General features: G+C 39.2%; 14 protein-coding genes across 21 annotated transcripts; 3 read left to right on the top strand and 11 right to left on the bottom strand.

Moving 5' to 3' along the window:
• Window positions 1–314: 314 nt before the first annotated feature.
• On the bottom strand, window positions 315–8,915 carry chpfa (chondroitin polymerizing factor a). The gene is made up of 4 exons (XM_051403778.1): window positions 8,399–8,915; window positions 6,287–6,851; window positions 4,544–4,726; window positions 315–4,394 (listed from the first exon to the last, which is right to left on the bottom strand). The coding sequence occupies exons 1-4, from the start codon at window positions 8,686–8,688 to the stop codon at window positions 3,132–3,134; spliced, it is 2,301 nt and encodes a 766-aa protein (XP_051259738.1). The 5' UTR covers window positions 8,689–8,915; the 3' UTR covers window positions 315–3,131.
• Window positions 8,916–12,762: 3,847 nt separating this feature from the next.
• Window positions 12,763–21,538, top strand: LOC127365577 (pyridoxal kinase). The gene is made up of 11 exons (XM_051403779.1): window positions 12,763–12,984; window positions 13,865–13,919; window positions 17,192–17,296; window positions 17,513–17,596; window positions 17,840–17,874; window positions 18,775–18,860; window positions 19,106–19,151; window positions 19,251–19,362; window positions 19,539–19,675; window positions 19,752–19,818; window positions 20,177–21,538. Exons 1-11 carry the CDS (start codon window positions 12,904–12,906, stop codon window positions 20,299–20,301), a joined length of 933 nt encoding a protein of 310 aa, XP_051259739.1. The 5' UTR covers window positions 12,763–12,903; the 3' UTR covers window positions 20,302–21,538.
• Window positions 21,539–23,567: 2,029 nt separating this feature from the next.
• agpat3 (1-acylglycerol-3-phosphate O-acyltransferase 3) lies at window positions 23,568–45,815 on the top strand. 4 transcript variants are annotated; one of them, XM_051403725.1, is made up of 10 exons: window positions 23,568–23,808; window positions 36,556–36,612; window positions 36,830–37,060; window positions 37,574–37,743; window positions 37,914–38,075; window positions 39,980–40,133; window positions 40,254–40,356; window positions 41,922–41,997; window positions 42,433–42,631; window positions 42,762–45,815. In XM_051403725.1, exons 3-10 carry the CDS (start codon window positions 36,883–36,885, stop codon window positions 42,851–42,853), a joined length of 1,134 nt encoding a protein of 377 aa, XP_051259685.1. In that variant the 5' UTR covers window positions 23,568–23,808; window positions 36,556–36,612; window positions 36,830–36,882; the 3' UTR covers window positions 42,854–45,815. The 4 variants fall into 4 exon arrangements, with proteins under 4 accessions (XP_051259685.1, XP_051259688.1, XP_051259689.1 ...); XM_051403728.1 differs by lacking the exon at window positions 23,568–23,808 and adding an exon at window positions 24,215–24,501; XM_051403729.1 differs by lacking the exon at window positions 23,568–23,808 and adding an exon at window positions 29,936–30,296.
• A 2,339-nt stretch (window positions 45,816–48,154) lies between these two features.
• LOC127366035 (GTPase IMAP family member 8-like) lies at window positions 48,155–53,393 on the top strand. Of its 4 annotated transcripts, none has more exons than XM_051404725.1 (5): window positions 48,155–48,498; window positions 49,025–49,768; window positions 50,098–51,363; window positions 51,480–51,541; window positions 52,289–53,393. In XM_051404725.1, exons 2-5 carry the CDS (start codon window positions 49,147–49,149, stop codon window positions 52,526–52,528), a joined length of 2,190 nt encoding a protein of 729 aa, XP_051260685.1. In that variant the 5' UTR covers window positions 48,155–48,498; window positions 49,025–49,146; the 3' UTR covers window positions 52,529–53,393. The 4 variants fall into 4 exon arrangements, with proteins under 4 accessions (XP_051260685.1, XP_051260683.1, XP_051260684.1 ...); XM_051404723.1 differs by having other exon boundaries at window positions 49,052–49,768; window positions 50,002–51,363; window positions 51,486–51,541; XM_051404724.1 differs by having other exon boundaries at window positions 49,052–49,768.
• Window positions 53,394–54,381: 988 nt separating this feature from the next.
• Window positions 54,382–61,093, bottom strand: LOC127366036 (olfactory receptor 142-like). Of its 2 annotated transcripts, none has more exons than XM_051404727.1 (2): window positions 60,905–61,082; window positions 54,382–55,446 (listed from the first exon to the last, which is right to left on the bottom strand). In XM_051404727.1, exons 1-2 carry the CDS (start codon window positions 61,068–61,070, stop codon window positions 54,683–54,685), a joined length of 930 nt encoding a protein of 309 aa, XP_051260687.1. In that variant the 5' UTR covers window positions 61,071–61,082; the 3' UTR covers window positions 54,382–54,682. The 2 variants fall into 2 exon arrangements, with proteins under 2 accessions (XP_051260687.1, XP_051260686.1); XM_051404726.1 differs by having other exon boundaries at window positions 54,494–55,572; window positions 61,031–61,093.
• Window positions 59,880–61,204, bottom strand: LOC127366037 (olfactory receptor 51B5-like). The gene is made up of 2 exons (XM_051404728.1): window positions 61,110–61,204; window positions 59,880–60,730 (listed from the first exon to the last, which is right to left on the bottom strand). The coding sequence occupies exons 1-2, from the start codon at window positions 61,126–61,128 to the stop codon at window positions 60,141–60,143; spliced, it is 609 nt and encodes a 202-aa protein (XP_051260688.1). The 5' UTR covers window positions 61,129–61,204; the 3' UTR covers window positions 59,880–60,140.
• A 5,023-nt stretch (window positions 61,205–66,227) lies between these two features.
• Window positions 66,228–69,122, bottom strand: LOC127365968 (olfactory receptor 6N1-like). Its single transcript, XM_051404585.1, has one exon. It carries the CDS (start codon window positions 67,557–67,559, stop codon window positions 66,534–66,536), a length of 1,026 nt encoding a protein of 341 aa, XP_051260545.1. The 5' UTR covers window positions 67,560–69,122; the 3' UTR covers window positions 66,228–66,533.
• An 824-nt stretch (window positions 69,123–69,946) lies between these two features.
• Window positions 69,947–89,964, bottom strand: LOC127365969 (olfactory receptor 6C1-like). The gene is made up of 2 exons (XM_051404586.1): window positions 89,657–89,964; window positions 69,947–71,260 (listed from the first exon to the last, which is right to left on the bottom strand). Exon 2 carries the CDS (start codon window positions 71,238–71,240, stop codon window positions 70,299–70,301), a length of 942 nt encoding a protein of 313 aa, XP_051260546.1. The 5' UTR covers window positions 71,241–71,260; window positions 89,657–89,964; the 3' UTR covers window positions 69,947–70,298.
• Window positions 78,861–80,673, bottom strand: LOC127365970 (putative gustatory receptor clone PTE03). The gene has a single exon (XM_051404587.1). It carries the CDS (start codon window positions 80,334–80,336, stop codon window positions 79,398–79,400), a length of 939 nt encoding a protein of 312 aa, XP_051260547.1. The 5' UTR covers window positions 80,337–80,673; the 3' UTR covers window positions 78,861–79,397.
• Window positions 84,566–85,847, bottom strand: LOC127365973 (putative olfactory receptor 13C6). Its single transcript, XM_051404591.1, is given in 2 exon segments — window positions 84,566–84,879; window positions 84,882–85,847. Coding segments are annotated over 2 exon segments (654 nt in total). The 5' UTR covers window positions 85,480–85,847; the 3' UTR covers window positions 84,566–84,823.
• Window positions 88,414–89,662, bottom strand: LOC127365972 (olfactory receptor 6C1-like). The gene has a single exon (XM_051404590.1). It carries the CDS (start codon window positions 89,634–89,636, stop codon window positions 88,704–88,706), a length of 933 nt encoding a protein of 310 aa, XP_051260550.1. The 5' UTR covers window positions 89,637–89,662; the 3' UTR covers window positions 88,414–88,703.
• Window positions 89,965–90,411: 447 nt separating the features above from the next.
• On the bottom strand, window positions 90,412–93,971 carry LOC127365971 (olfactory receptor 10A3-like). The gene has a single exon (XM_051404589.1). It carries the CDS (start codon window positions 93,758–93,760, stop codon window positions 92,825–92,827), a length of 936 nt encoding a protein of 311 aa, XP_051260549.1. The 5' UTR covers window positions 93,761–93,971; the 3' UTR covers window positions 90,412–92,824.
• Window positions 93,972–98,534: 4,563 nt separating this feature from the next.
• On the bottom strand, window positions 98,535–99,901 carry LOC127365631 (olfactory receptor 10R2-like). The gene has a single exon (XM_051403923.1). The coding sequence runs from the start codon at window positions 99,664–99,666 to the stop codon at window positions 98,728–98,730; it is 939 nt and encodes a 312-aa protein (XP_051259883.1). The 5' UTR covers window positions 99,667–99,901; the 3' UTR covers window positions 98,535–98,727.
• A 16,954-nt stretch (window positions 99,902–116,855) lies between these two features.
• On the bottom strand, window positions 116,856–118,453 carry LOC127365623 (olfactory receptor 6N2-like). The gene has a single exon (XM_051403914.1). The coding sequence runs from the start codon at window positions 118,290–118,292 to the stop codon at window positions 117,345–117,347; it is 948 nt and encodes a 315-aa protein (XP_051259874.1). The 5' UTR covers window positions 118,293–118,453; the 3' UTR covers window positions 116,856–117,344.
• Between the last annotated feature and the right edge of the window lie 1,404 nt (window positions 118,454–119,857).

A 119,857-nucleotide genomic window follows, 5' to 3' on the forward strand; every position in this document is an offset into this window, starting at 1 on the left:
CGTTTTCCCTGTTTTTACCCAACCCAGACATGGGGAATACCTCAGGTCTGACATGCAGGAATGCTAACTGCAGTCCTACCAAGCGCACGCTGGGAACACGGATGAGATAGCACTTTGTATTAGAAATATGATTTCCAAATGTCCAACAACACTGCTCACCTCAGCAACTGGCAGCAAGTACTGGTCTAGGACCTGTGCTGCAGATGGTAAACACGCTCTTCTGCTGACACCTAAAGGACAAACTGGATTTTGTAGCTGGAATAGAAAAATGACTATTATTTCATCCTGTCAAAAAAAAACAGAAAACAAAAATGTTTATATTCAAATACTCTTTATTTAAAAATTATAATAATTCACAGTTCATTGGAAATTACAGCACACATTTAAATGTGATGAGCATTTATTAAAATATATTGCTTTGGTTATACTAGTACCCACATACAGAAAACAATGTAAACCAATAGGTCCAAATATCAATGGAGATTTAAAAATGAGCCTATGTAATTTGCCTGCTTTTTGAAATGGATTACTTGATTGAAAGTGAAATACACACATTTAAATTGTCAAATGACATGATTTTCCAAGACCATAATACAAAGAAAGATACAATATATTTAAATTTGATCACCAAGAATAATAAAATATCAATTGCTGTGTAAATAAAGCTAAAAAAAAAAAAATGCTTAAAAATAGAGTCTATAAAATATTTATACATGTACAAAGAACGTCATGAAAGCCTCTGTTAGTGCGGAAGTATTCAGAATCTGCATAATTCATAGAGAAATTACAGATAAATAAGTTATGGACAAAATACTTAGAGACTTCGCTCAGCGATGGTGGCTGTGTTAAACAACACAGGGTGATTAATCTGCCACGCTCGCTTGATTTTAAGCTTCTCACGTCTACAGAAGGCAAAGACGACGCAGATCACCGCAATAACTTCATCATGTAATCTCAGCCCTCTGTCTTTCACAGTGGTTTTTTTTGGAAGATTCAGTTTCCAATTCTGCACATTATTTGTATCATACTCTTCAAAGAATCGAGGAGAACATTCATATTACGTCAGCTGGAGCACCGTCACCGTGAAAAAACTGCTCTCGTCAAAACAAAGAGATGCGTTATAAAAATGAATGCAAAAAAAAAAAAAGAATTCATCAAGAACTGGAGCCCCCATTGGTCTGTGTTCACATGGCAGAAAATACAGCAAACACTGTTGAGGACCACCACCGTGGATGTAGTGTTTCCAACATATACTTTGAATCCAATTACAGTTAAATAAAAAAGGACTTTCCATAATTTTATGTATTTCAAAGTAATTTTGTTATGATGAAAAGTGTCTAGTGTCAGCAAAATACATTAAAGGTCTTCTAAAAACAGATTACAGTGTATGTACCTAACATTAAACAGAAAGCACGAGTCTTACTCTATATAATGTCATGAACAGTATTGTGATATACACACTGCTGTACTTGCAGCAAACGTCTTCGGACGTCTATATAGTTGTGTTATCTGTAATATTGCACATTATTATACACTATTAACTTTTCTGGTGTCCGGTACCGCTACCTCCACCACCACTCAAAGGCCTCCCATTGGACTGCACTGCAACTGGGAGAGAGCAAATCATTTCTAAGACTGAGCTCAGGAAATGGAGGACAAAAACACACCGTTCAATAACTTACATAGTCTGTAACAATACAGTCCACTTTGGAACAGTTGAACATCTTCTTTTAGGGTATAAAAACTGTCCTGGAAACCTATTTCATACATTCTTAATTTCAATAATTTCTAAACTAATTAAATTCTGTTTTTAAAAGTACCACTTACTTCGATGAGGACAAAAATTACACGTGCAATCACTTCAGACATTCACCAAGGTGATTTTTTTCCCCCATTATTCATACTTATCTTGCAGCATCAAAAGGTTTCATGGAGAAAAGTTTCACGGTAATACGCTACTCTTTATCTATGACCTCTGAAGACCATTGGAAGAAACTCCTTCCCTCCTTTGAGGCACATATACAACCTGTGGGTGGTTGGGATCATAATATTTCCACGTTACCTTTTGAAATAAAATTTAAAAAACCCACTCAACTCTCCCAGCTATGTAACAGGCTTTAACCACAGTGAAAGATAATATCTCCCACTCATTCAAAAAAAGTTATTCATGTTGTAACAACAACAAAAACATCAGCTGTGCATCACCCAAAGGGGTGAACTGCAACACATAAGGATCATTTCAAAACGGTTACGTCAGTGTCAAGGCACATATACAAAGATGTGCTTTTGTAAATACTCAAATCAGTAAATATCAAAAGCTCAATGTCTCAATGCCCTTGTTTGAAGGGGCACACAACCTGCGGTGCAATATATTAATTAGAGCTACACATTAAAGCTCCATTTACCAATATCTTTGATAATAACATTAAATCAAACGACATTCTATAAATGTGAAAGCTGCTCGTATTTCTGATCTCACAGAGAGGCAACAAAGCAGCTTTTTGCCTCTTTCAGCTCAAAACAAAAAGCAGCTGTACCCAGCACTTTATCTCAAATTAGTGTACCGTATGCTACATCAACAACACAAAATGCTTTAAAGGAAAATAATTCTTCCAAGAGTTAATGAACCAAACAGGGTAAAATCCCGGTGAATACTGGAATCACACTGGCCACCTGGAGAATAACTCCAATGGGTTACCTACAGTATGTAGCCCCGTGTCTACTGGATGTGTAGTAAACACCTTAAACACAACAACTAGCCAGCACCACGTCTCATGGTTCTGCTACTGTGAGTTTTGATTGTTAGAGTAGCAAAAACATTTGGTTCTAGCAACTCATCTGTATGGACAAGTATTGTAAACATTTAAGAAAAGGTTTCATTAGGAATGTACTGCATTCGTTTTTCCAAACTAGCTAAACCAAAAACCCTTGACGGACAAGATGGAGAATGTCCGGCAGAGTCTCGTATCTAACCACAGCCCCGGGAATGTTCAGGGCAAAGGTAAGGGTTAACTTATGGGTGGTACTACATGTGTTGTTCACCAAATTCTAGCATGAAGAGGCTATTACAACAAACAAACAGCTTTAACAACCATGTGAGCACACGCAGGAGCAGATGTTCACTGGTGTTGTCAAGTGCTGTTTCCTTGTTCTTGCTCAAACAGCAGCATGGCGAGCTGGGAGCGAGAACCGAGACCTTCCAAGTTACTCTGAACACATCTGTGATAGATGTCTTCACTAAGCCGCGGGTTGCAGGCCTGGTAGATGTACTGCTGGTGCAGTGCTGGCTCCACTGCCCTGAATACGTGAAGACCCGAATACTTCACGAACATGTCGAATATGTCCAGGGTCTCTAGAATCTCCTCGTTCTCCTGGACGTCTGCCACCATTCGAGTGCGTGTTGCCATGTAGTCGGAGTTGTAAAAACACGCTTCTTCGAATGACCGGCGGTCAAAATGGCCGGCGTCCTTGATGAGATCAACTGTGACCGGCTGCTGCTGGTTGTGATAGGCCACATCAGTCTTGTAGTCCTGGAAATGGATGGGGAAGAACACCTGCCAGTTGTTTATGGAATTCATGCGGCAGCGGTTCAGAAACTCTGAATTAATGTTTGTGTTGGCTTTAGCCAAGAAGAACAGGGTGTCGACTGGGTGCTTCTTCGAGATGATGTCCATAAATTTGATCTGGGACGGTGTTTCTGTCTTGACACTTATCCATGGGATTTTTACTGTAGGGTATTTGCGTTCATAAGCATTTATCTGAGTCTTCACACTGGCAAATATATCGTTCTGATTAACCTGCTGTGCCTCCACTGGGTCATAAATGAACAAGAATGTTAGGATGGCGTTTTCACTGGTCTCAAAAGCGTTTGAGGCGAAGACTTCCAGGAAATGGTCAATGTAGCTCCGGTCCTGCAGAGTAAGAGGTATAATGATGTGCACCCTCGTAGCTTCAGTGACATAGGGCATGGGAATTATCTCAATCCGACTCGAAGGTCGCACCAGATGAACACGCTTGGTTATGGAACGGCTATGACCTTTCTGGTTAACAACCTCCAGCTGAAGGTCCAAGGTGTACTCCATGCCCCTTATGGGGTCAAAGCGCCTGTAGCCGTTAATCAGCTGTTGCTTCTTCAGGTGTAAGACGGGCTTGTACTTCTTGTTCAGCTCTCCCATGGCTACGTCTATTACATCAGCCACATCCATGCGATCAATACCGCTCAGTTCACACTTCGGAGAGCCATCGATGCATGAATATATCTCCTCCTCTGTAAAGTATTCCCACTTCAGAACTTCAAACCGAGATTTCGGCTCAAAAGGTGGATTGATCCCCACGGGCCATTGGGCGCTTCGGTTTCCCTCAAAAGCAACCACGCTCACATTCTTTATTTCTGCCTGTGGAAACACAAGAAACATACCTAGACAGTTGCAGAGCCACCATTTACAAAACTAATACTGCACTTAAATTGTGCTGTTTTGAACCTACAATGGAGGTTATTTTTACTGAACCATGGGTGATTTGTTACACTTGGAAATCAGCTTACCTGCAGCTTAGCAATCTCATCGTAAGTCTTCTGGAGTTCAATCTCAGTGAAGTATCTGTGCAGGCGGTACATCTGTTCGGGGTCAGACACTGGATGGACAGTAAGAGCTTTCTTGAACTGTTCACTCTGCTCTTTACTGGGATCAGAGTTTTTTCCCAGCTCATAATGGTGGTACTGAAGGCCCTGAGAAGAAACAGAGAGGTCTTTTCATGAGGCGTCTTAAATCCGGCATGACAGAAACATGCCCGGATGCATGTTACTCCAAGCTTAGTTGTTATGCTGTGTTACTTTGATTCAAACAAACGTGACACGCTATCCAGGCAACATCTTGGGCTCATCGCCACTGCAAACAGGCTGGTTTCAACCATAATTGCAGAGTGAAAACTGAGATTCATTTCACAGGAATAGAATACTCTTGCTATACAACTACACTTTAAGTCATTTCCAGGAACTAAATTTGTTCTGGGAATATGAGGCTTAAAAGATGGTTTATCTTAATTAATGTCACCACTTTTTATATTATTAAACTATCACTGTCAGGTTAAAGAGGCAACAGTTAAGAATTTAGAGGTGAAACCTATAGTGCAGACGGCTGACACCAGCGCCTGAATCCCACTTAAAGACACAAGTCTTTTAAGCTGAAAACAGAGTAACCACCTAAGGAGCTTGAGTGATTAAAAAAGTGAATCCAATCTGATAAAGCTACAGAAGAAAAACAGAGAATGGAGACACTGCTTAACTGAGCGGTGAGGCCAGCCTGTAGTGGTACGCTTACTGAAGCATTGTCCATGCCTAATTGTCATCAATGTTTTCTCTTAACACATAAATTGATGTCTGGGTCTGCGTTCAAGCTGTTTTCTTCACCCACACGAGGCCTTTTAACTTTCCCCACTGATTCTCTCCCCTTATCTGGGGGGGGGGGGATGGGGCACTCTGCTGGAGCTCTTCTGGCTCAGGGCACTTTAGTTAGCCATGCAACTCACTGTCAACTGTGTAACAAGATGGTCTCCTGCACTGGGTCATGGCCAAGGAAGAGAAAATGGAAGCAGAAGACAGTGGAACAATACGCCATTGGCCCCACATGTTTATTGTATATAGGTTGTCAGTGTAAATGTGTCCTTACTCTTTTAAAGACACATTTACACTGACAACCTTTTGACAATGTATTTTAATGTGTTGACAGAGACCACAAACTTTGTGCTGAATGCAGAGAGGGCACTAGGACAGATCAGGGCTCCACAGGGCTTGTTTGACCTTAAATGCTAATGACATTACAGGAGCAGAGCATGTTGACCCACAGGGGATTTTCACACCATTGAACCTAAGCAAGGCTGAACTCAGCTGTGCTCTGCTCGCCTGTTTACCTATTCCACGTTGCTGCTGGAGCCGTGGAAAAAAAAAAAAAAAAAGTAAGGCTAAAGGGTATTAGCAATCTACTCTAATATAAATACCACCTCTGTGCTAGCATGGTAATTACAGTTGTATATAGCTGTCTGTCAGTTTTAAGTGTTGTCCCAGAGGCAAAGCATGATTTCTGCCATGACAGAACCCCTGCTATAACCTGTCTCACAACTGTTCTCCTCATTGGTTTCAACTATAAACTGCCTCATTCGTTTCCCTTTTAAACATCAAACATTGAAGCCAAGACGCAGTTTTATGGATTAAAAATGACGGACTGAAAACAGATGTATTGAATAACTACATTGTGATTACGTGCGCCTTGAAGAATACACTCAACCTTACCTCATACTCACTGACACAGTTTGTGTTTGTGTAATCGATGATACATCTTCCGAGCCACTCGTCGGGCCTTGCGCTCAGGATGTCGTTCCTGCAGTTTTCCAGGAAGGGCTGGAGTCGGAGGAGCAAGGTGCGCGAGAGGAGGTACCCGAACCCTCCGTAGCAGTACTTCCCCTCCATCTCTCCGCCTATGAACTCCTCGGGGCTGCCCATGTAAAGCTCTCGATCCATACTCAGGTGATCCACCAGGAATTTGATCCTGTCTGCTTCTGTGTAGGCGTCATCTTGGACGAAGTAAAACCAGTCGTACTCGTTGATGTAATGGTCAAAAATGTATTTGATATTCTGGAACATGTTCCAGATCAGCCTCTCGTCTCCGTGAGAGACGACGAACATGCCGTGCGGGACTTTGCGGTTGCGCATGCCGGTGAAGAAGATCACGGTGTCCAGGTGATGGCTAATGGTGCGATTGACGGCTACACCCAGGGTGTTTATGGTGTTTTTGGATGTCAGGACCCCGACGAACAGACGCTCTCGCATCCCCAACTCTGTGCTTATGTATTTAGCCCTGAAAGAGACATCAAACAGCTACTGAATAAATGCTGCTTTTGTATGAGAATACAACAGTCACAGCTTTATTTTTTTACCATTTTGTTCTATAACTTTCATGTTGAGTTTATTAATGGACCCTGAAATGTATGGGAATAATAATGAGAGTGCTTTAAAACAGTACACCCAAGATTAAATCTGTGCTTCTGTTCACTAAATAAGTTCTGGGTGTTTGTGTGGACGTTTGTGTGCAGACACGCAGACTAATGAGGAAAAAAAAACATAACTTCTTTGGAAAACTAAACACGCAAGAACTTGAATTGTGATTAATCACTGCAACTGCAACCGCAGCCCAACCCAACTTTTATTTCCTTGTTATTCTCCAAGTGACATAAATTAAATGTTTTTATTAGAACTGGAATTATTTATGGATTAATCATTTAGGGAACACAGCGAATAAACTTTTTCAGGAAAAATTATCAAACTTCTGCTGGTTGCAGCATCTTAAATGTGAGAGTTTGATACTTTAACATATAAGATAGTAAATTAAATACATTTGAACACATCAGTTTAGGTTCTTTTCACTATTTCTTGATACTCTATAAACTAAACAATAGGGCTGCAACTAATAATTGATAAGTCAGTTGTTTGGTCCATAAAATGTCAGATAATTGTAAAATGTTGTTTCCCAGAACCGAAGATGACGTCCTCAAATGTCTTTGCATTGCCTACACCCAAAGATATTTAATTTATTATCATAAAGGACAAAAGAAAACATAAAATATTCACATTTGAGACTTTGAAATCTGAGAATTTTTACATTATTTACTATTGAAATAGTCAATTAATTTAATAGCTGACTACTTAATGATTTATTAATTAATCTTGAAAACAGCTGATAATGAAAATGACAATTAACTGCAGCCTAAAACATGAAACATGGATGCCAAACATGTTTACAGCTCTGAACTCAGCAGAACTTTCCCACAAAGGAAAAGTCTCTTTCTGAGAATTGCAATCCAATACCACCACTTTGGGTACAAAACAAGGTCTCTATCCAGGAAATCTTGGAAATGTCTGCCTGTTTACTAAGAAACAGATCTGGGGCGGAAATCCTTGGAGAGAAATATGAAAAGAAAATATTGGGGGTCATTTTTATCTCTAAGACAGGGAATGTCAGCAGGTAGAAAACTAACAGAGGAAGACTTTTAGATGAGGGAAAATAACTTTAGAATTACATTTTCACTGAATAAAAACCCAATTAAAAATCCTGTTTACCTTAATTAAAACAAACATTTTGCATATTGCACTTGGTTCTCATAATATTTAGATGAATTATGCAGCCCTTACATGCCATTAAGTTGTGTTTTGTCAGTGTAAAACCTCACACCCTACATTACAACACCTGTACACCTCGCATTATGTGCACTAACTATGTATTTACAGTGGAGGAGCCCCACTGCGGCCTACTTTACTGTAATGTGCTGTTAAAACAAGGATATAATCCCTATATATTGTGCACAACGTGTTCACCAGGTAATGTCAACAACCCAAACAAAGCCCTACCTGAAAACTTTCTTCGGGGCACTCTGCTGGACTTGTTTATATGGGACTATTCTTGGTTCAAAATCCTCTTCGGACTCCACATCGTTGTTAGTGGAAATGGAGTTGGGCTTTCGGGCTCCTTTGAGCTGCCCATCCTGCCCCAGAGTCACCTCCTCGCCCTCCTTCCCGTCTGGGTAACACGCTTGTTCCGTCCAGTTTACACTCAGTAAACTCAACGTGAACCCTAAAGAAATACCGATTACCACCGGGCCGACCGACCGCAGGACAGAAATAAACGCTGAGAATCTCATCTTGTTGCGTCGGCTCGTCCGTCTTCAGCTCCCCCTCTCCGCTTCAATATAAAAAAAAAAAAAATAGGCCCTCAGCTCCGGGGACAGCTCAACTGCACATCAAGCCTGACCCGAAGCAGCTGTATCGATATTCAACTTCAGGGAAAAGATGTATCGTCTTCCGTAAAATTTACGCAGGATCCTTACGTGTCAGTATAGCTGCGACCTGGCTCCTCCCTCCGCGGCCAGACGTTAGCGTCAGTAGGCGGGACTAGTTCCAGACAAGTGCGGGTGAACTCAGGCTGCGCGGCGCGGAGGGATATTCAACCAGAGCCGTTGGCTGAATGCGGTTGGAAAGGTGAACTGGAACACGACCAACGGCTGTTCACACCAGGTGAGCGGTCAGCGTCACTAAAGTTTTCTTTATATCGTTTAATTCATGTTTTTACTTTATTTTTTACTTTTAAATGTATAACTCAGCACAGTCATAGTCATTTTTTATACTATAGTCACTTTATTTTGCTTGCACTACCTATATAGTCCTCACATACATACATGCACTGTAGTCTTAGACCTGCTCATAGCCCTGTAAAGTTATTTCTGTTTAATATATAATAAATTATTATTTCTTTCACTACCTCCCTCTGTAACCTGTGCAATATTATTATTTAACTTTAAATAACATCTGTATAATCATACTGTATATAGTTTTTTCTTGATATCTTGTATTTATGTCTGTTTTATTTTGTTATTTAATGTGTATTTCTTTTTTCTCATCTGCTGTGTTACACATTTGGCGCCTGCTGTAATAAGTTACTTTCCCCAGCGTGGGATAAATAAAGTCTATCTTATCTTTTCTTATCTTTAAACTGAACTTACATACCAGTGGTGGAGGCAGTATTTATACCCTTTACTTAAAGTGCCCCTCCACTCACTTTCTTCTTGTTCCTATAGGTAGATACTTTATTTATATAGCACATTTCACACAGTTAATACATTACAGGTATTTTAAAGTGCCTCACAGACGAGTGACAGGATGATAATAAGACAGAATGGAGTAAAAATTAAAATGCCATGATAAAATGACAATAAAATACAGGTATAATGAAAGTATTATATAGTAAATAAAGTTATACTACAAACAAATACAATAAATGAATGAATATAAGTTTGAGACTGGAAGGATGTTTTCACATTCATCTGCTGAAAGTGGAAAGTTTCTCTGTGCTCGTTGAAAATCTATTCAATTTACACAAGTGTGATGTAGAAACTTGACGCCACCAGTGCACAAATACTGAGAATGGACTTTACAGTGAAGTAGAAGTATATTAATAAATGTTGTAATTTTTAATGGAGTAAAAGAAGTAGATGCTTTTTTTTAAAGGATTTTAATGTGGAAAGTATTTTTTGTGGGGGAAAAAACATTATTGCAAACACATTATTGTTCCAAGCATATTATTTATATATCTATATCTATATATATATATGTCTTAATACATGTCTGGAGGGGTCTTTAAGTAAAAGTACAAATACCACACTGGAAAATAATCTGGTGCAAGTCCTATATATTAAAATGTTACTTCAGTTAAAATATGTACGTATATCCGTACAATGTATAACAATTAAGGGACTGTTATACTATTATATAGCCTATTATATCCTTATTATTATTACTGGTGCATTCAGGTAAAAGCAGGATTGTGCTGTTGTAGCTGGTTGAGGTTATTGTTCATAGTTTTCATACGTCAAACAAAATCTGAAATACAAGTCACATTTCATAATGTTTATACTGTAAATCATTTAATCTGGAAAGCACTTTGTGTTTAAGCCTGAAAAGTGCTATATAAATAAAAAGAGTATTAGTATTATGAACAATGCACAAGCCCCCAGTCTGCAGCAGAAGTCTCTCTCTCTCTCTCTCTCTCTCTCTCTGCAGCTGCTCGTATTTTAGTGATTATTATCTCGGAGTTCAGCTCATCCACCTGGCTCTCGCTGTTCTCTATCTGGCCTTTGTGCTCCTCACCCAGATGTCAGGGGCAGTGTGCTTTGTGGTCAGTCGATCCTTCACCTGCATCTTTTTCCTCAGTCCTCTTGTGTAACTGACTGCACCCTGATCTCCCCCCATCTCACTGATACCTCCATTGTGCCCCCCAGTGCCCCAGCATCGGCAGCAGAATAAGAAAACTCTCCTTACTGTCCAGTTACAGGTCTTTGGAATAACTGGATACATTAATTGTCAACCTGAGATGATTCAGTGTGGTTCCTGTGCTGGTGAGATAATACAGGGTGTCCTTATACACACAGTACCTATCTATTCTTATGATTAATTTTATTTATTATTATTTAATTTGTGTGGTCTCTGCAGTAATATGTAACTAAAATCTAGTTATAAAAACGTTCCTCTCTTAGAAAATGGTGATTGTTAAATCCTCTATTATAGGCTTTTTCAGGTACAAATCAAATCTTTGTTGTCTTGCTCCCTCTGGTGGTAACCAAAATACTTACTACATTAATGTGAATGTGGGTCATAATAATAATAAATGTACTTTTTTTAACATAGACTGCTAAAACTCTCTTGAACACTGTTTATATGTGCACTAAATGTGAAGACACTTCACCTACAGATGGCGCCACGTGATGAATATAGGTGGCCATAACTCAGAGGTCATGACTGACAAAGTGTTTTATTGTTTACCCAATCAATCATTATACAAAAGCTTAATATTTCCTGACAGGTCATAATCCAAAGTCACAGCCATGGTCATTTTATATTGCTGTGTGCATTATTATTATTATTATTATTATTATTATTATTATTATAACATTTACAGCAGAGTGCAACCTTGGTAGAGGTATGTGGTCTCTTAGCACTTTATTGTATCCAAAGATATTCAGTTTATTATTATAAAGGACTAAAGAAAACATTAAATATTTACCATTGAGAAGCTGAAATCTGAGAGTTTGGACATTTACTATTTACTATAAACTAATGATTTATCAATTAATCTTGAAAACAGCTGATAATAAAAATGAACAATTAGCATTAACTTGTTTTATATATTGTCTGTGATTTCCGGATTGTTTTAGTGAAAACATGAAGATCTGAAAATCTAATTGTGAGAATTATGTGAATTTACTTTATTTTTTTAGACTTTTTGTTTGAAAATGTTTTAAAAAATGAATTCATTTAATCCTCCATTCCTTTATTGTGTTGTACATGCAACATTAATCAATATTCAGTTTCACATAATAATTATTTTCTACACTAACATAAATCGATATTTAGCCAGCTGCCAATATGATCATTCCCCGTTTTCATACTGGCCTCGTTTTCGCTACAATTAAAATAATAATTATATTACACCTGTTTTCAGATCTTTTATTGACGTTTATCATCTTCTGTCCCACTCATTATCACCTAATCCAATACAAAACCATAAACAATGCACAATTCCTTCTGTATGTGTGCCAATCAATCAATCAATCAATCAATGTGTTGTTGTCAAGGCTGCACTGTCAACTGTTGCTAGGCTATGACTCACGGGCAGCGTCATCTTTGTGACAGAACTAACGGTTGTGAGAAGTTTCCTAAAAAAAAAAAGAGCTCCTGAATGCTGCGTTCAGGTGCCGTTCACTTTAAGGCACCCGGTTTGAAAATATAGTCACCCTTACCCTGGAGGGGATTTTATCACATTGACTTGTTAATTAATTGGCACTTGTTTTATCTGTAATGGGTTCATCCAAGAACACTACGGGGCCCAAAGAGGCTAAAAAGTAATAACTCATTTGTGTAACTCGGCCTTTTGAAGCCTCTTATTCAGATAAATCGTGGTATGTATTTTTTGCACAGAATAAAAAAAAAACTCTCGTATATTTTTGAAGGTGCTTCACAAATAAAGTGTATTATTTAATGACTTTAATGAATTATTATTGTTTTAAGACAGTATTCAAACAAAAAGCGGAGTCTATCACAGTACGAGCACAACGTTTAACCCGGCAGGAACCACGGCGTCTCCCACCCTCACTGCGAGCCTGTGAACGCACCACTTTAGCTGCCCTTACAGCTGCCTGAAGAAAAAAAAAAAAAAACCCCGTTCACGTCAGAAGCAGCGGCGTCGCTCCCTGCCCTTCAATGCTGGAGTTGTTCCTCACATGCTTTAAGTTTCAGCTTTAGGACTCATCACGTCCGCTGTCTCTCGCTCGGTGTCTGTGAGCGCAGTCGCTGTATTCGCGGTAATGGAGTGTCGTGTGTTGTCCATTCAGAGTCACGTTGTCAGGGGTTACGTTGGGAACAAGTCGGCAACATTCCCGCTGCAGGTAAGAGCTGGCTCCAGGTTCAAATCCCGGTTCACATCCCGGTTCACATCCCGGTTCAGGCGACAAAAAGAGGCGATAAACAGGCAGGAAACACATATAATGCGTGTAACTGTCTGGTTTGTGTAACAGGAAGCTTTCGTGTCGCTGCAGGCCGATTAACTGTATCTGTGTTTTAATTCACCCACCTGGCTTTAAAGGTTAAAATAGAAATACAGCAAATATATCCCAAACTCAGTGAAAGATATGCTTTTAATGTGACAGGTTTTTTTTTTTTTTTTTTCATAAATCACATTTGAGAGGTATTTCCTACTATTAACAAAAACAGTGCAGCTACAGGTAGCAAGCGAGTTCAAACCAGTTGTAAAAGTTGGAGCCCCCCCCCCATGCAGAAGGGGATATTAAAGCACCATACTAAATATTAAACCTTATTATTTACATTATAGTTTATCTTCTAAAGCACACTGAAGTCTGTAAGATTTGTGGATTTGAGTGTCATTTTATTTCCACATTAATCAGTCAAATATCTGAGATTTATTCTAAATCCCTTTTTTATACAGTGTCATGTCAGCGTTTCTTGGTGTGCTGGACTTATATTTGCATTTTATGAGACAGCAAAACGTTCAAACAAGGATCTGTGTTATGGTCCAGCAGGAGCTCTGCGGGTTAAGTCCTCTGAGAGTGCAGGAGAATTTAACAACAGTCCTGAAATGTCAAAGTAAAAAAAAAAAAAAGCCAGCGTTACACACACGTTGAGAAACTCTCACAGTAATTCACCATGTTGTTCCCACAGCACAGTGAAATTCAAACGGTCATTGAGAGCCGGTGCTGCACAGACGTCATTGTTCTGTTTCAACAGCTGCTTTATTACTCTTGTTCTCAGGTGCTGGGCTTTGAAGTGGACTCCATCAACTCTGTGCAGTTCTCCAATCACACAGGTCGGCTGAGTGCTTTTTAAATGGCCCATTGTGGCCCTTTTTATCGCTTTATTTCTCATATGAAGCTATGAGTTTTTGTTAGAACTGTTATAGTACATGGATTGAGAACGCTTTAAGTCTATAAAAGTTGTGATCCACGTGGTGCCATTCAGTGTCTGGAAGTTTCTTTGTGTAGACTTTAACCACTCGCAGTTGTTTCTCAAGCAAGGAAACAGTACACAGGATACGCAGGCTTCAGAATATTAAAGAATTGGCTTTAGAGATGATTTATTATGCATTCAGCATATTTGTTCATGATACACACACCACGAAAGAGAGAGACTGAGAAAAGGTTTGATTCTACCTCTTTAATCAGATAGATAGATAGATAGATAGATAGATAGATAGATAGATAGATAGATATACTTTATTGATCCCAAGCTGGGAAATTGCAGTGTAGCAGCAGCATTACACACAGTAACAACACAAGTAAAGAGAACAACATAGACATAGCTAAAAAGCAATATAAAATGCAACATAAAAAATGTATAAATAAGCAGTATAATTGTAGTGTAAAGTAAAAATCTAAATATAAGGTTCAGTGAACAGTTAGGCAGTGAGTTAATCACTGTCCAAAGTCCTTGTACTTTGTCTCACTATCATAGAAACCTTTTGATGAGCTTTGTGTGCGTTAGCTGACTCAGTGAAATACAGTCTGTTTGGTCATCAGCTGGGTTTAGAGGAGGGGACTATGTTTAACTCAAGACGTTTTTACATTTTCTAACCCTTTCTCTCAGATCAGTTCATCTTCCTTCTCAGTTAACTCCAAATGTACACTGGGTACATCACTGGGAGTACGTTGCTTAGTGTTGTGTACTATTTAATCTAAAGGACAATTGATGCAAAGTCAGTTTATAGAATCATTTCACATAAAGACTCTGCTGTAATGAATGAACATTTATAAACGTTTATGTTTGACAAACATACTTTCAGTTCAGCCTAACATTGTCAGTATTATCTTATGTATTTGCAATAAATACTCTTTCTGTCAGCCTGTTGAGTATAATTAATCAGATATCCAAACAAGTGAGAGGAAGGAAGGTCATATGTCTGTTGCAGTTGTGTAAATGGTAAAAAGGTTTAATCTCCAAATACTTGTAAAGCTCTTATTTCTATGTAACTTTTGCTGGACATTGGCTACCAGTATCAGTTAGAGGATGTTTGCTCACTGGGTTTCACACCCTTCATTTCCCTCTTCAATCTGTTGTTTTTGAAAGACGCCACCGTAGGTTGGACTGACTGAGAGTGAGACTGTGAGAGAAGTGAAAGCAAAATGACTCAGAAATGTCAGTCACACAGGAAATATCTAAAGTTTTACAACATTAGCTGACATTGCATGTATTAAGATAACTAAGCACAACTGAGTCGATGCCATTAAACACATTTTATTATGTAAAGGGAGAAATATTTATGCAGACATGTAACATATAGTCTTATCAATAACAGTTAGTTTATAGTATGTACAGCATTGTATTAGTATGTACCGCAGCCTGGATTTGAGAAACAGGACCAGACAAGTGAAAATTGTGTCATTTGTCCCAAATTAAAGTTCTACATAATGAATATAGTTATTAACTTTATTTCAGTAACTCGTATCTCTTTATTGTCTCACTCTGGACTTCCACGGAGGTTTCTTGTTTATTTCTCACTGTTTGATCAATAAATGTATCACTCAAACATGCAAACCTGTTGCTGAATATTTCAGTAGAAATATACACACATACATCATTATTATTATTATTATTATTATTATTATTATTATTATTATTATTTAGCCAAACCTAACTATTTAAATATTAACAAGCTCAAACACACTATTTACATATAAACTATAGGAACTCTTAATCCAGAGATCTGGAGAGAAAGAGTGAGAGAGAAGGTCAGACGTCCCCCACACCTTCCGCCTTCCTGCACACGGCACAAGAGGAGAGGGAGAGACCCCAGTACTGTTACTCTGAGCAGCATGCACAGGAATGAATTACAATGTAGTAATTTGAATATATTTCTCACTTTTTCCCTGACGGTCTGAATGAGTCGCTAGTCTCACCAAGAGGGTCTGAAAAGTCGTTAAATCTTGCGAGAAAATCCTTCGATTTGGGCAATACTCGTCTCTTTCTATGATTGATTTTGTGTGTCTATGCACACTTGTGACATAGCATAGAGCTACAGTTATAATTACAAATATTCCATGATCCATAAATGTAATGATCTATTTCTTTACTGTCCCAGAATTGTCCCAGACATTGTATTTTTGTGTCCCAGGTGCTACTTTCATTGTCCCTAGGACAACAGGATATCCTTGATCTTGAGCGCTGTTGGGTAGGAGGATATGGAGGATAATATAGAGGTTGATGAAAGCCAGAAATGTTTACCTCTGGCATGTTAATTGTCTTTTTATTTTTAAATAAACGAATCAACAACTCAATCATTATCCCACAGTTAGCTTCATTCTAGTCATGTTGTGCAACGGTGCAGTAAAAACGTTGCTCTATCAAAGGAAAACAAAACAGAAAGTTGTTGGCTGCAACGCCTGCGTAGAGGATAGGATTATAATCGGGGGTTCGTGGTGCTAAAGTATGTGAAGAATGTGCTTTCACCACAGGGGCATTAAACATTGGCTCAGAAACCGCTCTGATTAATATAAACATCGGCTCTTCTGTGAGAGGAAACTGGTCAGTGTGGAGCGTGTGGACTGTATCCCTACTTATAGTTTATAATAGTACGTGTATTAACAATATTAATATTCAGACATTTTCACTTTAATTGAAGGCATTAATGTACACTTCCGTCAAGTTTGGGGTCCGTGTGAACTCTGTGCTACAGCTTGAAGAACATATCAAAGTGTGTTTGTGTGTCCTTTCTCTGTCCAATCATTTGCAGTCAGAACAGCTTCAGAGGGTTTATTCTAGGTTAATGGTTAAAAGGGGGACAAAGAAAGGGGGAATCTGGCAGCCAGGATACAGGCATCCCTTTCAGTTAGTGTGGAGGCCCCATTTGGCCATGGATGCAACACAGAAGAGGAGAGGGACCTCAGCAGAAGGAGTGAGGGGGGCAAAGAGGAGAAAAACACGTCCTTATGTATTCTTTAGATCAATACACAGCGTGCAATATTACAGTGTTGTTCTTAGTTTCCCACAGAATTTCTGGATTTTTGTTTTCCAACTCCAAAGTCAGTGTCTTTTTTTTAAAATGCCATTTAATATTGATTCTCCATTCTCCCTCTTAAATCCTAGGTTACGCCCACTGGAAAGGGCAAGTACTGACAGCAGAGGAGCTAAATGTGCTATACGAGGGCATTAAGCTCAATAAGGTGAACCACTATGACTACATCCTCACAGGTGAGCAGCGTGTGTGGAGAAAAAGAAATCTGGGGAAGCAGATGAGATGAGGAAGTCTAAACATAGGCATGTCTTTGATGTGTCGACACCAGAATGTGTACCTGGATTTCTTGAATTTCTCCTAAGGGGGATCAATAAAAGAACATCTTGTCTTATCTTATTTCTTTGACTGACTATTAAACTATAAAACCATTTTGGTTGTCGCTTTCACACAAGGGTACAGCAGGGACACGTCCTTCCTGGAGATGGTGGTTGACATCATTCAGGAGCTGAAGAAGGCCAATCCCAGCTTGGTATATGGTGGGTGTTACATTCTTCACTTATCAAATCGGAATAACTAATATTAGAGCAGCTGGTGAATCGATTCGATGGACAAAAACATATCAGACAACTATTTTGATAATCTGTCAGTCTTTTTAAGCTTCTCAGCGGTGAAAATGTGCTGTGATGTCTTTGTTCTGGATCAATAGAATAACCAGCAGATTAATTGATAATGTTTCTTTCGAAAGAAAGTCCAAAGATTTTGTGTTTTCTTTTCCACAGTTTGTGATCCTGTGATGGGAGACCAAGGTGCTATGGTAAGCACTATACAGCTGTTGAGGATTTACTGTATAAATCTGTATTCCCACTACATGGTACGGCTCGACTCTACTCACTTTTCGTACCTCTACTTCATTTTCCACTGTAGATAATACTTTGAATTGTACCCCCCCTCAAAGTAGAAAAGGCTGAATTTCAGAGCAACTCAGTTGGGAAATAACAGGAAGCTTCTGTCTGGAGGAGCTGCAACTTTTATTCACTTCACTTCACCGACTCTGTACATTTACTACCAGACTGAAACTTCGCTGCTCTCTCGATTTCACTCCACACAAAACTACACACACAAAAAAAGGAGCTGCTGTTCTTATAACAGAGGATATGAAGGGATGGTGTTCTTGATACGTCTGCACTGTGTCAGTTGACCATGGCGTGGTTTTGAGGGCTGCCATTTTTGAGGTAATAAAAAAAAACTGTGGTCACAATCGATGGTAGCTTGGTTATTTAAACATGCAGGGTTTATACAGGATGTCCCGCGTCACGTAAGCAATCAGTGCTTTGCAGTGTTTCCTCCTCATCTTTTACTATCAGCTCAGCTCGCTTCAAACTTCGACCGAGGTGGGACCAAAAGAAGTACCAGGTACTATCCATAATGCAAAACCAAAAGAGAGTCAAGTCTAGCCGTACCATGCGGGGGGGAAAGTGTCTTAACACAAGCATCACTCTGTTCTCCTGCACACCATCAAATATATATATAAAATATAATGTATATATTTAGTCTGTACTAATTGTGGCAGGGGAATCTTGCATCTTTATTTCATAACGTAATTATTTGTTTTCGCTGTGGAAAATATAATTTTGAGAAACTAGGTGTCTTTTTATAACTGCATGAAAACCAGGTTTAAAAAACATGGAATAAAAGTCTCTGTTCTCTGTTTCAGTACGTTCCAGAGAACCTGCTGCCAATCTACAGGGACAAAGTAGTGCCTTTAGCCGACATCCTCACCCCCAACCAGTTTGAAGCAGAGTGAGTGCACTTCCAATCATCATAAACAGAATTAATAGTGCACTATACAACATAATTTGAAAAGCATCCATAAAAGGCAGCCTGTAAAAGTGAATTAGGGCATGATACTAATTTGGAGAATATAAGAACAGTCATGGATCATTATCCGATGCAGGTAAATACTGGGACATTAGTTGTTGCACCTGATAATGTGTATAAAAATCCTTTTGAATAAACGTCTGTACGTTATCTCTCATTGAAACAAGGCTATTAACTGGGAGGAAAATCAACACAGAGGACGACGCTTTCAAGGTGAGTGTCTTGAATATTTCTCATTGTGCTGTATGTAATTTAGTTTATGACACCAAGAAATACAAAGCTTGAGTAAATGGGACCCCTCTTACTGTGCAGGTGATGGACTTGCTTCATAAAATGGGTCCAGAGACCGTGGTCCTCACTAGTACAGACCTGCCTTCGAAACATGGGGACCAGTTCTTGGTGGCCCTTGGGAGCCAAAAAATTGGTAAACTACCAGACCAACTTTCTTCTGTCTACTTACTGCTGCTTTGAAGATATTTGGGGATTTAAACTCTCTTTTTTATTTCTGGTGGAAGAACCTTTGTATCAGTTATTGCCAGTCATGTGTGGAAAAGGACCAAACTACACAGTAATGATTAATGGTGTGTGTCCTCGCTGTAGTGAAACCGGATGGGACCAGCACAAGCCAGAAAATCTGCATGGACATCCCCAAAGTGGATGCTGTATTTGTGGGGACAGGAGACCTGTTTGCTGCCCTGTTGCTAGCTTGGACTCACCATCACCCCAAAGACCTGAAGGTCAGTAACACTCTTACCTGATGTAATCTGGTCACTCTGTAATAAATTAATCCCAACTCTCTTCTGTTTTCCTCAGGCTGCCTGTGAAAAGACCGTCTCAGTTATGCACCATGTCATTAAGAGGACCATTACTTATGCCAATGGTAGGGTTTGTGTGTGTTTATTGACTTCTGTTTGTCATGTTGTCTCTTTATTTTGTCTTCAAGACATTTACTGGACATAATCTTACACAATCAGTAGTAATATGTCAACCAGTAGTGTGCATTATCTCAACAATTGTCAAGACACATCTTAGTTGATTACATTACTCTACATTGTTTGCACATTTGGTTTTTCTAGTAAAAATTGCATTACATGTAGAAGAAGTCACACAAGTAACAGCACAAGAGGATTAACAGTCTCAGCCTTCACAACAGACAAGAATGACTTTGACCGCTTTTTTTAAACGGTAAAACCCTGTTGTTTTTCTTTCAACTGCTCTTCTTCCCTCGTCTTCTTCAGAGATGGCCGGCCCTGGGAAAAGACCCAGTCCTGCACAGCTGGAGCTGAGGATGGTTCAGAGCAAAGCTGACATCGAGAATCCCGCCATTGTAATCGAAGCAAAGGTTTTAGAGTCTTCACACTGAAGGCGGTAACATTTTTGTGAACATTCACATCGTGCTGGTACAAATCAGCTTCATATCTGGGCATCAAAGACTTGTCACGTGTCTCTGCCTTACAGAATCTCTGAGGGAGTACAACTATGTTTTAATTAGAGAGGTCAGCAGGATTTGTTCTATGTACATTCTGCTCACACATACTGGAATCACTGCCATATGTGTCTGTACTATGGTCTGTGTGGACATCATCTGCCCTTCAAAAGAAAAGGAGGACATTAGTCAATTATGTTTAGGTTTAAAGATAGTGTAAGTGTACTTGAATCCTCCTTAACATTGGTTAAAATTATTAAAATTCATCTTGATTTAGCTGAATAGAAAATACACAAACTTAGTGATGCATGACCATGCCTCTACTTGTTTAGGCTATGATGGTAAAAAAATGTACTTGAAGTGTGTTGCTCACAAGGCATTATAAGCACATTAATATATCTATAATCAAAACATAAAGTGTTAGGCCAAAAGTAGCGCATAACGGGGCGAACAGCTGCTGGTAAGAATACACATAAATTCTTTATGATGTGAGATTCAGAACATTTTAATGCATTGAGAGTTTCCTGATGAAAGGTTATAATAAAACGGTATGAATGCATGCAATGTGCTTATGATGTACTTTGGTGTTTTATCATGCACTTTAAGTTAAGTGTTACCACCTTATACATGCACATTGGATGCATTATAAGTGCTATAAGATGTGTAAATGTCAAACATTTTATGTAATTTATATGTAGTCTATACAAAGCCATTAGCCCAGTTTGTTGTTTAGCTTAAAACAAATTACTTGTTACTTAAATGAAAATTGTCTAAAAATTGTTCTTTTAATCACTTTCCTGAAATGTTTTTCACCTCTTTTTTTAATTATGCATTGCTTTCATGTACTAGCAGATGTATTACATGTTAGATCCATGTCTTAAACATATCAAATTGAGGTATTTGCACAGATAATCTTTGATATATTTACTAATGATCATTGTTTTCATTTTTAACAGTTGGCATATCTCAAGAGAGAGTAAGAGAGACCATGCTGTATAATTAGCCTTAACAGGGTTAGGAAGAGAAACATTGGTTGTGAATGTTTTTGTGCACCAATGTAATAGCTGATCGTCACACATAATAGTTGGGAAGTCAAGTGCCAAACCTTGAGCTGCTGCTCTGATATAGAGCAATGTACAAACAGAAATAATAAAGTATGAATCTTTTACTTAAACTGTGTTTTGAATTTATTTAATAAATGTAATAAAAAGTGTTTAATATTTATTTTACTGATGCCTTTTTCTGTTCTTTTAGGTCTATTTGGTAAAGGAGGATAATAGACTCACTGTTCTACAAAGTGTTCACATGAGGGGTTAATTGTTCCCTGAGGTCATTTTACTACGTCTGCATACAAATGAGCTCTTCTGTAAATACTTATAATCCTCGGATAAAAGTTCAGGATGACAAAGGGTGGAAAAACTGGTCCATGGGATCAAAAATAAACTAAACCTGTGTCATTTGTCAATATTTAGAGATTTTATTCTTGCAAAGAGGAGAGGTGGAGAAATCAGTTAATGTGCTTTTAATTTGAAAGTACATAAATAAAAGCAAGAAATGAAGAAAGGCAAACAAGTTGGCAGCCGTGTGTTTACTATATTGTGTGATTAGGGCCAGGTGACGGCTCCGTTTTACCAACACTAATCCACAGTGTGAATAGCCAGTATTAACCCAAATAACCAGACAGGCCAATATGTCTGCCCGACTGCAACCTGAATACAGTAGCCTGATCAAAGTGAGGAGGACACCATCTATACTGTAACCTGAAACTACAGGTTACTTTGAGAAAGACATTGGATGAATTTGTTATTGTGACTGGTTCATGTCTCATCCTCGTACTTCAGCGAGACAAAATGCCATATGTTATCCAGGCTTACTTGTACTTCTGATCCTCCAGCTTGTCTCACTTCCAACTTACACTGCAGCTATACAAAAACACCAGCAGAGGGCTAAAGAGGTCTAAAGTTGATCAAACATGCGATGTCTATTCAGGGAAGTAAATAACTAAGGACGTGACAATGGCTGTGTAAGGTTGAGATTTAAGGGGGGAATTGTATGCTTTATGCTTTATGCAATATTAGACATGTAAGGTCAGGAAAAATGGATTCAAGATGTTGGGTGTTTAATAAAAAGTGTAATTAAAGGCTAAATATGTGTAGAATGATATGATTTTCATTGCTGTAGTAGAACATATTGTAAACCAGAGGTATTAGGTGGCTGTAAATATCCGATATGGATTGTTATTATGTTTCAGATAATACATAAAATGTTACTTGTGGATAAAATGCAATTTATATTTCACATGTTTTGGATACTGGATATCTAATTTCTCTCTCTGGGACAAAGGGAGACTTTCTATTAAAACTGATTTTAAACATATGAGAGAAATTCAAGCAATATTTTACTCTATGAAAATATGTATTCTAATTCAGTGGTTCCCAACCTGAGGGTCGGGGCCCCCATTAGGGGTCGCCAAAGCTTCACAGGAGGTCGTGAGGCCTTCTTGATTTTAAGGGGTAAAAGAAAACTTGTCCATCCAAATCTTGTTTTACACAAACTTCGTTATTGTGTTCACTGTACAGTTTATCAGTTGTTCTGTAATAGCATAACTATATGTTGTATAAAATATATATAAAATATGTTTTAGACATCAGTTTAGACCAGTGGTTCCCAACCTGGGGGGTTCGGGTTTGCTGCTAGGAGTCGACAAGGCTTCATGGGGGGGTCGCGAGGCCTTCTTGATTTTAAGGGGTGTAAGAAAACTTAAACGATACACACAGCAGGCCTTTATATCAGCATTTTGTTCATTTCTGAGAAGAAATATAAAGTAAATTGTCTAACAGAACAATGGCGAAGCGTCAGGGAGAAAAAAAAACTCTGAATTTGTCACCAAAAAAAAAACTTATTAAATCTGTGTGTTTTTTTTTTTTTTAAATACAGACAGAAAAAGTTCACTAAACAGGAAATAATCTGCTCAAAATTGAACCAAATCACTAATTTTACCCAAACTCATTGTAGTTATTGTGTTCACTATTGTACAGTTTTTAATAAAACATGAAATAACCATAATATATATACATACATATATATTTAAACTATTTCTAGCTGTACTTTAACTTGCAGTAACTGTGTTTTGCTGTTTATAAGATCCAGTATTTTAATGAGATGTGAGGATGAATGAGGGGCCGGACCGGATGTGGGACCCGCTGCCTTCAGACGGGCTCTGAGGAAATGTGGAGCTTCAACCGACAAACAATAGCAGCGCTCCTACAAACCGCATTAGCTTAAAGCATTTTTATTACGGTTCAGGAAACGGACGAAGTGCGAGGGACTGCCGCTTAACGGAGTTGTTTCACGGCCAGAAAGCAGCGGAGGAGAAGAGCGGAACAGAAACAGAAAACCCCCCCTCTCGACTCTCCAGACTCCCCAAGAGTGAATCATTGTCAGGTAAGTCCAGAGTAGAGCTAGCCGGGCTAACTAGCATTAGCTCGCCGTTAGCAAAGCTACACAGGTCAGTTGGCTGTGTGCAGATAATGTGGGGGGGTGTGAGTGTGTGTGAGGGGGGGGCACTCATTAGCAGCTCACCAACCTAAAACAACACACTACATCCTCCCTGCTCCCGTACAAATACAACCTGAGCTTCTGGTTTGTTAACTTAGCATAGCTAGCCGCTACTGCTAGCAACTGACTGACTGCCCTTGTGTGTGTGTGTGTGTGTGTGTGTGTGTGTGTGTGTGTGTGTGTGAGTGTGTGAGTGTGTGTGTGTGTGTGTGTGTGTGGTATGATAACTTTCTGAGCTGTGTTTTCGGCCGCAGTGGAGAACATGTGTCGCTGCTGCTCGGTGGCTAATAGTTGGTTTATAGAGCATTTATACGCAGCAGGAATGCATTGAGGCTCCTTGTGCATTGTTTGTTTTTATTTCTACAGAATAAAAGGAAGAAAAAAAACTGCTATTTGGCTGCAAGTCAGCTGGCTGCAAGTTGACCTGCGTAATGATGTCGTACCACACATCAGACGTAAAGGTTACTGGAGTTCATTGAAGTCTGCGGCTCTCTCTCAGCCAGTGCTAACTTTAGGCGTGAACACTTCTTTCTTTTTAAAAAATCTATAAACCAACGAGGCGAGCAGCACCCTGACGAGGCAAGTGACATTACTGTGCTCATCTGTTGTCTTTATTTTAAAATGATGTTCAGCTGTGATCATTGGGACATTTCATGCTTTGTGCTGTGTTGTCACGATACTGTCCACGTTGTTAAATTAAAACCACAGCCTCATATGGGTAATCCATTGAACTGTTGATGTATAGTATTTCATATTAAATGTGAATGTATATGTGTGTATTCACTATATACTCACTGGTTGCACACAGATAGTGTAGAGCCACTTGTTAGGTGTGTCTGCATGTAAAAATACATTGACAGGCATGTGAACTGTCTTAGTGCCGGGCAATAAAAGTTATTAATTATTGTTATAACTTGTTTTCATCTCACAATTGACAGAGACAAATAGCCACTTATCTAAATTGTAATCTGTTAATTTTCTGTTTAGAGAATTACCACTTGACTTGTCTAATCTTTTAAGCATTGGTGGTAATCATGGCTTCATCCTGCTGACTGCAGGGACTCTAGTAATAGTGTAGAAAACACTACTTATGACTATAATGTACAGAAAACTGCAAACATCCCGGTAAGAAATCTTTCTGACCAGAAAGAGGTTGTCAACTACTTACTTTCCTTTATTTGTTAACCAAATTATTTCTGTATACATCTATATATACATTTAGGTTGCTGCAGTGACCGGTTGTCCTTAAAAATAAGTCAGTATTGTTTTATTTTAATGATCCCATTCACAGTATTTAAAAGACTTAATACAGAAGGACAGGGGTGTCAAATGTCCTGCAACACTTTGGGCCTGATAAATGTATGAGCACGTGTTGCAGTGGTATCCACATTTAGGCGTCTACCTCAACACTCGTCTGTTTGAGTCGTACAAATGCACATGTTTAATTGAAGAAACCATTGGTACAAAGTCCAGTGACATGAATGTTTGCATATAGTAAGCTATTGAACTCTTTTTATCAGTCAAATCATGTCGAAGGATTGCCCTGTAGGACTTTGAGACGTACATATGAAGATAAGCCTTTATCTGAGCAGTGTCATCTCGGACTGTAATCTCACACCAGCAAAGTAAAACCTCGTTTTAACCTTCTGGGCATTTTTGTGACAATCTGGTCAACTGCAGTGTAACTTTGAACATTCATACTCAAGCAGTCTCACCCATTATCTCCTCCTCCTCCTCCTCCTTTTGCCATTACTCCCATTATTGTGCTGACTACAACAAGAAGAACCTAATGCCTCCTTGAGTCCTATCAGTCATCATGTCTTATTATGGCTGCATCCAGAGCCCAGAGGGAGCTTTGAGAGGGTTGTAACCATGTTTAATGTGGGCCTACTTAGCTCTCCCTTATTTCCTATCACATATAATGTTATATATATATATATATATATATATTATGTATTATGTTGTTATGTCAGATGTTCCTATTAAACGTGGCCACAGTTTCAAACAATAAGGTAAACCTATGTAAAAGTAATACCTGTGAGTCCAGGCTTCAGACTGAATGTGTCCACAGTTTTATTTTTATCTACTTGTACGCAACAAGTTAATGATGGCTGGTCAAGGATTTCTTTATATGGTCACCTGCTCACAGGCACTGCATGGCCCGAAGTTATTCGACCGCTTTGTCCAGGACTACTCTTAAAGTTTTTGGAGGTTGTCTTGCAGAAACAGTTTGGTATTGTGGTTAACAAACAGAAGGCACTTTTATATAAATGGTATGAAATATTACAAAAACAGTGGGGAATTTACAAATGCATTATAAAGAATAGAACCAGTACAGTACATGTACTGCTTTACATGGTGACAGACATCTCACATAATAGTTAAGAGGATATTCGGCTTTACTTGTTGCTGAAGTAGCTATCTGCTGTTAACTGTCGCCAGCTAGTAAGCTCAGTTAGCCGTGCAGCTAGCCGTCCTATTGGCTGACTCTCCCCGGACTGAGAGCTCGGAGCACCAGCACTCACAGACAGACGGTCCAAAGCCTAGAGACACTGCCCCGGTTCTCTGAGCTCCCAGCCCAGGCAGACTCAGGCTAATAGGGTGGCTAGCTGCACGGCTAACTGAGCCAGCTAGCTGAAAGCAACAAACTAACAGTGTATTTGTCCATCAGGAAACTCTGTAAATGAGAGGGATCATAAAATGTGTTCTCCTTAACATACACCACATGCCAAATTATTATGCAAATTATATGTTTCTCAGATTTTCCTAAATAGTTGATGCAAATGACAGTCAGTATAATTTTCAAGTCATCAACCGTCGGAGTATAATTCAAACAAATCTCCTGATAACAGATTTTTTTTTTTAAATAAAAAACTCAAAATGCACTGTTCCAAATTATTATGCACAACAGAGATCAAAACATTTTAAAAGTTGTAAAGAGAACTAAAATGGTCATTTGTTGAATTTGCAGCATCAGGAGATCATATTTACAAAAGCTATTTCAATCAAAATCTTAACAGGCCAAGTTACATGTTAATATAGGACCCCTTCTTTGATATCACCTTCACAATTCTTGCATCCATTGAACTTGTGAGTTGTTGGAGAGTTTCTGCTTGAATATCTTTTGCAGGGTGTCAGAACAGCCTCCCAGAGCTGCTGTTTTGATGTGAACTGCCTCCCACCCTCATAGATCTTTTGCTTGAGGATGCTCCAAAGGTTCTCAATAGGGTTGAGGTCAGGGGAACATGGGGGCCACACCATGAGTATCTCTCCTTTTTATGCCCATAGCAGCCAATGACACAGGTATTCTTTGCAGCATGAGATGGTGCATTCTCATGCATGAAGATAATTTTGCTACGGAAGGCACGGTTCTTCTTTTTGTACCACGGAAGAAAGTGGTCAGTCAGAAACTCTACATACTTTGCAGAGGTTATTTTCACACCGTCAGAAACCCTAAAGGGACCTACCAGCTCTCTCCCCATGATTCCAGCCCAAAACATGATCCCGCCACCTCCTTGCTGACGTCGCAGTCTTGTTGGGACATGGTGGCCATTCACCAACCATCCACTACTCCATCCATCTGGACCATCCAGGGTTGCACGGCACTCATCAGTAAACAAAATTAGTCTTCATGTATTTCTGAGCCCACTGCAACTGTTTCTGCTTGTGAGCAAACCTCTTGAGGATCCTACACCTTGAGGTTCGCGGGACTCCAGAGGCACCAGCGACTTCAAATACCGGTTTGCTGCTTTTCAATGGCATTTTAGCAGCTGCTCTCCTAATCCTACGCAGAAACCTTCCTCATTATGCCTTTATCTACACGAACCCGTCTGTGCTCTGAATCAGCCACAGATCTCTTCACAGTACGATGATCACGCTTAAGTTTTCTTGAAATATCCGATGTTTTCATACCTTGTCCAAGGTATTGCACTATTTCACGCTTTTCGGCAGCAGAGAGATCCTTTTTCTATCCCATATTGCTTGAAACCTGTGGCCTGCTTAATAATGTGGAACATCCTTCTTAAGTAGTTTTCCTTTGATTGGGCTCACCTGGCAAACTAATTATCACAGAATGATCCAAAGAGCCCTGAGACACAATACCATCCATGAGTTTAATTGAAAAAGTAAAAATTAAATGCTTATGACTCTCAAATCCAATGTGCATAATAATGCGGTGTATGACCCAGTTTCACCCAAATCAGTGAATAAATTTAAAGCAGAAATCCAACCTAATACATGTCTAATTTGTGGTCTGATAAACGGTTATATCAGCGCCTCATGTTGCCATCTTCCAAGCTAAGGTACTGTAATGTTAGCTGAGGATGAGGTGTGCTCCTCCTCAGCGTCCACAAGGAGGCCAATCAGAAGAAAGTGTGCTTTTAGGGAGGGGATCTTTAAAGAGACAGGAGCTAAAATTGCTTTAGACAGGACGATCTGAGAGGCTGCATAAAGTGCCAGGATAAGATAAATAAGGATTTTTTCAAACTGAATCATGCAAAGCTAAAGGAGTCCCAGAATGAAAACACACAGCTGGAAATTAGCAAAATGTCTCCTTTAAGTGATGAAAACTAATTTGAAATAACTCTGCAACTGCATTTTTTTTTTATCTCTGGAGAGAGAAGCTTTTGTGTCAGAGAGACGTCACTGAGCATGCTCAAGGACACCATGTTTCACTGCTGAAAGGAATAAACTACACTCACTGAGAGGATTGTAATAATTTATATATCACCCAAAAGAAAAAGATCTTGTGCTTTTTTAATAGTTGTTTTGAATGACAGTAGATGACTACACGGACAATACGTGTTAGTAGGATAAATAACTGCTGTTTCGGCCTTTCATGGGATGTGTTGATGGCGATAAAAAGATTAATTTATTTATTTATCATTACAATCATTCATGCATGTTTGTTGTATTATTGCCATGCATAACCTTTCCATGACAGTGATAACTTTGTTGTTTATTATATAAACTGTGAAATCCAACATTGCCAAAACTGGGATTTAACCTGCGCCAAGTGCAAGTTAAATCTCTCTTGGTGTAGGTTATTCTTTGTGGCCTACGGGTACAATCAAAGGAACTGCCAAGAGTAACTATTGGCTGTAAGTGGCGTGGCTTTAAAATATCACACATGGCCTAACAAACGACCGTATAACTGAAGTTACTATTGAGTCTTTAGCAGTACAGTGGTGCAATGTGCTGGACCGAGAGCACTTCATGCTTAGAAACATGAATGACCTTCATTGTCCAGCTATCACAATGTATTTATGTCTCTGTATATATTTGGCTTTAACGCCCAGTGGCAAGGCCTTAGGACTGCACTCTGACCTTTGCCCTATTTGCTTCAGTAAATGCTTGAGTTTATTTCTGCATCCCTCTGCCAGCTTGTCTGAACCACATTTGACATTAGCGCTGCGTAGGAGCCCGAAGGCGTTTGTTGGCTTGCCCACCAGCTCTGTTTGTCATCTCTGTGTGGCTGAGCAGTACACTGAGTTTTCACTACCCGTGGTATTGTCAAGAAGAGAGGGAGAGAGAGCGAGGATGGCGGATGAATATCGCCGATTTCCAGGCTGTGGGTTAATTCATCCCCAATTACACTTGAGTTAAACAAAGCACAGCTTGGCAGCACACATGACGGAGAGTAAGGAATCTTTTGACCCTGTTTTTGAGGCCGTTTACGCCTACCTAATGCTAGGTGTTAACGGCTGGCCAATGGAAAGGTGAGGGAACGAATTCTACGTTGCCATTGGTTCCTTTAGCGTAACAGATGCTGTTCTGCTAACTCCACCCTGGTATGGGAAAACTCGGCCTTCTACTTTGTTAATGTTAATGAAAGGTGACATATCCAGGGTGCCCATAGCCTGCTAATCAGCACTAATCTGATCCACTGGATTAGAGGATGGGAATGCATGTAAGACACTGTGTGCCTCCCTACTTCCAGAAGTGAGCCATCTTTCAGTCTACCTAGCATTCATTAGAGGACTCTTTTTGAGTTTTTGTTGCTTCTTCTTGCTCTTTTAATAGAGATCCACTATTTTATTTTTATTTTTTTGTATTTTTTCTGGTTTCAGGAGATTCGTTTGTATTCGTCCAGTAAAGTCTTGTGCTGATTAGGCAGTTCTTCCAACGGGATCTGTTCTTGCTGTCATCATTATAATCTCCCTCCTTTCGTTCTGTGGGATTATCATGGCTGTGAAGCAGGACAGCCTGTGACTGTCCACTGCTCTCTGTAGGCCTTTTTTCTTGATGTTTTTTATTCTGGCTTTAAATTGGTGAAACAATCCAGGAGCCAAAATGCTGAACCAGAGTGCTGTGATGATCTTCACTGGGATCTGTGGGGCGTTGGTGGTCATGGCAATGGCCTACTATGTCTACTGGTAAGTTAAAGGGGCGAGAGAGGTAGTTTGGCTAGGCTAGGATGGGGCGCTGCTAGATCCTACTAGATTTATTAGATCTTTTTAAAAGAGAGCGAGGACAGCATAGGACCTCAGGGCATAACTCAACCTTTTATAGTGGTAAGTGCATTGCAGACATTTGCAAGCCAAATTAGGTTTTTAAAATTATGATTTGAATGATGAAGGTGCGGTATGTGCCAAGATGTGGCTGAGGTTTGCCAGTATTTAGTTGATGTCTTTTAATGTGCATTTCAACAGTCCTTTATCATATTAGATACTCCTCGCAAGCAGTGGTCATCTGTTAGCATAGAAGCTGTTTTCAGGTGGTGCAGAGCAGAAGTAGCTGTCCGGCCATAAGCAGCTTTAACCCAGTCAGTGTCTCTAATCTTTCTTCCAGGCTGAGTGGGTTCACAGTTGGGCCCTGCACCCACAGAGAGGTGGACCTTTTTATAGTCAAACCCAATGTTTGTTCATCTGAACTTCTTTCATCACATCTTTTGTTATATGAGGCTGTTAAAACCTCAATTCAAGACAAACGTGGTCGATCGGAAGTTTGTTTAAACTACCGTGCTACAGGGAAAGGTTGATTTATTTGAGTGTGATAATGTGATGAAGCTGTTGTGTTATTTTAAGAGCAGTGTTTGTGATCTTGTGATTTTGGGTCTGGAGAGTGAGTGAAAGTGTGAACATTTTGATTAAATTGGGTTTTTACTGCCTACTCTTAATACTGAACTACTAACCTGAATAGTTGAAATGGAGCAATGATCCAATTTAAATTGGCTTGGTTGTTTGTGTAAATACATCATAGTAGTCGATATTTATCGTGCTTTTGTAATGCTTTACAAGATCTATAGCGATCCCATCTAGAACAGGCTGGTACTATCGACCAAAATGTGCTTATTGCAGCAGAGTCGGTATCGCATTATACATCAGCTGAAGAGAAACTGCTGTAGAGAAATGTCAATAAAGTTGAGATAATTTAGAGAAAGTGTCACACAGATAGTTGGTCCACTAGGGAGCACTGACACGTTTATTTTTCAATAAGCATATATCTTGATTAATACCAAACCATGAACACTTGCAGGGTAAAGTTGTTGTCTAAAGAAAAGTCAAATTAACATTAGTGGTGTACAAACACATCCCTAACCCTGGACACATTTAGCCCGGGATTCAGTTTGATCCACGATGAAAATAATCGAAAAATTTTTTTGTTTTCCCCAAAAGCTTTAAATTGTGCAAAAATGTTTCACCAGTTTCTTCGATGTTTATAGTTTCAGTTTTTCTTATAAATTTTGGTGAAAAATGCAAACAACAGAAGTGAAATATAACGGGACGATCCCCGAATCCGGGTTTTCATTGTTGGCACTTCAAAGTCTTCGGTATACAACCTCTACGGTACAATGTGCGCTTACATACACAAAATCAACTTTCTTGCTCACTTTTACAACTTTGCAGACCCTCTTTTGCAACTTAATTTCTATAAAAAAACACTAGTGACAGAATTTACAACTTATTCAAACTACCAGAGAAAAGGCAAGAAATATATTCAAATATATTATTTTGTAATTTATTCCCAAGCAAGCTGCTCAAAGCTTCTACCAACAGCACCAAGGGTCTCTGCCTCTCCTCTTGAGGCACAGAGATTACATCTCCAAATCTCTGCATTATGGTGTTTCTATCGCTTATATCTAAGTAGTTTGTTCGAGCCTTTGTGTTTTTTCTTAAAATACAGATGTCCCTGTAGTGAGTTTGTGGTTATTTGTGATACGTTTAATCAAATTGTTTGAAATAAACAAGAAACAGTAACTCAACCAATAACTAAAAGAAGAATGAAAACTGATTGTGACCAAACACATGGGTGATTTCAGTGTTTTATTCAGATACAAGTGCAGAGAACAACTAGCAAAACATCTGTGGCAGACCAGAATGAGTCAATGCAGCGATGCAAGTAAAAAAAAAAAAAACAGTGACAGTTTGTCTGACCTGTGGCCCTTTGCCCCTTTCTATCACCCTCTTCCCCGTCTATGTTGAGCTGCCCTGTCAAAGAAAGACAAAATGCCCCAAAAATATATGACGAAAAAAAGAATGAACTCATGAGGTTTATTCAAGATGAAGAAAAAATATGACGTTTTTTTGGACCAACATCCTCTGTAGATTTCGGTTGTCCAGTTAACACCAATTCTCAAAGCAGAGTGCTGCTGGTTAGTGTATAAGTGAAGTTATATTTAGAGGTGATGTGAAGGTACACACATTGTACTGTGAATCAAGGCCTCCATTTCTGCTTGAGTGAAGATTTGTGGTTATCCAAGTTAAATGACTGAATGTCCTGAGGCAGGAGCAGAAAGAAGAGAATGTGGAAGAAAATGGGAACAAAGTTCACAGCATGTCTGGAAATCAGTCGGTCTCAGCTGAGTTTCTGCTTGTTGCCACAACAAAAGTTGGCCAGAGGAGCTTCTCTATTGGTTGAACATTTTTGCTTTTTCTGGCAAGTCTCCACAGGTCAATTTTCATGTAGAACTAATATAGACTGAAATAAACGGCTGATTGTAAATTATAAAAGAATAAGTGTATCCCTAAAAATACCAATCAGAGCTTTAGGTACTTGACTTGAAGCTGTTTATTGGTTCTTCCAAATCCAGTCAATACTTTTAGATTAAGATTAACAAATGCAAACAAACTTCCAATGAACTGATAATTGGCATGAATAACTTGATGACTCTCTATAAACTCTATCACAGCTTGTTTCTGTCACTCAAAAGGAATCAAAATCCATCAGAAACAGTTTTGCATTGTGTTGCATTGCTGCATAATCCTATCCCATGCATTCACATTTTATATCACCTCTGGGACAACAATGTAATAAACTTAAATGGCTATAACTGAACTAAATGTCCCAATCACTATACTAGAATACTATAAATGAGGTAATATGAAGTTGTTCAGGAGAAAAAAAAAATAAAATTCCCCTTTAATCTACTAATAGATCTGACATCCTGGGGCAAAAGGTTTAGGCCTAAATAGTAGATTATTCTGCCAGTTTATTAATAAGCATTGTTATTATAAACAAATGGTGATAAACTTAGGGCTGAATGATACGGTAAATAAGTAATATTGCTATTATTTTGAAAATATATGAGCGATATGATTCACGGAATTAGTGGAAATCATAATTTTTGTATCACAATTTGTAATTACTTCTTAAAATCATGAAAATGTGACATTTGTTGGGGTCTGGAGAACAAGAATTGTTGGCCACAGTACTTCATTACACTGCTCTTTGTCACACATTTCACCTTCTTCATATATTTGGATATTGCACTTGTCATATAACTGTGCAAGATAAAATCAGGTTGAGTAACTTACTTTTTAGGAACTGAACACTGTCGTACTGTGTATTTACTACACATTATCCTCATTGACTCTTCAGTATTATTGCTACCCTGATGTTACAGGAGCCACAAGTGAAATGTACAATAGTGTAACTTTACCCCTCCCAGTCACACTCTCCCCGCTGGAACAAAGGTCATATCTGTAACAGTATGTGGAGACAACTGTTAATGCTTGGACTGATGATCCGATCCATCAGGTGATAGACGTTGAACACGTGACAGTATTTCATCACTTCACTGTGGCCTGACTGCACAGTTTAATTTGCCCAAGAGACTTGAGCTGAAGTTCTGCGGATGTTCATGTAAGATTTCATTTCCTTCATACCCAGGCCTCTGTTATTCTGTGTATTGTGTTACAGCGCTGGAGCTATTGATTCCACTGGATAAGACTTGTTGCCTACCCACAGTGAACTCAACAATGTGGTTTAATTTAAGGTTTCTTGGTCTTTTACTGAGATAGTACTTAAAGGAATATGATGCAGACTTGAGGTAAAAAAAATCGCCGTAAATATAGTTGGATTGCTTGGAAATTAAGACATATTTCAAGATATATAGAACACGCCAGGTTACTAATGTTTAATGGCTGGGTTGGGAATTTGCTCACTGTTTATCATTTCTGTTTCTTTTATATATTTGGATGTGTATGGGGAAAAACAATATGAGGCATAAACAAGAACGTATTCAGCACAGAAACTATTATATGTGAACAAGAGAGTGTCTGTGGATGAAGACTATTATGTCAATGTGACACACAGGCTCAGTGTTTCTGTCTCTCCCTTGTTGTCTAGCATGCAGGCTGTTGTTCTAAAAAAACAAACACCAGACGGTTTGTTTTTGTTGTTTTTTTTGCTGACACAGTCATAGCAGTGAATGCAGGTGACTGTGCATACATTGATGTTGCTAGCACTGCACACTTGTATATAATAATAGATAATTGGGACAATCTTCCACAATAAATTCAACTTTAGCAAGTGCAGCATTGATGTTTTATTTTAATAATGCTTTAAAGTGAATAAAATTAAGTGCTTTACAGGTCAATAGTTTGATTAAACTCCAGGTGTTTCAGAATGGATCTTGAATGAATGATATATTTTATGTGTAAAAAGACACTGATTCCATGTAAGCAAAGACTTTCATTTCACTTCATGATATTTAGATGAATTGTATTTAAAATAATTTAGATTAAACCCAAAGGCATCTGTGTAATATAATTATAATGATTTGTTGCCACAGACTGAAGAGAGAAAGTTGTAATGTAAATAAATAAAAAAATAAAGCAGGTGGGACCCAGTCGACAGTCTTGAAGTGGATTGGATGTCCCGATCGCCACACAGATCTGCAAAATAACAACTCAGATTAGAAATGTTTCTCAGAACAACTTTAAGCTGGCTTGACCTACACTTTAATGGGCTTTGGTGCCGATATGGAAACAGTCCATTCAGGGCCGGGTGTCCTGCGCTCATCGTGATGGTAATTGTCAACTTTTTAACAAAAAGTGCTTCGTATTTTTGTTAACAGTGTTATTGTGACTGTGCTCAAACAAGCAGTTTGGTTCTCTGACCAGTACATCGTGTAATGTGAGGTGTTCTCTAACAAAACATCTGGCCACATGTTGTCTATGGAAGCTGCCTGTATTAGACAGTATTTGTTTCCCCATCCATTCATTCTCTGTACCTGCTTATTTTTATTTGTCATCATAAAGGGGGTGGAGCCTATCCCATGGAAACACCCTGAACAGGTCCCTTGCCTGTTGCAGTCAGACAAACACACACATCCTTACCTAGGGGCAATTAAGTGTTTCCACTTTACCTGAGTTAAATGTGTTTTGACTTGTTGTTGAGTCCCCAAAGTAAACTCCCACAAGCACAGACAGAACTTTAAACTCTACACTGGCAGCAGGTCTGCAATATCCGCTGCAACTAATGATCATTTGTGTGATAAATTAACCAGTCAAATGTTTTTCCAGTTTATCATTAAGTCTATAAAAGGGCTGCGAAAACAGTGAAAAATGCAGATCGTAATCTAGATCGAGTTGAGAAGAGAAGAGCAGAAAGTTCTCACATTTTAGAAGCTGAAATCATCCAAAATGGATCAGGCTTTATATATAATAACATATATAACTGATACTGATCACATGAAACATGCATATATCAACATATCATCAATATATCATGGTACTGACCCTGTGTATAGGGACATCATATTAATAACACAACATGTGATATCCACAAGAATAAGTAGTCTCCTTCTTAGTATTGCAGTTCTTGTGGTTGAGTGTTGCGCTTACTTCTCTGTATAGGAAGTGAAATTTGCTTTTCTGGTCAGTGTTTTTATTTTTGGTAGCATTTTTGTGTACTCTGCTGTTTTAAATATGTATGTTTGTTAAGGGGGAATTAGAAGTGTTGCTGTTTTTCATTGCAATGTGTGGTTCCTTGTGTCTTTCTCCCGTGTCATATAGTGAAAGGTCAGGTAGTGAAAGGAGGACAGCCACAAAAATAAAACCTCAGTAAACATGCTCTTTCTTAAACTGACATCAACACAGCTATAACGCCACCGTGTACATCTTAAGACCCATTTGATAACAAATTGAAATCAAATTACTTGCCAATGTATGTTCTACAGTATGAGTCATGTTGTCGCAGCATTTATCTTTTAGTTAATGTTAACTTTCCACCCACACTGAGAACGATAGAGGATATTTCTGACTTGTGTCATTGGCTAACACAGTTTAATCCGTTTGATGAAACATGCACGGTGCGCTTTATTGAATTCTACTGTAATGACATTGTACTGTAGCCTTTTTATGTTTTATGTCACCGTTGTCTCAACCTGTGTTCTGCTGTCTTCATCAGGTCTGTAGTACTGGCTGACGGACCGTGTAAACGCGGCTTGTAAAAGGATCCACCGTGGTAAGAAACACTGTCTTTTTCAGTTTCTAAAAGCATGTTTATCTGCACAGGAACAGACCACATCCTTTAGTCTGCACTCTTCTATCAGTCTCTAATTATTTGCCACCATGCCCTCCCATTTTTGCTTTTTTTTTTTAACCCTCCTCCGTCATGCTCTTTTGTTTCCACATCTCTCAGTAAAGTTGTTTTCATTGCTGTGGCGCTGTCTCTCTCTCAGGTTGGTCGTCGTGTATAGAGAGGAGCCGTCTCCGCTCTCCAGGCTCCTCAGCCATGGCTCTGCTGGCCTACCTGAAGAGCCTGTTCATCCTGCAGTTGCTGATGGGCTTTGTGTTTGTGGTGAGCGGCCTCATCATAAACTTCATCCAGCTCTGCACGTGCATCCTGTGGCCGATCAACAAACAGCTGTATCGCAGAATCAACTGCCGGCTCTCCTACTCCCTCTGGAGCCGTGAGTAGACGATACTCCTGTATTATATTGTTATAGTTTTATTCTTTTTTTAATGAGAAGTGTCATGTTTAAAAAAAAATAAAAAATGCAACCTAGAAAACTCATCAGGTAGTTGACCTCTCTAATGTTCAATCTTCTTTTATATCTGAGGTGAAATATATGAGTCTGTAGCTGCTAGATCCTCCACAGTGTCACCAGGCTCCCTCTAACTGTCTGTCTGTCATTTGGGCAGGTAGTGCTCGGTTTATCAGAGCTGCATCAGTCTCCAAATGGCTGCCTACATGGGTCTAGGAGAGCAGCTGAAGCTCAAACAGACATTAAATCTACACCAAAATAACGATCTAAAACACTTCATAGAGCTGTAGTTACTAATAATTATCTTTGTTGCGTGAATCATTGTCATATTAATCAAAAATCTGACATGTATTTAGAGGAAAATGTCTTGAACTGGTACTTTTTAAGCATACTTCTTATAGTCGGTGCTATAAATGATGTGTCGTCGTCTCTGTGCAGAGCTGGTGATGCTGCTGGAGTGGTGGTCGGGCACAGACTGCACCCTATACACCGACCAGGCTACGGTGGACAAGTTTGGCAAAGAGCATGTCATCGTCATCCTTAACCACAACTTTGAGATCGACTTCCTGTGTGGCTGGACCATGTGTGAAAGATTTGGCATTCTAGGGGTCAGTAACATAGCAAAATGTGTTTCTTGTGGCTCCAAAAAAAGATACTCCTCATCTTTACATAAGTGGATTAATCCTGCTTCTCTCAATGGCCAGGATGGACTTCAACCCTGAGTGTGAGAAATCCAAGCTTTCGTCATTAAAAACGCATACCTGTCTTCCTTCTCTAGAGTTCAAAAGTGCTAGCCAAACATGAGCTACTGAAGGTTCCTCTGATTGGCTGGACCTGGTACTTCCTAGAAATAGTCTTCTGCAAAAGAAAGTGGGAAGAGGACCGAAAGACTGTATTCAAAGGACTGAGCAGGCTCAAAGACTATCCTGAATGTATGTGGGTAGGTACACTTCATTCTGTGTTTGTCTGTCTTCTGGCATGAATGTGTAAGTGAAGTAGTAAGCTGTGTGTAAAGGTTATTAGTTAGCCTTGACTCATTTTCATGCTGCTACACATCCATTTGCCACAATGCCATATAATGTGTTTTGCAATCAGTCAACTGTAGCCCAGTTGCTCAATCAAGATTGTGAAATATCTTCTCAGAGTTAACTTCTCAGTGACAGACAAACATGTAGTTACCTGACTACATCATTATCCATTCAGAAGTATAAATGCATAATCTGGAAAAATCGGTTTACTTTAATTCGTAGTATATTAGTTCTTGGGTATAGTGTTTGTAGCCTATCCATCATTTTCACTGGTGAAGATCACTGTACTCACAAAGTTAGCTGCTGAGATCTCAGAGCACAGAGAGACCGCTAACAAGTAGTCCTACAGGGCCGAAAACAAGCAGTCAGATTATGAAACCAGTTAATTTAGAGGTACAATCAGAAGTGTGTTCACCAAGCGGCAAATGAAACCAACACGAAAGTAACTAAAGTGCAAAACTAGAGTGTAAGCTGCGCTTCCTTGAATGGCCCCTTGAGGCCGACTACAGAAGTGATTAAAATACCCAGCTTTACAGCAGTAATCATCATGTTTACAGCCCAGTACAAAAAACTGTTTTTCCTTATTTATGACAACTGTACGGGGGCTATATTTTTATAAAACTCACCTGTTTCATTTATATCGAGACTTAAAGTTATGCATGATTAAGGGCATGGCCACTTTGAGTGACAGGTGGGTGCAGTCACAGGCGGCTTATTTCAGTAACCAGTCTTCATTCAGTCCGCCTCAGCTCCACTTCTTTGTATATTTTAGTATTAGTCGGGAGCTGGCGGAGTCAGGCACTGCCTAGACGGCGATGGCCATATTCGATCACACTGAGCTTCACAACGGCTCTTTATAAACCTTTGGGCGACATCTCCTAGACTACATCCATTTTTAATTATCCAGTCTATGGTATTCACCCATAAATTGAGTATTAATCCCCCATCACACAGGACTGAGTGAGCACAACTTATGGCAAGTACAGTAGTCAACCAGAAAGTCGGCCTGTAAGCCATTGAACAGTTGGTTTTTCTAGTTTCAAGTTTGACTGACATGTTCTTTTTTCTTTAAAAAACCTGTATGATTGTGTGACAACTCGTATTCCCAGAACTCAGCTCTTAGCTAAGTGAATACAGTGTTAATGCAACCCATAGAAACAATGGCCAAAAATACAAGTTGTTATAAACTGGAATAATGAGCAGAAAATACGAGGAAATCCAGATGCTGACCTTTAACCAAGTGTATCTTAAGTAGGTTGATGTTGATGGTGATATACACTCAAGTTCACTCAGTGCACCAGCTGTACTTAAAACAGGAGGGGGGTGTGTTTATTCTTTTCCATGAAACTTCATGAACTGGACTCTCCACTGTGCATAAACAGTCTGAGGAGGACAAAACGGCTCTTTTCTGTTCAAATAAACATGTGGTTTAGATTCATGGCAACGTACCTGGTGGCAGCAGATCCTGTTTGTTGTACTGAAGGTGTTAGATTTTCACCGTGACTCAGTCACCAAGGATTAAGCAGATCAGCAGTTGATCTAATTACTTAAGTCAAGCATTGGGCCACTGCTAATGACATCGTTTTTATGTGTTCAGACAAACAAACTAGATAGTCTTTCGTAGAGTTGTCACCCACCTACCTTAATGAGGTTAGATAGTGACTTTATTTTAGTGTAGTGTTACATTGAGGTGAACATGATCTGTAATTCAACCAAGCAGAAGTAGGGTAGTGGATGGGACAAGAGAAAGGAGGTCACCTCACGTTCCTCTTTATAGGTGTGTGTGGGTATTAACACAGCTCTTCTCCCTCCACAGTTTCTGCTGTATTGCGAGGGCACCCGCTTTACAGAGACGAAGCACCAAATCAGTATGCAGGTTGCAGAGAGTAAAGGTCTGCCCAAGCTCAAATACCACCTGCTACCCCGAACCAAAGGATTCACCACCACACTGCAGTGTCTTAAAGGCACAGGTAGCGTCTACAAACACACACACACACACACACACACACACACACACACACACAAGACACCACCTGAATCATGCTCAAAACACACGAGTGGTCCTTAACCTGTATGTTTCTCTCTCACAGTAAAAGCTGTGTATGATGTGACTCTCAACTTCAAAGACAACCAAACTCCCACTCTCCTGGGCATCGTCAACGGCAAGCAATACAAAGCTGACATGAGTGTACGGTGAGTGCCACCGATACCCTCCATTTACGTTTGAATCATCAGTTATTGTAATTATGATGCATTACACTGCCAGCTGTACTCAGTGTCCTCAAGTGGAAAATGTATTTTAAACCTCTTGGACTCCTACCAAGTGCATTTTTGTCCCCTAACAATGAAAGAGACAGTGAGTGCACTCAAAATGTTGGCTAGTTTCCCAGCACGTGTACGGTTTCAGAACAATAAGTCTGATTGGCCGGAGCACTCTTGCTGAGTAAAGAGGCCGTGAGATGTCTCGCACTGAAAATGGTTGGGAGAAGAATGTCTTTTGTCCGGAGAGCACAGCACAGGCAACGTAGATGAGAAGGCAGTAGAGGATACCAGCGGGGTTAGAACCTAAAAAACAGATAATCTGGTGCAGCGGTGAAGTGAATTTTAGGCTAGGGAGCCCCCTGGTGTTGAGAAGCTGCCATAACATAAGTGGTTTACTGTAGTATCATGAAACATTTTCTGTTGCTCTCTGAGAAGATCAGAGGAAAGTTGTGTTACATTTTATTCATTATGTTTTGTTTTGTTTTATTCTTTCAAGCAGTTTTAGCTAAATGTTCACATTTCTTAAATTATTATTTCTTTGTCTTGTAATGGAAATTGATCCTCCAATGGAAAAACCTGCCTAACTGCACCTGCCTTGACCTGGTCATAGTAAAACCATATACAACCAGTTCAAGAGACTATTATATGCATAAACCTTTGTTTCACCCTGTTTCTAAATACACTTTATGTGCAAATAAACAGCAGGATGTTGAGACTTCACGAAACACCAAGGACATGATAAGACGTTGTGCCACACTGTTTGTTACCCAAGAACTCAGGACAATGTGTGACTGTGTTGGAGTGACACTCACACAGGGATAAAGGGACACTGCCTCTTTGACTTTTCACTCATTTGATCCATTTATAGATAAACAGTTTACAAATAAATCTGTTAATTAGGCCGTAGTGCCTATAAATTATGTGAAAAATTGTTCTTTTAGGTTGGTCAGTTATATTCTACTCGTTACCTTTTTCTCTTAATGTGCTGAACACGTCATCCCACTTTAAAAGTCGGGGACACACATTACAATTATCCACTTAATCAGGTTTCAAATCACCTGAAGTTCACATCATTTTTATAAAGGTCACTCACCTTCAGCTGTATAATACAGTTTATATTTCTCTGCATCCACAATCTCATCATTGCATTTTCACACAAAAAGGCAAAGAGTGCAGCATAAATTGTCAGATTGTTTCGATGGACTTCCATTTCTGATTTGCTACGTGTTCCTGAGTTATCGTTCGCACAGGATTTTCGGTGGTTGCTTAGTAACGCAACAAGTGTGTCATTAAGTGTGTTGTCCTTTGTGTGCTCTCATTAATTATGTGCTCATGTCTGACTGTGTGGACAAAAGGAATCTGTGAATGCTGGTTGAAATAGTTGTGTGTGTGTTCCCAGTGTAAGACGGTGGCGGTGCATCTTTTTTATGTGACTAACACAAAGAATAAATATGTAATTCCTAAATAATTAATTTTTTCTAATCTTTCCCGAAAAGGCGGTTCCCTGTGGAGGATATACCAGACGATGAGCGGGAGTGTGCCAATTGGCTGCACAAGCTCTACCAGGAGAAGGTAAACTGAGAAGATTTTAAAGTGATTGACACACACAAAATAAAACTAGATAAGTTTGCCGTAAAATCTTTGTAAGATCTTTTTGTTTCCTGAGACCAAAACAGCTAATTTTTGAAATATAAGTAAACACAAAATGTTAACCCACATTTGAATCCAGTGCACAAAGTATTTCAAGATGTTATGAAGTCATTGCTGCCGTTTTGACCAAATTAAGTCACATTTAAAATTCATTCTCAGACATCTTAGCTCACTTGTTTGTGAAGTGATGAGTATTATTGGATCCTTTTCTACCTGACCCCAAATGCATCTCTGGTCCTTGAGACCTGGTTAGAGGGGTTCTTTATTTGTGACAGTATGCAAGTATAAGTAAGGTTACTTTTGTCAATTGGTCAATTTAATACATTGACAACCAGTTCTTCTTCCTGTGCTGCTCAGGATGCTTTGCAGGAAACCTACAACAAGGAAGGCAAGTTTCCCGGACCCACAGTAATCCCACACCGCAGGCCATGGACGCTCCTGAACTTCCTGTTTTGGGCCACACTTCTGCTTTCGCCTCTCATCAACTTTGCTTGTGGAGTGGCCGTCAGTGGCTCCCCCCTCCTCATCATTGGCTTTATCATCTTCCTCATCATAGGTAGGTGCACCAGAGGCCTCTAGAATGACAAATGGGAGAGGCAGTGGTTCCTTGAATTGGGCTAGTTTTGTTTAACAATCAAATTGCTGTCCTCATTCACTCTCTCTCTTCTCCTTTGTTCTCTCCACAGCCTCTGTAGCTATCCGCCGCCTCATAGGGGTCACAGAGGTGAAGAAAACAGGTTCCAGTTATGGCAACCCGGAGGCCAAGAAACAAAACTAAAGTGTGTCACGCCCCCCTCCGTGTACGGCCGTTTCTATTCGGTCGCCCTGCGGTGTCTCACCCCTACCCAACTCCATTCTCCTTTTACTGTCGAGTCAGTTGGCAGACCTGGGAGGAGACCCAGCTGTGAAAACATAATAGAGATCAGAGTTAGAAATACTAATGGCACTAGAGTGAGGGAGAGAGAGCATGAAAGGTCTGGGGGTTCAAGTTCTCTGGTCTGGGGTTCAGGTTCTCTGCTGTAACACAGAACATGAGGGGGGAGATGCAGTACTGTATTCACCTGCATCTTTCTTAATCCAGCTCGCGACCCACTGTCCCCATTCAAGTCCCATTAAATCCCGGTAACACCCAAGGTTAAGCTCCTAACCTCTCTGAGGTCACCTGGACCCATTTCCTGCTCTGAGCTACCTACCTCCACTTACTGTCACAGGCATCAGTCAATCAGGGAGTGGTGACGTGCTCATTCTCCTGGCCCACAGAACACGATCCGCATCTTATCTCAAATATTAACCTCCATCCAGGGGCAGTGCGTTTCTGCAACAGCAGTCTGTAACATGCAGGATATTTCTCCCTTTTTTTTCTCACTAAGTGGGACTTGTAATGGGAACCGGTGCCTTGAGGCCCAGCCTGGTTTCCGTAATCTTAAAGGGTTGATTTCACCCAAATCACAAAAACATTTACCATTCAGCTTCTCTGTATCTGGCCACAGCCCCTTCTGATGCCACCGGAGTGCAATGTAGGTGAATGAAAATGTTGTCTATGGCGCTCAAATCGTTAAAACTTAACAGCAGTGTGTCTTTGTTACTTTGGATCATTTATGATCCATAAAACAGAAAACTTGTGAAAGCTGACCACATTGACAGCATTGGATTATCCCAGCAGCACATTGTTTCTGGAAAGAGAGAGATTGCTCTTAAGTTTAATCATTTTAACCCCATCAGTGACATTGTGTTCACCTGCATTGTGTTGGGTTAGCAGCAGAAGTCTCAGGGCAGAAATCTCAAAATATAAATCCCACATTTGCATGGCGAGATACCGCAAGGCATAAATGGTAAAAAAAAATTATTTTTATTTTGTGATCTTGGTGAACTGACCCTTTAACGTCTTGGCTTGAAGAGGCTGGTGTCTGTTAAACTACATCAAGGGCTCCGAATGTGAAAACTGTCCCTATCAAGGAAACTACGATCTGTTACAGGTCTCATTTGTGGCCCGCGGCACCGACACCCACAGACTCATTGTGACACATTTAAATTCTTTTCCAGTTTCTATTCCTGTTTTCATTTGCTTTACACGAATAGGAATTTTCATACATGTTATTGTTCATTATTAAAAACATAATTGGACTCTTTCTGACCCCCCCCGAGATATGTGAATTGTTAATTTAACCAGCAAATCTCAGTCCTAACACTGAAGCAGTTCAACCTACCACCTCCCCTCCTCCCCTCTGACAGTCGACGACGCACACTGTTCATGTGACTGTCGATTGGCAGTGAAACCAGAATCCAGAACAAAGTCACTAACTCTCTTCATGTAGCCTCACAGCTGTTAGCATATTATTTTGCTGTCCAGATATAGACTGTGCAGTAGTGATGTTTTAACCTTTGCCTTAAATCAAGCTTGCTCAGGCAAGGGATTGCTTATTCGCCACCCCTTTAAATAAAAATAAAAAGCACCCACCTCTTTACCTCTATGTTATGTTTGAATATCCATCCTCCTCCTCTCATAACAGTGCATCATGGGAGTAGTGTGCATTCATTTGGTCTGATTGCCAAAGTGAATGAGTAATTTAATACCATTTTTTAAATCTGTGGAAAGCTAGAAAGTTGTTGGTTTGTTCAAGGCGTCTTCGTAACTGTACATTGTCATTAGTTTAAAAGAAAGCTGCTTACAGCGGGCAGCTTTTGTTTCTCTGGATGTGTCGATACACTCGCAGTTCCAAACATTATTTACCATTTTAAAGATCGATCATCCCAGAGTTGGTTGCTTTTTAACGGTAACCAATTTGAAAACGGTGGCTGCTGCAGTATCGAGTATCGAGTGGATCTTTTCCAGTGTTACGAGCCACATTTCCTGGTCCAAATGCAAACAATGGTAGCAAGACATAGAGGGGATATTTTGGCCTGCTCTCTCCTCCCCTCCCTCGATCCCTCCCGCGCCACGTGTAGTATTCATCATATTGAGTTGTTGGTTTAATTTTTATTTTTTTGGGGGGGGGGTCATCACTCCTCAGCAGCAGTATGTTGTGTACTTCCTCTTTCTGTAGAGATATCTCAACCCAGACAGATTTCATGCAAGCCTTAATAGACAGTGCTGCTTAATTTTTTTGTGTGAAAATGTAGACGCTAACTGAGCCCCTGTGGTAGTGAAGGGTTGAAAGATGTCCTCGGGTATAGCAAGCGAGTTGCTGGGATTAGTAGCTTGTTCCAAAAGTTTTTAACAATAAAGAATTAAAGATTAATGAGAATGGATAAAGTCTGCTCTTGTGTACAAAGAGCTCTGTTCATAAATCAATTCACATTTTTTACAAGAAGAGTTGTTTTACCTCAAACATTTGTTAAAAGCTTTAGTATATTAGCTTGTTATCCTGTTTTTCTGTTCGATCCCAACATACACATCAGGCAATGCAGTTCCACTCATCCTGTCATTTAGTAAAAACAAAAACATACTCCAGAAGCAGAAGGGATGCTGGGAAGTATTTGGAAAAACTTTTTACACTGGATGTTTTTTATTCAGTAAAAGAAACAATAAATGTAACTTGTGGTTGTTGTTTTTTTTCTCTTCTGAAGTCTCAAATGGAATCAAATAACGTTACAAATTTACACCTTTTTTTTTAATCCTAAAGATAATTCAGTTAGTGGCACGTCTTGCGTCAGCTTTTGTTTTGTTTTCTAAGGCTATTTTTCTGTTTTCTTCGATTAAAAAACACTTGAGAATATTAAAGGATTTAATCACAAAGCAACTCTTACTCCTTTGATTTATTTGGATTTGTGTGAGTTTCTCTGTTTGCACAGCAGTTCAGATAAAAGGAAAAAATAGCTCAGCCTGATACTGGGGGGGCAGTGGGGGTAGCTGAATCCACACTGAACATGTTTCCTTCTTCCCATCTTTTCTGCTCCCGTCAACGGAACCATTTTCAGAGGCACATTTACATCCATCATCCTTCATCCATCACAGCATCCACAGTTTTCCATTAAGATACAGTATGAAGTCAATAAGTGTGAAGTTGTGAAAATATGTACATAAAAAAGGTAAATGATTCACATTCACTTTTAGAAATTGTAGAGATGTACTTAGCTGTTCTTTTGCAGTAGACCTTTTGAATGACCGTGAACAAATCGTCCATTTAATGTCCCCAGGACGTTGTGGATAACGCAGTCACAAGATGTGTGACTGGATGTTCAGAGACTATAAATATGTACATAATGTAAATGAGTATGATGTTCACTTTTAGAATTGGCAGAGATGCTCTTCTGTTCTTTTGCAATAGCTCTTTTGAATGACGGGCCAATGCGTTCAGGCTACAACCAAATGTACCACTGATGGGAAAAGCTTCAGCAGCAGAAGATTTAAACCGAGCTGTCCTTCAGGGGGGTTCGTTTCATGTTCCAAGGGTCCTGTGTTCCCCAGATTAATATGGAGCTCAGGACCCTGGGAGCATAGATTTACTACCCCTCCGGCGTACAGTGTAGAGGTTATACTTGACACTATCTCACCTTTCAGGGTTGGAGCTGTAAACACCTTCAGCGATGCCTCTCTTCTTATTAAAGCCACAGACAGAAGGCTGTAGTCACAGATGACGCTTACAAAGCATTTTTTTCCAACTTTGTAATTAATCATGGTTTCCTACTCTAGTCAGTTACTTTTTTGCATGATGTGCACTATCGCACAGTCACTGAATCGAGTTAATTCTGACTCAGGGACTCTTTTACAGACTGGCAATGCAACAACTGTGGCATTAACTCTGAATTTGAACCTGAATAAAAAGGCTTTCTGAGGAAGCTGAAAAAGTGTGACTCTTGCTTTTGTTAATGTTATACTTTAAGTTTTCAGGGGCTTTTAAAGAAAACAAGATGTCTTGTTTCAATTTAGGAGTTTTTGAGACTAAATAAGGAACAACCAAAGTTAATAAATGATATCAAAAGGAGTTTAATGTAAATATCTAATCGTCATCAGGATTGTGTGGGTGTGATTTAATCAGATTTTATTGCAGTTGTTCGGAAAAAACTGTCATGACATGTTGATTCAAATGTTAATCTGCTAGAAAAAGGTTATGTCATGTATTTCATGGCACCAATCAGTCATTTCAGAGCAGTGAGAAGAGAACAGACAAGAACAGAAATCTCTAATGAAATAACCAAAAATTCTAATTTATATAGAATAATAAATTATGTAGCTATAGAATAAATATTACACTTTCCCACCTACCCAAATATAGCTAGAGCAGTGCCCAAAACACACTTTGTATGCACCATCTATAATTTATATTTATTATTTTATTAAGTATTTATTAATTGCTGGTAAATTATTGATTTGTATCATTAGTCAACATATGTACAAGAATGTGCACATTGTACGTTATCATGTAGCCAGTTTCCTGTTATCATATGCACGGATGCAAACGCACCCTGTGTGTCATCAGTGGCTGGCTGTTTGTATGTCATTAGCAGCTATGAGCTCTTTACCCCGGCTGGTCTCTCTCTGTAGGACGAGGGACAAGAAGAAAGTTGCTCTGACCTGCTGGTCATAAGTCAGTGTCTTCAACCCTGCAGGTGGACCACATCTGGTAAAATCCTAATATCTGGGCCAGCAGGTTGCCCTCATAATTATCGTAGTGCTGCAGACTCAAAACTGCTAGAAAAAAAAGAAAAAAAAATCAATATTACATTTGACTCATTCAGTTTTCAAGTTCATACACAAAAGTACAGCAGCTTAGTGGCAACACTGATAAGATAATGAGTCCTTAATGAACAAACATGGAACAATTATTGTGTGTTTAATGAAAATACACAACAACATCAGGCAATTTAAGGATTTAAAACAGAAACACAAGCATTTGATTATAGTCACACAGTTTCATAGTGTGTGGCTGCATGCAAGTTGTGTATATATATATATATATATATATATATATATATATATATATATATATGTAATTTTGGAAAGTTGAGAGTGATATATCAAGTGTGGCTGTACTTCTCCTCAGCAGCCACTAAGGAGCAGTAAAACCCTCCCATAATACCGAGCTGTGTGGCCTCTTGCCTTCTGTCACACTATCGCCTCAGAACCGGGGATTTTCTGGATTGACTCGGCACACAGCTGTACCTTAACTGAACTAATTCAGACTCTGGCATTAAATATAATCCTTACTAAGTGTAGTTACACATTTTTTACAAATACGTTCACTGTGTGTGATAACTTACATCTGATAACTAGAGAGTTACATGACTGGTTGTGTTGTCAGGACTTTGACCACTTGTCAGAAAGCTGAGTCAAACATTAAAGTGCAGGATGACACGTTACTTTGTTGTGTGGGTAAAACTGATTTAAAATATAATGTAAATATCAGTTTTGAAAAAGTATTTGACAGAATAAAAAGATGGAAGAAAGGATTTTAGTGGGCAGCAGAGGATCGACACGGAAAGGTATGCTCCTGACTTACATCTGCTCTTATCTTTAAAATTGAATAGTAGCATTGTGTGTTTTTCACAGTTGTATAAAGTTTTCAGAGCAAGAAGAACAAGAACACAGACCTAACTAAACAAGGTCCATTTAGCAGCTGTCTGCTTTTCAGTTTGCCCAGTTGTCTGGGAATATTAATTAAAATTTTTCTCATCACTCATTTACATTATGTCAATTTTTCTTTTTCAATAATGTCGGCTTACAACTTGAGATTGAAAGTTCATTCTTGACTTCAGAAAACAACAAAACAACTTCACAATACTGCTCTACAGCTTTCAATTGTATTACATTTTCTCAAACTCAGATTGGAAGTTAATTGTGGATCTTGGAAATTGATTAGCTTGATTAGCTTGATTATTTTGTAAATAAATCTTAATTTATCTAATAATCTTTATTTGCTTCTGAGGTACAATTCTCAGCATAATTAGCATGTACAAGGCCTTATCCTCTGCATTATCAGGACATTGATATGATGACATATTTGCACAGCTGCTGAATAATCTTGTCTGCTGGCAGGGGACAAACACTGTCTTCAGGAGCGGAGGATTGTCCTCCTGGGTCACGACTGGCTGGAGAAGAGTTTGACAGGAAACACCATCCTCGGCCGACAGATGTTTGACATCAGCAGAGACGTAAAGATGTGTGTTAGGAGACAGGGCGTTCTTGACGATGGCCGAACAGTCATTGTAGTCAACAGCCCTGAAAGGTGGATCTGCTACTCTGTCCGAGACCCCGGCCTGGTGAACAACAACATGTCAGCCTGCATGGACATGTGCCCACCGGGACCTCACGCCTTCCTCATGGTCATTCCCATCAGCTCTCACAGAGGCAGGGAGTGGACAGTAGAGGGACCTCTTGAGCTGCTTAATGACACAGTGTGGACAAACACGATAGTAATATTCACCAGATGTGAGAGACTGAAAGGGTTGTCTGTAGAGGACTACGCTGCAAGATGCAGTTATCTCGAAGCAGTTTTGGAGAGGTGTGGACATAGATACCACCTTTTAGACACAAGCATTTGGGGAAGAGATGATGATACTCAGGTTGCAGAAGTTTTTGAGAAGATTGATGCAATGGTTGCAGGGAACATAAAGGCAGGAGGAGTTGGTTACGTGACAACAAATGAGGAAGTCTCCAGAATAACTGAGAGGGAAAGGAAAGAGGTAGAAGACAGGGCGATTCTGAGGCGAATGAACGTGCAGATGACCAGAAGTATACTCAGATCTCTGATGGGTAAGCATCTCTTAAAACAGCTATAATCATTACTTTTATTACACTGGATCGAAAAAACTGAGCTAAAAGTGTGAATATTGACTTAAACTCCAAATGAATGCTCATGTTTGTATCTGCTGGATGTGTAAATAAGCAACTGCATGCTAACAAGTTCCAAACATGCGATTTTTTACAAGATTACAATGTGATCCTGAGAAAATGTATTCCCTAAATCCTGCTTTTTCCTAACGCAGGAGAGTCTCCTCCGATTTCAATGCTTCGGATTCTCATTGTGGGGCCGAAGCAGGTTGGGAAGAGCTCTGCTGCAAACACCATTCTGGGTGATGAAGTCTTTCCTGCTGGACATCCAACATCACAATGCACTGAGAGACTGGGTGATGTTCACAAAAAGCGAGTCACTGTGGTTGATGTTCCTAGCTGGCATGGGAGATACTGCTCAGAGGACACTCCAGAGGAAGTCCAACAGCAGATTACTCACAGTGCATCTCTGTGTGCCCCCATTCCCCATGCTATCCTGGTGGTCGTACGCAGCGATGAGACTTTCACTGAAACCGACCGGTTAAAAGTGGAGCAACACTTGAGCTTGCTCGGAACTTGGGGGTGGACTCGAACCATGGTGCTGTTCACCTGGGGAGACAAACTTGGAGTCACTCCCATTGAGGAGCACATTGAGAGATGGCCTGCCCTTCAGTGGTTGGTGGACAAATGCGGAAATAGGTATCATGTTTTTGATAACTCAAACAAGGTCGGAGACAATCAAGCTAGAGAACTGCTGGAGAAGATTGAGGAAACTGAGGTGAGGAATGATACCGGACACTTGTTGCATAGTTTCATGAAACTCCAAGAAAGCCACAAGAAGCTGCAACAAAGCTCCAAAAAAGTTGCAAGACAGCTTAAGAAGGCAAAGACAGACAATGATCTCCTGAGGCAAAGAGTCGAGGAGAAGGAGATCATAGTAGAGGACATTATTAAGACAGCTGAAGTGCAAAATGAAAAAATTGAAGCTCTGAAGGCCACAATTGAGAAGAAGAGGGAGTCTGAAGAAAGGAAAAATAAAGACTGTGAAGATATTTGCAGAAGATTAGAGGAGGCTGAAAGGGAGAACAACAGGCTCAAACAAGTCATTATGGGGAAAGAAAGAATGATATCAAGCTTGAGTGAAAGGTGGGCTGTGAAAGAAGATGTTATTAAAGCCACAAAGCAGAGCAGTGAGGTGGAAAAAGAAGTCCTAGAGGAAAGAGTGAAAGAAGAAGAGCGAGACACAGCAACCTTGAAGAAAATGTATGAGGCGAAAGAGAAAGAGCTGGACCATATGATGGTGAATCACACAAGAGAAGCACAAGAGCTCAAAGACACGATTGAACAGCTAAAGAGAGAAAATGAAGATTCAAAGAAGGTTTTGAAAGCCACAATTGAAGGGATGCAGAGGCACTATCAGAAAAAAGAAAACGGAACAAATGACATGAACACTGTGTACTTTAACGAAGGCAACTACCACAGGAAAACAATGAAAGACTTCAAGTCAGTGGAGGAAATTGGTAGACAACAAAAATGGGCGTTCACATTGCCATTGAGCCACCACGCAGTTAAACCTGGTGAGTATGACTTCAGTGGCACAGACTGAAATGATCCTGAGTCTGATGTAATCATTTAGATGAATAAACGCTGAATGACTGTTAGTTTATAAGTTAATGTCACAAAACTCTTTAAGTTGCAGAGACAGAACAAAAAAAGCAGACAGTGTTGGATAATGACATCGTGCTACATGAGAAGGTGAGTGAAAACTGCTTTTAGACATTTTTCACAAAATAATTATTGAGCCCAAACAGATTTGTTATATCTATATAATATAGTAATACAAACAATCCCGCTGCACATCACAGACATGTTTGTCTGTCTAAATGAGACTGCTTTTCAGATCTTTTATGTATAATTGGAGTGCCTTGTGGTTATTATTGATACAATTTAAAACATTAGTAGTCTTAGCAAACAACATTTTGAAATGAATAGAGAGGAGTCATGGCTTCCTGAACAAATGTGCAATGATAGTGTTCTTCTGAGTAATTAGTATTATGTGCATAATATGCTCTACTACTGATTTAAAATCAATGTATAGTGATTGAGTGATTGTCTTGGGTCTGTGTGTCAGTTTCTTGTATCAGTCATCAGCTCTTATTGCAGGTGAAGAAGTGTCAACTGGGAAGTGTAGAAAAATATGCAAATAAATGTGTTGAGCCTTGTGCTACTGGCCGTTTTTGTCGTTCTATAACTGCATTTTAGATCAGAATATTTTGAAAATGAACTTGTGCAGGTCGGGTTGGAGGAGGTTCTGAGATTGGGTCCACAGATTCTTCTTGCAAATATGATAACATCAATCAGTTAACCCAACTGAAACAACTCAATTCAAACATTATCACTACACACAACATAAGTACACAGTTAAAGCACTGTGTGATATTACTGAATGTTGGGATGATAACCTGGTATATTAATATAGTGATTCTTGTTCTGGATCCATAGACAGACACTGCGAACCAAGTGAGGCAACTGGAAGCTGACTGGCTTCCCTTATGGTTGAGAGCTGGAGGCGCTGCAATCGGAGCTGCAGTTGGGGCCCTTACTGGCTCCTCCCGGGTGGCTACAGGGTTGAACACCAGGTCAGCTGTTGGGGCTGCAGCTGGGGCTCTACTGGGCAGCTTACTGGTCCAAGGAGCCAGGCCCCAGCACAGGAAAATGGAGTCAGACACCAATAGAAAGTGAGTCTCTACCATGAGACATAAATATCCTAATTACTAGCAGAGTGCCAGGAGGGGAGACTACCTATGACCATATTTCAATGCACAGACTTCTGAAAAGAGCAGGTTGTGCACTTGTGGACAGATTTTAAAGTGAATATTTGTTCCGCCATAGTCCATTTATTTTCCTCCACATAAATACACACATTGACAGAGCCATTTCATTTTTTCAGCAATTTGTATTAATATTGTTTTTGTTCATTTCATTCTGCAGAGCCACATGGCTCTTTGGTCCTTTTAAAGCTACAGAGCGGCTAGTGTGCAGGATTCAGTGGCATCTAGTGGTGAAGTTGCAGATTGCGGTGGCTACTAGTCTTTAGTCTCCCTAGCTGGCTATAGATTCCAAAATCCAAAAATAGAATTGATATGCTTGATCTGCAGCGAGAAACTGCATTATAAAGGCTCAAATGTGTTTTACTGCTCCAGACTGATTTTATTCATTTATTTTTGCCAAAAATAGTTCTTTTGATAGTGAAGGTTGCTGGCCCCTGGGGATCAAACATACCGGTGAGCAGGAAACCACCACTATTGAGGTTCGGTAAAAGAAGACACCAGCTCAGGACGTAATGTATGACGTACATGACAGTCTGTGTAATGGCATCACATTTTTACAATTGTAAAACATTCAACAATTTTTTGTTAAAGCCACAGGGAGCCACAAGAGAGGAGCTAAAGAGCTGCAGATTGCCTAACCCTGGTCTAGAGTTTAGTTTTTGTTCAGATTTTGAAAATCTAGAGATGTTTGGAAATGATTGAACAAGAGAGCAACCCCACTGTTCCCTAAAACTGTCTGGATATTGAAGAGCATCATTAAAACAGGATTTCATTCATTCATGACTGGAGGTTAATATGTCGTCTCACTATTGTTAACAACAAAAAACAAACAGTTCTGACTCTTCAAATATTTGTTTATTTTACATAGTTCATATTGTGACATTAAGAATTTTAAACTGTTATGCAAAGCGTTTGAGTCTTCATGTTCTATTATTGTTATTATGGACCAATAATTTATCGGCTATAATTAAAGTATCAGAAGAATACATATTAGAAATGTCCCATTATCCCATTAACATTATGACCACTGACAGGTGAAGTGAATAATACTGATTATCTTGTTATCATGGCTCCTGTCAGTGGGTGGGATGTATGATACAGCAAGTGAACATTTTGTCATCAAGTGATGTGTTAGAAGCAGGAAAAATGTGTACATAATTGTACTTTTAACAAGCTTAAGGTAGTGGAAAATGTTACAGAAAATCAGTGATCACAAAATCTTGATTTAAATAGATAATAAATAAATTAAATAGGCTACTAGTAAATTTGGCCTGTGTGGCCTGGGGATCATTTCATGAGCAAAGAACTTCCATTCAACTTTTCATTTTGCCACACAGATGTTTTGGACAAGACGGCCTTCTTCAGTGTGTATTGGCCAGTTCACAATGGATCTGTTTGACTTATTTGGTTCATTTAATCAAGTAGAGTTTAAAACTTGAATAAGGTATTCAGATTCCGGTACACCCTATAAGATACTTGATATTAATAATATTGTTGCTAGGATGTCAGCCTGGTCTATTAATACAGTGATTCATGTTTTGAATCTACTGCAAAGCAGGTGTGGCAACTTGAGGCTGACTGGACTCCATCATGGCTAAAAGTTGGAGGCTCTGTGCTTGCTGGCTCCACCCGGGTGGCTACAGGTTTGGAGTCAGACACTAACAGAGCTCAGGTGTGTCTTTACTTGGAAAATGTGCATGAAGAGATAAATATGTCTCCACACATTTTACACAGAAAAATCAATAGTTATGTTGACTACTCAGCCTGTGAAAGCAGTTGTTTAATGTCAGAGGAGCCCCAAAAAATGACTCATATCATGGCTGTGCAGTAACAAATATTCCATTAATTATATTTACAAAAAGCTCTGATACAAGAGTTAAATGTTACAGGACTGCATGTATTTATTTCACATTTCATAAAGCATAACACATCATCAAAAAGGTACAAGTTAAACACATTGTTAGTATTGAGGCCTGCAGTCCTCAACAAAATCATAATATATGGATTATTTTATACATTAGAACATTACTTCTACCTTTAAGAGTTTAAACTTAATGGAAGGAGGTCATTTTCTGTCAACATAGATTAAACCTAAAACTCTATTTCGTATTTTGGTCAGTTTAAATCCGTATATTAGAGGATTCATAACAGGAGGAATAAGCAGAAATTCTATTGCAATTAAGTTTTGAATACTTTGAGGTAAATCTGTGGAGCCAAATCGCATGTACATCAGATCAAAAACTATTACAACAAGAAATGTGGATAAAGAGACTAAATGGGGCACACATGTCTGCATAAACTTCACCCTGTCTTCTTTGGACCTCACACAAGTTATAACAAGATGCATGTAAGTCCACATTATGAACAATCCATGAGACACATATATGAATATTATTGAATATGAAATAATATTACTTGCAACAGTGTTAGTGTCAGAGCAAGCCAGTTTAACAATTACCCAGTTCACACAGAAGAGTTTCTCAATTTTTGAACCACATAACTTCAGTGTAGATGTTAGTATAATACTGACGGAGAAAATGCAGAAAGGCGTTAACCAGGAGAAACATATGAGCTGTGAGAGCCTCTTCTTACTCATGAAAGAGTGGTAGTGCAGTGGTCGACATATAGCCAGATATCTGTCGTAGGCCATAACAGCTAGAATAGACAAATCACAGCAAGCAAATGAGTACATGACAAAAGCCTGTAAAAGGCACCCTTCATATGAGATTTCATGAGATTTAGACAGTAGATCTAAGAGGAATTTAGGGTAGAAACCTGTGGTCCCATAAAGTCCATTAATGCAAAAACTGCACAATAAGATGTACATAGGTTCATGCAGGTTTTCATCTAAGATAATGATCGTGACGAGAGAGATATTGACAAACAAAATCACACAGTAATACAGTAAAGTGAGTGAAAAGATAGTGATTCTGTAATTCATTGTTTCATTTAAACCTGAGAGAGTGAAAATTCTTACAACAGAAACATTTTCCATGATCGGAGAAAAAATTTCACCAATTAAATCTTCAAATTCTACCTGTGCTGTGATACAACATACAGACGGCGGTTACAGAGTGAAGGCTGACACTCTGCTACTCTGTCTCTGGTCACAGCTATTAATAACAGCTTTGAGTACGACAGCAAATCAGTCGGGAATTCAAACTCTGATCATTGGTCCAGTAACACGTGGAGGAATAATTACAACAACTACCAGATTCATCTGTTCATCTGTAGTATAACATTTAGTGTAGGTTAGTGCATATTATAAGTTAGTAATCAATTAATCACACAAAAGTATGGATATTATGTTGTAAGCACTATGGTTTGTTCACACAGATAACTGGAAATCAAGTAGAGAGCACTATGTTTTAAGTAATAATGATTTAGAGTGTTAAGTAGAATAGATTTATATAAGCTCACAAGGATGTTAATAAAGGCATTATGTTTTAAGTTTGTGATTTCATGATAAGCACAAATACTGTTGATGAAGTAGTAAGCACCATGGTTTTTTGGTAACAGTTTGATTTAATGTGTGGAACATACAGACTGTGTAGTTGTAGCAAAAAAACGAGCACTGATTATACCAAATGTATGTGTGTGTTTGTAACACAAGTTTGTTATCATATTATTGATTGATTGATTATAAGTTTATAAAGTTTTTAAAAAATACAGTAAAGGACATCTGTGACATAATGGTGTAAGGAAAAGGTAAGAAATGTTTTTTAAAAAACAGAAGTACAGTAAACTAGATTCTAATGGTGTAATCCTGAAGAAAGGAGAGTAAAAAATAAAATGTGCGGGTTCTATGATAGGAACATAGGCCTGACGGTGCAGGATAATTAGGCGAGCGAGACACCAGTAGAATGGAGCATGGGCCCAACAGGTGCAGGATAATTGGACTGATAAGACACTAGTAGAACCGAAAAAGCCACAGGTTGTTGGAATTTTAGGGTCTTTCCAGAGGGAATTTACACTATTATGTCATAGGTTGGAAAGGTAGAAGATGGGCTGGACTTGTGACAGAGTGCAAGAGTATATAAGGAGAAGCTTTGTGAGGTTGAATTCAGTCTTTCAATGGATGGCTCGGGCTTTGTTTGTCTGTTAAGATAATAAAGCTCTAATCTACTGCCAACTTTGATGAATCCTGGTTGTTATTTTTCCACCTGAAGGAGAATAACCTTTAGACATAATTTGGACTTAGAAATTCGTATGTTGGACACAATCTTCTGATCAAACTCGTTCTGACCAAGACCCAACACATCATTAAAAATATACACTACCAGTCAAACGTTTGGACACACCTTCTCATTTAATGGTTTCTCTTTATTTTCATGACTATTTACATTGTAGATTTTCACTGAAGGCATCAAAACTATGAATGAACACATGGAATTATGTAGTAAACACAAAAGTGTGAAATAACTGTAAATATGTTTCATATTTTAGATTCCTCAATGTAGCCACCCTTTGCTTTGTTGACAGCGCTGCAAACCCTTGGCCTTCTCTCAATGAGCTTCATGATGTAGTCTATAATAATGGCTGAATTCCATTTACTTACTATGAAAGGCCAACATTTTATTTTCTTTCCTCCTGCCAATGCTCGATGGCCTGTTGTACAACGATGACATCCTAAAAGGCTCCTTCCCTAGCTAGCTTACTTTAGCCTCTTTACTTAAATGTTAACACGCATGCTTGCAGATATTTACTGTAGCTAGTTGAAAATACTTTCTACTGGTAAATTCAGTGCAATACAGTGTAATTAGGTATTCCAAATGCTTGCCTTGCAGAAAGGTATCTGTGTGCACATTTCGCTCTGTATTAAGGCCAGATGCAGAATAACAAATCTTGACTGGACTGAAAAACAGGATTATTTTGATCATACCAGGTCCTAATCAGGCAATTATTTCCAGGTGTTAAAGTATGGTGATTGCTATATAAAATTGATATTTACCAAGAACCAAGTAAGCTTCTTTGCAAAGCTGTTTTTAAAGCAGCAGCCAGCCAGTGGGAGGATCATTATAAATATTAAGGAACTTATTTTCACTCACTTTATCTCCAAAAACTTAATTTTTTGTCTCTCTAAATTGAGTTAAACTTCCAATACATATTGTTGTGGATTGTAAAAATAATATTCAGTTTTTAGATTTAGATTAAATCCCAATGTTAAATTAGATTGCTTTTTAATATAACAATAACTGTACAATGTGATGCTGCGTGACAATAAAATAAATATATATTCTTGTTATTCAACACATCTTCTGGTCAGGTTAATTCAGGTGTATAGTCAAAGTGTATAAGTATATGTGTGTTGTACTGTTTAATATGATGAACTGATAGAAAACATCAGATTGAGGAGCTGAGACATTACAGGGGAAGGAGAATGTGCTCTTTTTCTTAACAGAGGCCGTGCCCCTTGAATTGTCTGTACAAATTCCTGGTTTATAATACTCTTAAATGCATTACATGCAGGAGCAAGATATTAAAATGCTTTGCAACATACTGCAGCCTGGTCCAGGATCAGTCATGTACAACAGGAATAACAGGTGACATTCAGTGCAGAGATCATGATATATCCTAAAGCAAAAACATTGGATTTTGTTTGTTACATTAAATTGAATAAGAGATGATATTTAATCAAAAATGTCATTTTCTTTCAACATAAAATAAACCCAGAATTCTATTTCGTATTTTGGTCAGTTTAAATCCATATATTAGAGGATTCATAATAGGGGGAATAAGTAGAAATTCTATTGCGATGAAGTTTTCAAGGCTTTGAGGTAAATCCATGGAGCCAAATCGCATGTACATCATCACAGCCGTCCGAACACCCCCCCTCCCCGGCAAACGTTTTACGTATGAAACAGAAGTGACACTTTGCTGCAACACAAACAAATATATTTACCGTTTTAATGTTTCCAGATGTTTGATATCAGGACGTTGAGCTGAGAACTGACAAGTTGAACGTTGTCCAATTAAAACGTACCCAGCACGGTGACGTTTTTGGTGGAGCTTTTAGTTTAAGAGTCGACTTGGAAGAAAGTGAACGTTTTGACAATAAGCTACATCAACACAACAGTATGTGGAGTTAAACTGGACAGCCCCAATAACCTCTGAATAGTTCTACTCGTTGTTAAATTGCAATGTGAGCGGCAGCCAAAGGGGGTGCATTATGTCGGCAGGATAATTTAAAAGGCAACCGTGACTACATTGTGCGTCTGCCCCATTTCTGATACCGTGGTGGCAGAAATTTTACAGTGGCAAGCTGCCGCTCCAAAATCAACATAGAGGAAACACTGTACATGACATATAAATTCATTGCTGCTGGTGAACTAGTGATATTTCAACGATAACTGACTTACTTGCTAACGTTAATTTAAACAATAAAGAATGGAAAAACAATCAAGAAGCAGAGAATAAAGAGATGTAAGAGTTAAAAAAAACTGAGAAAGGGGTATATATGGAACCTCAGCAGAATATCGAACACTTACCAAAATCATAATTAATCACAAATGTAATTATATCAGTATGTAGCAATTCATAACGTTACTGGGGACAAATTTGTAACAAGATAAAAATGTCTTTATTATGTAATTAATTTAGAGGAAAAACGATCAGGATCGTCACGTCAGAGCCGATTCCCAAGCAAACAGACAGCCACTTTGTTTGTTCAAATGCTAAAACTACTAAAGTTTACCTGACAAGAACCTCTGGCTGTGAATAAATTATGACTCTTGGCTTTCATTAAGAAAGGTGGATAAATGAACAGTTTGCTAGTGCCTTCAAAAACTCTTACAGTCACAGAATAAATCGAACTACGCAGTCCTGTTGATAGGGTGCCATCAGGGCACTGCGACAAGATTACAATGCAGTCAGCAGTGATATCAACCTGTAGATTACAAGTCCTCCTTTACTGTGTATGATAGTCTACAGGCCACCCAAACGATGCTCTTCTTTTATTATTTCAGATATTTCAGAACTGCTGTCAATTTGTACCCAACATGTTACTGAACCGTAACAGAGGCCACACATTAGACCCACAGCCTGTCTGCCAATATCTTGTCAGTGTCTTTACTGTCAATTGTTTTATACATCAGGATATTCCCGAATGAACTGTTCTCATCACAACCAGTCTCTCTCAGGGGAATATCAGGTGTCAGACGAGAGATTGCAGGGGAAGGAGAATGTGCTTAACAGACGCTGTGTCCCTTGAATTGTCTGTACAAATTCATGGTTTCTAATACTCTTAAATGCATTACAACATGGAAGTTAAAAATGTCAATTTATTCCCACATCACATGCAGCATAACAAATATATAAAACAAATTAAATATGTTGGTTGGTCTTTAACAAAAAGTGTCAAGTTAAATGTTTTGTTAGGCAACATACTGAAGCCTGGATTTATCAGTCATGTACAACAGGAATAACAGGTGACAGTGCAGAGATCATGATATATCCTAAGGCAAAAACATTGGCTTTTGTTTGTTACATTAAATTGAATTAGAGATGAAATTTAATCAAAAATGTCATTTTCTTTCAACATAAAATAAACCCAGAATTCTATTTCGTACTTTGGTCAGTTTAAATCCGTATATTAGAGGATTCATAATAGGGGGAATGAGCAGAAATTCTATAGCGATGAAGTTTTCAACGCTTTGAGGTAAAGCTGTGGCGCCAAATCGCATGTACATCAAATCAAAAACCATTGTAATTGCGAATGTGATTAAAGAGACTAAATGGGGCACACATGTCTGCATAAACTTCACCCTGTCTTCTTTGGACCTCACACAAGTTATAACAAGATGCATGTAAGTCCACATTACGAAAAACACATGCAACACGTATGTGAAAATTATAATATATGCAACTACACTGTTTGAAAAGGTGTCAGCATCAGGGCACGCAAGTTTAACAATTAACCAATTCAAACATAACAGTCTGCGAAAGCTTGCACCACATAACTTTAGTCTTGACGTTAACACAACATTGATGGAGAAAAGGCAGAAAGGTGTTAACCAGGAGAAACATATGAGCTGAGAGAGCCTCTTCTTAGTCATCAACGAGTGGTAGTGCAGTGGTCGACATATAGCCAGATATCTGTCGTAGGCCATAACAGCTAGAATAGACAAATCACAGCAAGCAAATGAGTACATGACAAAAGCCTGTAAAAGGCACCCTTCATATGAGATTTCATGAGATTTAGACAGTAGATCTAAGAGGAATTTAGGGTAGAAACCTGAGGTCCCATAAAGTCCATTAATGCAAAAACTACACAATAAGATGTACATAGGTTCATGCAGGTTTTCATCTAAGATGATAATCATGATGAGAGAGATATTGACAAACAAAATCACACAGTAATACAGTAAAGTGAGTGAAAAGAGAGTTACTCTGTAATTTACTGTCTCATTTAAACCTGAGAGAGTGAAAATTCTTACAACAGAAACATTTTCCATGATCAGAGAAAAACTGTCACCAATTAAATTAAATTCTACCTGTGCTGTGATACAACATACAGACGGCGGAAAATCTTTACAACAGAAACATTATCCATAACCGTTGAGTGTCTGTCTCTTTGAGTTCTTCTTTCCCACTGTCACAGCGTAAATAGTCACAGAGTAAAGGGTTGAACGCTGTTCTCCCTGTACATCTATTAGTAAAGCTCTGGCTACGACAACTAACACACATGAGAATTCAAACTCTGTTTACTCTTTTAGCATAGAGGTGATCAAAACAACCAGCTATTTTTTTTGACCAGCATCAACACTGATTAATGACACTAATGATTACTTCATCTAAGACCTGTCTGTTAGGCCCCAGGTTAGGCTGCTTAAAGAAGATTTACCTTTAGTTAGCACTTTGATCAATCTGCATTTATTACCAGGTTATGTAAGACAGTCCTGTAAAGTAGCCGTTTAATTTAACCACTTCTGGGAAAGCCCACTCTTCATCCAGAGAAAGTAGTCGCTGATCAGTTTGTGTGACTTGTTTGATTTAACAGGAATCATAGCAGAGAGTCAGCACTGGCAAAAGCCTGCTAATAAATAATAATAAAAAAGGACTTGTTAATGCACTTGTTAGATGTTAATACTTCATTTCACACCACTGACCATCAAATCCCAGGTTAAAGGTTAAAAAAACACTATAACTAATTTAATATAATGAAATTTGTGAACATGTAATGATATTTAAAAAAACACATAAAAGTATAAATATCCGGGTCAAACTCGAGACAACTCCAAACAATTCAAGCGATCCTTGCTTAAATAGGAAAAACTAGAAAAAGAAACAATCAGTGGTGAGGGAACTTCTGATCATATTTGCATTACTTTGGTAAATATGTTGGGTTTTATTCATGCTACTGTTGCTAGTTTTGCAGCAGTTAATCCTTTTGAGGGTTTTTAATTTCAGCACTGCATGTATTTAAGTTATTTATTTCTGTATAAATGATTTGATTTCTAATTTGAATTGTTTTAACCTCCAGCCTAAAGGTGTATTTCATTTGAATTGCATACTCATTTCTTTTTCTGGTTGTTGTACTTGGCCCCAAACACACCTGACGCCTGGCTTTTACTTTGGCAAATCTGCACTTCATACAGTCTGTGTTCAGTCAAGTACATGAAAAGTGTCTTTTGGAAGTTGACTGCCCTGTGCTTAGATAAAACTTCCTAAATAATTTTCACAGTCATCACTGGGCGAAATGTATTTGTACCTAAGAGCATAAGTATCAGACTTTAAACAAGAGAAATTACAATTATAAATTATTCTTATTCGAATGAATGCTTGCATCAAAGACTGACGTTTAATTTAACCTTATTGTAAATTATCAATAGAATATTTAAGAAATGCAAATTGGGATCATAAATGAATTTATTGTTGAAGGTCATCTGTATGCTTGAAAAACTAGTTGATGCATTTGTTACTTCTAGGCTGGATTATCGCAATCCCTTATTATCAGGCTGCCCCGGTAAGTCCCTCAAGACTCTCCAGTTGATCCAGAATGCTTTGGTATGTGTACTGACAATAACTAAGAAAATAGATCATATTTCTCCCATATTAGCTTTTCTGCTCTGGTTCCCTGTAAAATCCAGAAAATGATATGAAATCATTCTCTTCAAACCCCTTAATGATCAAAGGGGTATAAGCCAAGCAAAAAACACAAATACACAAACTCTTTGTATAGTCATCACAGAGTGGTATACCAGAGGTCGACATATAGCCACATATCTGTCATAGGCCATTAGCACTAGAAGAGAGAAATCAGTACAGACTGAAGAGTGCAACACAAAACCCTGCAGGAAACATCCAGCATAAGAGATTACATGAATGTTGGATAGAAGATCCACAAGGAATTTGGGATAAAATCCTGCTGTCCCATAAAGTCCATTGATGCACAGATTACAGAGGAAGATGTACATGGGTTCATGAAGGCTTTTGTCCACAATGATTGTCACAATAATGGTCACATTTACTAACCAAATCACACAGTAACACAGCAAAGTGAGAGCAAACAGAGTAACTCTGTAGTTTGTTATGTCACTTGACCCTGACAGAGTAAACATAGTAAACGAAACATTATCCATATTTACAATACAACTACAACCATTAAAAATCTAAAACAACTATTCTACCGCATTAGAGAAAGGAAATTGCATTTGGAAACACTACTAAAATGGACATCTAGCTCTGTGTCTCTCTGTCCCTAACAGCCTGAACTGTCAGTATGATATCACTTTATATCCTTTCATAAGAGCAACAGATAATGAGCATGTGAACATGGCCCAATCCATCGGCCCACTGACGATGTGGTTGGGTGTTGGCAGCAGTCTTGGGAGTAACAGGTTAATGTAATTCTACTACTACTAGAGTAACTAAAAATGTAACGTCATGTATAAATGTAAATATTACTTTTTATAATTAAATTACGCAATTACCGACATTTAAATGTGCTCATTGACAGCCGACCTATCTGACTGAATTGCAGAAGTTGCTGCACAGGGTTCTGGCTGGTAGTTAGTAGCTGTGCTGGGGAGAGGAGGGTCTGTGGTGCTGTGCAGCTCTGTGTTGATGGTCAACTGTGAATCACAAGGCTAGCTGACTTTGAGATCAGAGGCTAAAGATTCTGAAGCTAGCTGACTGGGATGCAGGCTAGAGGCTCGAAGACTGGGACCGACAGGTTTGTTGTTAGCTGGCAGGGATGCTGAGGTGGCTACAGTGAATGAAGAATGCCACTTTTTGGGCAAACTCAGAAAGACAGCGTGAATAGAAGAGGTAAGGATAATGTGGTCCGTCCCATCCATCCATCCTTGATACAGCCAACTATCGCAGTATTATCCGAGTATTTCTGCATGTGGTAGAGCCCGGAGTTATACTGGAAGTCAGATGTGTACAAGGTGAAGAGGAAGGGAGAGAGCACGGTCCTCTGTGGTGCTCCGGTGCTGCTGACGTGCAGCCCTTCAGTCTGACGTACTGTGGTCTCTCCGTGAGGTAGTCCGTAATCCATGTCACCAGGAGTGGGTCCACCCTCATCTCTGCCAGCTTGTCTCTTAGCAGGAGCGGCTGGATGGTGTTGAAGGTGCTGAAGAAATCAAAAAATGCAATTCTCACAGCACCGCTCTCCTTGTCCAGATGAGAGTAGGCCCTATGGAGCAGATAGAGGATGGCATCCTCCACGCCCACCTACTCCTCGTATCCAAACTGCAGTGGATCTTGTGCGTGGTGGACCTGGGGTCTGAGGACATGGAGCAGCAGCTGTTCAAAGGTCTTCATAATGTGTGATGTCAGTGCTACTGGTCTGAAGTCACCTGGCTCCCTGGGATGTTTTTTCTTACGAACCGGGATGAGACATGAAGTCTTCCAGAGCACTGGGACCCTCCCCAGCTGCAGGCTCAGGTTGAAGACATGCTGGAGTGGCTCCCCCAGTTCAGCAGAACAGGCTTTAAGCATGCTTGGACACACTTTGTTCGGGCCCGCTGCTTTCCTTGGACGAAGCCTCCTCAGCTTTCTGCTCACCTGATCCTTGGTGATGGTGGTGGGGAGGGGTGTTGAACTGTCTTCTTCCTGTTCAGGATGTCCTTGACATTACTGGTGATCCAGGGCTTGTTGTTGGGGAAGCAGTGTACAGTTCTAGTGGGAACCACAACATCATGCAGAAGTTCAGGTAGTCAGTAGTGCAGTGTGTGACCCCCTCGATGTCCTCACCATGTGTCTTCTGCAGGATGCTCCAGTCAGCACATTCAAAGCACTGCCTCAGAGCCTCTGCTGCCTCAGGAGACCATTTCCTGAAGGAGCGTTTGGTCGTGGACTGTCTCTGGATCTGTGGTTTGTACTGTGGCGTGAGCAGGACCAGGGTATGGTCAGACTTTCCCAGTGGGGGCAGAGGAGTGGCAATGTCAGCTTCCCTCGAGTTGGCATACAGGAGGTCTAATGTCCTGTTCTTCCTAGTGGGGCAGCTTACAAACTGGTGAAAGTCTGGCAGTGTGGAGTCCAGTATGACGTGATTAAAATCCCCAGAGATGGCGATGAATGCGTCTGGATGTTGTGTTTCCAGTCTCACGATGGTGGAGTGTATGACGTTACACTTGACAAAGCATCACAGGGGGTCGCGAGGCCTTCTTGTTTTTCATGAATGTAAGACAACTTAAAAAATATACACACTGGACCTATACCTCATTTCATTCATTTATGTAAAGAAACTCAAATTAAATTGTTTAGATTATATTTACGATCTAAACTTTAAAGACCTGAAGACGAACTATATTCACAGAGCCTTCACTTTTTGTCTAACAGCCTCATTCTACATTAGAAAAAGTACACAGATAAAACAACCAAACAGAACAATGGCCAAGCTTCAGGCAGAAGATAACTTTAAAAAGTACAAAATACAGACAGAGAATTGTTCCTAAATTATAATTATTATTATCTGATAAATTCACGCTACTTTGACACAAACTTTCTGCAGTTACTGCGTTTGGGTTCATTATACAGTTTCTCAGTTGTTCTGTACTGTTATTGTGCATTGACTATAATATGAAATATTAAATTAAATACATCACTTAGTCAGGGGTCATCAGTTTACTCCTTGATGGGATACGCAATAGCAATATGTGCGTTTGGTCACCTTCATAAAATAATAGGGTTGACAATTAAATCATTACTAATGCTTAATCTTTCCCTCAGAATAAAGTTCTGCTAGAACACAGGCCCAGTAATGCTGAAAACCAGACCTCCCTCTACCCTGGGTTTTTTATAAATGTGCTTTTGAAATGCAAGTGGGGCAAGAAAATTAGGTACATTTTGATAAAAAAAAAAGTAGTATTACAGTATGAGTATATTTGACTGTGACTTGAGTTTTTAACAGGGAAGTAAATAATGAATGTTTCAATAGTTGGGATGGCTGTTTTTTTTTGTTTAGCTAAATCACTGCCTCAGAAAATCTTGCAATTACTTCATGATTTCAGATTGTTGTACAACAGAGACACTGGATAAATACTTTTGAATGTGTGATTTTCTACATTGTGTTTGTGACTGCTGCTTTTTTACTTGAAAGGTTTCTCACTTTCTCTCTCTTTCAGTACCCAACAACTCATGCAGAATAAGTTTAGAGACACAGCTGTGTGAAACAAGGTACATATTTTATGATCAGGTACAGACTTATTGGAAGCATCATATGGCTGACAATACATTAAATGTGATGTGACTGGAGAAACATTGAAACATCAAGTCAAATAAATTAAACATCAAATAAATGTAGTTGGCCTGCTTTCCATGTTGCTTAAGTCCTGTATTGGTATATTTGTACTGTACAACCTGGAACGGTGGTAATGTATAAATGTCTCATTGTTTACTGATACAACAATACTATATTGTTAGATTTAATGGATATTTCTGGTAAATCACAACAAACTGATTTTTCTAATTCATGACTTTTGTCTTAAAACGTTACTTTTACTGCACATAAAACTTTGAATTCGAATTCTTATTCGTGTCAATTTGAAACCATAGATCAGGGGATTTATAATTGGAGGGACAACAAGAAATTCTATTGCCATAAAATTCTCGACACTTTGTGATATATCTTTTGACCCAAATCTTGTGAAAAACAAATCAGAAAGCAAAGATCCAACAACAACTATTAAACAGAACAAATGTGGCAAACATGTCTGCAAAAATTTACTTCTGTTCTCTTTGGATGTTAAGCATGTTCTGATCATATATATGTAAGACCAAACAACAAAAATAAAATGTCCAGAATAAAAAGTATAATTAAAAGCTGGAACAATAATATTTGCTATGGTGGCAGAACAAGCTAGTTTACGCATCAAATAATGAATACAGTAGATTTTTGGTATGTGTGAGCCACAAAGCTGCAAGTTTAATGTTGTAACTATGCCTATGAACACCAAATAAAGGGGTATAAGCCAAGCGAAAAACAAAAACACAGCAATTTTTTGTGTAGTCATCACAGAGTGGTATACCAGAGGTCGACATATAGCCACATATCTGTCATAGGCCATTAGCACTAGAAGAGAAAAATCAGCACAAGCTGAAGAGTGCAACACAAAACCCTGCAGGAGACATCCAGCATAAGAGATTACATGAGTGGTGGATAGAAGATCCACAAGGAATTTGGGATAAAATCCTGCTGTCCCATAAAGTCCATTGATGCACAGATTACAGAGGAAGATGTACATGGGTTCATGAAGGCTTTTGTCCATAATGATTGTCACAATAATGGTCACATTTGACAGCCAAATCACACAGTAACACAGCAAAGTGAGAGCAAACAGAGTAACTCTGTAGTTTGCTATATCATTTAACCCTGACAGAGTAAACATAATAATGACTGAAACATTATCCATCATATAAAAAATTATACAATTTTCTATGTCATTAAAAATCCAAAACAAGGAAATTGCATTCGCAAACGCTACTAAAAAGGTCATCCAGCTCTGTATCTGTCGAACAGCCTGAGTTCATATAGTTTCATGGTAGCAACAGATAATGACCTGCGAACATGGGAATTCAAACAATCCAATCAACAATAAAGCTAACACAGTATAAAGCCTACTACTGGCGTTATTTTGTTGTCTCAGATGTCTCAAATAAGACTAAGCGCTAACACAGTTTCTCTTTACTGTCCGTTAATATTACAATATTAATGTTACAAAATCCTACAGCTTGAGGCAGTAGCCACTTAGCAACGTGCTAAAGCAAAGTTCAGCAGGGTAAACAACTAAAAACAGCATAAAATGTGACAAAACTTACAGCTTCCAAGTTTGAAGTCACGTCACAGACACGTTATTAATCCGTCACTGAGCTTTATTCTTTGTTACTATCCCATTAAGAGCCATTTTTGCTCTACAGCATTCCGTAGTAAATTGTACACATCTCTTGCCATCAAAAATAAAGTAAATCCAACCAGCTCTTCTGTCCTCTGAGGCTGGCTCTGAAGTAAATATTTTTGCTGGTTATTTGACAATGTGTCAGTTAGTTTGGAGTTCAGTAAATGTTCAGTAAGTTAAGTCCTATAGTCTCCAGGCTGCCAGTTGAAGTTGTGAAAACGGGGACATTTTGACTTATAGGTGTTATTGTCTATTAAACCATAAGATTATTAAAACAGTAGCACATTTGTATGTTATTTCTAACATACATCAGGTTTGCACATGTTCCTCTTTCCCTGAAATAACAGATGAAGAGACTTTTCTTTACTAAAGACCACTGAGATTTTGGTCAGATGACAGCATATTGACCAAAGAACCGACCAACTGACCACAAGGTGTCAGCCCTAAAGACTACCCTTGGTTTTCAGATTTTTAATATGCTGTCCTACTTTAGTTTGCATGCATTTCTTTCCAGTATGAAAACTAACTTGCAGAAACTTCCTGATTTTTTCCATTGCACTGTAAATTATTTATTCAGTAGGTTGGTTCGACGGTTCGTCCACAAAAATTTCCCCACCCTTTGACGGCTGCAGTTTCCGCCCTTGAAGGTTGAAATTTGGCATGGACGTCAAGTGTGTGTGGATGCATGAACATGTAGATGCATCTATAAATATATGTGCCTGTGCACTTTATCTGTTTCACCGTGGGTGAATGAGAAATGTCCTCTTGATTCCTTGTATGTCTGGTGCATGTGATGAATTGACATTAAAGCTGACTTTGACTTTGACTTTGAAACAGCATATGAATTTTGTATCAGAAGCATTCTGGTTTCCATTTGCAGTCCAAGTAGCATTGACCAGAGTTGCAGAAAAGGGTGAAGAAAATTTCCCTTAACTTTCCCTGTAACTGCCGAATTGGACGCCAAATTTGAGACTAATTTCAGTGTTGTTTAAACACAATGTCTAAATCAGAATAAATTGTCTGTTTTATTTATGAAATCAATTTTGAAGGCAAAGTATCCCAAAAGTAACAAATTAATCTTGACTATTATACCGGCATGGGTCCAAGGAGATATAAGGCTTGTAGAAAATGACACTCAGACCAATGAGGGAAATTAGGTTTATGGTGTTGCAGGTCTTTGGTAGGAGTTCATCAGTGCAATTGGGAGCACCTGGCCAGTTTCCAGCAGTATTTAGGAGGTGGCTGTCTTAGTCCGTTTATATTATACAACATCCATTGACTACCTACTCACTAATCCGTCTGCTGACACAGTGATATTAACACACCATGTAACTTTAGTATGTTTTTTGGGTTCTTGTATGTTAAGTAATAAACCTGTATCTCCCGCTGTTTATCATGGCTCACATGCCGGGTCATGACACCTTTTTGTGCATAATGTTATTTCTTTCTGTCTTTGTTGTTTAACAGCCATTGAGGCATACATTTGTTCAACATATCAAAAGTTGTCTAGATGTCATCTTTAGATTGTATCTAAGGATTTTGGGTGTGAGGTGTTATGATGATGAGACTAGTGTTTACAGCAGTCTGTAACTGTCAATAATAGTTTACCTTTATACAATTTAAAACAAGGCTAGGTCCAGGGGCCGTTTTTTTTTTTTAAATCTGTTGTATTTTTTTAGAGGTAAAAAAAGAAGAAGCACAAATTAGTGCTTATTTAGTTGTGGTAATAGAAACAAAGATGTGAAATATACATTTTAAATTAATCTACGGTTTGTTGTGTATAGAAGTAATAATAAGTAATAATAATAGTAATAAAATCAATGTACCATACTGAATTGGATAGGATCATATCATTTTGTATCGTGTTAAATCCAACTGTGTCAAATTGCACTGCTTTGCAATTGGGGTGCATTGTATCATATCACATTGGCAATGCATTGAGATTTATATCGCATCAGTCTCATTAATAGAAATGCACATACCTACTCTTTATTTTCCGAAATTTAATTCCTTGCATCACTTTCTCTTTTAATTCCCCACAACTCATGTAAGATAAGTTTTGAAACACAGCTATGTAAAATGTAGGCTATACATTTTATGATCAGATTTATTGAAAGGAACATATGGCTAAAAACATAATTGACACAGACTGTTCAAACTAAATTGCTTTCTTTCATTCTTTAAGTGCTGTGTTGGCACTTTTATATCATACAACCTGGAATGGTGGTTATGTATAAATGTCACATTGTCTACTGACACAACAATACTATATTGTTAGATTGATTTAGATATTTTTCCCAAATCACATACATACACAGATTTTTATCTTTGCAGACCAACTCATGACTTTTGTCTAAAAACTGAACTTTTACCACACATAAAACTTTGAATTCGATTTCTTATTCGTGTCAATTTGAAACCATAGATCAGGGGATTTATTATTGGAGGGACAACAAGAAATTCTATTGCCATAAAATTCTCAACACTTTGTGATATATCTTTTGACCCAAATCGCACATATAATAGATCAAAAGCCAGAGATCCAAAAAAAAGAATTAAACAGAATAAATGTGGCAAACATGTTTGCATAAATTTACTCCTGTTCTCTTTGGATGTTAAACATGTTCTGATTATATATATGTAAGACCAAACAACAAAAATAACAAGGCCAGAACCAAAAGTATAATTAAAAGCTGGAACAATAACATTTGCTATGGAGGCAGAACAAGCTAGTTTACCAATCAAAAAATTAATACAGTAGATTTTAGGTATGTGTGAGCCACATAACCTCGATCTTAATGTGGTTATTGTGCTCAGGAACAACAGGTAAAATGGAACAAGCCAAGCTAAAAACAAAAACACACAAACTCTTTGTATAGTCATCACAGAGTGGTATACCAGAGGTCGACATATAGCCACATATCTGTCATAGGCCATTAGGCCTAGAATAGAGAAATCAGCACAGACTGAAGAGTGCAACACAAAACCCTGCAGGAAACATCCAGCGTAAGAGATTACATGAGTGGTGGATAGAAGATCCATGAGAAATTTGGGATAAAATCCTGCTGTCCCATAAAGTCCATTGATGCACAGATTACAGAGGAAGATGTACATGGGTTCATGAAGGCTTTTGTCCATAATAATTGTCACAATAATGGTCACATTTACCAACCAAATCAGACAATAACACAGCAAAGTGAGCGCAAAGAGAGTAACTCTGTAGTTTGTTGTCCCATTTAACCCAGACAGAGTAAACATAGTAATAACTGAAACATTATCCATCACAGAATCTTACAGTTTACCTTGTTTCAGATGTAATGCTGCACAGATAAGAAATTGCATTACCACAAACTAATTTGTGGGAAGGAAAAGGGGCATGCTGTCTTGTGTCTACCCATCACTAACCTGATGTGTTATCATTGGTTTATATTATTTCAGGCAGTAACACTTGATGACATTGTACACGTGGGACTTCAAACTTCCAATCAGGGATGTTGCTGTTGCTTGGTAGAGCAGTAACTTGCGGAACAAGTAAATGTGTATTATTTGCTTTTAAACATAGACATTTTATAGAAAATCTGATCTGAAGTCTGATGGAGCAAGAGACGAGAAGTGAAACAATCAGACGATACAACAGTTGTTGCTTTTTGCTTTTTGTGCCAACTGTGATTTGAGCACTGCATATGTTAAACCATGACTCCATGAACGTATTAGTTACTCTGAGTCATGAGTGATGTACAGAGTACTCAGATAACACACCTGTTGCTGTGGATGATACAAAATCTGGTTATTCGCCGTCACCACAAGACTGTTGGCTTATGCTAGCTAGGCCCCCCTAGCACGAACACAACTGTCTATCACAGCAGGTGTTAAAATAACCATATCATGTGAAACACATTTAACGTCTAGTGGGAATTATTTCTATAATGAACACTTTCCACTTTCTTTGTGGAATACAAACTTAATAGCCAATGGTTCCTCCCAGATGTTGGGATAGATGACTGGGACTACTTAATAGCCAGTCAGAATTGAGACGTCCTTCCGTAGATACTTGCTGATTGTGGAAGTGGAATTACTTGAAGGAAACAACTCAACCCACCAACTATAATAGTGTACCAGAACAAGTAATTGGGTGTATCCCAAGGAAGTATGGGGCTGGGGGCTCATGAGGTCCAAACCTAATGTTTCCCATGGTTCCGTCACCTTGATTTGTTGATGTAAGCCAGTAGGTTTCCTAGACTCAGGTTTGTATTTCTGAAAAATAGTACAATATTTCACATTTTGCAACATCTGTTCATAGTTTGGGTGATTGAGATGAAAATAGAGATATTACTGCTTCTTTAAAAGGTCCAATCTCTTTCACTTTGTCACTGTTGTTGCAAAAGAGACTCAAGGGAAGCCTGCATTGATACCATCTGCTGTCATTGTATCATCATTGTATGTACCTCAGTCACAGGTCTTTGTTTTCAGGGACAGCAGATGTAATGGAGGACAGAACATTTTTATGTTCTGTAGACGGGGGCCTCTTGGAAGTCAGACTACATTTGCCGTGCATGGCATTTCGAGCCAAAATCCGTAACCTCTGCATGCAAATGGTTAGTTACTTTCTCCATCACATTTGCTGTGGGTACAATGGGTATACCCACTGCAGTGTTTGACAGCCACTCACACTGCTAGTCCACTGTGTTTTTGAACACAAGTTTCATGGACTCTGCCGCATTTGCAAAAATGGCTGAATCAGAATTGGACTGTTCGTCGGTAGGAGAAGCTACAGAAACTGGGGTTGAGGGCAGAAGTGATAAGCCTTCTTGAAGTAGTAATTTTTGGGTGCTGCAGTGGTTCCCATCTATGGTACCTATGCAGTTTGGGATGTTCCATTTTGACCAAAGCTTTGAGGCCTTCATCTGGCCTAGGGGACTGAGTGGCTGTCATCTGCCTCTCGACTGCTCTGCACATCTTGTCGACTGAGTCAGCAAGTGTTCTTCCCAAGCCGATGTTGTTAAGCAATGCTTGAAAAACGTACTTTCTGATGTGCGCAAGAAACTATGTCCCTTTAGGGGCTCCGTATTTTTCCTTTGGTAATCTATAAGGTTCTCTTGAGACATGTTTTTCCTCAAAGCTCTGAATGCTTTGGTGCACTTTTTAACAGCTCTACTGCATTCTTAATTCCACCATGGCACCATCTTCTTCCTACCCTGGGTTGTTCTTTTTTGTATACTCAAAGTAACAGCATTTATAATATGATCTATAACTTGCTTTGTGCACTTACTTTGTACATGAGGGCTTTATGGTGGCAGCCGACCTACACCCAGCAGATTGCACTTGCACGGGTGAGTTATTAAAAAACATGATACTGTAGACATGAGCGTACTTCAAGAGTCATTTATCCCTGGGTGCTGCAAGTACTGTGCTGACTTGTTTCTTTTTTATGATTCAGATACCTGCAATGTCCAGGTTACTGCACCACTTCCTGTGAAGACGGCTTCAACAAAGAGCAGACCCTCTTCCTAATCCACCTGATGGGGATCCATCTGGGGGTAGAGGGTGAGGGACCTGCAAAGTCCCTCAATGACCTCAACCGGCGGCTGAGGTTGGGGAAGAAAACGAAGAGACTGCTGTGGGAGGAGATGGCTGGGAAGCTTGGCAGACAGTTCAGGCAGCACTTCCAGCATGAGATGGTGGGATGCAAGTGGTTGACGCTGGTGGAGGGATACAAAAAATGTAAGGACAATAACGCGTCGAAAGGAAGGGGGCCTGTCCGCTACCAGTTCTACGCGGAGATGGACGAGCTGATTGGGGGAAATCACGACGTCGACCCACCTGTTGTGGGGAGAAATTGTGCTGGTGTCGTGATACGCCGACCAGATGCACTGAGGCAGTCCAGCGGTCCTCCCTCACCAGCGTCAGCAGACTGGGATCCCTCATCATCTCCCTGCAACTCAGAGTTGTCAGCACTGCCCACCAGAGCTCCCTCTCCAGCGCAGTCCAACAGCTCCTCTTCCCCGTCTCCTGCTTCTTCCTCAGCCAGTCGAACTCCAGCTCCCGTCCCCACCACACCCTCTGGCACGCAGAGGTCGCGGAAGCAGCAGAGGCTGGAGGATGACCTCTTGGCCCACCTCGAGAGGTCTGATGCTGCTGCCCAGAGGCGACAAGATGTGAGCATGGCGGAGATGAGGGAAACTCGAAGTGCCCTCATCCAGTTGTTCAGCAGGACAAGAAGTAAGGCCGGACAATGACAAAATACTCAAAAGCTTTGTCTATTTTTTTCTTTTTTCTATTTGACTTTATTCTTGTGTGATTTTTGTGTGACTTCTATATATTTGTGTGATTTATATATTTATCTTATTTTTTTGTGTGATTTTTTTATTTTAAGCACCATTGCACCAAGACAAATTCCTTGTATGTGTAAAAACCTACCTGGCAATACAATTTCAGCTTTCTATTTTTTAACTTAGATTAGCCTTTTGTTTTGTACTCTTATTTTGCACTTTTATTATTGTTATAACTTTTTGTCTTAAAATAAACATGTATATTGTTTAACTCATCCAAGCTTGAGTGTGTTTGAATGTCACCCAGGTGTGTTTAGTTACAAAGGCACCACACAGTCATGCAAAGGATACCTTGCATTGTTATCACACCCATAAATAGTATGAACCATGTCAGTGCATAGTTGTGGCCAAAGATTTCAGAATGGAAAAAAATGTTGGTTACATTTTACTTGAAGGTATCTACATACTGAGTGACATGACACTGACACTGTATGGCCCATTGAGTCTGGAATGTGACCTTTCCATTTTCCCCCATTAAATAGACTGGTCTATAACTAAAGAAACATTAATTGTAAGTGTGATGAAGCTGGAATATGAATGCAAGTGTGAACTGTGTATTGCCCATTTTGAGTCTGGAATGTGACCTTTTCTTATGCACATTCACTTAAGTGTTTTTATCTGGTTCTACAATGTGATTACTGTGCGACACAAGCCTTTCCATTTTCCCCCATTAAATAAACTTACAAAACACAGGAACTTCTTACACACTTCCTACTCGTTGCCATCTTCCTCTCTTCACATCCTATCAAGGCACCATGGGCAAAGTTGTGAAGGTAACATGCAGCCAAAATGATCTTCACCACAGTGACGGTGCATGTGTTTTGCAAGTCTCTCAAGCGCCTCCACTTGCACTTCATCCTCCCAAATGCCTGCTCAATGATGACTCTACCCCAGCTGATGTCGCCGTTGCGGCGAAGGCCTGCATCTGTGAGAGCCCCGTTGTCACGTCGGGGGGTGATGATGAAGGGGAAAGTCTGACTGATGTAAGCGCTATCCCCCAGCAGACGGTACTCCCCCATTGTCTCCTGCCATTGTTGGAAAAATGGGAAGGACAGCAGCAGCCTGGCATCATGCACTCTGCCAGGGATTCCAGTGAAGACGTTGATGAAGCGGCCTTCAGCATTGACAATCCCCTGGAGGAGGACAGAGTAGTAGGACTTCCTGTTCATGTAGTCCCCTCCTCTGACCGGTTGCCTCTGGATCCTGATGTGGCAGCCATCAATCGCTCCAATGACCCCCTCAGGACCAGATGTGTTTTCGAAAACTGGTGGCAGACACCCTCTTCTCACAGCCTGTAGGCCAAGAGACAAAGGCCTGGCCAAGGGTGGACATGATGGTCTGCACTTGAAGTATGGCACGGTGTACTGATGACGATGAGACACTGAACTTGTCAGATATCTCCTGGAAGCAGTTCTGGTTGGCCATGTACCACAGGAACATGAGCACCTTCTTGCCAATAGGCAGGGGAGGCCGCCCTTGGTAGTGGTTACTTTGCAGGCCACCCTCCTGTAGGTACCTTTGAAGGACCTCAAACCAGGTTTTAGGGATCCTGAAATACCGGGCAAATGTGTGGTCATCCATGTCCAGCATTATCTGCCACTCTGTGCCAGACTTGAGGATGATCTGATTTCTGGACCGCACCAGTTCAGTTTTGTGTTTCTATTGTATTACACAAGGCAACGGATCTATCCAAAAAAAAATAATCAAGATATGTGTCCATTGTACTTTTCGCAGTAGCATGTAGATGCCTTAAACTGGTTACATTCACATTCATCAAACGTTATCTTAACCCTTGTGTAATGTTCATATTGTTGTTACTCAGCCAGCGTTTGTGGGTCTGATGGACCCGTTGCATTTTGTGGCTTTTAATGCCTCACAATCAAACACTTTTATTTTAAAATACTGAACAGATGTTTACCTTATCCCAATTACAAGCAGTATAAACAATATATATGGTTAATATTTGCCCTTTACCTTTGTTAGGTCACATTTATAACTTATTATTTAAAACATAATAAAGAAAATCAATTAAAATCAAGATATGAGTGGAAACAAATTTACAAGTGAAGCAAGGTTTTTCAAAACTACTGACTTTTATTTCTTTGAACTTGAAATTTAACCCATTCAGGTGCACAACACAAGCTGAACACATGAACACAGAGTAAACATATCAGCCCCATTGAACACATGGCCTTTAGCCACTAGCCTATACAACACATGAGGGGCAGAGCTTTACTGTGTGTGTGTTGCAGATATACTTTTTGCACTTGATGCATGTATATTGTGTTTTCCTGTCCATCTTGGGTCCGCACACTTCGCACCGCTTCTTCTTGTTGCTGGTGTTCACAACCTAGAATAATGAAAAGATCAGGAATTTTACTAACACCTCTCTCTCTCTCTCTCACAAGACATGAGTGCCAGACATGTACTGCAACAGCATCACACACTTACTTCAGGCTCTGCAGATTGTGGTTCTGTAGGTTGGGTGGACAGGGCACCAGCATTCTCCTCCTGAATCCTCCTCACCATGGCTGCAGAGGCTGGGGTTCTGGGGATATGTTTTCTTCTCTCGATTTGTGGTCTCACCAATGCCTTTCCCAGATCCTCAAGAAAGAGCCGTCTTTTCTGGAGCTTCACTCGTTTCCACTCTGGGTTCAGTGCCATCCAAATGACAAAGGCATTGTACGCTGAGATGTCCAACATGTCAAAGAATATCACCAGTGGCCAGCGTAGAGTCCTCCGTTTGCAGCTGTAGGCCGTCACCAGCTTGTCCATGTTGTCTACCCCTCCTTTTGTGGCATTATAATCCATGATGATCTCTGGTTTGTGATGTTCCTGGTCACAGATTCTTCCATCCCCGTGCAGTGTACTCATGAGTACCACATTCTTGCCTTTCTTTGGCACATAGGATACCAGGGATGTGTCAGCCGTGTATACAAACTTGTTTTTTTTTTTTTTTTTTTTTTTTTTTTTTTTTTTTTTTTTTTTTTTTTTTTTTTTTTTTTTTTTTTTTTTTTTTTTTTTTTTTTTTTTTTTTTTTTTTTTTTTTTTTTTTTTTTTATTTTTTTTTTTTTTTTTAAAAAAATTTTTAATAATTTATTTTTTTTTTTTTTTTTTTTTTAATAAAATTTTTTTTTTTTTAAATAAACCACCCTTTTTTATTTTTTTTTTTTATTAAAGGTAAAAGAGGGAGGGGGAGGAGGAAAGGGAGGAGGTGAAAAAAAAGGGGGTTAATTGGGTTTTGTTATTTTTTTTTAAAAAAGTGGTGAAAAAGAAAAATTAGGGGTGTTTGTTTTTTTTTTTTTTTTTTTTTTTTTTTTTTTTTTTTTTTTTTTTTTTTTTTTTTTTTTTTTTTTATTTTTTATTTTTTTTTTTTTTTTTTTTTTTTTTTTTTTTTTTTTTTTTTTTTTTTTTTTTTTTTTAAAATTATTTTTTTTTTTTTTTTTTTTTTTTTTTTTTTTTTTTTTTTTTATTTTTTTTTCTTTTTTTTTTTATTTTTTTTTTTTTTTTTTTTTTTTTACACAGTGTTTTTTTTTTTTTGTGGTTTTTTTTTTTTTTTTTTTTTTTATTTTTTTTTTTTTTTTTTATTTTGTTTTTTTTTTTTTTTTTTTTTTTTTTTTTTTTTTTTTTTTTTTTTTTTTTATTTTTTTTTTGTATATTTAAATTTATTATTATAAGTTTTGTTTTTTTTTTTTTTTTTTTTTTTTTTTTTTTTTTTTTTTTTTTTTTTATTTTTTTTTTGTTTTTTTTTTTTTTGTTTTTTTTTTTTTCTCCCCTCTTCATTATCTTTTTCCTTTGGTGGGTTCCTTGGAAGACTTGACACTTGCACATTTGACCCTCTGATGTTAGGGTTAGGGTTAGGACCCGGACATCTTATATGTAATAGAAATGTGTAGGGGGGGTGTATGGTGTGTGGTCATTAAATATGTATTCTGATATATGTTCTTCACAGAAAATGAGCCAAAGTCAGTGAGTCTCAGTTTGAAAAATTAATTAATTGTATCATTTTTCTTTTAATAAAAAATGAAAACGGATCCCACAGACCCGAACACCACACAAGGGTTAAGCTTCTAAAATGTATTTTCTTCTAAAATTGTTAGAAGAAATGTGTTACATAGAAGACTATAAGTCCGCCACTGCAGGCAAGATACTGTACCCATGTTTACATCTACTCTTGTACCCTGTCCATTGTTCAGGCAGGCCAGAGATCGTTCCTCCAACATTTCTTCCACTATATTTCCATCACTGTCTGATTGCTATCCTATAAAGTGCTGTGAGCATTAAAGTACCTGCACCAAATTTCTGTATACTGTCCCTGCTCACGTGTGCTGTGTGGACCTTGCCTTGTAAATAAATACATTTTATGCTTTATTACTGTATGTTGGAAGGCTGGTGAGTTAAATATGGATATTTTATTATGAATAGGCTTGTTTTTTATCAAACTGACTTAGGCGCGCTGCTGGTATTGTCATTTCATAGGAAGGCCACTTCAACGTTCTACAAGTACTACAAGAAATTGCAATTTTCTGGAAATATTTCCATTACTAACATCACAAAAAAGGCAAACAGCAGATTATATACATGTTTATATCATTTTATGTCATCTTTGTGGCTGACAGCCAAACAACAATAAAAGCCCTGAAAACCTGCTCTCTTCTTATAAACCATTAGCACACATTTGACCTTTTCCATTAATTTGAATCAAATAAAATATATTTTTTTCAAATACAGTTCAGTTTTTGTTTTAATTATATATGAAGGGGAAGCTTACATTTATATGAAACAACTAGAAAAACATGATTATATTATATTTTTGACATCATGTAGCAGTCCAGAGGGAAGAGAGTTTGAGATCCCTGTTCTACTCATCCTTATTGAACTTATTATATGACACACTGCACACGGGGCAATGAAGTACAACAGTTAATTTTATTTTGTAAGGATTCAAAGGGCTGCATATGCAGAAAAAAACAGTTAGCAATACAGTGAAATTCTTTCTTTGTTATGTATCATATGTACCTGTTAGACCTTAGTCAGAGACAGACCATGCTGCTTTAAAAGAAAATAGTTCACAAACATCATAATAAGAATATAAATAATTCTGTGACTCTTAAGTAGAGTTTAAGAGAGTGACACTGACGATGTGTTTTCTTATTTCTGGCAACCTCAGGCCATAAACAAAAGGGTTCAGAATTGGAGGTACAATTACAAACTCCAATGAAAAAATTACAGCTAACAATGGGTTTAACTTTTCAACATTAACACGACTTAAGGCAACGTCAAAAAATAAACAGAGGGAATAACTGACAAATGAAATAGTATGTGGCAAACAGGTCTTGAAGGCTTTACTCTTGAATTCAGATGAGCTTCTCCTGCACACAAGTATAATTTGAAAGTAGGTATACAAAACATAGACCAGGGGAATAATTAACATATTTGTGGTTACCAGAAAGCCAAAAATATTGTTGATCAAAGTGTAAACACATGACAGTTTAGTAATATTCCAGAGGGCACAGTATACTTTAACAAGGTTGTTACCACACAAAGGAAGCCTGATGGTCAAATAAAGACACATTCCTAAAGAAAAGGCTGGACAGAGCCAAGCAAAAGCTGTCAACCCCCAGAGTGTCTTAGAGGTCATCTTGCTGTGATAGTGTAAAGGATGACACACAGCAACATATCTATCATATGCCATAATGCCAAGAATCATCATTTCATAGGAAGCATATGTGCAAATGATATAGATCTGAGTAAAACAAGCAGGACGTGCTATTAAATGAGTATCTGCCAGAAGGTCCATGAGGAACCTTGGGAAGAAACCACTCGAACCATACAGAGAGTTGACAGACAAAAAGGCAATAAAAATATACATGGGCTCATGAAGTGCTCTCTCTCGTGATATTATCAGTATTATAACAAGATTAGCAAAGACAATAAGGGCAAACAGCAGGAGGCACAGCACAAATGCTGGATAACGGTAATACCCTATGTCTGCAAACATGGTGAGGTTAAAGTGAAACACTATAGTTTCATTTTCCATTTCACTCATACCAGGTTCAACTAGAGATTCCTTGTAAAAAAAAAAAAGAGCCTTAAACCTTCTTTATATCTTTCAGTATTGTATCTTCAAATAAGGAAATCACGTCCTCTGATATTGAGATCCTGAAAGCTGTGAGGTAGAACACTAATCACTGTGTGTAATTACTTACAGCTTATTGTTTTAAGCAAACAAATAATGCAGAAATAAGTATGATAAAAATGTTTAATAAAATATGATGAAAGTGAGTTATCGCTCGTAAGGTTTTTGATACCTGCCACCTCAAGGAAATGTTGCTGTAGAGTCCCTGATTATGAGTTTTGTTGGACGTGTTGAATGTCTACTTTATGGTGGGGTTAGAAACAGGAAGGATACATTAGAAATCAGAGATTGGCTGACTTCATTGCCTCCGAGACAAACAATGGCCCAGTGGTATTCCCCCCTAGGTTGCGCTAAATTGCCCTGGCAAATCTTTACAGATTAAATTTTTGTTTTCAGCAACATTTCTACGACTTAATAAAGTTTTATTAAACTTAAAAACTTTTTTACTCTAAATTGGACCATAATTAAACGATTGTGTTGCGTGGAAGACTTGAAACTAGAGATTAAGACCATAATATATATATATATATATATACACACACACACACACACACACACACACACACAGACATAAATACATTGGTATGTGTTCATTAGTGTATAATCACCTAAATATAGGAATTGCTGTGTTTTTGTAACCTTAAAATGTGCTGTTTTTATCTATGTACCAGTTCCACTACAATGTTTATGGCTAATATGTAATCTCAGTTGAAATGGCATGAATCTTCATCCATGAATAATTATCTCTATCAATAATGTGATTGATCAAACTCATGGAACAAAATCTAAAAAACTTCCCTCTTGGGGGGGTATCTGTGTCATCCTCAAGCTCGGGTCCTCTACCAGAGGCCTGGGAGTTTGAGGGTTCTGCGCAGTATCTTAGCTGTTCCTAGGACTGCGCTCTTCTGGACTGAGGCTTCTGATGTTGTTCCTGGGATCTGTTGGAGCCACTCCCCCAGTTTGGGGGTCACTGCCCTGAGTGCTCCTACTACCACGGGGACCACGCTCGCCTTGACCTTCCACATCTGCTCCAGCTGCTCTTTCAACTCTTGGTACTTTTCAACCTTTTCGTGTTCCTTCTTTCTGATGTTGGCGTCTGCTGGTATGGCCACATCTATCACCACCGCTTTCTTCTGCTCCTTGTCTACCACCACTGTGTCCGGTTGGTTAGCCAGGACCTGTTTGTCAGTCTGGAAGCTGAAGTCCCACAGCACCTTGGCCCTGTTGTTCTCAGCCACCTTCTGTGGTGCGGCCCATTGGGATTTGGGTACTTCTATTCCATACTGGGTACAGATGTTCCTGTACACTATTCCAGCCACTTGGTTGTGTCTCTCCATGTACGCTGAACCGGCTAGCATCTTACACCCTGCTACTATGTGCTGGACTGTCTCAGAGGCATCTTTGCATAGTCTGCACCTTGGGTCAGATCTACTCTTGTAGATCTTGGCCTCTATGGCTCTTGTACCTAGGGCCTGTTCTTGTGCTGCCATGATCAGTGCCTCTCAGTCCAGCCTTTTCCAGGCATTGGTAGGTCTTCTCGATATCAGCCACTTCTTCATTTTGGCGGTGGTACATGCCATGTAGGGGCTTGTCCCTCCAGGTTGTCTGCTCCTCTTCCTCTGCACTCTTATCGGGTTTCTGTTGCCTGAAACATTCACTTAGCAGTTCATCCTTTGTGGCCATTTTTCTGATGTAGTCTTGGATTTTTGATGTTTCATCCTGGATAGTGGCCTTGATGCTCACTAGTCCTCGGCCTCCCTCTTTCCGCTTAGCGTACAGTCTCAGGGTGCTGGATTTGGGGTGAAACCCTCCGTGCATGGTGAGGAGCTTTCTTGTTTGATATCTGTGGCTTCTATCTCCTCCTTTGGCCAGCTTATGATCCCAGCAGGGTATCTGATGACTGGTAGTGCGTACATGTTGATGGCTTGGATCTTTTTCCTGCCATTCAGCTGACTTTTCAGGACCTGCCTTGCTCTCTGGAAGTATTTGGTTGTGGTTAACTTCCTTGTGGCTTCCTCATGGTTTCCATTAGCCTGTGGGATACCAAGGTACTTGTAGCTGTCTTGGATATCACCTATGTTGCCCTCTGGTAGGTCAACCCCTTCAGTTCTGATCATCTTGCCTCTCTTTGAGACCATCCGGCTGCACTTGTCCAATCTGAATGACATCCCTATGTCGTTGCTGTAGATCCTGGTGGTGTGGATCAGCGAGTCGATTTCTCGCTCATTCCTGGCGTACAGCTTGATGTCATCCATGTAGAGCAGGTGGCTAATTGTTGCTCCACTTCGGAATTGGTACCCGTAACCACTCTTTGTGATGATCTGACTGAGGGGGTTCAGGCCTATGCAGAACAGCAGTGGTGATAGCGCATCTCCTTGGTATATGCCGCATTTGATGTTGACTTGGGCAATTGGCTTTGAGTCGGCTTCTAGGGTTGTCTTCCACATTCCCATCGAGTTCTGGATGAAGGCCCTTAGGTTCCTGTTGATCTTATACAGTTTCAGACATTCCAGTATCCACGTGTGGGGCATTGAGTCGTAAGCTTTCTTGTAGTCGATCCAGGCAGTGCACAGGTTGGTCTTCCTGCTCTTACAGTCTCGGGCGATTGCTCTATCGACCAGTAGCTGGTGCTTGGCTCCTCTGGTGTTGCTACCAATTCCCTTCTGAGCCCCGCTCATGTATTGAGCTACGTGCTTACTCATCTTAGCCGCGATGATACCTGATAGGGCCTTCCATGTTGTGGAGAGACAGGTTATTGGCCGGTAGTTGGATGGGATGGGTCCCTTCTTAGGGTCCTTCAGGATTAGGACTGTTCTGCCCTGGGTTAGCCACTCTGGGTGGGACCCATCCCTTAGCACCTGGTTCATCTGTGCTGCTAGGCGTTCATGGAGTGCTGTTACCTTCTTCAGCCAGTAGGCATGGATCATATTGGGGCCTGGTGCTGTCCAGCTCTTCATCTTTGACACTCTTTCTTGGATGTCTGCCATTGAGATGGTTACTGGTTCTTGTTCTGGGAGGTTGCTGTGGTCTGCTCTTAGGTCCACTAGCCATTGGGTATCTGGGTTGTGTGATGCCTCTTTTTCCCATATGGCCTTCCAGGATTCTTCCACCTCAGCTCTTGGTGGGTCTGGCCTGTTGTTATTTCCTCCCTGCCACTGAGAGTACACCTTGGCTGGTTCAGTGGAGAACAACTTGTTTATTCTCCTGGCCTCTGCCTCCTTGGTGTTTCTCTTCAACCGGGTGGCCAGTGCTGTTAGTCTCTGTTTGGCAGTTTCGAGTGCTTCAGGTATGGAGAGCTTGGTGTATTTTCTGGGTGCCCCTTTATTGTTACCCTTCTGTAGCTCTGCTAGCTGGCTAACTTCTCTCCGTGTTGCCCTTATCTTGGCCTCTAATCTAATTCTCCACGGTGGATGCTGCCTGTTATGGTTTGAGCCCATCTTGTATCCAAGCATTTCTAGGATTACTGTTGCTGTACTGTGTATCAGCTTATTAGTCTCAGTGATGGTTCCCGTAGGGAGTAGTGCATTCACATCCACTAGCAGATCTTCTGAAGGTACTTTACAAGTCAGCTTCGGTATTCTTCGGGGGTTCCAGGTTTCTAATTGGGCCATGATCTTCAATCTCAGGTCAGCAGTTCTTGTACTGAGGCTGTTGGTATTTGTTGGGGCTTGGCACCCAATCTCTGATTGTGGGGGTGATGGTGGCATCCCCCCGCTGACCTGTCGTCCTGGCGCCCCCTTGCCGTAGCATCGTTGTTGTATCTCATTGATCTCTAGTTGTGATAGGAGTTTTCGATTGCGGATGTTGGAACACTGGGGTAACAGCTGTTTCGTTGTTAGCCTTGATTATGGGTTTTGAAGTAACCAATGGTCCCACATTCGCTGCATGTATCCCTTCTCTCTGGGGTTGCTCATGTAGTAGCATTCCAACAGTTCCGTGTTTTCCGCCCTCAAAAATCTATCAATATATATATATATATATATATATGTGTGTAATGTAATGGTCTCAGTCTCAGGGATGGAGATGCACTTGCCTACTTTCTACTTTTTTATGTGAAGGGTTTCTCACTTTCACTCTCAATTCCCCACAACTCATGCAAAATACGTTTTGAGACACAGCTATGTGAAAGAAGCTACACATTTTATGATCAGGTACAGATTTATTGAAAGCAACATATGGCTGAAAACACATTAAATGTGATGTGATTTGAAACACTAAAACATAACTGTTAGATAAAATATACTACATTGCTTTCTTTCATTCTTTAAGTCCTGTGTTGGGACTTTTGTACTGTACAACCTGGAATGGTGGTAATGTATAACTGTCACATTGTTGACTGATACAACAATACAACATTGTTATTGTCAAAAGTATTTCTCCCAAATCACAAACAGACATCATATCATATATATGTAAGACCAAACAACAAAAATAACATGGCCAAAATAAAAGTATAATTAAAAGCTGGAACAATAACATTTGCTATGGAGGCAGAACAAGCTAGTTTACGAATCCAAAAATTAATACAGTAGATTTTAGGTATGTGTGAGCCACATAACCTCGATCTTAATGTGGTTATTGAACCTATAAACACCAAAAAAAGGGGTATAAGCCAAGCAAAAAACACAAATACACAAACTCTTTGCATAGTCATCACAGAGTGGTATACCAGAGGTCGACATATAGCCACATATCTGTCATAGGCCATTAGCACTAGAAGAGAGAAATCAGCACAAGCTGAAGAGTGCAACACAAAACCCTGCACTAAACATCCAGCATAAGAAATTACATGAATGGTAGATAGAAGATCCATGAGAAATTTGGGATAAAATCCTGCTGTCCCATAAAGTCCATTGATGCACAGATTACAGAGGAAGATGTACATGGGTTCATGAAGGCTATTGTCCATAATGATTGTCACAATAATGGTCACATTTACCAAACAAATCAGACAATAACACAGTAAAGTGAGAGCAAACAGAGTAACTCTGTAGTTTGTTATGTCACTTAACCCAGAGAGAGTAAACATAGTAATAACTGAAACATTATCCATATTTGTTTTTTTCACAATTCTACAAAAATCTGAAAACAACTATTCTGTTGCAATAGATAACTTGAATTTGGAAACAATACTAAAATGGGCATCCAGCTCTGTGTCTGTCTATCCCTAACAGCCTGAACTGTTAGTCTGATATCAGCTTATATCATTTCATAACAGCAACAGATAATAAGCTGGTGAACATGGGAATTCAAACAATCCAATGAACAGCCGACTGATCTGACTGAATGGCAGAAGTTGCTGTGCAGCTCTGTGGTGATGGTCAACTGTGAGATCCAGGCAGCTGAGAAAGCCGATAGCCTCGGGAGCCATAGGGACCCAACAGAAAATGGCAAGGCCAGACCCAATCAAAGATGTCTGCTAGACATGAAGGTGGCTCCTCCACTGGCCCATTTAAGTCTCATAAAGTTCCGGAGATACAGAATCAGGGACACAGGTTGGACTTGATGATGGCAGTGTAGAAGTGCATCATCGTTCTGTAGTCATCGAGTCCTGTGGTCCTTGGTTTCTTGGGGATGGGATGATGGTGGAGGCAGCTGACGAAATGGCAGAGGTGGCTCTAGGGTTCTGGCTGGTGGTCATGTTTGGTGCTGGGCAGTGGAGGCTATGTGGCACTGGGCAGCTGAGAAAGCTGATGGTGACCATAACTTCCTCTGAGGACTCAGAAAGAGGGATAATCCCTGAAAATAGATTCAGGAGATACACGATCAGCGAGACGTGTGGCGATGGACTAGCTGGCTCAGGACAGTGAGGGCAGAGGGTAACAGGCATGGATGTATTGCAGAGGCAGCGCTCTGTTCATACGTATGAAAGCTGCTCAGTGCCGCATGAAGCCCTGGGCGATAAGTCCCTCCCTAGCTGCCTGCTTTTACAGGACATAAAACTGAGTTTGGCATCAGGAAATTGTTTTATTCAAACAACTTTTATAATTTTTTTAATTTGATATCATGATTAATTGTGAAGATGAATAAATGCTGCTCCTGCTGACTAATGATCTGGCTGGGCATTGGCAGGGCCAGCTGATTGAATGGCAGAGGTGGCTGTAGAGGGTTCTGGATCATGGTCAGTCATGGTGCTGGGCAGCAATGATGCCGAACCTCTGGGCAGCTGAGAAAGCTGATGGTGACCAGAACTTCTTCTGGGGACTTGAATGCAGGGATACTCCCTGGAAATAGAGAGACCAGACCATATCAAAGATGGCTACCATACATGAGGGTGGCTCCTTCACTGGTCAATTTTAAGCATATAAGTTCAGCAGATACAGGATCAGGGGAGACAGGCAACAAAAGGCTAGCTGGGTCAGGAGAGTCAAGTTCCTGGTCAACCGGCTCAGGACAGTGAGGCCAGAACCTAGCAGGCCTCAGGCTAGCAGACTGGGAAATAGGCTTTGGTTTGCAGTATCCATTTGACACATAGGTTAAAAAGAGATAAATAATTTTAAAAAAATAAAGAAGACAAAGCTAATGCACATTCTAACAAGCAAATGCTGGCAGATATGTACAGATTTTGGTTCAGGTTTAGCCAGGTGGAGATTAGCTGGTATGAATACTAAGGGGTGTAACTGGGGATTAAAGAACAGGTGAGCAGGTGGGTGTAGTAGTCAGGTTACTGGGAACATTGGGAACGTCTGAGGGCATGTGGTGGACAGATGGACAATTGTTACAGTTCCTAAGAAATGCACGGGCCTTGGGAAGTGAAGTGGAAACAGGGATACAGGGGGAGACTGAGTCAAGTAAAATAAATGTCATGCTACAGAGCGAGTGGAAGAAGTGTCACCCTCCCGCTGAGCACGGCCCTGTGGCCACACCAGTTGCCCACCACAGTTTGGTGTGAAATGCTATCAATTAAAAAAAAAAATTATATGAATGAATTAATGAATTTATATGAATTTAAAAAATAGGTTGTTATGCCTAGGGTAGGTAAAATCCCATCCCCTCCCTTCAGGCCTCCCTCTAAAGCTACTTCCCCAAGACATTAACACCACAGACCAGTGGTTCCCAACCTGAGGGGCACCTCTAGGGGTCGTCAAAGCTTCACAGGGGGTCGCGAGGCCTTCTTGATTTTAAGAAATGTAAGAAAACTTTTAAAAAATATACACACTGGACCTATACCTCATTTGTTAATTTATGTGAAGAAACCTGTATGAAATTGTTTAGATTATCTTTAAGATCTAAACTTTGAAGACCTGAAGACAAACTATATTCACAGAGCCTTCACTTTTTGTCTAACAGCCTCATTCTGCTTTAGAAAAGCATTCAGTTAAAACAACCAACAAGCTAACAGAACAATGGCCAAGCTTCAGGCAGAAGCTAACTTCTGAAAAAGTACATAAAACAGAGAATTGTTCATAAATGATCAGGAAAACTCATCTGATAAATTCACAAGATATAATCTTTTACACAAATTTTCTGCAGTTATTGCAGTGGGTTCATTGTACAGTTTATCAGTTGTTCTGTACTGTTATTGTTGTGCAGATATTAAATATTAAATTAAATACATCACTTAATCAGGGGTCATCAGTTTTTTCTTTAGAACATATTAGGGTAGACAATTAAAATATTGCTAATTTATAAATAGTAAATAATAGACGTTTCAATAGTTGGGATGGCCGCTTTACATTTTTTGTTCAGCTTGATCAGGTAAAGGTACTCCTTATGGGAGCACTATACAGACACCAGGTTCAGACACTGCTCGACTGTGAGAGTTACAACAATATTCTACATTGTTTTTAAATCACTGCCTCAGATAATCTTGCAATTACTTCATGAATTCAGACTGTTGTACTTGAAGAATAGACCCCAAAGTTACAACCACTATTTCTCTACATTGTAGGTGCTGCTATTTTTGCTCTAAGGGTTTTCCACTCTCTTTCAGTACCCAACAACTCATGCAGTTTTGAGGCACAGCTATGTAATACAAAGGAACACATTTTATGATCCAGTAGAGATTTATTGAAAGCAACATATGGCTGACAATACATTAAATGTGATGTGGTTGGAGAAACATTAAAACATAATTGTTAGATAAATGTAGTTGGCCTGCTTTTCATGTTGCTTTCTTTAAGTCCTGTGTTGGTATATTTGTACTGTACAACCTGGAATGGTGGTAAAGTACAACTGTCACATTGTTTACTGATACAACAATACAATATTGTTAGCGTCAAAAGTATTTCTCCCAAATCACATACAGACACAAACAGATTTTTCCAACTCATAAGTTTATCTAAAAACTGAACTTTTACTGCACATAAAACTTTGAATTCGATTTCTTATTCGTGTCAATTTGAAACCATAGATCAGGGGATTTATAATTGGAGGGACAACAAGAAATTCTATTGCCATAAAATTCTCAACACTTTGTGATATATCTTTTGAGCCAAATCTCATGTACAACAAATCAAAAAGCAAAGATCCAACAACAACTATTAAACAGAATAAATGTGGCAAACATGTCTGCATAAATTTACTCCTGTTCTCTTTGGATGTTAAGCATGTTCTGATCATATATATGTAAGACCAAACAACAAAAATTACATGGCCAAAATAAAAAGTATAATTAAAAGCTGGAACAATAACATTTGCTATGGAGGCAGAACAAGCTAGTTTACCAATCAAAAAATTAATACAGTAGATTTTAGGTATGTGTGAGCCACATAACCTCGATCTTAATGTGGTTATTGTGCTCAGAAACAACAGGTTAAAGGGAACAAGCCAAGCTAAAAACACAAGCAGACAAATTTTTTGTGTAGTCATCACAGAGTGGTATACCAGAGGTCGACATATAGCCACATATCTGTCATAGGCCATTAGCACTAGAAGAGAGAAATCAGCACAAGCTGAAGAGTGCAACACAAAACCCTGCAGGAAACATCCAGCGTAAGAGATTACATGAATGTTGGATAGAAGATCCACAAGGAATTTGGGATAAAATCCTGCTGTCCCATAAAGTCCATTGATGCACAGATTACAGAGGAAGATGTACATGGGTTCATGAAGGCTTTTGTCCATAATGATTGTCACAATAATGGTCACATTTACCAACCAAATCAGACAATAACACAGTAAAGTGAGAGCAAACAGAGTAACTCTGTAGTTCGTTGTCCCATTTAAACCAGACAGAGTAAACATAGTAATAACTGAAACATTATCCATCACAGAATCTTACAGTTTACCGTGTTTCAGATGTAATGCTGCACAGATAAGAAATTGCATTACCACAAACTAATCTGTGGGAGGGACATGCTGTTTTGTCTCTACCCATCACTAACCTGATGTGATACCATTGGTTTATATTATTTTGTGGCAGTAACACTCAATGACGTTCACATGTGACTTTGAAATCAGTGACGTTGCAGTTGCTTGGTAACTTGCGCGAACAAGTAAATGTAAAATTGCGCAGCCAATTAACGCAGCTCAACTCGCAGTATGTCACCGCTGGCTCCAACAAACCGCCATGGCGATGATCATAAAGCCGATCTTTAAGCCTAAAAACGGTACTCCACGAACCAATGTGTGATGTCACGATAGACGGCACAGTGACCCCAGCATATGAAACACATGCAACGTCTAGTGGGTATCAGTGCTATGATTAAGCTAAGATAGCTATTTGCCACTTTCTGCTATTCAAACTTAATAGCCCAATGGGTCGTCCCAGATTTTGGGACGGATTAAATCACACGGTACAACACTATAACCATCTTTAGGCGATATGATACACTCCAGTCGATATAATGCACCGAGGAAAATGACAACAGATCTACTAGTTAGTTGGTTAGTCACAACATCCTAAAGGCCAGAAATTCCCAATTGTTGATATTCTACTTACACATTTTGGTTCACATACAGATAATATTGCCAGTAGTCAGCCTTCTGGCGCTGCAGTTGTCCGGAGCCAATCAGATGGACAGTTACTGGCACGCAGACGCAGTGCAAGTTCAATTATTTTTATTTTTTACTTTGTAACAGAAGCAATTTAAAATGTAGTGAAGTAAATTACTTCCAACAATATGTACTTAACTAAAAGTAAAATGACAAAAAGTGACTAAAAGTACAAGTGAACAAAAAAACTACTCAATTACAGTAACGAGAGTAAATGTAACTCGTTACTTTCCACCCCTGTATTTCACATCTGTTAACGGGCCCCACAGTGGGCTCCCACATGAGCAGTGGCGGATTAAGGTGGTCATGGGCCCCCAGGCTACTGTTTGTTTGGGCCCCCCACATTATTAATCATGCTTTATCAGAAAAAAAAACCTGCTTGGAATTTTACGTGGCACTTACACACACACACACACACACACACACACGTTGACACAGCCTTTACTATAAACAACAGTGCCTCAGAAAAAGGCCTTCACAGAGCATCTGCAAACTGCTTTTAGATTTCTAAACCAACAGGCAGGCCAACGTCGGAATATGCCTGCTACTGAGGAATAATTACAACGTCCTGACTGAAACACAAATCGGACCGCTGTGCAGTACAATAACAACAAATAAAAATACAATAAACACAGCAGCGGTAACAGCACACAATAACAGCACAATCATATTTGTCCCTTTTTTAGAAGTTTTCTTTCCTCGTTTTTCTGACAGAGAAGTCTTTAATGAGGCTGGTAAAATCCAGTTTACGCAGAATATCACTTTCGATGGACATCAGAGACGTCCTTGTTCTGACAAGTTTCAGGTCCCATTTTAACCCAGTATGTCCTCATGTATTCATCAATTTTATCCCAGCATGCAGGATCCAAGCTTTAGGTAGCGGGATTGGCGGCCTTGTGTGCACTCTCCGTAGCAACGGGTGAGGCTGTCACAGAGGGATCTGTGGATGTGGTGGCTGGGGCATTGTGGCTAATTCCCGGGGTGTTAGTGGGACAACATACCGGTGTTTCGGGTAGTTGAAGTGTCGGCCCCTCTGAGATTGTGAGGCATTGTCATGGTCGACTTGGCCGCTCTTTTTCGTGCTCCGCTATCACATTTTCTTTCTGACATTTTGCCGCTATACTGTCCACTGACATTGAGTGACGTATCATTTGACAACAAAACTGAACTTATGAACCCGGCCACATGATGGCAGCTGATTGGGTAAATGTGTCCCATATCTATCCAATCAGCGACTTCATTTTTTTTGTTTTGTTTCTAAGGGCCCCAATAGAAGGCAAGTTTTTTTTCCCGGTGTAGTAAATTAAAATAATTAAAAATAGTCAGTCCGGGGCCCCTGCACACGTGGGGCGCCTAGGCTGCAGCCTAGGCCAGCCTGTGCATTAATCCGCCTGTGCACTTGAGGTCCAACTTTCTACATAATGTGTAATCTCAGTTTAAATGGTAAAAATCAACCTTAAGCTTAACCAATGATTCTCTGTCAATAATGTGATTGGTCACACTGAGGGAACATAATTCCTGTAGTATTGGAGGTTACATTTCTGAGCTGACCTCTCATTTATTTATTTATTTATTTTATTTAACTTCTTATTTATTTAACTTTAGTCTTCCCTCTGTCTGAGCACAGGAGTGCCCTAACCACTTCTAGCAACAATAACTGGTTTACCATTATTATTATTGTTGTTGTTGTTGCTGTTGTTAATATGGTGATTGTGGTGTCCTCTGATTGTTTACATTGCAATAGCCTACATGTTGCTTGTAAACCTTTCCCTCTGATTTCTATGTATTGTATGTCTCTGCCACTGTCAGTGTACTGTCCCTTTTCCACCATTAAAAAAAATGACGTGAATTTGTAAACCAATTTATGAAAACTGAATTACATTTTATTTAAACAGAGGACATAATATAAAGATTTTTTAATATAGTATGATGATCAATGTACAGTTAGTAAACAAATTAACATGAAAATGACAAAACTGAGGTCTTGTGTTGTTTTCAAAATTAAATCAAAACAACTGAAATCCTGAAATGTTGTGAGATGAAAATGAGGCCACTTAAAATAAAATGGAAAAAATGTTACATGTGTGGAAAGCAATAAATATCTGTCAAATCTGTCATTGATAGTTGTGGCGGTACTGATTCCAAAGGTCTCGTCTCAGCTCAGGGGAAAGGAGCTTTAACGAGGACTTCATCATTCATATCATTTTATCATTCTTGTTTTTGTTGCCCAACTGTAACCACAAATGTTGGAGGATTGGTAACATTTCATCGTATTCAGTTTATCATATTGTCATTTTATCCGATCCATGGTGATATAACATGCAGTAATTTCTGTCCACCAAACATACTGCAGACTGCATTTTGAGACTTAATTTCATTAAATATTGTGAGAACATTAAGCGAATGGTGGTAACATTGTCACAGATTATTTTCCATGAGCTTTTAGCTTTAACACTTTATTATCACTTTATTATTTTATACCATGTTAATAACCTTAAAATGTGTCTTCTGATTTCTGGTAACTTCAGCCCATACACAAGAGGATTGAGAACTGGAGGAATAACAACAAACTCTAGTGACAGAATAACAGCCACAAATGGATTTATCTCTTCAATGTTATACCTGCTCAGGGCAATATCACAAAATCCTGTGATAGAATAAATCACAAATGTAACAACATGAGGCAAACAGCTCTGAAATACTTTCCCTTTGAATTCAGCCGAGCTTTTCCAGCAAACCATTAAAATTCGCAGATAGGTGTACAGGACATAACAAAGGGGAAAGAAAACTGTACAAATGGTCAAAAGCAAACCATATATATTGTTCACAAGAGTGTTAACACATGACAATTTTACAACGTTCCAGTTGGCACAAAATATTTTTTGTATCTCATTACCACATAAAGGAAGCCAGACGGACAAAGAAATCAATGCCATAATACCAAAAGCTGGGCAAATCCAAGCCAATGCTGCCAACTTTCTAACCGTTTTATTGTTCATCTTTCTGTGATAGTGTAAAGGGTGACAAATCGCAACATACCGATCATATGCAATAATGCCAAGAATCGTCATTTCATAGGAGGCATATGTGTAAATAACATAGATCTGGGTGAAACAAGCATGACGTGAGATCAAATGAGTATCAGAGAGAAGGTCCATGAGGAATCTGGGGAAGAAACCAGTCGATCCATACAGAGAGTTGACAGATAACAAGGCAATAAACGCATACATGGGTTCGTGTAGTGTTCTTTCTCGAGATATCACCACTATTATGACAAGATTAGCAGAGAGAATAAAGCTGTACAGCAGGAGGCAAAAAACAAAGACTGGATAGCGGTAGTGTCCAATGTTCACAAACATGGTGAGGTTAAAGTAAAAGGAAACAGTGCTGTTTTCCATTCCACACAACAAATCAGAGACTAAGAATTCAGTAAAACTCTTATTCTTCTCCTGAGAAATTGGTGATCTGATTTGAAGTTTGCAGCATCTACGTGAAGGAAAATGAAAGCAGCTGAAACATAATTTCACATAATACAGTACTATAAGTTATACTCACAGAACTAGATGTGAATAATCTTCAGGTGTGTTCTACATTTTGCTCTTGGTTAGATCTATAGACACACCACAGGTGGAGGTAATAGGAGGAGTCTTTTATGTTCTCTGACTCTGGACATGTCGCCATGGATTTGTAAAAACATCCACGGTCCCCAGACAACCCTGTCTCCTAAAATACAGAATTGTTTTCTTAATTACGTTGTTTTTTTATATACAAAGTCAAAGTTTCTTTGAGAGAATGAATCACTACATTTATGTAACACGCTGGATCCACAAGATCTGCGTCCAGACTCCGGTCTCTGGTTAGGTTTAGGCAACAAAAGCACTTTGGTTAAAGTTAGGGAAAGATTGTGATTGTGGTTAAAGGTCCAGTGTGTAACATTTAGGAGGCTCTATTGGCAGAAATGGAACATAATATTTATAGGTATGTTTTCATTAGTGTATAATCACCTGAATATAGGAATCGTTGTGTTTGTGAATCAGCCGTTTTGAGTCAGACGGTGAAGTGAATACCACTGATTATCTTGTTATCGTGGCTCCTGTCAGTGGGTGGGATATATCAGGCAGCAAGTGAACATTTTGTCCTCAAAGTTGATGTGTTAGAAGCGGGATAAATGGGCAGCATGAGGATTTGAGCAACTTTGATAAGGGCCACATTTCCACCTTCTGTGGAGGCCGGCCGTGTTGAGCCACCATGTTTCTACACTGTAAGAAATGATTCTGTGGTCATGTAGATTTGAATTAATGTATTAGGTAAAATATATTCAATACTTTTGTTATCACTGGGCTAGTAAGAAGAACACATGTAGTGGTATATTACTATATAAAATGAGCTATCACAGAAAAAGAGACTCAGCAGCAACACAAAGTTAATGTAGTAGTGTGATTTTGTTGCGCTATAATATGAATACAGCATTATACATTTTGGAAGAATTCATATGTATCAAAGTCATACTTTTATTTTGAAGGATGCAGGTTAGCATTTCCACTATCATGATTCGTATGTCCTTTGCGTGTTGATATATCCTCAGTATGTTTTTATGAAATTGCATAAAGAAGTACATTGGGTTTAATGTTAAGGTTAGACACATTTCCATAAAGAGAAATATTGGGGGTTATCGCTGGAAGAGCATCGGACGGCACTTGCCGCACTGCTCATCTTTCCGGGCGCTAATTTACGAATCCTACTATGGCCACGCCAAGTCCCGCCCTATGCCTACCTCTGATTGGCTGAGCTCAACGAGGTGAGGGGTCAAAGGTCCAGGGCTGGCTGAGGGGTTAGGGTTTTTAGGTTTAGGCAAGGGGAGAAGAGGTTAGGGTTAGGGCAAGGAGTGGGGGAGGGTTACAACAACAAAGGTCAACAAAGAAAGACAGGGGAAAAAGCAGACACTAGGATCAGAGCAGAGGGGGAGTAAAGGAAAGGGGGAGGGAAGTAAGCCAATCAGAGGTAGGCATAGGGCGGGACTTGGCGTGGCCATAGTAGGATTCGTAAAATCGCTTCCCGGGCAGGTAACGTAACTTCTCTGTTGTTTCGCAGTTTTGTTGCAACTTGCAAATGTGACAGTGTTACGTTTTAGAGCCGCAATTTTCTTTCTTTTCATACTTAAATCTGTTAATTTTAGTGTGGTAATGTCCGTCCACAGCGGTTAGCACTTAACGTAACGTTAGCAGGAGGGGAGGAAGCTTAACATGGCACAAACTTTCTCATTTTACAGCTAAACCGTACACTAAAAGTTTCTGAAGACATTTTAGTAACAGAATACTGTTTCATATCTGATTAGCAGTGTTTAGTTTGATAGTTGGAGTTTCGTGAGCCGGCCGCCGAACTCCATTGGAAAAAATGGCAATTTAACATAAAGATGACTGGTGATGAATGGCTTGTTAACTAGTCATTTAAGTTACATTTTTACCGAAGTCCACATTTACCCACAAAATAGTTGCCGAATCAAACAGTGGCCTCCACTGTTACTTTATTCTTTAAAATATCATCATGTTGCTCGTCCTGAAGGCTTGTTTCAATTTGTGTATTTTTATTGGGGAGTTCTGCCTGACTTTAGGCTTAGTGGCTGTACTTCTGTGCTTTCGGCGCCTTCAGCGTACATGATATGGTTTTTCCACAAAATAAGTTAAATGATGATCCTTGAAATGACATCAGCTCCTTTTCCCTCATTAAAAAATCCAGGATCTATAAATATGTAAATATTTTGCATGAATTTATATAATTTTTCACAAGGGGATGATTTTCATCTGTAGAAATGTGAAACTGAAAGGCACTTCTCATATCTAAAACTTTGTGTTCCAAGATGCCGCCAAATGAGATGGCAGTGTAAAGTCTGTGGATTCAGAGCGACAACAAGTGGTGATCTTCTGCAGCATTACAGACTACAGCACAGGACTTTTGAGATTGGAAATTCGGTACCTTGTCTCGATTATGATTGTCCATGCTCCTTTAAAACATTAAGGGCCCCTCGCACACATTTGTCACTGAGAACTTGGAGGAACTTGGACAGCTCATAATGGCCATTACTGTGACCCCAAAGTCTGGAGCTTCTACAAGCAACAGCCCAAAGAACATTGGAATCATCATAGAGGGCGTGGAAGTCATCACAGGACTTGGAGATATTGCAAGGGCGTGCTCTGTCCTCCTTGGCTTGACCTACGCGCTGAATCTCGATTATCCCAGACAGCTGAAGTACACCTTTTGAGGTATTCCAAAAACTTTTTTTGGAACTGGATAATTCAAAGCTGTCAAACAAAGTCCAGTCCCTCAAGAGCAAACTTCTGGCTTGAAATGAGACTGTGGTTGCAGTGTACACTGATGTGCTACTATGTGTCGAAAGCACAAAAGTGAATTGTTAATAAAATTCTTACTTGAGTATTTGTTAAGTTCTGTACTTTCTGGGCCATAGACTAGTTATTCATAAAAAAGAAGAATGTTTAGATTTAATTCATTGCATTGACTAAATTCAAATCAATGTGATAATAATAATGATATATATATATATATATATATATCCACACATAGAGGTACGCATATACTGAAATGTGTGTGTGGTTTATATTTCATGTGTGGTTTTTCATCTGAGGACTGAACTTTATTTCGTCATCTCACGATTTGATTGCATCGCTGATTTCCGTGTGTCTGAACAACTTTGTGAGAACTCTATGTGGGTGAAAGGATGTGTAGAAATGCACAACTTTTTCTGCATATAATGTCTCTATAAATCCCGGCCTTTGCAAGGAAGTATGTGTAAGTAATGTACGTACATTTCACTGCTGTTTTGGCAACTTTTTTGCACGTAGCAATCTTTACAAGTCAGGCCCCAGATAATTCCTTTCTCCTGCTATTCTAGAAAAGGTCATTCATGCTTTTATTTCCTCAGTCTTGACTATTGCGAGTCTCAGCTTCACTAAAGAGTCAAGGTTTTGCATATTTTTTCCGTGAGCTGCAGGCAGTTCCCAGCAAAAATAGACAGTGAAAAGGGTCTGTTTATAGTCATAGCGACATTATACCAACAACATATACAGCTTTCACTACAGTTTCAGTCTATATCTGTAGAATATGTCAAAGACATAATATAATATATTAATTTAAAAATATTTTTTAAGCTCAACATCTCCTGTATCTGTTTCAGATTAAAAGCTCTCTTGCATTTCTGTGTACAGTATCATTTGTTAACAAGGTTTTTATTTGATTGTGTTTATCACTTTATTAGTCAAACTCATGCATCCTATGTGGACCAACTGTTAGACCTGATTTTAAGATTTTACTGCTTGTTTTTAAAGCCATGAATGGTCAACTGGTCACTAATGGTTACCGGGCCTTCGCTGTCTGGGCCCCTCAGCTGTGCTCCATGCCTGAGGATCTCAGAAAGGCAAACTCAGTATCCACTTTCAAATCTCCTCTTAAAACTCACAACTATATTATGGCTTTTTTAGATTTTATCTACTTTTATTTGTTGTGTTTACTGTAAAGTACTTTGTAACTTTGTTTTGGAAGGTGCCATATAAATACAGTTATTATTAGTATTATTATTATTATTAGCTTCTTTGATCTAAAAGTCAAGTAGTTATGCCAGCTAGGAGTCTGTCCCAGGCCCACAGTTACATTCTGACTTCCTATAACATATTGCTGCTTAATTATAAATGTAGTACCCATATTGCAATTATAAAGCTATTTTTTTCTGACTGAAACAAGCCAAAAGAGGAGGCAGACCCCGTGCAGCTCTAACACTATGTAATCACTATGTAATGTTTATTGAAGCCCAAAAGATGTAGCATTTAGTAGATTTTTATTAACACAATCTACTAAATGCTACATAAAATATCACAAAAGTAATTTGATGAATTGCCATAATTAATGGTCCTTATGTGGCTGAGAATGACAGTCTACAGCCGTGATCTGGGAGACTTGTTGGCACTTTAGTACTTACTGGTAAAAAAAATAGAAAGTAAAGGTCAGAATCAGAAAATAAATATAATGTGGATAAGTTAAATGTCTTACAGAGCTCTCCTTTACTATAATGAAGTTACTATAATGAAGAATACTGGCTTTGTGTTATTTACCCTCAATGTGTAGACATCAAGTCCTAAGGTAAAGAATTAAAGGGTCGGTGTGTGGGGTGTAACATTTAATTAAAAATAGATACTTAACATTAGCAACCTAATAAATTACAATTCACATGAATCTCAACTGAAAACAAAGTGTGCATATTTATAAATTCATCTTATAAGAAATGGTTGCACGCTCACCACACATTTCACTTCACAGACTGTGCCATGAAGTCTATTGCCACAATATTATAGTCACACTACATTTTAAGAGATATTTTCAATGGTAAAATCTTCACAATGTGTCTTCTAATTTCTGGTAATTTAAGGCCATACATAAGAGGATTCAGAAACGGAGGAATAACAACAAACTCTAGTGACAGAATTATAGCCACAAATGGATTTATCTCATCAAGATTTAGTCGGTTCAGGGCAGTGTCACTAAATGATGTGATGGAATAAATCACACATGACATTACATGTGGAAGGCAACTGTGAAATACTTTCACCCTGACCTCTGATGACTTTCTCCAACAAGCAACAACAATTTTCAGATAGGTGTACGAAATAAAACCAAACGGAAGGAAGGCTGCAATTATGGCCACCAATGTAGCAGCAATACTGTTAACAGCATTGTTAACACATGATAATTTTACAATATTCCAGCTGGCACAGTATACCCTCTGTATATTGTTACCACATAGTGGAAGCCTGACAATCATATTAACAGCTATTGTAAGGTTACACGTTGGACAGACCCAAGCAAAAAATACCAATTTATGGACAGTTTTGGAATTGATCTTACTGTGATAGTGTAAAGGATCACAAACAGCAACATATCGATCATATGCCATAATGCTCAGAATGGTCACTTCATAGGAAGCATATGTGTAAATAACATAGATCTGAGTGAAACAAGTAGGACGTGCTATTAAATGAGTATCAGAGAGAAGGTCCACGAGGAATCTGGGGAAGAAACCAGTCGATCCATACAGAGAGTTGACAGATAACAAGGCAATAAACGCATACATGGGTTCGCGTAGTGTTCTTTCTCGAGATATCACCACTATTATGACAAGATTAGCAGAGAGAATAAAACTGTACAGCAGGAGGCAAAAAACAAAGACTGGATAGCGGTAGTGTCCAATGTTCACAAACATGGTGAGGTTAAAGTAAAAGGAAACAGTGCTGTTTTCCATTCCACACAACAAATCAGAGACTAAGAATTCAGTAAAACTCTTATTCTTCTCCTGAGAAATCGGTGATCTGATTTGAAGTTTGCAGCATCTATGTGAAGGAAAATGAAAGCAGCTGAAACATAATGTCACATAATACAGTACTATAAGTTATACTCACAGAACTAGTGGTGAATAATATTCAAGGTGTGTTCTACATTTTGCTCTTGGTTAGATCTATAGACACACCACAGGTGGAGGTAATAGGAGGAGTCTTTTATGTTCTCTGACTCTGGACATGTCGCCATAGATTTGTAAAAACATCCACGGTCCCCAGACAACCCCGTCTCCTAAAATACAGAATTGTTTTCTTAATTACGTTGTTTTTTTATGTTCAAAGTCAAAGTTTCTTTGAGTGAATGAAACACTACATTTATGTAACACGCTGGATCCACAAGAGGTGGATCTGCGTCCAGACTCCGGTCTCTGGTTAGGTTTAGGCAACAAAAGCACTTTGGTTAAAGTTAGGGAAAGATTGTGATTGCGGTTAAAGGTCCAGTGTGTAACATTTAGGAGGCTCTATTGGCAGAAATGGAACATAATATTTATAGGTATGCTTTCATTAGTGTATAATCACCTGAATATAGGAATCGTTGTGTTTGTGAATCAGCCGTTTTGAGTCAGAAGGTGAAGTGAATACCACTGATTATCTTGTTATCGTGGCTCCTGTCAGTGGGTGGGATATATCAGGCAGCAAGTGAACATTTTGTCCTCAAAGTTGATGTGTTAGAAGCGGGATAAATGGGCAGCATGAGGATTTGAGCAACTTTGATAAGGGCCACATTTCCACCTTCTGTGGAGGCCGGCCGTGTTGAGCCACCATGTTTCTACCGTAGCAATATCTGCTACTATATAGATCCATAGACACACCACAAAGTGAAGGGTATTGGAGGAGTTAGAACATAATCATTTTAGGATGATCAGGAAAACCGTTTTATCTGGACCTGTGCCAGAGGGAGAGGGGGACACTGATGCAGCTACAGATGCTACAGAAGCCACCTGGCAAAGCAAAACTTGTGTAATAGTCATAGCGACATTATACCAACAACATATACAGCTTTCACTACAGTTTCAGTCTATATCTGTAGAATATGTCAAAGACATAATATAATATATTAATTTAAAAATATTTTTTAAGCTCAACATCTCCTGTATCTGTTTCAGATTAAAAGCTCTCTTGCATTTCTGTGTACAGTATCATTTGTTAACAAGGTTTTTATTTGATTGTGTTTGTCACTTTATTAGTCAAACTCATGCATCCTATGTGGACCAACTGTTAGACCTGATTTTAAGATTTTACTGCTTGTTTTTAAAGCCATGAATGGTCAACTTGTCACTAATGGTTACCGGGCCTTCGCTGTCTGGGCCCCTCAGCTGTACTCCATGCCTGAGGATCTCGGAAAGGCAAACTCAGTATCCACTTTCAAATCTCTTCTTAAAACCCACAACTATATTATAGCTTTTTTAGATTTTATCTACTTTTATTTGTTGTGTTTACTGTAAAGTACTTTGTAACTTGGTTTTGGAAGGTGCCATATAAATACAGTTATTATTAGTATTATTATTATTATTAGCTTCTTTGATCTAAAAGTCAAGTAGTTATGCCAGCTAGGAGTCTGTCCCAGGCCCACAGTTACATTCTGACTTGCTACAACATATTGCTGCTTAATTATAAATGTAGTACCCATATTGCAATTATAAAGCTATTTTTTTCTGACTGAAACAAGCCAAAAGAGGAGGCAGACATGCTGCAGCTCTAACACTATGTAATCACTATGTAATGTTTATTGAAGCCCAAAGATGTAGCATTTAGTAGATTTTTAATACAATCTACTAAATGCTACATAAAATATCACAAAAGTAATTTGATGAATTGCCATAATTAATGGTCCTTATGTGGCTGAGAATGACAGTCTACAGCCGTGATCTGGGAGACTTGTTGGCACTTTAGTACTTACTGGTAAAAAAATGGAAAGTAAAGGTCAGAATCAGAAAATAAATATAATGTGGATAAGTTAAATGTCTTACAGAGCTCTCCTTTACTATAATGAAGTTACTATAATGAAGAATACTTGCTTTGTGTTATTTACCCTCAATGTGATCCACAAGAGGTGGATCTGCGTCCAGACTCCGGTCTCTGGTTAGGTTTAGGCAACAAAAGCACTTTGGTTAAAGTTAGGGAAAGATTGTGATTGCGGTTAAAGGTCCAGTGTGTAACATTTAGGAGGCTCTATTGGCAGAAATGGAACATAATATTTATAGGTATGCTTTCATTAGTGTATAATCACCTGAATATAGGAATCGTTGTGTTTGTGAATCAGCCGTTTTGAGTCAGAAGGTGAAGTGAATACCACTGATTATCTTGTTATCGTGGCTCCTGTCAGTGGGTGGGATATATCAGGCAGCAAGTGAACATTTTGTCCTCAAAGTTGATGTGTTAGAAGTGGGATAAATGGGCAGCATGAGGATTTGAGCAACTTTGATAAGGGCCACATTTCCAACTTTCTCTGGAGGCCGGCCGTGTTGAGCCACCATGTTTCTACCGTAGCAATATCTGCTACTATATAGATCCATAGACACACCACAAAGTGAAGGGTATTGGAGGAGTTAGAACATAATCATTTTAGGATGATCAGGAAAACCGTATTATCTGGACCTGTGCCAGAGGGAGAGGGGGACACTGATGCAGCTACAGATGCTACAGAAACCACCTGGCAAAGCAAAACTTGTGTAATGCCAAAGCTGAACAATCTATATTGCAGGCAAATTCACACGGTATTTATATAACTCGAGCCAAGCCAATATGTTTTTCATTTCTTTATATTTAGACTCAATCTTAAGTATGGCCGTGGCTGGTGGTGAGGAGGTCCCGGTTTAGTACTGAAGGTCCATGAGGAATCTGGGGAAGAAACCAGTCGATCCATCCTAATCCTAATACTTTAGTTACACCAGTAATGAAATATGTTCTTCCCTATTCCAGGGGGGAAGGCTTTGTTTTGTGTAATGGGGTGCAGTACTGATTGACCTCCTTCCAGTGAACTTAACAATATTTTTCCAGATTTTGATTGTATCATGATTGGACTGCTTTTGACCTTGGTTGGCAGCAAGGTACTGTCACTGATTACCAGGCTGAGTAAAGACATAGAAGAGTGTCAGCAGGCATCAACATGGATCTCTTGCCTAGAATCAAAAGAGTGCCTCAGCCAGCCTGAAACTACACATGCATGGCCGTGTCCAGGTATAAAACAAGAAATTTGGCATTGCAAGGCCCCCCCTCTCTTTTGGCAGTTGTATTGTCTTACGTTTGTTTTGTCCCTGTGCCAAACTTCTAAATTCTTAGAGGGAACCATTGCATTGGGTATAAGATCCTTGTGAGGTTGTTTATCTTTATTAGACTGACTACCCATCCAAGAAAGAGGGAGGTCAAGCCCCCTAAGTAGATCTCTTTTAACTGAAGCTATAATTGGGGGAAAAAAAATAAGCTTATAAATATAATGTATATTTACCTTTGCAGAGATTTTCACACCTAAACGCCAGTTTGTGACCATTTAAAGGGAAAATTGTACACAGCACTTTGATCTCCAAAATTTCCCAGTGGCAAAGCTTCAGATTTGTTATAATTAATTTGATGCCTGAGAAACCACCAAAGGCATCTACTGTATAATTGAGATAAGGGTAGGAATCAAGGTTTCAGGCTTAGTCAAGAAGAGAATAACATCATCAGCGTAGAGAGCCAGTTTATGAAGAATTCCTTAACCTAATATTTTTTAAAGTCTGTGGTGAAGTGCACATGATTACCAGTACAATATAATGCATCCCGTCAACCCCACCAGCAACCTGAAGAAAACAGGGGCATGCCAAGCAACCAGTGATGACCTCACCACCTGGCTCTCCACAGTGGACAAGTCAGGTCTTCTTGCTAAATTCAAAGCCTGGATATATCATTATGGAATCCTGCATCAACTCCTGTGGCCACTACTAATCTATGAAGTCCCACTCACCATCATGGAGTGCTTTCAAAGAAAGATCAACCAGTTCTTGTGCAGGTGGCTGGGCCTGCCACAGAGCCTAAGCAGCATTGATTGCCCTTCACGGGCACAACACCAAGTTTCAGCTTCCTTTCAATAGTCTGGCAGAGGAGTTCAAGGTCACCCAATTGAGAGTCCTACTCTACCGGGATTCTGCTGAGAACCAAGGTCTCCTCTGTGGGTATAAACATCAGAACAGGAAGGAAGTGGTGTGCACGAAAGGCAGTTGAAGTGGGCTGAGGCAAGCTTGGAGCAAACATCCTGATGGGCACAGTGGCAACTGGTCTGGCCGGGATTGGGAGCACTCCTAGGGTGATCATTTATCAAGTGGTTGGTGGAGTTCAAGAACCCAAATTGATGCACGGAAAGCTTTAAAATAATTGTGTGAAAGTCTCTGAGCTTATTTGATATCTGCATAAGCGCATGTTAAAATGTTCCACATCTTTCATACATTATGAATTTTATTCATACATTAAACCTCAACTGACATTTGAACCTCATGCAGCCCTATGACGGCTACCATTATGTTCAGTAGTGCAGTGGTTACAGTGCATGTCCACACACCCTGTTAGAACTACAGGGACAGTGATTTGACTACCAATTGTTCTGTAGTGCAGAGTGTTTGTACTTTTTCAGGCAATTAATTTATGCAATTTCAGCAATGCTTTAGAAATTATTTTATCTGTCAGCATTCACACTGCATTTTCTACAGGAAATGCATTTGCTAGTCGTTAATCTGGTCTGCTGAATATACTGAACTGTATTAATATTAATTTGGTTTCAGTGGGTAAGTAGGACTGAGGGTATACTGGTTAGAGAGCCTGTTTGTGTGAATTAGTGCCAGGGCTGGCTCTCCAGAGTGGTGTTGTTTCATTAATTACTCTCAAAGGAGAGTGGAGCTAATGACCTGTTGACCACTTCTACCATAATTACTACAAGTACTCTATGTAACTATTTAAAAACAACAGCTACATTATTTCCTCTGAGGTATTCATTATTGAAGTGAAGCTCTTTGGCAACTTTTAGTATCAACACATAAAGTAAATGTTAAATGAGAACAAAAACACTGTTGGACTGTAAAATATAACATTCTGAATCATTTAAATTGTTATTCATAATTCTATAATTATATGAAGTATCAAAGCATTTGTTTAGCAGGCCATCCCATGAGGCCAGTCTACATTGACCACTGAACCATAATTAGGTGGCTGTAGCCCTGTTCCCTGAGGTCTGTTGTTTTCCACTGAGGCCCACCAGGGAGGTCACAGTAATGACACCTATTACAGTAGCCTTTCATCAGCTATGGTGAAGATATGCAAGTCAGTCTGGAGATTGCTAATGACATCACTTGTATTTCATCATTGTGACTGTAAATTGTTGCCCATTTCATTCCTCTGAGGTATAAGGTACACAAACATAAATCAAAACAATATTTGTCATCAGTTTTAGTTTGTACACATTCTGATCTCAGTGTCCAAAGTCAACTGTTCTTACTTCTCTTTCTCCTACACACTAAAAATACCGGGTTAAAACTGACCCATTGTTGGGTCAATATAACATACATACACATACACAATATTTGATACATTTTAGTACCACTATGGACAACAACACCAAACAGAAGGGTTGTTTTGAGTAGTAACACAACAGTAATGTAAAAATAACACCAAATGGGTCAAAACACCCCAAATTGGGTAAAGTTAACCCAGTATTGTATCATTTTAAGGTCAGAACAGATTGCACTATACTGTCAGGTGTTTCAGTTATTTTGTCTACCCCTTTTGTTTTGTTGTTGTTTCAGACTTATAGAGCATTTACAGTACATTTGAAAGAAATATAAAAAATGTTGTACCAACAAATGCTGTCTTTATCACACTGTGGGTTCCATCTAAAACCCTCCAAACTAAATTTCAGTATACATTCATAATTATCTTAATTGTACATGTAAATTAAAAAAAATAAGAAATGGTTATGCAACAAATCTGTATCCAGAGCATCTTCAATACACATCATTAAGTACCACTGTCGTTGTGTCCTGGGAGTGCAAAAAAGCTTCCTCATGTCACAGTAAGCGATGCTGTATTGTATTGTCAAGCAACAGACAACACCTTCATATGACTTTGATTGTGTGAAAGGCTAAATGACATTCATATGGGGGTTTATGTTTACTACTTTAGTGTGTCCTGATGTGAACTCTTTACAAGTGTTCATCAGGGACCCTACAATGTATTCATTTTCATTTTCTATTTTTGTATTTAACAAATTACTTCATTGCTTAACTATGTTTATATTCAGCTCCATTGTTATTTGTTTGTTTTACATGTAAGCAATGCATATTTAATAATTAATCAATGACAACAAATAGAAGTTTATCGAAGCTTCGAGGGTCATAATTTCAAATTTATGAACTTCTGAGTTGTGATGCTTGTGAATGTGCTGTACGGCTTCCACCATCGGGAGTCGCCTTTGAGCTACTTAAATGTGCTGAGATGCAAAAAACCAAAACAACTTTGTTGCTGGAGTTAATACGTAGATTGCATTAACTAGTACTTCAGTCAGGACCACTTTTGTCAAAATATCTTATATCCCAAGCAGAATTTTACATTTGGCAGTATGGCTCTGTTCTGGGACCTCCTTGTCCTTCCGCGTGCCTACGTGGAAAACCTTAAGGCAGGGAGAGCACACCTCCCTGTCCTTCCATGTGCATACACGGAAAAGTTTAAGACAAGGAGAGCGGCAGCAGAGACCCCCAAAGAACCACACCAGGCAACCTCCCTTCCATGAGCTACATGGAAGTGCCAGTAACAGGAGCCAGCAGAACTATAAACCAATACGTCTAAGCAGACACTAGTTGAAGTACATGGCTAAGTATACTAGAGATATCCCCAGAAATTTGCTATACATTGATGAATTTAAGCAGGAAATTACAGGGCACTCATTGCTTTTTGAGCATCAAGAATTGCTTGGCCTCAGGCAGGAGATATCGTTCGTAAGCAGATAATGAACATTTACCCATAGCGTAGACAGGAGCTACGGATGCTGCATTTGTTGCTGCTCCTATGCGAATTGAATGAGGACCGTCTAACACGGTTTGAGAAAATTCTGCATTCTGATTCTCACAAAATCAGCAATTGTTATCCAAGCAGGGAATATGAGATGCTCTAATAATGAATTTACCCAACATAGATAACCAAGTGAGGCGCCTTACAAATCTATTAATGAATGTAACTGAAGAAACTTGTAAATGATGTTGGCAGTTGCCTCATTGTCGCAAAAACATGATTGTTTCCTTGACCAGTCTTTTCCCCACAGAAACATGAAACAACAATTGGTACATTCATTAAAAAGGTAGAAGAGGCATTAGCTGGCAAGATGACAGTATTTTAGCCATATGTCTGTGAACCACTGATTATTAAAATACCCCCCCAAAACCTACGGAAGGGCGGTTATCATACAGGTCAATCATGCCACTTCTACTGTATGCTTGAATTAATTATATCTCCATTATGTCTGTACACAACACCGAAAACTGTGGATCCATTGCCCTTCCCTAAATTGCCCCTCATGTCTGCTCCCTGTCTTCTTAGCTCAGCAAAGCTGTTCATTAGTGATCTAGTAGATCATAGCAGTCACACTATTAGACCTTGCGGAAGACCTAATGTTTTAAAGGTATATTTAAGAGCAAAAATGCATGGTCTGATTTTGAATTGACAGTCAACTAACAGAAGATCGTCTACAAGATGGAGCACGAAAGCAGTTGCAGTTATTTAAAAGAATCCAGCAGAGAGCCTCTGACAAGTGTCAAATATGTGGGGCTGCTGTAACAACCAAAGGTGAGCCTAACTGAGAAGTACATTTCTCTTCATTTAAACCAAACAGATGCCAATGTGAAGGTGTAATACATGACTTAAATGTATCTGTGACATCTGCCTTGGCTAGCCATGCGCCTCTACATGCTTCCTTAATCAACTGATGGCATTATAGATTATAGCATAAAATAGGGGAAAAGTGCAGGAGGATTTAAACTATTTATGCCTTAGTTTCACCTTTGCAAGAGCAGATAAATTAATAATTATGTTTTTATTTTATTTATTTTTCCTGAATATTTCCTGGTAGCTATACCTTAATGCTTGTTGAGAAGGTGATTTATTGAATGGACCAATATGAACCTTTGTTATCCTTTCTTCAGTAAAGCATTGACTATCTCAGCTCTTCAAAGCAGATTGTAGGTTTTGGCAACCAAGTCAGCCAAGCTAAGAACCATGAACCAGCCCTATAACAGATAATTCACTAAACAGAATTTAGATGCTTTCTTAGCGCCTTTCCCAGCTCAGGGACGTTTACTGGGGTTGAAGGTTTATCTCTCTTCATCTGTCAGAAAGTTTTCTGCTTTAACAGCCTCCAGGATGTCGTCACACACACGGTATCTCACTAGCAGATGCTACAAACACCTGCAGTTGCAGTCGGATATCCTCTTTTCTCTACAGTACGACAGGCTACTGGTTTGGTTATATATGGTTTGCTAGTAGGCCTATATGAGTAGTGGGTGATTTCGGACACAGGCCTTGTTTGCCACCGTTGTACCCCATAATCGGCGAAATGTGCCATGGCATCTTACCGTGAACCGGTGGCAACCCACACAAACAGTGGCAGGTGCTTCGGCATCCTAGATTGCCACCGGAAATACCATACGAACAATGGCAGGTGCCCGGGTAAATTTGTGGCATCTCAGGCTGCCACCGGAAATGCCACTGCGAGCTGCCGATGCCACTATTTGAGCTAGCCCCTGCTGGCCGGGAGAGAGCAGGGGTGGTGATGATGACACCGTTGCAAATGCGATGATGATTGGCTGGGTGGGCAGATGCCCTGCTCACGCTGTCTCACTGCACGCTCTAACTACTACTATAAACACAAGACAGAGACAATGGCGACGAGCCAGGGAAATTCAAAGGTAGCGTTTTCAAACTGGGTACCGACACTACTTCTCGCTTACTGAAGTTAAAGGCAAGAAATGTTTGTGTAACATGCACTATGCCCAGAAAAAAGACTTTATCCACGTCTGCCTCAAGCAACTCAAATCTTATGAAGCACCTCACAGCAACACCTGCTAACACGGCACTTGTTCCTTGTGGCGGAACTAGACTTTTATACAAGGGGTGGCCAGAGGGTGGTCAAGGCTTTTCCGTATATGGATCACCAGCTCTACCAACTGAGCTAACTTGGCGCCAACACTGATATAATTTAACCTTGACTGTTGAGTTAAACTCTGGAAAAGGAGCTTTATGACGGATGGAAAGTCGCTGGAGGAAATGGACCTAAGTTTCACTTTCAGTTTCTGGCGCAGCAATTAAACCGGTCTGCCTTCTCTGTTTGCGTTTAAAAATCTCGCTGTTTTCGACGTGATGTGGAGTGACCTGTCAATCAACTGGGGTGGCACCCAGGGTGTCCAATCAGGTTCCAGGTTGGCCAGTGCCACCCCGGCCACTCCTCTAGCTCCGCCCCTGCTTGTTGCTGCTGCTAACCCAACCTCAAGCCCAGATGCAGCTAGCGTGAGCTCCAGCGACAAGCCAAGCTGGATTTTTCGGGTCAGCAACAGGTGGTGGGCCGAGCTGAACACATTGATTGCAAGGTATGTTGTTGAAAACATGCTACCCCTGTCCACTGTGGAGGCTGAGTCATTCAGAGCTCTCCTTGCTAAAATACCAACACGATGCCGAAAGACTTTTGCTAAATTCATAGACAGCGAATACGAAAAAATTAATATTGAGCTCAAAAAGTCATTTGAGGAAATAGAGTACATTTCAACTACAGCAGACATCTGGACTGCCCACAATAAAAGTTACATGGGTGTGACAGCACATTGGATCAACCCAAATAACATGGAAAGAGAGAAAGCAGCTCTTGCCTGCAGACGGTTTAAGGGGCGTCATACTCATGACAACAGTGACAGATAATGGCTCTAATTTTGTTAAAGCATTTAAGAGGTACCAGCCACTTGAGGAGAGTGATTCTGAGGACGATGAAGTTGTTGTGATCACTTTGCCCCCCCCACAAGAGATGTGCGTCACACACACTAAACCTGATTTCATGCACAGATGTTGACAAGTGGCTGCTGTCAAAACCTGAAACAAAGGCTGTTTACAGAAGTGCTACTGCCAAATGTACTGCCCTATGGAAAAAGGCTAGTCGATCAACTTTGACTGCTGAAACAGTTGATGAGTTGGTGTCAAAAAAGCTGCTTGTACCTTGTACAACACGATGGAATTCCTTCTATGATGCCCTGGCTCGTATCTGTGAAATATCCATGGTAGACCTTAACACCATCTCCTCCAAATTAGGACTGACAGCCATAACAGAAAGGGAACACCAGTTTATAAAGGAGTACTGTACTGCGATGAAGTCCCTAACAGTAGCCTTAGATATACTTCAGGGAGAAGACAACTGTTTTCATGGTGCACTCATACCAACGATGGAGACATTAATGCTGAAGACAGAAGCGGCCTGCAAATACTGAGGGACCTTCCTGACGCCATAGTCACAGTAGGAACTTATTATTTATTAATAACAATGAACATTGGTGTAGTACTCATAATAATAAATACTACTACTACTACTACTACTACAATAATAATAATAATAATAATAATAATAACACTGATTTGTGTGGATACATACATTTAATGTGATTATTCTTATGTATCATTTCAGGCTATCAAAACCAGATTTGCCGATGTCCTGGGAAATGAAGAGGCTATAATTGCTGCCGTAACTCTTCCAAAATTCAAACTTCGCTGCCTGCAGTCACAGGAGTTAAAGGATAAGGCTAAGGCAAGTTTGCTGGCAGAGTGCTGGAAAATTGTCCTCGAAGAACCACAGCCTGGTACCATCACATCTTCACATCACACAGATTCAGCCAAAGAGAACGATTTCATTTCCTTTGAGGAGGAAGATGAGGACACCTCCTCTTCAGCAGAAAACCAGGTGGCAGACTATATTAGATTTTCAGCACAAAACTTCAACTCTCTGTGTGGATTTTCTCTCATCAAGAAAATGTCACTACGTTACAATGCTGCTACTCCCTCTAGTGCACCTGTTGAGAGACTGTTCAGCCTGGGCAAACTTGTCTTTCCGAAGAGGAACAGACTGTCTGACAAAAGATTCGTTTAGTCGTTAGATTCAATTCAATTCAATTCAATTTTATTTGTATAGCGCCAATTCATAACAGAAGTTATCTCAGGACACTTTTCAAATAGAGCAGGTCTAGACCGAACTCTTTAACATTAATTACAGAGACCCAACAGTACCACCATGAGCAAGCACTTGGCGACAAGGGCAAGGAAAAACTGCCTGTTAAAAGGCAGAAACCTAGGACAGATCCTCCCGGCTCTAGGTGGGTGGTCGTCTGTCTCGACCAGTTGGGGTGAGAGAGAGAGAGAGAGAGAGAGAGAGAGAGAGAGAGAGAGCGACAGACAGACAGACAGGTGCACAGCAACAACAGTATTGGCAATGGCAGTCAAGCAGGACCATGGCAGGAGGCTCCACCAGGATCCATGAGAACCTGCGAGACGAGAAAGCACAAGAACTCCGGGGAAGAAGTGGAGTTAGTAACATGCATTAAAGGGACATGAATGAGTGCAGAAAGAGAGAGGAAGAGAGTAGCTCAGTGCACCATGGGAAATCCCCCGATAGTCTAGGCCTATAGCAGCATAACTAAGGGATGGTTCAGGACTCACCTGATCCAGCCCTAACTATAAGCTTTATCAAAGAGGAATGTCTTAAGCCTACTCTTGAAAGTGGTGAGGGTGTCTGCCTCCCGAACCACAACTGGAAGCTGGTTCCACAGGAGAGGAGCTTGGTAACTGAAGGCTCTGGCTCCTGTTCTACTTTTAGAGACTATAGGAACCACAAGTAGCCCAGCATTCAGAGAACGTAGTGTTCTAGTGGGGTAATAGGGTACTATGAGCTCTTTAAGATATGAAGGGGCCTGACCATGAAGAGCTTTATAGGTGAGGAGGAGTATTTTAAATTCAATTCTACATTTTATAGGGAGCCAATGCAGAGTAGCTAGTACAGGAGAGATGTGATCTCTTTTTCTAGTTCCTGTCAGTACTCGTGCTGCAGCGTTCTGAATTAATTGGAGCGTTTTAATGGACTTATTGGGGCAACCTGATAATAAAGTGTTGCAGTAATCCAGCCTTGAAGTAACAAATGCATGGATTAGTTTTTCTGCATCTGTCTGTGATAGTATGTGTCTAATTTTTCTAATATTACGTAATGAAAGAAGGCAGTCCTAGAGGTCTGCTTTATGTGGGAGTTAAATGACAAATCCTGATCAAAGATAACTCCAAGATTCCTGACAGTGGTGCTAGAGGCCAAGTTAATGCCATCTAGAGTGACTATATCTTTAGACAATGAGTCTCTAAGGTTTTTGGGGCCAAGAACAAGAATTTCGGTTTTTTCTGAGTTTAACATCAGAAAATTGCAGGTCATCCAGGATTTTATGTCCTTAAGACATGTTTGTAATTTAGATAATTGATTAATTTCATTGGGTTTGATTGATAGATATAACTGCGTATCATCTGCATAACAGTGAAAGTTAATGGAGTGATTCCTAATAATGTTGCCTAAAGGGAGCATATATAAAGTAAATAGTATTGGTCCAAGTACAGAACCTTGTGGAACTCCATGACTAACTTTAGTATTTATGGAGGATTCATCGTTAACATGTACAAACTGAGTACGATCTGATAAGTATGACTTAAACCAGGTTAGGGCAGTTCCTTTAATGCCAATTTGATGCTCAAGTCTCTGTAAAAGAATATCATGGTCAATGGTGTCAAATGCAGCACTAAGATCTAATAATACAAGTACAGAGACAAGTCCATTGTCAGAAGCAGTCAGAAGGTCATTATTAACTTTAACCAGAGCTGTCTCTGTGCTATGATGAACTCTAAATCCTGACTGAAAATCCTCAAATAAACTATTGTTATGTAGAAAGTCACACAACTCTTTGGCGACTACTTTCTCCAGAATCTTAGAGAGGAACGGGAGGTTAGAAATCGGTCTATAGTTGGCTAAAACCCCTGGGTCAAGAGTAGACTTTTTAAGAAGGGGTTTAATTACAGCTACTTTAAAGGACTGTGGTACATATCCTGATAATAAAGAAAGATTAATCATATCCAGTAAAGAAGTGCCAATTAAGGGAACAACTTCTTTAAGCAGCCTAGTTGGGATCGGGTCTAACAGACAGGTTGATGGCTTCGATGAAGAAATGATTGAAGTTAACTGATGAAGATCGATAGCAGAAAAACAGTCTAAATATACATCTAAGTTTACATTGACAGAAGTCCCTGAACTTGGAGAGCCACTGATAACTGTTGATGGCAGTTGGTGATTAATTTTTTCTCTAATAGTAATAATTTTATTATAGAAGAAGCTCATGAAGTCATTGCTACTTAAGTTTATGGGGATATGTGGCTCGATAGAGCTGTGACTCTCTGTCAGCCTGGCTACAGTGCTGAAGAGGAACCTAGGGTTGTTCTTATTTTCTTCTATTAGTGCTGAATAATAGGCTCCTCTGGCATTACGGAGGGCCTTTCTATAAATCTTAAGATCATCTTGCCAATTTGAGCGATATTCTGATAATTTGGAAGAGCGCCATTTCCTTTCAGATTTCCTAGCTATTTGCTTTAACTGGCGGGTTTGGTGGTTATACCAAGGTGCTAGTCTCCTATGTTTTAATAATTTCCTTTTTATAGGAGCGATAGAGTCTAATGTTGATCGTAGTGAGCCTGTAGCACTATCGACAAGATTATCAATTTCAGAGGGACTAAAGTTGTTATAGGACTCTGTTAAATTCAGACATGGCATTGAATTAAACACTGAAGGAATCTCCTCCTTAAATTTAGCTACAGCACTGTCAGATAGACATCTGCTGTAGGAAGTTTTGCCTAATGGCTTATAATCTAATAGTATGAATTCAAAAGTTATTAAATAATGGTCAGATAGGAAAGGATTATGTGGGAACACTATTAAATGTTCAATATCAATGCCATATGATAAAACAAGGTCAAGAGTGTGATTAAAACAATGAGTTGGTTTATTTACACTCTGACAGAAGCCAATTGAGTCTATTAATGATATAAATGCATTACTAAGGCTGTCATTGTCAACATCCACATGAATATTAAAATCACCTACAATAATTACTTTATCTGATTTAAGGACTAAGCTTGATAGAAACTCTGAAAATTCAGATATAAAATCAGAGTACGGTCCAGGAGCGCGGTACACTATAACAAATAGAACTGGCTGCAGTGTTTTCCAGTTTGGGTGAGAAAGACTAAGAACAAGGCTTTCAAATGAATTATAATTTAGTTTAGGTTTAGGGTCCATTAAAACGCTCGAATCATATATAGCTGCTACTCCACCTCCTCGGCCTGTGCCTCGAGGAATGTGAGTATTAATATGACTGGGGGGTGGATTCATTTAGGCTAACATACTCCTCGTGGGACAACCAGGTCTCAGTAAGACAAAGTAAATCAATATCATAATCTGATATTAATTCATTCACTAGAACAGCTTTAGAGGACAGAGACCTGATATTTAACAGCCCACATTTCATTCTCTTATTTTGTGCTACTGAGGAGTTGGTTTTAATTTTTATTAGATTTTTATGTTGAACTCCTCTTGTTTTTATTTCTTTAAATAGTTTAGGTGGTCGGGGACAGACACAGTCTCTATGGGGTTTTGGGTGGGTGACTGTTCTAAAGAAAGCGCAGAGGAGTGTGTAAGACAGCAGCTCTGCTTCCTGGTCCTAACTCTGGACTGTCAGGTTTTAGAGTGGAGTATTTTAGTATAGATTAATGTATTGTTCAGTTTCACTGAGAACGAACAACATGTTAATCTACATATTTAAGAGTTGGATAGTGCTCTGTTTATTGTGCAATAATATACAGATACAGAGATTTGCACTACTTAATGGCCAGATTTTCCTTTGTTTCTTTTTACCCAAGTTTACATTTGTGTGTCTTAATTTTGCACTTGAATGCAAAGTGTGAATGATTATATTATTATAATTTATTTTTTATATATTTTTTATTTCTATGCATATGGGCGGCTGCAATCTGTTGAGTTCAAATAAATACCAAATGTTCTAAAATACTGTATATAGTGTTTTTATTCTTCATTCAGTTATTATAAACATCTTTGCATTATAGAAGATGTTATAGAATGTAATAGCGTTATAGAAGATAAAAAATAACGTCACAGTTTCTTTGCTGAGTAACTAATTACTTTTACAATGCGGTAACTAAGTTACTAACTCAATTACTTTTTGGGAGAAGTAATTTGTAACTATAAATAATTACTTTTTTAAAGTAAGATGCCCAACACACTATCCACCTTTGACTCTGAGTGGAATGAGTCTTCGGGACACTGTGTTGCCTTGAAAGGCAACCAGAAGGATATCAGTAAAGTTGCCCAAAAGTGCTGAACAAGTGCAGAGAAAACATCCCCCATTTTGTTTCCCACTACTTGAATTACTCGCTGCCTGTGACACTCAACAATATGGATGTTTCAAACCTGCTCTGCAAGAAGGACAGGTCAGAAATATTTACTTTAAGCCTGTAGAAACACAGGCTGGAAAGCTGGGTTTACTGTATCTCCAAGCCAACATAGTGTGTTCACTGGCTTGGTTATCCTGTAAAGTTTAATGTGTATTGTTATGTTTTTTGAATTACGGAGTTAACTGAGACATTTATGGAACTTAAAATGTTTATTGCTATATACTGTTAATTCCCAGAGACTGGGGAAGTAGGATGAAATCTCCTGTGACCCAGATTTTATTTAATGCACTTATTTTTCCTTAATTATAGAGTATTTAAAATGTGTACGTTGTTTTGCTAAATGCTCTTAAATTGTCATGTTTATAAAGTGAGCATACATTCTGGAAAGAGAATTTACAATACATAGAGATAGATAGATAGATTTTTATTTATCCCGAGGGAAATTCAAGTATCCAGTAGCATACAAAACATACATGACATACATTAAACATACATTAAAATAAAATTAAAAATATAATTGACTTATAACACATTAGCCACAGTAAACAGTGCAAAACAGTAAGCAGTGCAAATGGAGGTAGAAATTGTCCGTCGTCTATTGTCCTCCCTGTCTTGACTAAGAGGTCTTGTACAGTCTGATGGCCAGGGGGACGAAAGAGTTTTTGAGTCTGTTGGTGGAGCTGGACTGCAGCAGTCTGCCACTGAACACACTCCTCTGCCTGGTGAAGGTGTTGTGCAGAGGGTGCTTCTATCCTTAGTAACAACTGAGTATTCACACAAAACTGACAGCTTACTGAGACCAGTTGAGTCGGATCAGATCTTAAAACATTTTCCTTTAAACTCTGCGCTTGAGACAGACAGACAGACTTCCCTGTTTGTAATACACCCAAGTATGAAGTATTAATTAAATAAATCAACTTTATTTAATTGAATTTGATTTAAAGTCAACCATATAAATCTTCCTCTAGCTGTTCACTAAAGAAATATTTCTCTGTTGTCTGATGTTTTAGCTGCTCCTCTCAAGCTTGTGACCAGGTGAGTGAACCAGCCTCTGGGTGATTTGCTGCTCTGCAACACAGGTGGGGTGAGCAGGAACAACAGAGAGACAGCAGCTCTGTTCAGGACTGAGGAGAGTGTTGTATTACTGCAGAGCAGAGTGACAGTGGTCATAATGTTATGCAGCCCCAGACCAACAACCAGTGTGTTCTGACACCTTTCTATCAGAACCAGACCTTTTTCAGCAATTTGAGCTTCAGTAGCTCCCCATGTCCATCAGTGAGCTTTCATGACCCTGTCACAATTTGGCCCTTGTCAAAGTTGCTCAAATCATAACACTGCCCATTTTTCCTGCTTCTAACACATCAACTTTGAGGACAAAATGTTCACTTGCTGCTTTATATATCCTACCGTCTGACTGGAGCAGTGATAACCAGATAATCAGTGTTATTAACTTCACCTGTCAGTGCTCATAATGTTATGGCTGATCGGTGTATATTGTGTATGTGTACACAAACCACACTTATTGAAAGTAGTAAAAAAACAATTATGGTCACAGGCATTGATTCCCATATTATACCTTTTATTATCATTACTTTTCATAAGTAGGTCAATAAACATTTTATACAGATTGACTCAAGTTCTGTACATAAAGGGTTTGGATTTATACTCACCTGAGCTCCACGTGAGTAGAAAATTCTATCGTGGTAACAACTGAGTATTCACACATTGTATAGACTAATCATAGCTGCACAGTCTGATGTGTGTCTTATGAATGGTAAGCTTTCAGCTCTAGAGAAAGTCTTCATTCTAGTTAGAGAACAATATGACACCAGCTGAGCCAGAAGAAATGTCAGTTCAGACAGAAAATGTGTGAGTATCATACTTCTACTGTACTATTATGCTTCAAGCTTCATGTATTGTTTCATGCATTTGATGTCTGAAACCTGCTCGTTTAATAATAAATGTACAGGACTGATGATAGAAATTGTTTATTTACTCTCTATACTGACCATTATGGTGTGTTTGATAGGACAATATATTACTTTAATCAAACCTTCAGTCTCAACTTAAACCTCTGACCTACCATCAAACATAAAGTGGCCACTCTGTATCGAATTTTAGTCAGGATCAATCCATAAATAATAGGGTTTAGAACCGGGGGCATCATGAGAAACTGAACGGCCATGAAGTTCTTTACACTCTGTGGCACAGATGCTGATCCATACCTTGAGTACATGGTGTCAAAAAGCAAAGCAGCTGTGACATTAAGCAGACATAATAAATGTGGCACACATGTCTGTGTAAACTTTTTCCTACCTTCTTTTGACTTTAAAGCTGACTTTATAAGCCGCACATAAGAATACACAATGAAGACAACATGAGCACAATAGAAGGAAATAACAATCAGTCCGACAATATCGTTTGCTTTTGTCGAACTACAAGCAAGTTTAACAATTGACCAGTTCTCACAATACAGTTTCTGTATGTGGGAGCCACATAATTTCAATTTAGATGTCAAAGATATAACTAAAACCTCACACCACAAAGGAACGAGCCAAGCCAAACTAATTAACACAGCAATCCTTTGCACAGACATCACAGAGTGATACTCCAGGGGTCGACATATAGCCACATATCTGTCATATGCCATCAGAGCTAGAATAGAGAAATCAATTGTTGCATATGAGTATATAACATAGACTTGCAGAAGGCATCCCACATATGATATGACATAAATATCAGACAGGAGATCAAATGCAAATTTAGGATAAAATGCTGCAGTCCCATAAAGTCCATTGATGCACAGATTACACAAGAAAATGTACATGGGTTCATGTAAGTTTTGATCCAGTATTATGGTTAAAATAAGAGACACATTTACCACCACAATTAAACAATAACATAGTAAAGTGAGAGAGAAAAGAGTGACTCTGTAGTTGACTGTTGCACTGAAGCCAGACAGTGAAAATACAAGTATACTAGATATATTACTCATTTTGCAGTAAGCTTTAAAAACCAAACCTGTCAAACATATAAACAGTATTCAGAAGACATTATTGTACATACAGCATTGTTCTGAAAAGATGAAAATTTTCACACCCATATGTCAGCCACTGTAGGTTGGCCAGTGAGTCTATGTTGTGCATGTATTTATGTGAGACGCTCTCTCCTCTAGTGGAGTTGTGTCATTGGCTGAAAAAATTATACCAAGGTGATTAAGAATAGAATCAGTTTACAGTCTTATACTGTTGAGGATTTTATTGACTGAAATATAATGATGATGATAAACGTATTTATAAATGTAACTGATGTTATTCATAACTAAAGGTACATTTTATATAATGCACTATAACTATAATAGCTGAAATTAATACATACACTTTTATTATGCATCTGATTATCCCTGAACACACCAATCAGTTCAACTGCAAACACTGGACAGCCACTAATGCTAGCTTCAGCTATTTTAAGTGTCAGACAAGGAGTTTTAATGTTTTTTTCACTAAATCAAAAATGTTGTCTTGTTCACTCTCTCACTCAGTTACCCTAACATCACTGGAAAGCTGGAAAATGTAAAAAAACCCCAAACCCTTCATGTGGTGAATTTTTGCTTTGCATTACTCACGTTAGTTTACTTGCGGGATCATTTGTTTTCACTTGTGTTACTCACATTAGTAACGTAAGGCCAATATTTGCACTTTAATCTGGTTTGCAACTTTGATATAAGTCTAAAATAAATAGGTTTTGCTGTCAATAAACAGATCATAAAGAAATTATTACATCATGATGCCAATTTGTAAAAGATAAACCCAATTTTTTTTTTTTTTCAATATGCGTTTATTTGCATTTTTGCATTGACTTTGTATGTAATTTTCTTTGCGTTTGGTAGGAATGCACCATTAATCTTTACTTCCCCCCCTTCAATGCTTGTGTACGGCTTTTACTAGCAGTTTTAGCTGTTAGCCAGGATTAAGTCAGGAAAAATAAATATATCTGTATTCCTGCTATAAAGTTAGTTAATCAATTACATCAATCAGCCATAACATTATAACCACTGACAGGTGAAGTGAATAACTCACACTCATCATGGCATGGGTGGGATATATTAGGCAGATGGCTAGACGACTTGGGTCAGAGCATCTCCAAAACTGCCGCTCTTGTGGGGTGTTCTCGTTCTGCAGTGGTCAGTACAAACATCTATAGCTGCAATGGACAACTGGTTTTATGTTAGCTCATCTGATGTACAATAATTATTACAATTAAGACATAAAATGAATGGGTTACATATCAAACCTACGAGATAAAAAGTGAGTGAAGTTTATGATATTGTATACCGGTATCTTTATTAAAATGAATTAATGATCACTGATGAATCAACCTAATGCATGCAACACACATCAATAAGACCATAATTGACCTATGATGAGGAAAATACAGAAAAATAGAAATACATGTCAAAAATGGCATGTTGTCAGTATTTTATAGATCACCCCCGAATTTTGCCAAATCATGTTTTCAGGGGAGCTTATGTCTTATTAAGAAGAGCCGAGCTCCCCGCGG

This window comes from Dicentrarchus labrax, unplaced genomic scaffold (genome assembly GCF_905237075.1).
Source record: "Dicentrarchus labrax unplaced genomic scaffold, dlabrax2021, whole genome shotgun sequence".
Taxonomy (NCBI): domain Eukaryota; kingdom Metazoa; phylum Chordata; class Actinopteri; family Moronidae; genus Dicentrarchus; species Dicentrarchus labrax.

Bases quoted from the DNA above. Each gene is read 5' to 3' on its own strand.
- chpfa (XM_051403778.1), bottom strand. From the start codon at position 8,688: ATGAGATTCTCAGCGTTTATTTCTGTCCTGCGGTCGGTCGGCCCGGTG. The intron at 4,727-6,286 runs GTAAGGTTGAGT...GTTTCTTCTCAG, and splicing joins ACTGTGTCAGTGAGTATGAG to GGCCTTCAGTACCACCATTA. The intron at 4,395-4,543 runs GTAAGCTGATTT...GTGTTTCCACAG, and splicing joins ATGAGATTGCTAAGCTGCAG to GCAGAAATAAAGAATGTGAG.
- LOC127365577 (XM_051403779.1), top strand. From the start codon at position 12,904: ATGGAGTGTCGTGTGTTGTCCATTCAGAGTCACGTTGTCAGGGGTTAC. The intron at 17,875-18,774 runs GTAAGCACTATA...TCTCTGTTTCAG, and splicing joins TGGGAGACCAAGGTGCTATG to TACGTTCCAGAGAACCTGCT. The intron at 18,861-19,105 runs GTGAGTGCACTT...CATTGAAACAAG, and splicing joins CCCAACCAGTTTGAAGCAGA to GCTATTAACTGGGAGGAAAA.
- agpat3 (XM_051403725.1), top strand. From the start codon at position 36,883: ATGGCTCTGCTGGCCTACCTGAAGAGCCTGTTCATCCTGCAGTTGCTG. The intron at 37,744-37,913 runs GTCAGTAACATA...TTCCTTCTCTAG, and splicing joins AAAGATTTGGCATTCTAGGG to AGTTCAAAAGTGCTAGCCAA. The intron at 41,998-42,432 runs GTAAACTGAGAA...TGTGCTGCTCAG, and splicing joins ACAAGCTCTACCAGGAGAAG to GATGCTTTGCAGGAAACCTA.
- LOC127366035 (XM_051404722.1), top strand. From the start codon at position 48,453: ATGGAAGAAAGGATTTTAGTGGGCAGCAGAGGATCGACACGGAAAG. The intron at 51,364-51,479 runs GTGAGTATGACT...AAACTCTTTAAG, and splicing joins CCACCACGCAGTTAAACCTG to TTGCAGAGACAGAACAAAAA. The intron at 51,542-52,288 runs GTGAGTGAAAAC...CTGGATCCATAG, and splicing joins ACATCGTGCTACATGAGAAG to ACAGACACTGCGAACCAAGT.
- LOC127366036 (XM_051404727.1), bottom strand. From the start codon at position 61,070: ATGGAAAATGTTTCTGTTGTAAGAATTTTCACTCTCTCAGGTTTAAAT. The intron at 55,447-60,904 runs CTATGTACATCT...ACCTGCATGAAC, and splicing joins AGATGAAAACCTGCATGAAC to CTATGTACATCTTATTGTGC.
- LOC127365968 (XM_051404585.1), bottom strand. From the start codon at position 67,559: ATGACCTTTTTAGTAGCGTTTGCGAATGCAATTTCCTTGTTTTGGATT.
- LOC127365969 (XM_051404586.1), bottom strand. From the start codon at position 71,240: ATGGATAATGTTTCAGTTATTACTATGTTTACTCTGTCTGGGTTAAAT.
- LOC127365970 (XM_051404587.1), bottom strand. From the start codon at position 80,336: ATGAGTGAAATGGAAAATGAAACTATAGTGTTTCACTTTAACCTCACC.
- LOC127365972 (XM_051404590.1), bottom strand. From the start codon at position 89,636: ATGGATAATGTTTCAGTTATTACTATGTTTACTCTGTCTGGTTTAAAT.
- LOC127365971 (XM_051404589.1), bottom strand. From the start codon at position 93,760: ATGGAAAACAGCACTGTTTCCTTTTACTTTAACCTCACCATGTTTGTG.
- LOC127365631 (XM_051403923.1), bottom strand. From the start codon at position 99,666: ATGGAAAACAGCACTGTTTCCTTTTACTTTAACCTCACCATGTTTGTG.
- LOC127365623 (XM_051403914.1), bottom strand. From the start codon at position 118,292: ATGAGTAATATATCTAGTATACTTGTATTTTCACTGTCTGGCTTCAGT.